The sequence below is a fragment of the Amblyraja radiata genome, chromosome 28 (assembly GCF_010909765.2).
Source record: "Amblyraja radiata isolate CabotCenter1 chromosome 28, sAmbRad1.1.pri, whole genome shotgun sequence".
In the NCBI taxonomy this organism is placed as follows: domain Eukaryota; kingdom Metazoa; phylum Chordata; class Chondrichthyes; order Rajiformes; family Rajidae; genus Amblyraja; species Amblyraja radiata.
In genome coordinates this window covers 30,150,079-30,285,462 of record NC_045983.1, presented here as the reverse complement: position 1 = coordinate 30,285,462, position 135,384 = coordinate 30,150,079, and the positions used below count along the sequence as shown (strand labels likewise).

General features: G+C 40.1%; 1 protein-coding gene and 1 long non-coding RNA gene across 4 annotated transcripts; both read left to right on the top strand.

The window, feature by feature from the left end:
* The first annotated feature begins 20,588 nt into the window (after positions 1-20,588).
* Positions 20,589-134,476, top strand: usp32 (ubiquitin specific peptidase 32). 3 transcript variants are annotated; one of them, XM_033046203.1, is made up of 34 exons: positions 20,589-20,842; positions 28,893-29,020; positions 68,209-68,314; positions 68,964-69,082; positions 78,388-78,547; positions 87,643-87,774; positions 90,944-91,051; positions 91,930-92,045; positions 94,922-94,984; positions 98,743-98,826; positions 99,958-100,019; positions 102,916-103,018; positions 103,511-103,694; positions 104,620-104,795; positions 106,900-107,040; positions 107,655-107,772; positions 109,672-109,826; positions 109,909-109,990; positions 112,462-112,536; positions 115,478-115,616; positions 118,240-118,345; positions 118,761-118,934; positions 119,782-119,956; positions 122,419-122,570; positions 122,958-123,069; positions 124,659-124,870; positions 125,350-125,534; positions 126,919-127,005; positions 127,520-127,640; positions 127,855-128,046; positions 128,399-128,645; positions 129,414-129,880; positions 131,550-131,642; positions 132,251-134,476. In XM_033046203.1, exons 1-34 carry the CDS (start codon positions 20,785-20,787, stop codon positions 132,422-132,424), a joined length of 4,806 nt encoding a protein of 1,601 aa, XP_032902094.1. In that variant the 5' UTR covers positions 20,589-20,784; the 3' UTR covers positions 132,425-134,476. The 3 variants fall into 3 exon arrangements, with proteins under 3 accessions (XP_032902094.1, XP_032902097.1, XP_032902095.1); XM_033046206.1 differs by having other exon boundaries at positions 20,601-20,842; positions 103,511-103,592; XM_033046204.1 differs by lacking the exon at positions 112,462-112,536 and having other exon boundaries at positions 20,652-20,842.
* On the top strand, positions 35,361-52,162 carry LOC116989059. The gene is made up of 3 exons (XR_004416119.1): positions 35,361-35,371; positions 37,622-37,624; positions 52,080-52,162. It is a non-coding gene; the product is annotated as an uncharacterized LOC116989059 (long non-coding RNA).
* Positions 134,477-135,384: the final 908 nt, after the last annotated feature.

The window sequence follows — 135,384 nt, the reverse complement described above, 5'->3', positions numbered from 1 at the left end:
AGTGTAGATTTACCAACTAATATTACTGCTGACATATTTGTTGTACTGCATAATTAGTATTAGCGTGATTGAACTGGTCCAATTGTATTACAACTGGAATAACACAAAACATTCAGGAGTTTTGGAAATAATATTTTTAAAAGCACAGCAAGAAATGACTGATTTTTACACAGGAAGATGTTATCAGCGAAAACCAGCATCATAACTGAACTTCACAAAACATTTGAATTTTCGGGATTTTGACAATGCATTTGTTTACTTTTTGTTGGGGAAAAGATATTGAGCTCATGCATTTATTTGGTGTTCTTTGGCTCTACTGCGTACTAATGTCGGAAGATTATATGAATTTAAAAGTAAGTTGACCATTTTCCATACGAACAAGGACATAGCATAGCTCTTCATGACTTCTGGTCTTTCTAGCTTTGCATTCCTGGAAGATATATTTAATTAACTAAATGATCTGGATTTGTCCATACAGAACAGAGAAGGTAATTAAACCATTCCAACTATACTTTAGACCAATGATCACATGGATGGTTTTGCAATGTCTTAAGGAATAAATAAAATAAAAATTCTATCATTTAAGAAGCAGTTAAGAAATGAATTTTACATGAGCTTCTGCAATTACTTTCCAGAAAAGCAACTCAAGGTGGAGATTCAATTATATTTTATTGGCACATGTACCTAGGCACAGTGTAATTCTTTGTTTTTGCATACATTCCAGTAAAATCGTACAGCAGACTTCACCTAGGCAGTACGTAGTCTCCACGTCTCTGGTGCCGACAAAGTTTCAAAACTTTTTTGTACAATCTTATCTTCTTGTGGCAGCTCCCGATTGCCCCCCAGCAAGTCCCTCTTAGTTCTCGGAGCCTCCCACTTAGTTCTCAGCGCCCACCCTCTGGGACCCTCTTTGATCTCAGCGGCCCATACCACTTTGCTCTTGGCAGCTCGCCGCCGGGTCCCTCATTGCTCTCTGCGGCCTGTCCGAGTTGCTTTCAACAGTTGTTTTCCACTGGTCAATTTCTCTTCTGTAATTCAATAGAATTTTAAAAGGAGCTATCTAATTTTGCAGCATTGGATAGCCTGTTCTTGATATTCATCCTGCAATAATCTTTCAGTTATATACACTCTAATAGTACAAAATCAGTTTCTTCGCCTTGACTCAAGGAAAGAATAAAAGTAGAAACAGAAGAGAGATTATGCAGAAGCTTCGCATTTGCTGACGACAATTACTTCAAACTTAATTTAAGATCATCAAAAATGAATAATCCTAGACTTATCATCATATCCTAAATTGATTATACATGAGCGAGTAAACACGCATTAGGGATGTCAATAGTTTATAGGAAAAAGTAACAACATTTTCATAAGAATCCATAATCGTTCATTACGGCCTTTAATATTGACCAGTCCATCCATCAACACCACCAACCCCCACTAATCAAAAACCTCTATCTCATGCTTTTCCCTTCTCTAATCATTGTTTCCTAACCTACCTGCAAATTTCAAATTATATCTGTAATAAAAGCATATTTTATTGTCCTTTCACGTTTAAAGGAACAGTGTTTTCCATTGGATCAATTAAAATAATTGGGATTGTATTGTGTAGCAGTACAATTAAAACTATGATCAATTCATTTTTGAAATGTATAAGTAATTGAGACTGTATTAAAAGAAAATCAATCAACACACAAATATAAACATGGCCAGTTTTCAGACATTTTCAACATTTCACTTCAAACAGTTTACAGTCCCCATCTGCTGTAAGGAGACCTCCATCATTCCAAGAAAAATAAAGAAACCTATCTGAATAACATCGCCTATTCCTCCCCTCCATAGCTGCTGCCTCACCCGCTGAGTTTTTCCAGCATTTTTTGTATACCTTCGATTTTTCCAGCATCTGCAGTTCTTTCTTAAGCAACCTAGCTTAATAATTAGCTCTAGTATCAGCCATAAATAAGTGCTTTGAAGCAGTGATAATGGCCCTCAGCAGTGCTCATCTTCCAGGCAATCTTGACCCTATAAAATTTGTGGACAGGAAAAATAGGTCAACGAAGTTCACCATCTCTCTCGCACTACATGCAACTCTGGATCACCTTGACAATAGGAACACCTATGCTAGGATGCTATTGTTGACAACAGCTCAGCCTTCAATAGAGTAATGCCAAATAAGCTTATCCATAAACTTCTGGACCTCCATCTGCACCTGGCTTCTGGACTTCTTGACTGGCAGACCTCAGTTGGTTAGAATTGGCTTTAACATTTCCTCCACCCTAACCCTCAACACTGGTACCCCTTGGGGTGTTGTGCTCATTCCCTTGGTCTACTCCCTGTACACCCATGACAATAAGGCCAAATACAATGCCAGCTTCATCTTCAATAGGATCAACAACAATGTTGAGACGAAGTATAGGAAAAAGATTGTGTCATATCAGGACAGCAACCTACCCCTTAATATCAGTAAGGTCAAATAATTATTGTTGATCTAAGGAAGTGAGACGGTGAGCATATCTCTGACCTCATAAATTGAGCTGCAGTAGAGATGGTCAATAGCTTCAAGTTCCTGAGCATCTAACCTGCATCACCAGCAATCTAACCTGGTCCCTTCTCGCTGATGTAGTGAATAAGAAAGTACATCACAGTATTTACTTTCTTTGGTATCTGAGAAGATTCGGCATGTCCAAGGATTCTCTCAACTTTCCACAGATGTACTATAGAAAGAATTCTGACAAAATGCATCTCAGTCTGGTATAACAACTGCTCTGCTCTTGGCCACCCGAACCTGCAGAAAGTGGTGAACATAGCCCAGTCCATCACAGGCTCATTAGTTCTCATCTAGTTCATCATTACAGTGCATTGCATCAAGAAGGCTGGAAGGGTCATCGGGGATGCCTGCACTTTCTCTTTTCTCGCTTATACTGTAGACTAGTGCATGTTCCTTTAACATAGTGACCTCACCACTACTAACCACTCCCCATATCACCAGTATAATTGTAACCTCCCCACCTCTAGATCGCTCTCTAGCTCCGGTAAGACCACGGACAGCTAGGGCAGTAATGTGTATGAGTAGTGTGATCAGTAATAAAACAGTAGTGAAGACATAGTGCGCTTAGACCTGTCTTTACATGGTGTCATAGTTGTACCTTGCGCCTCCTGTTTATCGGGTTTTATTTACTCTTCGCCCAGTTCCCTACCCTTCATTGTTTCTCTCCCGCGTCTTTACCATGGCCAACTCTTGTCGCAAGCCTGGTATGCTGGTTTTCGACTCCGACATTGCCCATCGGTGGGCTGTCTTCCGACGCGACTTTGAGCACTACATTGCGATTGCCCATCCTAATGCCTCCCCTGCGACGCAGTTACACCTGCTCCTCAACTTGGCTGGCCCGGAGGCCCTGGAACGATCGGAGTCGTTTGAATACGCTGATGGCGAGGATGCTCGAGACCCGGTATGTCTTTTGGCCAAGTTCACTGGTCTGTGCGACATTCCCACCAACTGTATTCTAGAGCGATTTAAGTTTTTCACTAGGCGCCACAGCCCCGGTGAGCACATTGATACCTACATTGCCACGCTACGGCATCTGGCACGGCGTTGCCGCATGGACGCGCTGACCCCCGATCAAATGACCCGGGATGTCCTGGTGTTCGGTCTCCAGGACGAGAAACTGCGGGCTGAACTTCTAAGGAAGCCCGATCTGACTTTGACCGAGGCTCTGCACGCCTCTCGCATGGCGGCGGCTGTCGCCTCCGTGGTATCGCCTGCAGCTCAGGACATTAACGTTGCTATTGTTGCTGGCCGCCGGTGGATCGATGGCCCGCCGCGCCAGCGTGGTTCCCCTGCCCCGAGGGGCAGCCCGCGTCGTTGCCCCAACTGCAACTTTGCATCCCATCAGTTTAATGTTTGCCCCGCGCTAGGGAAGACTTGTAATTTCTGCAAAAAGTTAAATCATTTTTCTGCCGCATGTCGCTCCCGTGGGAATCCTGTTCCTGCTCCCAGGAGAATGCTAAACAACCTTGCGGAGGCTGATAGCGCGCTCGGTTCACAGTACCAGTCGGACGAACTCCCTGATTCTGATGCCAGTTCCTCCCATGATGAATCAAGCATTTTTTCGCTGTTGGGTGCACCTGCGCTGATAACGGATCCCTCGGTGCGTGTTACTGTGAATGGGTCGACCTTCCCAGTGAAAATCGACACGGGGTCAGTGGCCAATGTTATGTCAGTGAGCCTCTTTAAAAAGATAAGGTCTGGTGAGAAGGTCACTCCCGACAACTCCCGTCTACATGCCTATGGGGGAGGCGTGCTCGAACCAGTCGGGAAGGCAACCCTTATCTGCAAGGTTTTGATGGCCTCTCGGCCCCTCACTTTTTATCTGCTGGACACTGAGAACATCACGCTGTTGGGCGCCCGTGCGTGCCAGGACCTCGGTTTGGTCTCCTTTCACCGCGATATCCACCAGGTGCGGACCCTCCTGGACCCCCTGTGTGAGTACCCTGATCGTTTCGACGACGGGCTGGGCAAGCTGCCCTGCAATTACAAGATCGTTGTCGACCCGGGTGTCGAGCCTGTGATCCGCCCGCCACACCGCATCTCCTTTGCTATGAAGGACAAGGTAGAGTCGACTCTGCGCCACATGGTGGCCGTGGGCATCCTCAAGGTGAGTGATCCCACCCGGTGGGTCTCCACCATGGTTGTTGCTGCAAAGAAGAATAAGAGTGAGCTTCGCATTTGTATAAACCCCAAGGACCTGAACCTTGCCATTAAGCGCCCGCACTACCCCATGCGGACGGTGGAGGACGTCGCTGCACAGGTTGGCCCGGCCACTGTCTTCTCAGTCCTCGATGCCAAGAGCTCTTTCTGGCAGATACCGCTGGATGAACGTTCCTCATACCTGACCACCTTCAGCACACCCTTCGGCAGGTTCCGTTTCCTTCGCATGCCATTCGGGATCAATTCTGCCAGCGAGGTCTTCCAGCGCACCATGGAGCAGCTGTTTGCCGGTCTGCCGTGTGCTATCATAGTCGACGACATCCTGGTATACGGGAAGGACGTCGCTGAGCACGACCTCCACCTCCGCCAAGTCCTGGACAGGGCTCGTGAGATCAACCTTAAGCTTAACCCTAAGAAGTGCCGTTTCCGCGTCCCAGAGGTCACGTACGTGGGACACGTCTTCACAGCTGAGGGGCTGAAGCCTGACCCGCAGAAGACGGCTGCGGTCTCTGGGATGTCTGCACCCGCCGACGTGCCCAGCCTGCAGCGCTTTCTGGGCATGGTGAACTACCTGGGGAAATTCAACCCCGACCTCAGCGAGCTGAGTGCGCCCCTGAGGGAGCTGATCAAAAAGGACATTGCCTGGGCTTGGTTCCCGAAGCACCAGATGGCGTTTGACATCCTGAAGTCCAGGCTGGTTAGTACCCCCACTCTCAAGTTCTTCGACTTGCAGCGACCTATTGTCCTCACCTGCGACACCTCGAAGTTCGGTCTTGGTGCCGCCTGCCTGCAGCTCTACGATGGCCTGCAGCTGCCTGTCTCCTACGCTTCTCGCACCATGACCCCCGCTGAGCAGCGTTATGCTCAGATCGAGAAAGAGCTCCTCACCGTGGTGTTTGCCTGTTCGAAGTTTAAGGATTACATCTTGGGCAACACCTTCACTATCGAAAACGATCACCAGCCGCTGGTCACGATCCTGAATAAACCGATCCACGTCACCTCATCCCGCTTGCAGCGAATGATGCTGCAGCTCCAGCGCTTCACGTCACTCATCCTTGCCGGCCGGTGCCGTGCCCTACTTCCTGGTCCGGGATGAGCTTGTGCTGCACGACGGTGTGGTGGTGAAGGGCCACAAGGTTGTGGTGCCTGCTGCGCTGCGGGACCACTATTTTCAAACCGCCCACAGCGGCCATCCCGGGGCCGAGGCCACACTGTCCCAGGCCCAGAGCCAGTTCTATTGGCCCGGCATGGCCCCGGACATCCGGGAGAGGATCTCCGCCTGCTCCACCTGCAATAGCCTCTCTCCCCATCAGCAACGGCAGCCGCTTCTGCAACAGCCTGCCCCCGATCTACCATGGATGGCAGTCGCCAATGACATCTTCGAGTGGCGTGGCAAGCACTTCCTGGTCCTTGTGGACTCCTACTCCAGCTGGTTCGAGGTGGACCAGCTGCCCTCCCTCACATCTGCTGCTGTCATTGGGAAGCTGCGCCGCCACTTCGCAACCTTTGGCTCCCCTGCGAGTTTGCAGTCGGACAACGGTAGCCAGTTTTCAAGTGCGGAGTTCCGCGATTTCGCTGCCACCTGGAACTTTCGTCATTTCACCAGCAGCCCCGAGTACCCGCAGAGCAACGGCCTTGCTGAGCGCGCCGTCCGCAGTGCCAAGGAGCTGCTGGTGCACTGCAGACTTTCCCGGTCGGATTTTCATCTAGCTCTACTCAACCTCCGCAACATTTGCCGCGACCCAGCCCTGGGCTCGCCTGCTCAGCGGCTCATGTCCCGCACCACGCGCCCTCCGATCCCTGTGTCCCAGCGGTCCATGGTGCCTTCTGTCCTCCACCCTGCTGCCGTCAGGAGCGCATTGCCCAAAAGCAAGAAATACACAAACGCTCCCACGACAAGTCCTGCCGTCCCCTTCCGCGTCTGTTCCCTGGTCAGGTCGTCCGGATGCAGTCCCCCTCCGGCCACTACCGTCTGGCGGTTGTCGTCAGCCCTGCTGGCTCACCGCGCTCTTACCTCGTCGACCACGAGGGTACCATCTACCGCCGGTCCCGCCAGCATTTTCTGCTGGTCAATGAGCCCGCACCGCCTCCTGCTGCCCCTTTTGCCCCCCCGATTTCTTCCTCTCTGCCTACCGCTCCTCGCATGCCCAGCACTCTGCCCTCTCAGCTCTTTGTGCCCCGCTCCCCTGCTGCCAGTCCGCCCTCGCCTGTTCGTTTGCCCGCCTCTGTGCCGGTTTCCCCTCCCCGGTCTCCGCTCCATCCCTCTCCTGCCCGATCTCCGGCTCGTTCGCCCGCTCCCGCTCCTGTTCCTGTTGTTCCTGCGGAGGAGGGGGAGGGCGAGTTACGTACCCGCTCCGAGCGGTTGGTCAAGCCGCCTGTACGTTACGGGGAATTTGTTTAACTGTTGCCTGACTGTGTGTGTGTATTTAACTGCTTGTAGCGTACGAGTCGTGGTCGCCCTGTCACTGCTGTACTGCTTTGTTTCCAAGGGGAAGGATGTAGACTAGTGCATGTTCCTTTAACATAGTGACCTCACCACTACTAACCACTCCCCATATCACCAGTATAATTGTAACCTCCCCACCTCTAGATCGCTCTCTAGCTCCGGTGACAGACCACGGACAGCTAGGGCAGTAATGTGTATGAGTAGTGTGATCAGTAATAAAACAGTAGTGAAGACATAGTGCGATTAGACTCGTCTTTACATATACCTTCTGGGAGAAGATACGGAAGCTTGAAAGGCCGGAAATTCAGACAAAAGAATAGCTTCTTCCCCACTGTGGTCAGATTCTTAAACTATCACGTCTGGCACACCCTTTTCTGGAGGTGCTGCCACGAACTCTTACTCTTAAATCCACCTCATTTGGTTATTCTGTTATTGTACTTTAAATATTTTTATACTATTTCATTTTGCACTACAATCTTTCATCATTCTGTTGTTTTACATGCATATTTATTGTTGTCTTTATCATTACTGTATGTATACTGTTTACTCGGTGAGCTTCATGTGAACAAGGAATATTATTTCCCTCAGTATTCCCTCAAATATTTACAGAGTCGGAACTGATCATCAACATTTACAAACAGATCTTAGTACAAAGGTTGAGAACCACTTCTCTACATTGATACAGAAAAACGAGAGTTCAGTTTTTACTTAATTTGGCACTGTAGAAATAAATTCTACATTTATGAATCACAAATAATTAGAAGCAGTCTTCTATAAAGACATTGTGGCTTACAGCAATAAATATTTTTTTATATTAACGGTCCGAGGTGATATTTCTAAGCCTGCTTTCCGTGCAGTCACATATAAACAAAATCTTGTTTGACAATAAATGGCTATATTCCTAGTTAAACCGGTCACATTGACATGGAAACGTTTGGGTCATTCTGAAGATCTAATGAACTCTAATTTACATAAATGTGGATGTCTACATCATGAGGCTTTGTATTTGTATATTTAAACCATTGATATTCATCATTGTATACAAAACCAAAAAAAAAATAAAAAAATTATTTCACATGTGATGTGTAAGAAGGAACTGCAGATGCTGGGTTATACCGAAGATAGACGCAAAAACTCAGCGGGACAGGCAACATCTCTGGAGAGAAGGAATGGGTGACATTTCGGGTCGAGACCCACCTGCAATGTGCATGTTTGTCCTTTCTCCCAACTAAATAGTTCAATATTATGTTATAAGCAGGTCAAAAAGTGCAAACGTAAGCACACCATCTATGTATACACATATATACTGCAGTCAGTACACAAACAAATTTAGAGCTTTTAATTTTACATAATTGATTAGTGTTGATATACTGCCAATAAATAAATTCAACAATGCAGTTGCAAATAGACAGATTTGAAAATGCTGTAATTTACGGATATTGCTTTTTCTTAAACATGGAAAAAATGGATAAGAACTAGCCCGTGTGGGAATAAAAGTATAAATGGATAGTATCATTCTGAAATCTCTCTCTCTGGTTTTAGTCACTGAAACAAATTCAGTCTTGCCTCATCCTTGATGATGGCACTTTCTTATTTTGCTCTGATTTGCTTGTTTGGACCTTTGCCCATCTGTTTCCTTGTTCAAAGGCAAAGATGGTCCCAATGTTTTATTTTGAATTATTTCAGTGTGGCCAGTCATGCATTAAAGATAATGATTCAGCCAAATGTTGAATCATGTTGGTTGGTGTGGGCAAGTTGGGCCAAAGGGCCTGTTTCCATGCTGTATGACTCTACGATATATCCTCCTTGTCTAAACATTTGTGCTTAGTTCAAATTGATAAAACTGTCTTTAAATCCATGGCCAATTACATTACAGCAAATCTGATGCTTTCATTTCCTACTCCTGTGTATTTATGCTTTCTCAACTTTTCCCACAATCCGCACTGACGTGAAATAGTTTGCTGCATAGTTCCTATTTGTTCAGATACCATTCGCTGTGGGATGAGAGAATGCACAGTGCTGCGGATGTAAAAATAATGTTTTAAAAGTTTTAGTTTGGATAGCTTCTTGATGCTTAAAAAATGAACAAAGTTGTGGAACGTGGTGAGCATTGCCCAACTCATCATGTGTACTATCCTCCCCACCATCAAAGGCATCTACAGGATATGCGGTCTCAAGATGGCAGCTGATATCAGCAAAGCCCCACAGCACTCTGACCATACTTTCATCTCAAGGCTACAATCGGGAAGGAGAAGAAGCACCACGAGGCTCTTGAACTACACTGCACAAAAATAACAACCCTACCCAAGAACTGAAATACTATGAACTTATATAAGGTTCTACCACGTACTTCGATTTGCAGTATTATGATCAGGTTACCTAGTATAACCAATAATTTATTGTATTATTGTATGTTTATTTGTTATGTTGTTGTGGTAATGTGCCTGCAAAGTGCCAACAGGTAAGAATTTCATTGATCTATTCTGGTGTATATGACAACCTCTCTTGACTTCTTGTCTTCACCTTTGTAAGCACATGCATGTGAAATCTGAGGAACACACTTTTAGAAAATGTGTAGAAGGATTTCCAATTTTATCCAATATTATATGATTTTCAAAAGATATTTCACAGCAGTGCTTAGAATTATCCAGGTTAATTAATTCCAGGATTTGCTTCGGAGTCTTTAACAAGATACAAATATTCTGAGGAATTTATCCAAACAAAATAGACATTCTGAAAGAAATCCCAAAAGCTTGATGTGGCAGCAGATAATTTGCTAATTCCTTTTGTATCAATTTAACAGAAATATTCTCACTTACAGTACTGATGGTGTCCAAAATATCTAAAAGAGGGCACTATTTGAGATTCGACTTAGAATGTCTAATAAACGTTATTTTTTTTACACCCTTTTACCATTTTTATATTCTACTCATTGTAACGCCTTGTGCCATTGAGTTAAGAAAAGGTAATAAATTCACCCAAATTAAAATTAATATAATACCTTTGCTTTGAATATTTTAATTAAACACATCATATTACATCAATGTTTAGTTCATGTTATGTAAATAAATTGACTGTCTATGCTGGAATGACTCCAATAAGACCAAGTTGTGATTGTGAAACAAACATATTTAGAGTAAGCAAAAGATCGACGCACTGATCTTGGAGTTGCTAAGTGCAGCATGCTCAGAACAAGATATTAGGTTGTTTTCAACCATCAAGTAGGTACCATGACTTGGTCTGGAATTGTCAACCACCAGTTGTCTCCAAAACCCATACATTTTATCAGGAAGGACAAAGAATTTATATTCTCCGTGGATTGTATACCTTGTCGTGGCGGAGAAGCTTGTGTGGACCTGAGATCCTGCGAGCGATGCCGTCTGGAGCTGTGCTCCTGGTAGAGCCACCCATGGCGGTAAGGTCGAGGGGGAGGTCTTGACAAAGAGTAATCCAACCAAGACCTTAATGGTGAAACAGGCGGAGGACGATGGATGACCTTAGTGGAGCATCACAACGGCTGGGAAGGCGGATGAAGGCTGCAGCAGAAAAGGGTCTCCGGTCGTCTTGGACTCCATGCCACTGGATCCTGACCCAGATCTGTCAAGGACCGTGGGGTGGCTGTGTGTGCATCAGTCTTGCCACGTTAAACACAGTCACGCACAGACATCCTCCATATAGGGAATAGCATACACATGGAATACAAAAAAATGTATGCACAAGGGAATGGCATCACCTGTAATTCTTCTTCAAATATCCTGATTTGGAAATATGTTGGACAGACACAAAGTGCTGCAGTAACTCAGCAAGCAGTTCTAGCAGCATCTCTGGAGAAAAACAATGGGTGGCGTTCTGGGTCGGGACCCTCCTTCAGACATTTTAGAAATAGGTTGCTTTGTCAGAACTATAGCACCATTCTGGAACTTTCTATCAAATGGCATATTGGAAGTAGCACTGCTGACCCGTTGTGTCATTACTCGGGAGATACTAGTTTGGATGGGATTCAAAAGAATTGTCATTAAACATTGTGCCAACAATTGTCTAGACTATAATAAAAACAAACCAATCAGTATGGTTTACCTTTACAAATGTAGAAGTGAAGTCATGTTGAACCCACATTATAGTGTCATTGACATAACTTGAAGTACAGTGTACTATTTTGGTTGCCATTTTATATACTGGTTTGAAAGCAATGGAAAGAAAGTAGAGAATGTAAATATGCAAAGGTGCACACATCAGGATAAGATGAGCAGTTTGGGTTTATTTTCTTTTAAGAAGGTCTACAGTCGATTTAACATAGACTTTTACTTAAGGGTTAACTTCGATCAGGACACTTGGAGAATTACCCTGCACTGTTCTGAATTAGACCTCAAGGTCATTCATCTAAACAGAACTAGAGCCTCGGTTGAATCTCATCTAAAAAAAACCCTCTAAGAACACGTTGACCATCAGAATTGGGTTGCAGCATGTTAAGTCTGATTATATGACCTTGTAAAGAGTCAAGTGTTTCCACTGAACAAAACCGAACAAACACATTAAGCAATCTTCCTTGTAACTAAATGTTTTAACATGTCAAGGTTATTGGGAGGAAATCTACTTTGCAGGGTTGTGTTAGTTTACTTTTTTTTTAATTTCCATGTAAATTTGCTGCTTATTATATTTCACTCTTGTAACAATGAAGATAATCATATAGCATTTCAAGTGCAATAATTCTACTTATAAGAATCAGTTTTTTGATACAGTGTATCATGTAAATCTCTACATAAAGAATTCACTGAAGCGCTTTGATTTCTGGAGCCAAATGTTGCAATTTTACATACAAGTAAAATTTACTCTGCTGAAACAATAAGTATATTGTGTACATTCCATAGTATAATGTAGTAAAAATTGTAAATGTTTTGGTTGTTTATGCTCCAGGGCCAATTACAACCCAACCTATTAACAACTGAATTTCGACACAAAGTGCTGGAGTAACTCAAGGGGTCTGGAGAAAAAGGATGGATGACGTTTCGGGTCGGGACCCTTCTTCAGACTGAAAGTAGGGGGTGGATCCGAAACGTCACCCATCATTTTTCTTCAGAGATGCTGCCTGACCCGCTGAGGTACTCCAGCACTTTATGTACATTTTGGTATAAACACTATAAACAACTGAGCACAGTCTGACTCAGGACATCAAATGTCTAAAAATCATTTCCCTCCTTCTGTGCAGTAAAGCTATTTTAAATGTTCTCCTTATCAATTGTATACACTACTGGTTAGCCAATTAAAATAAACTGTGATACTCTATCATGGTTTGCACAGCAGTGTAAGCTGTTCAACTGAAGAACTGTTTCGGCCCGAAACGTTGCCTATTTCCTTCGCTCCCGCACCCGCTCAGTTTCTCCAGCACTTTTGTCTACCTGTTCAGCTCAATATGGATGTGATGGTCCTTTACTCTGGATCCAACCACATATTTGTACCTTAACATCGAGTCAGGCCAATCCCGGTTGTCAAACACTTTAATTCCCCTTCCCATACTGACCTTTCTGTCCTGGGCCTCCTCCATTGTCAGAGGACCTCATATTTCGCTTGGGCAACTTACAACCCAGCAGTATGTCTCCACGATGCAGTCTCTCACACCATGTGGTTTGACTGTGCTGAGTCTTACTGCTCCCCCCCCCCCCCCCTTACAGGGAACCTCAGTGGGAGTTCCACTGGGTCTTCCCCTTCTCCTTTCAGCCAGGTGACCCCAACTACTCCCCACCTATACAATAGTCGTCATGTCCCTCTCCTCTCTGAACACCCACCATCCCCCCACCAGACATCGCCTCGGCCTCCTTCCACTCACCTGCCTTCCTCCGACCTCAATCCCCATCCTTGCACTGTGTTCACCATCCCCCCTGACCTCCCCCTTCCTGATATGGAACGGTCTGCCCTCAGCAGAGGCCTCACCTTTGAAACCCTCCACCCCTACCTCAACAAGTTCCTTGTCTGCCACGATGCAAAGCTCTTCTTCCGTCGCCTCCGTCTCTGTGCCTTTTTCTATGGGAAGGAGTCCTCACCACCCAGTGATGACCCCTTATCCCATCTCCAACGTACTCCCTCCTCTTGGACTCCCCCAGTTGGTCCTCTACCCTCTTTAGACCTTTTCATTTACAACTGCCAGTGGGGCATCAACCGTGTCAAATGTTCCACTCCCCGTGCCTACTCTAATCTCTCCCCCCCCCCCCCTGAATGTACAGCCCTCCGCTCACTCTGTAGCAACCCCGACTTGGTAATCAAAGCCGCCGACAAGAGCGTCTGGTGCGCTGACCTCTACCGGACTAAGGCCAGGCGACAACTCTCAGACACCTCCTCCTACTTATCCATGGACTATGACCCCACAGATGAGCACCAGCCCTTAATCTCAAGCACCATTACTCACTTCCGGCTCTCTGTCCCCTAAAGCCTCTAACCTTCTCCCCAGAATTCATAAACAGAACTATTCTGGCAGACCCATTGTTTCTGCTTGTCCATGCCCCAACAAATTAATTTCCACATATCTCGATTCCATCCTATCCTCCCTGGTCCAATCCCTCCCTACCTACGTCCAAGACACCTCACACGCTCTTCAATGATTTCCATTTTCCAGGCGCCCACTCCCTCATCTTTACTATGGATGTCCAGTCACTCTACACCTCCAACCCCCCACCAGGAGGGTCTTAAAGCCCTCCGATTCTTCCTCGACCACAGAACCAGCCAATTTCCATCCACCAATATTCTCCTCCGCCTAGCTGAGCTGGTCCAAACCCTCAACAACTTCTCCTTCGACTACTCCTACTTCCTCCAGATCCAAGGCGTAGCTATGGGCACTCGCATGGGGCCTGGCTATGCCTGCCTCTTTGTAGGGTACTTCGACCGCGCGTTGAGGGAACAGACCCAACGGGTCTGCACTTGGTCTAGTCTATCACTAAAACTCTCATCTTTTTTGTTTGTTTGTACCGATATTTGTGCAGAAACGGTACACGATAGCGCTACAATTTTGGCCCACCTTACTCACCATTGTCCTGTGATGTAAACTAAACAAGCTTCATTCAGATTGAACGAAATATAACATATACTAGACCAAGTGCAGACCCGTTGGGTCTGTTCCCCCAACGTGCGGTTGTGGGGGGGGGGGGAGGCGGCATGCAGCGTCACACACACTAACTATCCCCCCCCCCCCGCACTCACGCTAAGTACCCCCCTTGATATTATATTAATATTATTAATTTGCTCCTTTTACCCCATAAACACCCTATCTACTGATGCATAGCCCCCAACGCAGTCACACATAGAAAGGGGGGGGCAGAGAGAGAAGGGGCAGAGACAGAGACAGAGGGGAGGAGAGGGGGGGAGAGGAGAGGGGGGGGAGAGGAGAGGGGGGGGAGAGGAGAGGGGGGGGAGAGGAGAGGGGGGGAGAGAGGAGAGGGGGGGGAGAGGAGAGTGGGGGGTGGGGAGAGGAGGGCGTGGGAGGTTGAGGAGAGGAGGGGAGCGGGCAGGGGAGGGGAGAGGAGAGGAGAGGAGGGAGGGGATGGGGAGGGGGGGAGGGTGGAGGGGGAGGGGAGAGGAGAGGAGATGGGAGAGGAGAGGAGAGGAGAGGAAGAGGAGAGTGAGAGGAGAGGATAGGAGAGGAGAGGAAAGAGGTAGAGGAGAGGAGGGGACGAGGAGGGAGAGGGAGGCAGGAGAGGAGGGGGGGGCGGGGGGTTGAAAGGAGAGGGAGAGGGGAGAGAGGTGGGGAGAGGAAGAGGAAAGGGGGGGAGGAGCGGAAAGGGGGAGGAGAGAAAGGGGGGGGCGGAGAGGGGGGGGAGAGAGGGGGGAGAGGGGAGAGGGGGGAGAGGAGAGGGGGGGGAGAGGAGAGGGGGGAGGAGAGGAGAGGGGGGAGAGGAGAGGGGGAAGAGGAGAGGGGGGGAGAGGAGAGGGGGGAAGAGGAGAGGGGGGGAGGAGCGAGAGGGGGGAGAGGAGAGGGGTGGAGTGGAGGGGGGGAGTGGAGTGGGAGAGGGGAGAGGAGAGGGGGGGAGGAGAGGAAAGGGGGGGAGGAGAGGGGGGGGGGAGAGGAGGGGGGAGAGAAGGGGGGGGAAGAGGGGGGAGAGAAGAGGGGGAGAGAAGAGGGGGCGGAGAGAAGAGGGGGGGAGAGAAGAGGGGGGGGAGAGAAGAGGGGGGAGAGAAGAGGGGGCGGAGAGGAGAGGGGGGGAGAGGGGAGGGGGGGAGAGGTGAGGTGGGGTGAGGAGGGGAGAGGAGAGGAGAGGAGAGGAGAGGGGGAGAGGGTGGGGAGAAGGGGGGAGAGGCGAGGGGGAGAGGAGAGGAAAGGGGGGGAGGAGAGGGGAGAGAGGAGAGGGGGGGAGAGGAGAGGGGGGGAGAGGAGAGGGGGGAGAGGTGAGGTGGGGAGAGGAGGGGAGAGGAGAGGAGAGGAGAGGAGGGGGGAGAGGGGGGAGAGGAGAGGAGGGGGGAGAGGGGGGGAGAGGAGAGGGCGGGGAGAGGAGGGGGGGAGAGGAGAGGGGGGAGGGGGGGAGAGGAGAGGGGGGAGGGGGAGGGGGGAGAGGAGAGGGGGCGAGGGGGGAGGAGAGGGGAGGGGAAGGGAAAGGGGGAGGGGGAAGAGAGGGGAAAGAGGGGGAGATAGAGGAAAGGGGAGAGAGAGGGTGGGGGGCAGAGAGAGAAGGGGCAGAGAGAGAGAGACACAGAGAGAGCGGCAAGAGGGAGAGGGGAGTGGAGAGGAGAAGAGGGAGGGTGGGTGAGGGGGGAAAGGTGGGGGAGGAGGGGAGGAGAGAGAGGGTGAGAGTGAGGGGGAGAGAGAGGGGGTGCTGAGAGGGGGGTGAGGGGAAGGGGTGGGGAGCAGGGAGGGGGAGGTAGTGGGGAGGGAAGAGGGTAGGGTGTGTGGAGGGGAGGGGGTTTAGGGGAGGGAGGGAGATGGAGGGGAGGAGCAGAGAGAGAGAGGGGGAGAGGGCGGAGGAGAGAGGGGGGAGGGGGAGGAGAGAGGGGGAGAGAGATGGTGTGCTGAGAGGGGAGGGGGAGAGGTGGGGAGCAGGGAGGGGGAGGGAGGGTGGAAGGAAGGGTGTGGGGGTGCGTGGAGGGGAGGGGGGTTCAGGGGAGGAATGGTGGGGGAGGGGAGGGGGGAGGAGAGGGCAGGGAGAGGAGGGGGGAGGAGAGGGCAGGGAGAGGAGGGGGGAGAGAAGAGGGGGAGGAGAGGAGAGGGGGGGAGAGGAGAGGGGGGGAGAGGAGAGGGGTGGGAGAGGAGAGGGGGGGAGAGGAGAGGGGGAGAGGAGAGGGGGTGAGGGGAGGGGTGAGGTGGGGAGAGGAGAGGAGAGGAGGGGAGAGGGGAGAGGGGGGGAGAGGAGAGGGGGGGAGAGGAGAGGGGGGGGGAGAGGAGAGGAAAGGGGGGAGAGGAGAGGAAAGGGGGGAAGAGGAGAGGGCGGGGAGAGGAGAGGGGTGGAGAGGAGAGGAAAGGGGGGAGAGGAGAGGAAAGGGGGAAGAGGAGAGGGCGGGGAGAGAGAGGAGGGGGAGGAGAGGGGGGGAGAGGAGAGAGGGGGAGAGGAGGGAGTGGAGTGGAGAGGGGGAGAGGAGAGGGGGGAGGAGAGGAAAGGGGGGGAGAGAGGGTGTGCTGAGAGGGGAGGGGGAGAGGTGGGAAGCAGGGAGGGGGAGGGAGGGTGGGGGGTAGGGGTGTGTGGAGGGGAGGGGGATTTAGGGGAGGAATGGTGGGGGAGAGGAGAGGGGGGGAGAGAAGAGGGGGGGAGAGTAGAAGGGGGGAGAGAAGAGGGGGGGAGAGAGGGGGAGAGGGGGGAGGTGAGGTGGGGAGAGGAGAGGAGGGGAGAGGGGGGAGAGGAGAGGAAAGGGGGGGAGGAGAGGGGGGGAGAGGAGAGGGCGGGGAGAGGAGGGTGGAGAGGAGAGGAGAGAGGGGAGGGGAAGGGAAAGGAGAGAGGGGGAGGGGGAAGAGAGGGGAAAGAGGGGGAGAGAGAGGAAAGGGGGGGAGAGAGGGTGTGTGGAGGGGAGGGGGATTTAGGGGAGGAATGGTGGGGGAGGGGAGGGGGGGAGAAAAAGAGGGGAGAGAGAAAGGGGGGGAGGGGGGAGAAGAGAGGAAGGAGAGAGGAGAGGGGGAGGAGAGGAGAGGAGAGGGGGGAGGAGAGGAGAGGGGGGAGGAGAGGAGAGGGGAGAGGAGAGGAGAGGAGAGGGGGGAGGAGAGGAGAGGGGGAGGAGAGGAGAGGGGGGGGAGGAGAGGGGGGGGAGGAGAGGGGGGAGAGGAGGGGGAGAGGAGCGGGGGAGAGGAGGGGGGGAGAGGAGGGGGGGAGAGGAGGGGGGGGAGAGGAGGGGGGGAGAGGAGGGGGAGAGAGGAGAGGGGGGAGAGGGAAGGGGAGGAGAGAGGGGGGGAGAGGAGGGGTGAGGTGGGGAGAGGAGAGGAAAGGGTGGGAGAGGAGAGGGGGGGGGAGAGGGGGGGGGGGAGAGGAAAGGGGGGGAGGACCTAAAAAACATTTTAGAACCAAAAAAGACACATTCTGCAAGCATTGTAGAACCAAAAGAGACACTTTTTGCAAATATTGTAGAACCAATAGACACTTTTTGCAAACATTTTAGAACCAATAGACACATTTTGCAAGCGTTTTAGAACCACTAAGTAGGTATGTTGCAAAGCCTACCTGAAGCGTCGTTGAAGATCTGCTGCTGAGGGTGTGCGCGATTTTGGCGCCGTTTAGAGGGGGCGGGTTTAAAACGCGATTTTCTCTAAGCTGTTCCAATCGAAAATGTTCAGCCTAGTTAATTATTAACGAAAAATCGCTGGAAGACCCCGTCGCAAAAGCTATTATTAGGTTTAAAGGCCTTGAATAATAGTTATAGTAGTTTAAAAATCAATCTCTAAACCCGCGACAGCCAGCAACCGCAGGGTCTCATAAAGCAAATAGCAGAAGTTAGGTTGTATATTTTTACATTAAAAAGGGCTTCTAAAGATCCATTTATACTAAGTTTAATATTGCGAGTAGCTCAATTTGGGCCCATTATATCGCGCAGTATTTTTCTCGGCATTTGGGGCACAAATCTACCGCAATGTGAACGTTCTAAACCAGCGCGTTCCACAGAGACCCACTGGAAAGCTGATTTAAATGGGCATTTATTTACAGCAATTAAACACTAAATTCCTTCCATTTGGCCTATAAATTAATGTAAATGAGATTTAAAATCATGTTTTATTGTGAATTATTTGTGAATATTATTTGGACATTTAGGCTATTTAAAAATGTTAATCATTTATTAAGAAATGGATAGATGTTTAGATCTAGTAATTGAAGTCTGAAATTAGCTACAATTAGGTAACTAACTAATTATATGCTTTAATTTCAGGTCATCCAAGTAAGATTATTTTATATTTGTTTCAGAATGCTTCAATCTATGATAACTGAAAATTTCATTCAGTTCTCTTAATTTTTAAGAAAGTTATGGGCTTTTGACTGTTCACGATCACAGCTTTTTTGTTATGTCCATAGAAAATCAATAGGGAACAAGATGCTCATTTCCCAGTATGAAAATGGCCATAACTTTTTAAATACTTGAGATATGAAAGTGAATTAGGTGTCAAATTAAACTTATTTTTATGCTTTATCTGATGGGATAAATTACAGACTTGATTTTTAAAATCTCAAAATTTTGTAACATTGCTACACTAAGTCCACTTACATTTGAGTAGACATGTGTTCAGTGTTATTCGCAGCTCAGAGAAACGTGACCCTCTGCCTTCATCCATCATGAAGAGAATGTGAGGCACACCACTTCCTGGTTTTATAGTCCCTCCCCCCTGCCGCCAACAGGGGCAGCAGAGAGAATGGGGAATTTTGTAAAAACATTAATATCTCTGTCATTTTTCATCGTCGGAAAAAATCCTCGGCACACATACGGCGGAGGGGGGCTCTGAGCAAGGTGGCCAAAAATGACGGCCGTAGGTGGCGGCGTTCTCTCGGAAATCGCAGCACAGATGGCCAAAACCGGTCAAGAACAGACTTTTAGTAATATAGATATAATAATATATAACATATTTTTATATGTTATTGACGTTTAAAACTTTAAAAAAAGAAAACCACGCATACGCAGATTGGTCTCCTCTACTGTCAGTCAACAGCACAGCCGGGACGGCGACGCCCTTTCCTGCACTCTCCCCCCTCACTCACAAACTCCTCTCTCCCCTCCTTACAGTAACTTGTCTACCGTCTCCCCCACCACCGGCGGCGGACACAGGGGGGGGTGGGGTTCAGTGGAGGCCCTGGTCCAGTCTCTTTCTCTCCCTCACTCAGCCCTCTCCCCCACCCGCCCTCTGCCCGTCTACCTGTCCTCCCAGGTGAATGGCTGCGACCGTCCGTCTCCTCCGCCAATGCGGTAACTCACCCTCACGGCCCTCTCGGAGAACTTCTCCACCAGCTCGTCGAAACTCGTGGTGCCCACCGTGACGAATTCCGACTCCATCCCCCCCCCCCCCACCCCCGTGGCCTGGCCCGGCCTCGGCAGCCGCAGGCGGGTGGGCAGGACAGAGACGGGCCGAGCGGCGTCTGAGCCGGAGTGCGCAGAGGGAGAGTTGGATTGCAGGGTGGCCGAGCAGTTTGCGCGGAGTTTTAGCAATTCACACACACGATGCAAACTGGTCCAATCGTCAATTCAACGGGATCTAAACCACAGTTAACAATGAATGACCTGTGGAGGAAGGAACTGCAGATGCTGCTTTTTATGGAGGGAGGGAGTGAGGGGAAAGGAGAGGGAGGGAGGGATTGGGGGAGGGGAGGAGAAAGATCCTGAGGTGAGGAGGGAGAGTGGGGAGAATGAGGGAGAGGAGGGCGTAGGGAGGGAGGGGGAGAAAGTGGGGGAGGTGAGAGGGGGGGAGGTAGGGAGTCGGGAATAGAGGGAGAGGAGGGCAGTGGGGGTGGTCAGGAGGGGTAGTGGGGGGGGGGGATAGGGATGAGGAGTGGGGTATAGAGGGATAGGAGGGGGGAGGGAGGGGAGAGGAGTTATGGAGAGAGTGAGGTGAGGGAGGGATGGGGGAGGGGAAAGAAGAGGGAGGGTGAAGAGGAGAGGTATGGAGTGCTGGGGATGAGGGGAAATGAGCCGCGCCTGTGCATTAGGGGGCTATGCGTGAGTGGTGGAATATTGCGTTGGGGGAGCGGGTGAGTGGTGGAATCTTGCGTTGGGGGAGCAGCTCCAACGGGTCTGAACTTAGTCTAGTCATAAAATTCATTCGACTGACAATAACACACTTGACCAAGATCTTTGCTCTTGACTCTCGAGCCGCAGCCGTTGCCCGCGGAGACCCACGTGACGCGGCGCGCGGACGGGTCTGCCGTGCCGTGCCGTTGCCCTCGGAGACCAGGTGACGTAAAGCGCGGGCGGGGTTGCCGTTGCCCTCGTGGACCACGTGACGTGGCCGCGCTGTGTCCTCGGAGACCACGTGACGCGGCGACGCGCGCCCGCGCGGCCGTTGCCCTCTGAGACCACGTGACGCGGCGCGCGAGCGGGGCGGGGTTGGGGTTGGCGGGGGGGGAGAGGGAGTCACGTGATTCAGTTATGGAGGTTGTGGACAAACCCGAGGCCGGTTTCCGACTGAGGAGGAAAAGTCGGAGCTGAGAGAGAGCAAGAGCAAGAGCAAGAGCAAACCGAGTGAAATGACGGGAACATGGGTGCCAAGGAATCAAGGATAGGATTCCTTTCCTACGACGAAGCGGTGAAACGAGGTGAGGGATGGAGAACGGGTGTTTAAAAAAAAAATTGTGTTTACTTTTAAAAAGGGGGAATTAAATACAAACCTGCTCCCAATGTTGGGGCTCCCTCCTTGTGAACTGTGAACAGCGGCATTGAATGGCGTTACTCCACCATGAGAGGAATGACAGGCATGTTACCCGCGTCAGTGAAAACAGGGAAACTCCGTCTTTCGGGGCGGGGGGACTTTGTCCAACATGACGCTGATTTGCTGTTTTTGTTTAAAATCGGGGTTTTTAAATGTATGAATTGACAGCTGCCAGAGAGAATTATGAATAACCGTGCTCCCCCTGCACCATCTCCCTTTTATTATGTTTTTTTAATCAAATATTTGTATGCGCCTATATATAAACCGGGTATTAAAGGGCGGGTCCGTGCCTCTGTTGATCAGTGGTTTTTATTACATTTTTTTAATGGATTTGCATGAGGAGGGGTGTTTATGTTTTTATTTATTTTTGGAAAAATATGAATAATGGGGTTTAAATAACCACAATCTGTCATGGGATTAGGGTGTTCTCATAACCACAGATTTCTCAACACTTCGCTGCCAATTTGGAGGGCGCACATGTATTTGTATGAGTGGGACATTTCCATCCTTGCAACATTTCAAAACATGATGTTTGTGATTATTAAAGCCTGTATTTCACCAGCAGCCAACGATACTTTAGTCTTAATACCAGATTGTCAACACCAGACTGGCCAAGCTTGCCTACCTGTCTCTAAAATCCGAGCATTAATCTTTACACGATTGGAGCTGCCAGGACGAAATGTCAACGATTTGAGGGGGGATCGCGGCCCAGAGTGACGCAGATTTGTGGACACCATTGAGTTCTACATCAAACTGTCACTTTCCGATGGATTCTTTGTGATTTAGCTGCTTCCGCAACTCCTTAAATGCATTGTAAGAAATAAGATTCGTGATCCTCATCTTATTGTCCAATATGGGGAGGAAGGTAAACCATACTCCTAATCTGTAGTGGAATTATCAAGTCATTTTCCAGTTGCGACGTAGTAGCCTTTTAAATTGAAAACTTACCGAATATACCGTGGTAATAATTTGATGAACAAACGGTTATTATTAATCGTTAGTAACCGATTATATTCTGGAAGTTACCTTTGGAATTTCGTTTTGGAATTAAAGGAACAGTCCCTGTGGGATGAGATATTGGTCCTGGAGTATATATTTTTTATATCATGTGGTATGAAGTTACATGAAATAATTTAAATTGGGAACATTTACCAAACGTTTTGGGAAATTGAAGAACCTACGAACTCTTCAAGAATCAAGAGTGTTTAATTGTCATGTACCAACAATAGAATAAGGATATTCTTACTTGCAGCAGCATAACAGGCCTGTAAACACCATACGCATAATTACTATCTAAAAAAAACAAAAAGACAATAAATTAATAATCACAACGCTGGTGCAAAAATCCCAAAGTTCTTAGTTCAAAGATGGTCTATAGAAGTTAATAGGTAATGTTCAAGGTGGTTGTTGGGGGGGAAAGCTATTCTTGAACCTGGCAGTCACTCTTGTTCTCTGTGTAAAGAAGCTGCAATGTTAAGATTTGGATTATATTCTAAATAACTTCCTATTGCAGCTTCTCTAGTTTGATATGTTGCTCTTTGGATCATTGCCCTTCATATATCACACTAATAATTTGTGCCTGACATTTTTAATTGGGCTGTCTTTTGATTGGTAAGTATCAAAGCTATTCTGCAATTTCTCCTGTTAAGCATAGATTCTAGGCAGTTGTAAGTGAAGCCATTTCCTCTGGTTATGTTTGGATGATGCAAGTAAACCCAAGTGAGATTTGTTATTTAGGTTTGGGTTAGGTTTATTGTTGTCGTGTGTACTGAGATACAGTAAAAAGGTTTCTTTTCCTATGCTGCCCAATCAAATCAGATAATACTATACATGAATACAATCAAGTCAAGTTGAAGTACAATAAGTAGAACAAAGGGAAATATACCGAGAGCAGAACATAATTCACAGCATTATAGCTTAACAGTTACAGAGACAAAGTCCAATGTCCACAATGAGGTATGTTGGAGAATTGAGACTGTGTACATTGTACTTGTATTTATCTGAGGAAGTAAATCATGAGCAACTCTTAAGATAGGCCATTGTTCTAGTTTCCTAATGATTTCCCATTGAATTTTAATAGTGATTGTTTTGGGTTCCATGTTTTACTGTTTTTTTTCTTGTGAGGAATTGTCCAGCTCAGTGTTTGTAGGGTACAATAGTTTCAGAAGGATTATTGTAGTAAATATCAATCCATCGCAGAATGTGGTGGACCATCGATTTAGATAATAACCCAAAATCCTACACTTTACCATTGATATTGGTTCTAATTGCTGAGAATTACATCGTGAGTTACTTTGGCAGTTTAATGTGCATGAGGACTGCCATTAATTGTCCAATTTCATTGCAATTGCAGCAATACATCCCAAGTTTTTAGGTGGAAAGAATAGTACCAACAAACCAAACATTAAAGGGAATAATGGGGAAAGAAAGAATTGGGAAGCTATAATCAGTTGTTGATCATTGTTTCATTGGTATTTTATTATCATAGGTGCAGTAATTCTTTTTTTGCCTACAGTTCAGTAAAAATCGTGCTATGCGTAAGCACAATCAAATGTAAGTACAAGAGTGTAGGAATAATGGATTCCTGAGAACAGGAATAGATTCCTGAAAATACGGAAACAGTACACGAGTCACCAAGTTTCCGGCGTCATTTTGTATGACTCGAGTCTTAAGTTGTTAAAAATGTAGAGTCTTAACTTGGATCAGGTTGGATTTTCATTGTGAGATGAATTTCACCTAAACAAGAATCTGAATGATCAACCACATTTAGTAACTGAGGTTTTTACATCATAGTCTGGTTCAAATAAGATATTGCTAATAATTATCTTGAACTTTATGTTAAGAGTTGCTCATGATTTACTTTTAATAAAACAAAGCTGAAGGGGAATAATAGAGAAGGAATGAATTTGCTTTTATGTGATCCTCCACATATCCTTGATGTCACATATGCAGTTCAGAAACAGTGCTTTCATTGGTTATGTCATGTGATTGTGCTAGTTTGTGCCATTCAGGCTGTAATGAAGGATGATGTGACAGAAAAACAGATGATGTTTTCATGTTGGTTAAGGCTTTAAATACAAGAAAAATGAAATTGAAAAGCGCTTGGAAAACTTTCAAATCCATCTGAAAGGATACATGGGTTTCTTCTGAAAGGCTGTAAGGCCGCTTTTCAAGAGTGCTGTGCTGGTTTAAAAAAATGCAACTGTTGAATGCTAAGGTAGGGAATTAATATCATGAATCCTACATCCTAACTTGTATCCTTTGGTCATCATTCCTGAAGACTAATTTGTGTTGGAGTTAGACATAGTAAATTCTGGCATTTTATGTCAGGACTTAAATACCTACATGTCAATATTATCTAGAATTATTCTGCCATCGGCCCATTCATCCACTCTTCCTCTTGTATGGACAAGCCTACCAGCGAGAAGGAAAGCAAGGGCTACATGAAGTTGGAGAAGTCAATGTTCATACCGCTGGGGTGTAAGCTACCCAAGCGAAATATGAGGTGCTGTTCCTCCAATTTGCGCTGGGGCTCACTCTGACAATGGAGGAGGCCCAGGTCAGTGTGGGAATGGGAGGGGGAGTTAAAGTCTTGAGCAACTGGGAAATCAGGTAGGTTTAGGCGGACTAAGCGGAGGTGTTCAGCGAAATGATCGCCGTGCCTGCGCTGGGTCTCACCGATATACAGGAGTCCACACCTGGAACACTGTATACAGTAGATGCGGATCCAAGATTTGCTTAATCCTCTTACAACATTTGTGAGCCATTGGGGGTTTATAATGGCAATCCAATACCCTTGCTGTCATTTTTTTCCAAATTTTACTTAATCTAGGTGATGTTTTTCATGAAACTGAATATTAATTATTTGCTGCATTGAAGGAATTTGATTTGTATTCACCTGATTACTGGTGCAGGAGCACGGAAGCTGCATTGTTTTCTCTTGTGCTTTCAAGCTTCCATCATCTGCATCATTTTACTTTGACATTGTATATGACTTTAACCATGCCACTTTTCTTTTTCAGGGGAGGCTTTTGTATTTAATTTTCAGTTTCCTCACAATATAGCATGTTTATCCTATGAGGTATTTTCTTTCAAAACGTACCATCCAAAATACATGTGGATAAAACCAAACTTCTGAAAAGGGATGTGGTGTAATGTACTTATGCAGTGTAACAAATTGTAATTTTAGTTTTACGTTTTGTTCTTTCCATTCCAAAACGTCAAGTTCTCCAGTAGGAATAAATTGAGGAAGGGAAGCAAACAGGATCAGTGTAGATAATGGGCTGAATCACTTGGGTGAATGCTGGAATTTCTGTTTCAGTACAACGAAGTTCAGGATTCCCTCATGAATGCAAACGCCTTGATCTGACTCATCACGTAGACAAACTCCTACCTCCAGTGTGATGTTGGCCTCATCATGAAGTGTGGCGTGGAGTACAAACATGTCAGTTCCAAAGCCCTAGTACCCATTTAACCTGCCTTGTGTTAGCAGTGGGTACATATTTTAATTGATTGAGTTTGGTTAAATATTTTCAATTTTGTATGATTTTTTGATTTTACTTATTAAATTGTATTACTTTTTGATTGTGAAATATTCTGTTTTTTACAAATGAAGATTATACTTACGATTGAGGTGACTCCTTCCTGGCATGAGATTCTGGGCTCATGTCAGTAATATAACTATAATATTATTCTTCATACAAAAGGCGCAATGATAAAATAGAAGCAGGGAATTGGTAGGAAGACATAATTCAGTGGATTATATCCACAAATTAACAATCCTAAACTGGAAAATTATATTACAGCGGCAGTACATTCACACCTTTTTATTTGTTTTTCAACACATGACCAAAATCTGTAGATTTTAATACTGAAGTGGTTATTTAAAAATCCTGCTGAACGTGGGAGTTGCATTTTCAACTGACAGAAATTACTCTGGCAGATGACAAGTTTTGAAAGGATATTATTCATTTATGTTTTGTTTTAAATTCCAGGCCATATTTTAAACTTTATATTCATTTAATTTCTATGTTGTAGTGCAGTGTAATAGTCAGTTTGGGATTGTGCATTGTTGTGAGATTATTATCAAACTTGCTGATGTTTTGAATCTTGATCAGCTAAATGTAAAATGGAATTTCAATTGTGCATTACAAATCTGTTTTCATTTAAGGAAGATGCTTCAAAGTTATTGCTGTGAATGATCTGTCAGTGCAGCATTGTGTGCAGTTTTGCTTTTGAATTGTTAAATAATGGCAAGTGTTTACATTGATTTGTGTAAAAATCTATTTGGAAATTTTTTGACATCCTGTGAAGTATTTGGCACACGTTTTCAATTTTGCAATTATAATGAAAGACATTGAAATCTGTCACGCATAGAGAATTGAAATGCATTTTATTCCACAATATGTATCTGTTCTCAACCAGTTTTGGCTGCTAACAACAAAAGTAAACAACAAATGATTATCTTGAAATTCAAGCATTCTACATAGTAACATTTTAAGATTACACTGATTATTAATAACCACTTTCTGTTATTTGCACTTTACCAGTTTATTTATTCATGTGTGTATATATTTATATCATGGTATATGGACACATTTATCTGTTTTGTAGTAAATGCCTACTATTTTCTGTGTGCTTAAGCAAAGCAAGAATTTCATTGTCCTATACAGGGACACATGACAATAAACTCACTTGAACTTGAACTTAAGACTGCTACCTCCTCCCATGTTACTCTGTATCTTCATCAATTAAATATTTAGCCCTGACTTTTAAACATCTTACCTGTCCGTTTGCCATGTTACATTTAATGGAAAAATAAATCATTAAGAATTTTGAAATACAGTGAAACTTCGATAATCTGCTCTCTGGATCAGCATCTGACATAGTGGGTGATGTTTACTATGTTACTTAAACTCTCCGAGGACTCGTTCCCACGTTCTTTTTACATGCACCAGAGCCCTATTTTTGTATACCTTTAAACGCCATGTTTCCTGCACTCCTAAACTCCATGGATACACTAAAAACATTATTGCATTGTCATGTAACATTTAAAACAAAACAAATGAAAGTGGTTTAGACAATAGACAAGAGATGCAGGAGTAGGCCATTTGGCCCTCTGAGCCAGCACCGCCATTCAATGTGATCATGGCTGATCATCCCCAGTCAGTACCCCGTTCCTGCCTTCTCCCCATATCCCCTGACTCGGCTATCTTTTAAGAGCCCTATCTAGCTCTCTCTTGAAAGTATCCAGAGAATTGGCCTCCACCACCCTCTGAGGCAGAGAATTCCACAGACTCACAACTCTCTGTGTGAAAAAATGTTTCCTCATCTCTTTTCTAAATGGCTTGCCCCTTATTCTTAAACTGTGGCCCCTGGTTCTGGACTTCCCTAACATCAGGAACATGTTTCCTGCGTCTAGTGTGTCCAAACCCTCAATAATCTTATGTTTCATTAAGATCCCCTCTCATCCTTCTAAATTCCAGAGTATACAAGCCCAGCTGCTCCATTCTCTCAGCATATGCCAGTCCCGCCATCCTGGGAATTAACCTTGTAAACCCTCCCTCATATGCTGCACTCCCTCAATAGCATGAATGTCCTTCCTCAAATTAGGGGACCAAAACTGCACACAATACTCCAGGTGTGGTCTCACTGGGGCACTGTATAACTGCAGAATGACCTCTTTGCTCCTATACTCATCTCCTCTTGTTATGAAGGCCAACGTGCCATTTGCTTTCTTCACTGCCTGCTGTACCTGCATGCTTACTTTCATTGACTTATGAACAAGGACCCCCAGATCCCGTTGCACTTCCCCTTTTCCCAACTTGACACCATTTAGATAATCTGCCTTCCTGTTTTTGCTACCAAAGTGCTACCTCACATTGAGATGCTAATAGGAGTTGCATCCAAAGTCTGAAACCTGAAACAAAAATAGAATGCTGGAAGCACTCATTAGGTCAGCCAGCATCTCTGGGAGGACAAACAATTTATGTTTTCAGTCCAAGATCCTTCACCAGACTGCATTTGCTGACCTACATTGGCTCTTGGCACAGCTTCAATTGTTAATGTTCTTATCATTGCTCTCATATTATTTCATTGTATCACCTCTCTCTATCGAAGTTATTTCTTAAGGTAGACACAAAATGCTGGAGTAACTCAGCGGGACAGGCAGCATCTCTAGAGAGAAGGAATGGGTGACATTTCGGGTCGAGACTGTTCTTCCTTGTGAATATGACAATAAACTTGACGTGGCTTTCTTTGTGATTGCATCAATATGTTGGGCCCCATGACAGATCATCAGATATATGTACACCCTGGAATTTTAAGCTGCTGACTCCCTCTGACATGCCAATGAAGACTGGTGCACAGTTCCCCTGCTTTCCCTTCCTGAAATCAATAATCAGCTTCTTGGTCTTGCTAAAGTTTGCGGCAAGATTGTTTTCTGTCACCACTCAACCAGTTTGTTGATCTCCCTCCTAACTCTGACTCATTACCTGAATTCTGTCCTAAAATAGTGATGTTGGCAAATTTAAAGATGGCATTGGAGCTGTGCCTAACTACACAATAACAGGGACATGGCAACTGAAGACGTAGCAGAGAATTGAATAAGTTGTTTCTGAAAGATGCCTCCTAAACAAGTTTACTGTGCCTTTTTATTCCAGGCCTCACTGTATGCAATCTTTTGTATTTGAAGCTTCCTTCTCTATTTGGTTATTGTTGGAATATTTTAGTGAAGATGGTTCTAAGTTGTGTTGCTTTAATTTTGTGACAAATAGCACCAGCTCCCACACACAATATGAAGAATTCAGAATGTTTTTCCTCTTCTTTGTAATTAAATATAAATGTGACAAAACTGATTGGAAGCCTAAATGTCAACTCCTAGTTTTACAGCTTTGTGCGGAATATGTGTAATAACTGATATTTCTATTTCAATACAGTTACGGATGTAGAACTAAAAAGATTGAAAGATGCTTTCAAGAGAACGAGTGGACTTTCTTGTTATATGAACCAACAAGCCTTTGTCAGGGAAGTACTTGGCGATGGAGTTCCACCCAAAGTTGCAGAAGTAAGTGTTTACATGTTTCAAAATAATAGTTCCTGCAAAGCTTGAATGAAATGGTGTAAGAAGAGTCCATCAATTTGAAATGTAAGGATGTTGATATTGTGATATAAGCTATAAGGCAAGGTTTGGCATTATTTTAATCTTTAACAAATACATAAATTAAAATTTAACATTAGGCTATTTAAATGGTAGACCAAAGCGACTGCAGACGCTGGAATCTTGAGCAAAGCAAAGTGCTGGAGGAACCAGGGAGTCGGGCAGCATCTGGGGAAGGAGGTGTTTGGATTGGGACCCTTGTTCAGACTGGACGCCGTCTACCCATTCCCTCAGATGCCGGGCTCCTCCATCATTTTGTGTTTTTATATTAATGTTGTAGTATTTGTTTGAAAATTGACTCAAATCTAATCTAGTGCAGCAAAGGGATAATTACAATGTCCAGTGCACATTCATATTCCAGTGCACATTCCTGCCTTAGCTCATCTTTTGGATTCAACATTTTAAGGGAAAGCAATTACAGTGCAATTGGTTATTTTATGTTTAAAATGTAAAACCCTCTGAATTAATGTGACTAAAATCTTGCCATCTTGATGTATCATGATTGCAGCATTTCATTTAAGAGAATGACCCAATGGGATTAAAAACAGCTGAGGTAACAAAAACATTTGCTAATTTATTTTGATTGAAGACTTAAACTTTGTTGTTTTGCTTGAATGGGTCTCGGGGGTAAAGGTGGGTAAGCCATCCAATTCAAAAGAAAATATTTTCACTAAATTAATTAGAAAATAAAATGGATTGGTTGTGTCTTTACAACCAAGCATCTTAAGTTTATATAAAAGCAAAGCACGGTAAACATTATTTAAATTTGTTGGCTATTGTTTTAGAATTTGTTTCTTATCCTACTTGGTTCAATTGGCTTACTTATGAGTTACGAGTTTAGTTTATTGTCACGTGTATCGAGGTACAGTGAAAAAGGTTTTGTTTTGGAGAATCTTCCTTCATATTTGAGAGAGAAATGGGCAAAATATTGCAGGCAGAGTGGTGTTTATACAATGTTGTATGTACTCAGCAGATAGCCGAGCATAAATTAACTACCATAAATTCCATTATTTCATGGCCACTGTTTCTGAGGTCTTCCTGTTTAACACATTTCTTTTGCATTGAAGCCATAAAACTAATACAGAGATATTCTGCCATTTTCCCAAGTTAAAGAAGATTGCATAATGACAAAGTCAAAACAAAATAAAATTGGTTTGTTCTTTGATTCCTAAACACAATTTTAGTTGGATTTTCTGGCAAGTAAAAACTTATTCCATGGACATGAAATGAGAGTTTACATAAGCTAATGGCTGTGATACCGAAGCAAAATAAAACCTTCAAGCTCACAGTATATTCCGACTCTTGAGCTCACTGTAGCTGAAGACCGACCGCTATTTTGCAATTAAGAAATGAGGTTTCACCAGTGCAGAACTGCATCAAAAGTCTTGTACCCAATGTTCATCTTGCCTTTTAATGATCAACATTAGAATGAGGCAATCGATTGGGTAGTTTCCTCTTTATTTCTCATGAAATGCACAGCAAAATCCTAAACATGTTTTATTGCATGTTTTTTTTATTTTTTTAAGATTTTTCACAAGGTTGAATGTATCCCAGAAATGAAAGTCAAATGAGTTTAAATAATTGGTTCTGGTTTAAGATTAAATAATTGGTTCTGGTTCTTTTTCTAAGTTTTGGTGTGACCCTATTTGGCAGTTGATTTCTGTTTTTTTCAATGAGAAAGGGATTGCTACAGTTTGACTTATTTAGTCAGTGATCTTAAAAGTTTAACTTTAATTTGCTTAGGTATTTGGGATTTGCTCCATTTATTGAGAAAAACCAACGGCCACATTTTGGGTCAGAACAAAGAATAGCGATATAAGATTGAGAGGACGTGTGCAGAACAAAGGGAATGACAGTGATAGGATTAGCCAAGATGGCTTAATGGTAGCAGTTACTGTACATTAAGCTTCTTGGTCTGTGTTATGGCGAAACAAGGAATTGCAAATGCTGGAATCTTGATCAAAACACATAGTGTTGGAGGAACTCGAGCAGATCAGGCAACATCTGTGGAGTGAAGAAGGGTCTTGACCAGAAATGTCATCTGCTCATTTCGTCCATGGATGTTGCCTGACCCACTGAGTTCCTCCAGCATTTTGTATTTTAGTCTGTAATGTGTTGTTAATGGCAAGATTGTGGGATCTGCTCAACAGATCTGCTTTATGAGTAGGATATTTTTTTAAACATAATATAAAAAAGAATATAGAAAATGTTGTAAAAAAACCAAAACACGTAGGTAAGGTAGCATCTGAGGAAAGAGAAATAGTTAATATTTCAGGTGAAGAACCCTTAGAGAGGGAGAGAAAAACAAGTTGGTTTTGGTAGCTGTGAAGCTGATGATGGGTCGACCGGGAGGAATTTCTCTGATAAAATTGAATTCATGGTCTTCTATGTTCATATGGGGAGAAGGCAGGCACGGGTTATTGATAGGGGACGGTCAGCCATGATCACAATGAATGGTGGCTCGAAGGGCCGAAGGGCCAAATGGCCTCCTCCTGCACCTATTTTCTATGTTTCTATGTGACAGGCTGAGTATTTGTATAATCTGAGGTGAATTTTCTACTGATGTAATTGCTGCTTCAGTTTAATCAACAATAGCCACTTTCTTTTAGTAACACCTGAAATACCATCTGGCCAGTGAGGGGTGGAGCAGGATGCCCTTTTCACAAGATGCCTTCTTCCATCTGAAACATTGGGATGTGCCTCCAAGGAAAGCAATTGCATAACTTCAACAAAATGTCCTCCTGTTCATTGGGGTAGAGTGAGACAGATTGTGCATATAATAGAATGAAAGGAAATGCCATAACATGAGCTTGACTGCCAGAGGCTTTGCAGTTGTCATTTAGATCCCTCAATTCAGCAGTAACAAACCATAGTACTTACCGTTTTGGCCATTTGAATTATTGAAGAACTCTCAAATAACCTCCGTTGCTTTTTCCTCAAAATGTCAGGCTGCACATTTTCTGCAAAGACTACAACAACAAAAAACACCTAACTAGCACTGGACTCCATTGATTGTTGACACAAGAAACTGCGGGTAAAAAATAAAGTGCTGGCGGTATTCAGCGGGTCAATCTGAAGAAAGGTCCTGACCCAAAATGTTGCCTTCCCATGTCCTCTAGAGATGTTGCCTGACCACCTGACTTATTCCTGCACTTAATGTTCAATTCATGAATATATATTGTCTAGTGTTTGTTGGATATTATTTTTCAAAAAATAGTTGTATTTAAATTGACTAAAGTGAGTTACATAGATACATAGAAAATAGGTGCAGGAGTAGGCCATTCGGCCCTTCGAGCCTGCACCGCCATTCAATATGATCATGGCTGATCATCCAACTCAATATCCCGTACCTGCCTTCTCTCCATACCCCCTGATCCCTTTAGCCACAAGGGCCACATCTAACTCCCTCTTAAATATAGCCAATGAACTGGCCTCAACTACCCTCTGTGGCAGAGAGTTCCAGAGATTCACCACTCTCTGTGTGAAAAAGTTTATTCTCATCTCGGTCCTAAAGGATTTCCCCCTTATCCTTAAGCTGTGACCCCTTGAGTTGCTGAAAGAAAGCATGTTGAATGAAATGTGTAGGAGAGAACTGTAGATGCTGGTTTAAATCGAAGATAGACACAAAATGCTGGAGTAACTCAGCGGGACAGGCAGCAACTGGAGAGAAGGAATGGGTGTTCAAAAGGGTCCTCACCTTTCACCCCACCAGCCGGCAAATACAACACATAATCCTCCGCCATTTCCGCCACCTCCAACGTGACCTCACCACTCGCCACATCTTCCCATCCCCCCCCAATGTCTGCCTTCCGCAAAGACCGCTCCCTCCGCAACTCCCTCGTCAATTCTTCCCTTCCCTCCCGCACCACCCCCTCCCCGGGCACTTTCCGTTGCAACCGCAAGAAATGCAACACCTGTCCCTTCACCTCCCCCCTCGACTCCATTCAAGGTCCCAAGCAGTCGTTCCAGGTGCGACAAAGGTTCACCTGTATCTCCTCCAACCTCATCTACTGCATCCGCTGCTCTAGATGTCAGCTCATTTACATCGGTGAGACCAAGCGTAGGTTGGGCGATCGTTTCGCCGAACACCTCCGCTCAGTCCGCAATAACCTACCTGACCTCCCGGTGGCTCAGCACTTCAACTCCCCCTCCCATTCCCAATCCGACCTCTCTGTCCTGGGTCTCCTCCATTGCCAGAGTGAGCAACAGCGGAAATTGGAGGAACAGCACCTCATATTCCGTCTGGGGTCCTTGCGTCCTTACGGCATCAACATTGAATTCTCCCAATTTGGCTAGCCCGTGCTGTCTCCTCCCCTTCCTTAACCCTCTAGCTGTCTCCTCCCACCCTCCCATCCGCCCGCCCTCGGGCTCCTCCTCCTCCTCCCCTTTTCCTTCTTTCTTTCCCCACCCCCCATCAGTCTGAAGAAGGGTTTCGGCCCGAAACGTCGCCTATTTCCTTCGCTCCATAGATGCTGCTGCACCCGCTGAGTTTCCCCAGCAATTGTGTGTACCTGAGAAGGAATGGGTGATGTTTCAGGTCGAGACCCTTCTTCAGACCGATATCAGAGGAGTGGGAGATGCATAGATAAGGAAGTATACAGATAAGGAAATGTAAGGTGTGAAAACAGGACAAAGGGAATAGAGATCAAGGTAAATGTCGAATAGATCATCTGAAGAAGGGTCTCGACCTGAAATGACACCTATTCCTTCTCTCCAGAGATGCTGCCTGTCCTGAGTTACCAGGGCTGTGGAGTCGATACCCAAAACACCCAACTCCGACTCTGAGTCCTTGATTTCTTGTGTATCCGACTCCGACCCCGAGATATAATAATCCTAAATCTGCTACGATGACATCAAACAAGATGGCATTTCATAAGATCTACATGAATCATCAGGCTACCTTTTAAACCCATGTCTTCAAAGTTTTGAGTCTAATGGTTGTAGCTATGCTATTGCGGCTTTTTTATTGTTAATTCTTGAAAAAAAACACATAATTCATTATGCTAAAAGGAAAATAAAATTACATATAGGACTGACAAAATTAAACTTCCATTGAATTAAATAAAAATTATAAAAGCATTACTCCAAAAAAAAATCTTGTGCAATAGAAATTAAAACTAAATGCATAGGTAGTTAAGTTTTCTACAAAAGTACATACCTAAAATGTATTAATAACTTGTCCTTAGGAACAGAATTACTTCTGCCAGATCCTCTTTTATTGAAGCCCTTAAATCTGATTTAATTATTTACAATGCAGAGAACAGTCTCTCCACGATGACCTGAGTGGGTGGTATGGCTGTTACTATCATAGCTGCAAATTTTACTATTTCTGGATAAGCAGGGATGACTTCTTGTACTGTAAGTTTAGACGAGCGATCATATTTCTCTACTTTTAAACCACCAAGGAAATCTTGCTTAAATTCCATTAAACATCAAAAGTCTGCCTTCGCAGGTTTAAACGGGAACGAATTGCTCTCGCCTGTTCAATTTTATCTAAATATTTTGCACAATCAGACCCATCATCATTTGAAGAGGATGAGAAGGATTTGGTGCTCCCATCTTCATTTTGTGGTCGTGACTTTTCAGGTAGTAGCCATTTTATCCGAACTGCAACGTCACAGGGCCTCTTTTGCTTCAGCAATTTGATATTCGTTCAACAAGATTCGGTTCATTGGATCTACGTAGACAGCAGCTGACAAGATCTGATTTTCAAGTAGCAGACCCTCTCTCTTCTTCACGACAATACAATTCCTTCAGCAATTAATCCTCCAGCTTTAGATAGGGGAAATATTACAATTTTGCACTCCCATAGGAATGTACCAGGAGTTAAATCCTCTGCTTGCAGCTTTTGGTTACTGCATAAGGGTGAGCAAGCAGAGCTTCTAATTGTGATACCAACCTCCATTGATTTTTAGTCAGGAAGTCACTGGGATTATCAATGTCTTCTAGAAAGGGTTTTAGTTCAAGCAAACGCTTAACCATCATATATGTGCTGCCCCAGAGAGTTGCTTCGTCCAAAATAGCTCCCTTTCCTGCACGTCTCTGGAGGATAGCATCAATTTTAGAGGTCTTGGCTGCTGTGGCTACTTGCCTCCCCTTACCTATCAGAGGAGCTGCGTCGATTTCTTTCAATCCATCTCTTATTGCTGGTTGCAATGTATGTACAGCACAACACATATGTTGGATTAGACAGAGCTGAGATGCCTACTCAAAATATAATCTAAAGTTTCATCATTCTGTTCTATTTCTCCTGTTTCAGTTTCAGAATCTGCATCAAAGATCTCCCTTTCAGTAGTGACTTTTTCTTCTTCAACTTTATTAATCTTTTCTATTGTGCTTATTTGAAGCATTATCAGTGACGATGCATTAACAGTCTTTCTTAATTTCATATCTTTCAAAATTTCTTCCACTAAGTTTTGGAGATAAATGCTCTCATGATGTGCCTTAGTGTCCTTTACTCCTAATGTCTGAGTTACTATTTTATTGTTTTCATCAACAAATCTAGCATTGATGGCAAAATAGTTAACTCTGGCGAGTGGTGGCATCCATTTTAATGACCATGAACTGCCCCTTAAGAGTTTTACAAAGCTTTTCCTTTTCATTCTTGGCTTCTTCAAGTATAAGTTTTCTGATGCTCTCCCTTGCCAGAGAAACTCCTAGTTTCTGCGCCATTTCTCCATTTAGGCCTAGAAAGGCTGTTTGTGAAAATAAAGGTAAGGCTACACCGTTTCTTACAACAAGTTCGATAAGGTGTTTCTTAAACATTTCTGTGGTTATTGTTGTGATCAGTGGTTAAATTTATGTTGAGGTCGGAGTCGGGACTTTTTTACCGACTCCAGCAGCACCAAAATTGCTCCGACTTCGACGATGACTCTGACTCCACAGCCCTGTGAATTACTCCAGCTTTTTGTATCTATCTAAGATCATTGTTGGTTGGGAAAGGTAACAACAAAGCAAAAGAGATAAAATGTAGTCAGAGACGGTAAGACTGATCGGAGAACTGTGGGGTTGGAGAGAGAGAGGGAAAGCAAGGGTTACTTGAAGTTAGATAAGTCAATGTTCATACCGCTGGGGTGTAAGCTGCCCAAGCAAAATATGAGGTGCAGTTCCTCCAATTTGCGCTGGGCCTCACTCTGACAATACAATACAATACAATACAAATTTATTGTCATTTGAGCCCCAGTGAGACTCAAACGAAATTTTGTTTCCACAGCCATACAAACAAAAACAATGTCCTACAGACATACACACAATTAAGTTCACACAAACATCCATCACAGTGAACCCACTGTGATGGAAGGCAAAAGTCTTTTCTCTCCCCTGCTCTCCATGTCTCTCCCGATGTCCAAGCCCCAGGCGGGCGATGATAAGTCCCACGGCCATTTTAGGCCGTGCCGGGCGATTTACGGCCCCGCTCCCGGTCTAGAAGTCTCGAAGTTGGAGCCCCCGGCGGGCGCTGTAATGTCCCATGGCCACGAAGCCGTGCCGGGTGATGTACTTCCCCGCTCCGGGTCGTTCCAAACCCCGCGACACGGGCTGGAGAAGTCGCGTTGCGGGAGCTCCGGGAAGCGGTCTCTCTCTCTCCCCCCGGACCCGCGAGCTCCCGATGTCCCAGTCCACCGGACCTGCGGCTGCGTTGCTGGAGCCTCCGAGCCCCAGGAGTCGAGTCGCAGCAGCGAGTCACCGCCGCTCCCCACGTTCCGAGGCCGGCCAGCCCCACGATGGTGAGTAGTCCGCAGCGCAGTCTCCCGAGCCCCCAGGTCGTTCAGGTTGGAGGCCGCTCCACGGTGCTAGGCCCCAACGACAACGGAGACCCGACAGGGAAAAGGTCGGGTCTCCCGGACAGGGACGAGATTTTAAACGGTTTCCCCCTCCCCCCGCCCCCCACATATACACATTTAAAAACCAGTATTTAAAAAACACCAAACACTACATTTAACTAGACAAAAAATAAAAAAAGACAGACAGGCTGTAGGAGCCGCTGCAACGAGTCGCGCCGCCACCAGGAATGGAGGAGACCCATGACAAAGGTCAGTGTGGGAATGGGAGGGGGAGTTAAAGTATTTAGCAACCGGGAGATCAGGTAGGTTTAGATAGATTGAGCGGAGGTGTTCAAATGTGATTTCGTTTGATGGGGGTGATACTTTTAATTTGAACTTGGCCTTACTGTCCTGAAGTCCCATCTCAAACATCAATAATTTATTTGCCTCCACAAATGGTGCTGGAACCACTGAGTTCCTGCAGCAGTTTATTTTAATGTAAATAGATGTCTTGACCCAAAACGTCACCCATTCCTTCTCTCCAGAGATGCTGCCTATCCCGCTGAGTTACTCCAATTTTTTGTGTCTATCTTTGGAGAAGGGAATGACTGGATCCAGCTGTAGTATGAACGAAGAGAATGAAAAAAATGGGTACAGTTTGAGGTATATGTGGGGGGAAAATATAAGGAACTAGGAAGTTCCTGTTGCGTGAAGACTTCTCCCTAAAATGTGTTAAGATTTTTGTAAGAGGGTGGAGGAAGGGGAAAATTCAAAAAGGGAATAATGATTCTTGTGTATTTTAATTTTATTTCCTTGCAGGAGTTTGTAAATTATTTTACCCTAAATAAAAATTCAATTCAATATTTCTCATTCTACAGTTATGGGATCTGAATTTCAAGCTGAAGATCAGGCATTGAATCAATATTAATATGTACTGATAGATGGGATTTATCATATGACCTTTAATCACAATTGCAGTGTAATATTTCATCCCAGACATCTGGATTAACATCTGGAGTCAGTTGGAATTCTGTGGGTGGATGAAGGTGGGGCATGAGAGTTCACATTATATTATCCAATCTACAAAAGTAGGGGGACAGGACACTATTTTAAAATAGACATTTTATTCTTGACGGGGCCAATTTAAAAAAAGAAATCTTTCAACTATAAAAGATTATGGTTATTTCTCGTTGCTATTCATTAAAATAACTTTTTGTGCACAGATTGGGTCCACTTCAAAAATAATTCAGGGAATGATAAGATACTTTGGGACCTTGAAATCCAACCGGTCCTTCATCTTTTTTGGACTCCCCCATTTAAACCAAAGTCATCCTCCACAGCCATTTCTGTCTTGTAACTTGACATTTATTGAGAGGGATTTAATATTAATTTTGTACGTTCTTTATAGCCAAGATGGGTAATGGTATGCAACGCGAATAAATACATCCTCAAATCTGCGATGAAGGTTTTTTCCAGCATTAATCTCTTATATTCTTCTAGAAGATAGATAAAGAAAGAAATGAGTTCAATGGACAGCCCTGGCATATTTTCAGAATCTAATCATTGTAGTTTACAACTTTGTAGCTGTAATAGGGTTAACCACATCCTGTGACGTGACACATAGTTTTTTTTAATTGCAGTTGTTGGATATTGTGGAGATTTTGGTAGCTTCTTTCTCTTTTCCTTGAGAGAGATACTGTATTGATACCAGGCACTAGCTAGAAAATAAACCACTGAAGTTAGATATCTCTTGATATGAAATGCATTGATTTTTAAAACTTTTGCTGGGGCAATAACATATTTTGAATTGGTTCCTTTAATTACTTTTGCTTAAATTGTAAATGTATTTATATCTGTTATTTGCATTTAATGGCCCTTAATTATATTTCTCGGAGCAATACCCTGTTCAGTTTTTCCGCCTTGTTTATTTTAACTAAGCATGAATGAAGTTGAGAGCTAATATAAAGTTTTGACTCAATGACATAAGTTGGTGCTTATGTAGAGTGTGACTGCACTTCAATTTTGGGATATTTTATAACTGGCCGACCAATTGAGTTCTCGATTTCCATTATTCATGTCTATAAATATTTTATTCTTTTCCTGAAATTCTGAAATTTTGTTGAGTTCTCTGCTTTAGTTGAGACAATTTGTTATTAAAAAATTCTGAACATACATTTATAGACTTGAGAAACTGAATACATTATTCCTGTACTCTGCCACTCTGAGAATATGAATACTGAGAATAAGTAAAATTACTGACTGGAAAGTATCAGCATTGCCCTATTTATAATTCTGTTGCTTTGTATATTATATCACATGCTCTTCCCTCCCCATCTGGAAATGCAAAAGCTCAACATAAAATTAAAGCTAGAATCTAGAAAATTCCTGTCAAAATTCTTGATGATTACATCTAAAAACTATGGGTCTTATTAAACAAGGTATTAATTAGACACAATATAATAATATGAAATGTTAAGGATATTTTAAATATATTAAAATAAATACAGATCAATGTGTTAGCGTGTCATGAAAATATACATTAACTGAATCTCTGCAACTCTTTAGAAAGATGAATTCCAAAGATACTTCAACCCTTTGAAGAAATTCCTTATCTGTCATAAAAGGCCAGCCTCTGATTTTGAAACATTGTCCCCTTGTTCTGGATACCTCAGCAAGAGGAATACAAATTGTGTATCGAGCCTGACAAAGTCTTAAGGGCCTGTCCCACTTGCGTTTCCTTGGCACGCAAATTACGCGACCTTGTGGTCGCGTTGAGGCACGCGGGCATCGTATGGCCGCCCGTGGCAGATCCCACTGAGAAATGCGGAGGGGTATGTAGTTGTGCACGACATCGCGCGGGGCTCCTAAATTTTTGTAGCGAACAAAATCTTCGCGCGCCAACGGCCTGTCGCGGAACTGACGGCCAAAGTGGGACAGGCCCAAGACCCACGTCTCACCTCTAACAGCAGCAGAAGCAGGTAAACGATCGTCGAGCTCGGCCTGGGGCTCACGGCCGTTGCGGTCCGGATCCGCCCCCACTTCTACTCCCAGAGCGGGGCCAAGAAAATTGAAGATAGACACAAAATGCTGGAGTAACTCAGCGGGACCGGCAGCATCTCTGGAGAGAAGGAATGGTTAACGTTTCGGGTCAAGACCCTTCTTTCGGACTGAAGAAGAGTCTCAACCCGAAACATCACCCATTCCTTCTCTCCAGAGATGCTGCCGGTCCCGCTGAGTTACTCCGGCATTTTGCGTCCATCTTCAAATGACGTCACGCGCTCCAGACGGCTGTGCGGTCGAATGAAGTCGCGCGCGACCTTCGCGGGACCGTCGCGGCTCAACGCGACCATGAGGTCGTGTAATTTGCGTGCCAAGGACACGTAAGTGGGACAGGCCCTTTAGACTTTTGTGTGCTTCAGTGAGATCACCTCACATTCTTCTAAACTCAAAAGTATGAGATAGTCTGTTTTCACTCTCCTTGTATGACAATCCTACCTTCCCAGGAATTGATCTGCAGAACCTTTGCTGCACTTGTTTACAAGCGCAATCTCTCCCAAGTAAAAATACTTTTCGTGCACACAGTATGCCCAATGCATCGTGGCTGTAGTTAGCAGAAAACATCAACTCTTGTACTCAATTTCTCTTGCAGTAAAAGTTAACTCACTGTTTGTGTTCCTAATGGCTTGACGAACCTGCAAGTTAAGTTGAAATAAATTGTATACAAAGACATTGGAGTACCTGGATGCCAACACCTTTCAATTTACTTACCTTTTTAAACAAAATAATCTGCCTTTCTATTTTTCTGGCAGTTGATAAATTAATATTTTTACATATTATATTCTCTTTATCACAAGCTTGCCCATTCACCACCTCCACACAGCTCACACCAACACCTAACCTTGTATTATCAGCTAACTTGGATACAATGTGCATAGTCTTCTCATCCAAATTGTTGATACAGATTGTGAACAATTGAGGTCCCATCACCATTCCCTGCAGTATCCTGCTGGTTGCAGCCTCTCTATCTTTTATTCTTTTTTTCCCATCTGTACATGCTAATTCCTGACCGTTTTGTACAACCTCAAACTCACTAACAGATTAGTCAAACAATATTTCCTTTTATAAATCCATGTTGATTGTGCCCAAATATCATTTTCAAACGGCTGGAATACCATTATATTAGGATCAGAATGTAGGTCTTAAATTAAGGTCATATTTGCAATTTACAATCTCTGAAAATTTGGAGAAAAGCCGCTCATCGTTGTTGAATTGCTATGGTCAACAGAACTAAACTGGAGAAGTGAAAGAAAATGGAGGACAAGATTTGGCAGGAAAAATAGGACGAAATATAACAAAACAGTGAGATGTAAAAAATTGAGGGATTTTGTGCTGCTGTGTTATTGTTTCTCTTTTTTTTTCATGCGTTGTGACTTGTGGATATATGAAAAGGAGAAAGCGCAACGATGGTGGAACCAAGCTCATTAGTCAGAGTGACAAAAGTTAGTTTGCAATTGGAATCCTGATATTTGCATAATCTGCAAACATGTCATTCTGGAGGGAGAAGATTGATGGTGCAAATGACCGAACTTTATGCCCTTGGGCATTACATGGATCCTCACGAGATGACACAAAAAAACTTCAAAAGTGAGCTTGGTAATGTTCCAGTGAGAAGTTAGGCATCATAATTTCATGCATCAATCGGGTTGATGAAGAATGGGCTAAAATGGCTAAGCTTCAGCAAAGTCACCCCTGTGTTTTTGTTTACCTTGTGCAAAAGTGAATTGATAAAAGAACGTAGCAATCAAGTGGAGGGAAAAACTATGTGTGAACATTTGGGTCAGGTGCTGCATCAGGACTAGATCATCAGGATCTTGCATCAGCTGCAAGCTCCACTTTTCAAATTATGTTTCATCCTTGATTTTAATTGCCTTACCATTGATGGCCTAATCTTCAACTGGTTAGACACTAATCTCTGAAATTCTCTTCTCCAAGCCTCATCTTTCTACCTCTGTCTCCTTTGGGCTTCCCTCAAACATCTATTAAGCAAGTCTGTCATCCTAGTATTTGACATGGTGAAAAATCTTGTTTGACAATGGTCTCAGAAGTACAAATGGGTCATTTATCTGTATAAAAGCTCTATACATACTAATTTGGCTTTATTTTACTTATTGTAGTGGCTGGATACTTTCTGAATGTTTTATTTTTCTAATTCAGTAAGGAATAAACTCTTGTTTGGAAACGGGAATCCTGGAAGCTCTAGATTAATATTGTTGTTGACAATAGGGTAGCTCTTTAAAATTGTGGTTAGGAAAAAGTAGAAAATAAAGCTTTTTGTTTAATGCTGTAACACAATTGTGAAGAGGAACATGTGCAATGCATGTGCCTAGTACTGAATCAAGTTCTGTTATGTAAAAGGTTTTTGAGTAGAAGGTGACACTCCTGGAAATGGTTCAAGTGTTATTTCATCCTGTACTTCCATTTACTGATATTTATTGTATACACTTGGCCCGTTTCCTGCAAATTAAGAGTTTCAAACAGTTAAATGAAGTGAATTACAGGATAGTTACGTATGAAGCACCAAGCTATTCAACTGCTAAGGGAGTGCTTCATGGATTGCTGTGGTCGCATGTGAATGGTGATATTTTTAGTCATGCATATCTGAAAAGCTTTTATCACTGATATTTTGAATTGTCTGGGTTAGTGGCTGTAAAAAGCTGCAGCGCGCAAGTGTTTCACAGTTCCAGTACATATGACCAGTAAACATACTTTGTTTACTGTTCATATTGTGATCCTGTCTCTCACAATATCTTCATCTTGTAAAGGGATTGTGGGTGCCTTTTGCACAAGGTCAGGCATCTCTTTGGGGACATTTAGTTGGACAGTTGAAAAGATTATGAAACAAACATCTAAAAATAATCCTGTAGCTTCAGGAGGTCAAAAGTGAATGATTTTAAAATAGTAGACCTCAGAGTGTAAGGCTTTAACAAGCACAACTTTATCTAAGCTATGAATAAATGTCCTGTCCCAATCATCACTATAAATGTTTTCCAGAGATGCTGCCTGACCTGCTGAACTACTCCAGTACTTTGTGTCTTTATTTTTATACACCAGCATCTGCAGTTCCTTGTTTCTCTATCTATGCTTTGTCCCGCAAGGTTTCTGTAGAATGCAGTCATTGTGAGACCCTTGGTGGCCAGTGAGTAACTACAAGTACCCCTCTGTTCTACATCAGGCTTGCACTTTTTTTGCTATGTAATGTGGGAAGCTTCAGCAATCTATCATAAAGTAATCCCACTAACGAATTTAATTTCTTATGTAGCTCATATAAGATAAGAATGTGTGCACCTGTAGCTGATGCATATGTAACTTGTGTTCATTTCCCTATTAATTCCTCACTTGCTATCGCTAGATGTTAGCAGAAGGTTATTTGTGCTAAGCATCTCTTTAAGAATCCCCAGAGCCTCTGGTGTGCGTGCTAATTCTTGTGGAATCAGGTGCACTTTGAGTGTGTGTGAAGTACGGCTTTCTCTTTCCTTTCTGTAAGGAATATTGTTTTGTGAGAATCTTACTTGGGGACCTGAACATGTAGCGCGCTTTAACTGTTTTGTGCACATCAGAAGGTTGACATAGAACCGTGCTGCATTTAGGAAAGTATGTCAGCATGTGCTGGGAAGAAAAGCAAAAACAAATTTACTTACTAGATTGGCACAGAACTGTTGGGTTCTCACGCGCCCATTTTCTTCATGGATAAACCCAAACAATTTATGACGGTTTGTGGAGATTGAGGGCACAGGTTTGTTGTTCTTTGTATGTTTATATCAAATATATAAGTGTGTTTGAAAATTTGATTTTTAATAAAGGATGTTCCATTTTTGTCAGAGGTCGTGTCTTTCCATTTGTTACTTCAGCATTCCTTCAGTTTTCCTTTGCGTACATTTCTGAGCAAATATTTGAAGGATTTTTAAACATGGATCAAGACTCTCCAGTAGAGAGCTTAAATTAGTCTTTCCCAATCGATCCACTTTGAGAGTTACATTCGGGCTTCAGAAAAGCACCTAAGCACACAGTGCTGGATCTTAGTGCCAAACTGCAGCATTCAGTTGTGGACAGCTCCTTGTGCTGCAAGACCTGCCTTAAATAACTTTCTAAACATAGTCTTGTCAGCTCTCAGATCAGATAAATTCTCGTGTGCACACTACGTTATGCTTTTCAAGTAAGAGGCAACTTGCTTTCTTTATAATGGGATTTATAGTGTCAAAGTTGTGTTTTGGTTGTCTATTTTTGTTTGTTTGTGTGCATCAGCATCACAGCCACATAGACTCTGACAACACTCAAAACCAAACATATACATAAATTATACCAGACGGTGAAAAGAAAAAAACACGAGTGGAAAACAAGCCCATGGTAAGAAATGGTGTTTTACTGCTGAGGTAGAATCTGATTCGTGCAGGTCGGTTCAAGATCCTGATGGTAGTCGGAAAATAGCTGTTCCTGGGATTAGGCTTCAGGATTCTGTACGTCCTGCCTGATGGTAGTAGCGAGAAGAGGGCATGGCCCAGATGGTGGATATCCTTAATAAATAACCTCCTTGCGACTCCATCACTCTCTGCAGCCTCTCACGCTTCTGGCTGTTCAAAATACTGTACCGGGCCATGATGCAACCAGTTATATATCTAACAGTGCACCAGTGGAAGTTTGTTAGAGTATCTGGTGACATGCTGAATATCTTTAAACCTCTTCGAGGTGCTGGCATGCCTTCTTTGTGATCACATCTGTATGCTAGGCCCTGGCCAGATCCTCCGAGAAATTAGAAGCTTCTGCTTCTAGCTCGTCGCTGCTATAGACCCATCAATGAAAATGGCACGTGGTCTCCCAACTTCCCCTTTCTGATGTCAGTGATTTGATCATTGGTTTTGTTGATATCGAGGTGGCTGTTGCGGCATCACTCAACTAGGTGTTCTGTCTCCTGCATGCAGATTCATCCAGTCACGGTAATGTTGGCAAATTTATAGATGGGGTTGTAGCTATGCTTAGCCACACACTCATGGGTGTAAAGAGAGTAGAGCAGGGGAATAAGCATCTGCCTTGAGGCGCATCTGAGTTGATGGTCACTGAGGGGGAGATGTTTTCAATCTACTGCTGATGAAGTCAAGGATCCAGTTGCCAAGGGAGGTACTGTGACCCAAGTCTTGGAGCTTGACGATGGGTTTGAAGGGGATGCTCGTGTTGAATGCCAAATTGCTTGATGTACGTGTTCCTGTTATCCAGATATTCCAAAGCAGAGTGGAGAGCCAGTGAAATAGCATCTGCTGTTGATCGGTTGTGGCAAAAGACTCATTGAAATGATGCAGACCATTTCTGAGGCTGTGGTTGATCTGCGCCACAACCAACCTCTTGAAGCATTGGATGCAAGTACTACAAAACAGTACTAATTGAGGCACACTTTTTTTGACTGAGCTGACACCAACACTCATGAGTGATGGATGCTCTTTTGAAGTAGGTGGGGGCTGCAGAAGCAAGGAAAAAATGAAGATATCCTTGCATACTCCAGCCAGTTATTCCGCACAGGTCTTTAGCATTTGCCCAGGTACAGTGTCTGGCAAGTTGTATAGGAACCTGAGTGATAACTCCTTCACACTAAGAGGGTGGTGGGTGTATGGAATGAGCTGCCAGTTGGAGGTAGTTGAAGCAGGACGTTTAAAAAACATTTAGACGGGTACATGGATAGGACGGGTTTAGAAGGATATGAGCCAGGTGGGACAAGTTGGGCCAACGGGCCTGTTTCCATGCTCTATGACTGTATCATAATTTCTAAATGACACAGATCTAGACCTCAGCAGATTACGACTCTCATGGTTGATTTTAAAGCTGCATTGGCAGTCTTGGAAGACCTCTTAATTGCTGCTATGAGCAGCATTTCCCAAGGAACGGAATGTGAACTTATTTTAATTTTAAAAACCACAGCATGAATCTTTAGTGTTTCCGTCAAATTAAATGGTAGAATGGTCATGTTTAATACCTTGTGCAATGACTGATTTAATAGTTGCATAGCATGTTTTCAATAACCGATTAGCTTCAAACTACACATTAATAGATTGCATGCTCCTTTCTCATTTTTTTGTGTTCCTTATGCCACTTAAAGTCACGAGTAGTGGAATGTATCATGGTTTTCATGAAACCATCTGCTAAAATGCATCTGAAGAGCATTAACCGGAGGCAAATGGAAGCATTTGTCTTCTGCAGCTGCTAAAATGCTGAAGGCCCACAGTGTTTTGACATAAATGTCTTGGTGTTTCATTCTGCTATTATTTGCATATTATACCAATTAGAAAACTGAAGGTACACAGTTTGTCCAGGCATATCCGTTTTATTTGGATGCAGGATCATACCAAGACCATTAAATATAGATCCTCAAGCAATGAGTTGGTATTTCAGTCACATTACAGTGGGATTGGTTACCAGAGGAAGGAAGCCTCACCAAGTGATAAGAGGGTCTAGAGGAGGTTTACGTTAACAAATGATGAGTGTTTGAAGGCACTGGGCCTCTACCCACTGGAGTTTAGAAGGATGAGGGGGTACCACATTGAAACTTAACAAATAGTGAAAGGCCTGGATAGAGTGAATGTGGAGAGGATGTTTCCATGAGTGGGAGAGCCTAGGCCAAGAGGCCATAGCCTCAGAAAAGTGGTGATGAATCTGTGGAATTCATTGCCACAGATGGCTGTACAGCCCAAGTCAATGCGAGGCACGAAATTAACGGTTGCCCGGGTGCCAATGGCCACCTGAAGTCCTGCCGGGCAACCTAAAAGCCGAGTCATTTTGCCCGGCTTGGCAAGCGAAGGAAAGCTTGGCTGATGTGGACAGCGGACAGCCTGATGCAAACTGTGCCGGCGTTTCTCAGAGAGCTCCTGCCTTATCCTTGTTCCCTGCCTTGCCCTGTGGAGTTGCTGCTTGTTTGTGAACCAGCGGCTCAGGCAGCGGATTGGCGCTCGACACCGCTGCAAATTGTTCTGTTGCTGTTGTTCCCTTAAAGGGCCTGTCCCACTATGCGTTTTATTTATTTATTTATTTTTGGCGACTGTGGAGCGTCAATGACGGTTTTAAAGGGCGTCAGTCACTGACGCTCCGCAGTTGCCGAAAAAAATCGCAAAGTGGGACGGGCCCTTTAAGGGAACAAAAGCAACAGAACTATTTGCACCGGTGTCGAGCACCTGAGCCGCTTCTTCTCTTCTTCCTTCAGGATTCAGTGAGTGTAGACTGAACTCTCCCCTCCACCGCCCTCTTCCCCCCTCTCGCCTCCATCCCTCCTTCTCCACTCCCCCCCACCTTCCCCTCTCCCCCCCTTTTTCCCTTCCCCCCTCTTCTTCCTTTCCCCCCACTTCCTTCCTTCTCCCCGCTCCACTCTTCTTCCCCTTCTCCACTCCCCCCGCCTCCCCTCACATCCCCTTCTCCAATCCCCCCCCCACCTTTCCCCGACGACCCCATTTGTGGACCCAGCCTGTGACCAGCGATCCCCTGCACACAATCCCACACACGCTAGGGACAATTTATACAAACCTTTGGAGTGCGGGAGGTAACCGTAACCCTAGGTTGATAGGCTTGGTATTTATAAATTGTTCCTAGCATGTGTGGGATTAGTGTGCGGGATAGTGTGCGGGTCGGTGCAGACTCGGTGGGCCTAAGGGCACTGTATCTCTGAGCTAAATGTGTCACAGGGGCCCCAAGGGTTGGACTCGAACCTCCAATATTCTGCACTTAACTGTTGGTCACGAGTTGTCCCAACGAGGTTCCCGAACAGACAGGTGTTAAATCTTCTGTGCTTGCAGGGAAGGGTACCTGGGGAGGGGGTGGTTTGGTTGGGAAGGGGATGAGTTAACCAGAGAGTTGCGGAGAGAACAGTCTCTGCAGAAAGCGGAAAGGGGTGGAGATTGGAAAATCTGCCTAGTGGTGGGATCCCGTTGGAGGTGGGGATAATTTTGGAGGATTATGTGTTGTATGCGATGGCTGATGGAGTCGGAGGCAAGGACTAGGGAAACTCTATCTTTGTTGTGACTAGGGGGAGGGGGAACAAGGGCAGTGCTGAGGGGTACCGAGGAGACACGAGTGAGGACCTCATCTATGGTGGGAGAGGGAAAAGGGAAACCCCGTTCCCTAAAGAATGTAGACATCTCGGATGTTCTGGTATGGAACATCTCATCTTGGGCGCAGATGCAGTGTAGACTGAGGAATTGGGAGTTGGGGATAGAATCCTTGCAGGAAGGAGGGTGGGATGAAGTGTAGTCGAGATAGTTGTGGGAGTCAGCGGGTTTGTAATGGATGTCGGTCAATAGTAAATTTCTTGTGATGGAGACTGCAATCAAAAAAGGGGAGGATGGTGTCGGAGATGGTCCAAGTAAATTTGAGTGCAGGATGAAAATTGGTGAAGTTGAAGTCCATGAGTTCTGCATGTGTGCAAGAGGTAAAAAACATAGAAAATAGGTGCAGGAGGGAGCCATTTGGCCCTTCGAGCCAGCACTGCCATTGTGATCATGGCTGATCATCCACAATCAGTCACCTGTGCCTGCCTTCTCCCCATATCGCTTGATTCCGCTAGCCCCTAGAGCTCCAGGGTAGTACCGATGCAGTCATCAATGTAACGGAGATAAAGTTTGGGGATAGGGCCAGTGTACGCCTGGAATAGGGATTGTTCGACGTACCCTACAAAGAGGCAGGCGTAGCTGGGGCCCATACGGGTGCCCATAGCTAAGCCTTGGACTTGGAGGAAGTGTGAGTAGTCAAAGAAGTTGTTGAGGGTGAGGACCAGCTCCGCTAGGCGTGGTAGAGTGTGTGTAGAGGGAAATTGGATGGTTCTGCGGTCGAGGAAGAAACGGAGGGTTTTAAGGCCTTCCTGGTGGGGCGTGGAGGTGTAGAGTGAATTAACCTGCATCGTCAAGATGAGGGAGCGGGGGCTCGGAAAGCAGAAGTCATTAAAAAGACGAAGGGCATGCGACGTATCTTGGACATCAGTCGGGAGAGATTGGACCAGGGGGGATAGGATGTAGTCAAGGTACGTGGAAATCATTTCCGTGGGGCAGGAGCAGGCAGAAACAATGGGTCTGCCAGGGCAGTTGTGTTTGTGGATTTTGGGGAGGAGGTAAAAACGGGCTGTGCAGGGCTGGGAAACGATAAGGTTGGAGGCTGTGGGAGGTAGACAGCCAGTAGTGATGAAATCAGGAATGGTGTTTGAGCTCATCTGTGGGATCATGGTCCAACGATAACGATTATCCATTGGGTGGCGCCACCGCAGTGGCTGCCTCGCAAGCAGCTCGTTTGTCCTTTCACCCTTGTTATTTTTAGCGCTTTTAAATATGTTTTAATGTTTCTCAGTATGTCTTATGTGGGGGGGAGTAGGGGGAAACCGTTTTTCAGTCACTTACTTGGACGAAGATGCGTCTGTTCTTCGTGTCGCATCTTCGCCCACTCGCGGCCTACCAACTGGATTGGTGCGGCCCTTCCTACCGGAGACCAGCCAGAATTTCAGCAACAGGTGCTGTGCTGAATTACCATCTGGGATCCTGTCGAGGATCGCCAGTGTTTTAGCTCCGTCCAGTGGGGCCTGCTGACGTTAACATCGTGGAGCTGTGGTCTGCAGAGCTTCTAGCCACGGGCGCGATGCTGACTTTAACACCGTGGAGGCCTGGGATCTTTTGCCGAGGATCGCCAGTGTTGGAGCTCCGTCCAGTGGGGCCTGTGGACTTTGGAAGCCGCGGTCTCCAGTAAGAAGCGGCCGATTTGGAAACTCCAAACCGCTGATTGTGTTCCTCCGTTCCGATGCAGAGTAGGGTTTTTTTTGCCCAGAGTAGAGGAACTATGAATCAAAGGATGAGTTTAAGGTGAGAGGGGAATTATGTAATAGGAACCCAAGAGGCAACCTTCATACAGAGGGGGGTGGGTTCATGGAATCAGCAGCCAGAGAAGGTAGCTGGGGTGGGTTCATGGAATCAGCAGCCAGAGAAGGTAGCTGGGGTGGGTTTATAACAACATTTAAAATACATTTGGACAGGTACATGGATAGGAAAGGTTTAGAGGGATATGTTCCAAGCGAACAGGTGGGAATAGTGTGGATGGGGCATTTTGGTCAGCATTGTTAAGTTGGGCCGAAGGGCCTGTTTCCACGTTCTATGATTCTATCTATCTGGTCCAGAATGATGACTATAAATTGACATGAGAGCAAAGTTCGTTGGTGCAATGGATCAGGCATTGCATAACTAAACTGATTTTCCTCCATATCTTTAATTTCTGTATTGAGAGCACTGTGTTCACTGATCGCTGTAATTCATTGAAGAAGGGACTCAACCCAAAGCGTCGCCTGTCTGTGTTCTCCAGACATTCTGCCTGACCTACGGAGTTACTCCGGCACTTTGTGTCCTTTTGTGTATTAACCAGCATCTGCAGTGCTTTGATTCTGCATTGTACTAAGGAAGTGTTTGGAGTGTGAGCGTGTTACTTTTTTCAATGAGAAGCAAGAGTGCTGGTGACTATAAATGTTATGGTAAGTTGAGGGACAGAAGTTAGATCACAATTTTGAAAGTGCAGTAGTTCGGTGAATTGAAAGAACCTATACAGGGAAAAGCAAAACTGATTTTAAGTGGGAGTTGATCATGTTTAACCACTTATTCAACTTTCTCTTGGTAAACCGATTTTAAAATAGGGTTTGTTTTCTTTTTCAGCATCACCTAATAATTTTTTCACTTGTTTGTCTGACGTGTTTGTATTTGCAAATCAGTTCCTTCTCCCACTGCCAGCTATCTGTTTACCTTGGTAAACAAACAGGTAAGTAGTGAGACAATTACTAGGTGATATGGAAAAGTAAACACAACACAATTTTAAAATCTGTTTCCTGAGTGAAGTAGAAAAGATAGTTGATCAAAATTATTATCAACTTTAACTTTAAATTCTCTTCCCATTTTCAAAACCATTGTTTTCCCTGTATAGGTTCTCCCATTCAACTAACTGTTTGATTGTTATATCTAACTTAGATAACTTGGATCATATTTAGGATAATTGCAGGTAGCATAGCTAAGAATTTTCTTGTAAGAATTTAATGGCTCAATGGGCCATCTCATGTTTCCACCCCAGTATTTTTAATCTATTTATAACCATATTCTTTCCATTAAGATAACGTGGAGTCCATTAATTCCATAGTCCCAAGATCACGTGCCTTAATGAAACCCTTCAATGGTCTTGATATCCAAGAAGTGCTTCGAGAGTGGTTATAACTCGCATTAAATCCAGCCTACCAGGCAGACTGATCCATTACATTTCACCTATCGCCACAATATTTCAATGGCTGATGCTATCTCCCTGGCCCTACACTCATCCCTGGAACACCTGGATAAGAAGGACACCTACGGCAGACCCCTATTCATAAATTACAGCTCTGCTTTCAATACCATTAAGCTCATCTCCAAACCCGTGGAACGTGGGAGATCCCCTCTGCAACTGGATCCTCGACTTCCTGACCAACAGACCTCAATCAGTGAGGAAAAGGTGATAAATAATCCTCTAGTGCAATCCTCAACACCGGTGCCCTGCAAGCATGTGTTCTCAGCCCCTTATTGTACTCCTTATACACTCACGACTGTGCATCCAAATGCCAATCCAACTCTATTTACAAGTTGACAGATGAGATCACTGTAGTGGACCGGATGTCAAATAGATTGAGAACCTCGTAACCTGGTGCCAAGACGACAACCTCTCCCTCAATGTCAGCCAGACAAAGGAGATTGTGATTGGCTTAAGGAAGTGAAGCATTGCAATGGCCCCAGTATACATTGATGGCAATAAAGTCGAGATGGTCAAAGGCTTCGAGTTCTTAAGGAGTAAATATCACGTAATTTGTCCTGGACCAGCCTCATCGAAGCAATGGCCAAGAAGCACGGCAATGCCTTTACTTCCTTAGAAGGCTTAGGAAGTTTGGCTTGTCAAATCACCATATGGTATAGGAATAGCTCCATCCAAGAACGTAAGAAATTGCAGAGAGTTGTGAACTTGGCCTGTGCAATCACGCAACCTGTTCTCCCTTCCAATGACACCATCTGTACTTCACACTGCCTCAGCAAGGCCACCAACATAATCAAGGACCAGTCTTGCCCCAATCACACCTTCTCACTTCCCATCGGGCAAGAGGTACAGAAGCTTGAACATGCACCTCCAGGTTTGGGGAGAGTTTCTTCCCGGCTATTAGCGGGCAACTGAACCATCTTCTCACCAGCTAGAGTGTGGTCCTGACCTCAAACCTACCTCACTGGAGACCTTTGAAACCTGCAATTGGACTTTATCTTCCACTTTTAAATGTTGTACCCTTTATCCTTTATCAGTACACTGGATGGCTTGATTGCAATCACGTATAGTCTTTTCTTTGACCTGAAAGCACGCTACAAAAAGCTTTTGACTATACCTCGGTACGCATGACAATAAATTAAATTTAACAAAAAAATTAAACTAAATCTTAAATGATTTGGTTCTCTGAAAGTTATTAAATAATGTTAAAATTGTATGCGATTATTTCCTCGATAGTCTTTGTCCAAGATATTGATAATGTCTTAAAGAGTTCTACTGTTTATGACTGAAACCTATTTATTTTTGAAACTATGATCCGCACATATGTCTTCATGCTCTTTCAACGTATGTCAATAACATTTTCATAGAATACTTTTGAACATATTCCATTTAGTGATGGATTTAATTTATTCGCTGATTAAATGGCTTAGAGAAATTTACTTTGTCGATGAGCATGTTTCTGCTATGTTATGTGAAGAGTAGAAGACTGCAGGAACCGGAGGAGTTACGTTTAGTTAACAAGGCTACTCTGAAGCACATTGACTCCATCTGCCCCTTGCACAGTTACTGACTCAGTTGGAGAGCAACAATGAGAATTTTTAAATTAACAATTTCATATTCAACTGTGGGTTACTGGCAAATACAGCATTGTTGGGTAAGGCCAGATTAGATCAAAAAACTGTTTTGAAGAACAAGTTACTAGCAACGAGCCTTTGGATAAGTGGATAAGATGGAAGATGAGAGGCTAGACGGGAGGCACTCAGATGAACCCTGTGCTCATTTTGGATTAATCTTCCCTATGGAAAACAAAGTAACATCCAAGGCATGGCTGTAAATTGGGAGGGAGGGAGGAGGAAATGGGTTTGATTCTCATTACCCTGGGAAGTGGCAGTGCAGAAACTGTTGGTACTGCAGGATGGCAAGTTTCTCAGTCCTATTGGACCTCATTCCAGGAACTTGAAAGAAGAGTCTGGTAGATAATTGATCATTTAGTTTTAATTTTCCAAATTTTCCTTGATTCAGGGAAAATTTCCTCTGATTGGAAAATGGAAAATGTCATCCCGTTCATGTAAAAAAGGAGGGAGAGGCAAAGCAGGAATCTATAGGCCAGTTAATTTAACATCTGTCATAAAGAAAATGCAGCAATTATTAAAGACGACAGCTGGCACAAAACTATTCACGGTAATCAGGCAAAATCAATGTAGTTTTGTGGAAGGGGTATTGTTTTCCCGTTCAATTGGAGTTCTTGGCCTCTGAGAAAGATAGTATTAAGCTGGAAAGTGTGCAGAAAAGATTCACGAGAATGTTGGCAAAACTCGAGTGATTGGGCTATAGGGTGAAGTAGGGCAAGATTATACTTTATTCCTTGAAGGGAAGGTGACTGAGTGATGATCTTCGAGGTGTATAAAATCATAAGGGGCATAAAAAGGATGAATGCACAACGTTTTTCTTTCTTAGTGCAGGGGAATCAAGAATTGGAGAGCATAGGATTAAGGTGAGAACGAAAAGTTGTAATTGGAATCTTGAGTGGCACGTTTCTCACACAGAAGGTGCTACAAATGTGGCGTGAACTGCCAGAGGAAGTAGTTAAGACAGGTACAGTAACAACACTTAATGCATTTGGACAGGTACATGATAGGAAAGATTGAGGGATTATGGATGAGTCATGGGAAAATGGGACTGGCCTAGATGGGCATTTAGATTAGCATGGACGAGTTGGGCTGAAGTGCCTGCAGCCATGCTGTATGATGCATGACTATTGGCTTCCGATTTACCAGGGCTCATTATTGCCATTGCCTGGCAATTGCTGTCAAGTGGAGACATTTCTATCATCCCTGAAGTATTTGTCTACCATAAGCAGGAGAAATAAAATCTAGCCAACTCTACCACTCAACCAGTGAATGTTTAATTATCTGTAACTTGCTCAGTTTCATCTACGTTTGAACTTGTGCTGAAACGAGTTTGCAAAAATAAAACGCAATGCTTTCATTAATGTAGCATTGGGTGGCAGTAGCAGACTCTGGAAATCATTGGGTCAACCCCAGTTCCTTAAAGAGCAGTCATGGCATTTAATGGGAAGAAGTGGTGTGTATTTTGTGAATGTGGTCAGAAGTGGAAATGTGCTGACGTTTTGTACCGTGTTAACTTCATTTGCTCATAGATTGCAAATGGAATTTGTGTCAAGTTGCCATGACTGCTCTTTAAGGAATTTGTGTCAAGAGTCAGATGACATTCAGGCATGGGCTGTTAAGTGCAAAGTAATGTCTGTGCTTATTAAGTACCAGGCAATGACTATCTTTCTAACAAGAATGTCTATCCATCTACCCTTGAACATTCAATGGTATTGCCATTATCACATTCAACATCTAGGGCCACCATTGACCAGGAACCTAATTGGACAGGTACATAACTGCACGTAACTGCCATGACTACAAGAGCATGTGTGGGACTGAGTATCTTGTGACAAGTGACTCGACTCCCAGCGGCTAAAAACTTTCCATTGTTGACAAGTCTGAAGTTGAGTGATTATGGAATACATTCCAACTGCTTGTATAAATGGCGCTCCAATAAGATGCAAGAAGATTTTCTCCAGCTACCACAAAATAAACAGCTTGATTAGGACCTAATTTACTAAACTAAATATTCACACATCTCACCTCTAGCATATAATGGCTACATACATAGCCAAGTCTAACAAAATACGGTGCAATTATGTGGGTATTTCATTAGCGCTCTCTGAAATCTTGACCAGTGCTATCAGAGGACAAAGGCTTCAGGCACATTTGAACCCTATCTGTTCTCTTCTGTGATGCAGGCCATGTTGATCGGGAATTTTATCGGCATTGCGTGGTCTGAAACTTGAAGATCTCTCTCAAAAGCATTGTTAGAATATTTGAAGGACTACTGCAGTTCAAGTGGTGGCTTATTAACACACTGAATGCAGTTAGAATTGGACAATAAATGTTACGCTTACTGGCAACATTCAGATTTGAAAAAGTCTCATTAGAAAAATAGATTTTGGATTTTTATTCAAATTTTTATGTAATACCTGTTAATCGTAGTTTACCGAAAAAACACACTTTCTCTTGAAAAAAACGTTGATTTGGGAATCTGAATGTTGTCCACATCTAACTTCCTCAGGGCGGTAATGAGCCACCACCTTAAACTGCGGAACATTTTCAAATATTTTAACAATGCTTTGGCCATCTACAGATGTCCATCTAAAGAAAGAATGCTTTCGACATGTATAATTGTAATCTTATTGGTAAAAAAATTATGCAAGGCATTTTAATTTGAATACAGATTTCTGCATAGCCTGAATTAGTTGCATTTCTGAAATCCTTGCAATTTTTTAATGAAGTCCCACAAAGGAATTTGTGTTTTGAGCAAAAGATTGCTAGAAAGGAAAATATTGCAAACGACAACTTTGAAAGAACTATAAATGCTCATCAAGACTTTGGCTAGATGCGAGGGAAAACGTCAACAATCAATAATTTGGGTATCTGGGCTTTGAGGTAAGGGTCAAAAAGCTAAAATTCTGACTGCTGTTGCTTTTCATTAATTGCTCCATGGGCTGCAATTTTCAATTGTTCTATTTTCATGTAATTGTGATTTAGATGGGAGTTATTCAATATGTGGGATGGGCACTTGTTTTGCAGAGATCTCAAACAATGGTCAATTCATTGCAATGTTTTATTAGTAAGAGATTCCCCCCCCCCCCCCCCCCCCCCCCATCCCCTCGTGTTCGTAACCTTCTGGAAAATCTGGATTAGGCAGAGCTTTATAAATAAAAATAATCAGGATGCAGGACATCAGACAGGCTGCAGAGTAAACAATATTTATGTTAATACATGCTTTCTGATATGCACGACCATATGTGGAAATTTTGTTCTAATGATGGAACTTCTGATTGCCTACTCGTTGAATTGGTAAAGAACCTTAGACATTGAAGGACTTCTGGTGCATAAAACAAGATTAGATCCAGATTGTAAAAGGATATTGATCTACTATTGACTCATGCTACTGTAGGATAGTGGGAATTGAAGTCTGTTATTACAGATCACTTGAGGTGAGGATCATTACGGAGGGTATCTGAGGGATATTTGAATCATTTGGAGGTCATTATAGGTCTGCTATATGTGTAACAATGACGATAAAAATAAATCCAAAAATACGATCAAATCTAAACATTTGAAAGTGCTAGCCAGTTGAAAATGAGCATTGGAAACTGGGCAGTGAGGATTAAAGCTATGGAGAATGAAAAGAAGGCTGCAAAGAAGGAAAAACAGTATAAAGTGGAAGAGAAGAGAGGCTGTAACATCATACAACTTTGAAGAGAGACTACGAGAGTCAAGAAATCAATTTGGTTAGTGGAACAGAACTGAAATCTGGTTAAAATTGTATCAATGCCCCCTTGAGTCCATCCTCTCCCCAAAAAGGTCTGTATTTTGTACGTAGTAACCTGCAGGTTAGTATGTCGCGGCATCCTCCCCCTCTTCACCCTCCCTCTTCTCCCCTTGCCTCCTCCACACCCGGCTTCACCTCTCCCTCCCTCTCCTTTCCCCTACCCTCAGTCACTCCCTCTCACCCTTCATAACCCCTCTCCCCTCCCTACCCCCCTGACCCGTTGGGCCCCTTTTCCCAAAGCAACCCTTTTCCCAAAGCAACCCTTTTCCACCACTCGCCCGTTCCCCCAACGCAACCGGTGGGGGGAGGGGAGGGTGCAGTCAGCGCTTCCTCGAGCCAATGAATGGACTCGACATTTGGGTCGGCGTCGGCACTCCCTTGAGCCAATAAATCCTTCCCATGGGGGGGGGGGGGGTGCAGGCAAAAATCTCACTCTCTCCTTACTCCCCTTGATGCTGCTGATCCCATTGTCTCTCTGTCACCTCTCCCTCCTCTCCTTTTCCCTTCCCTCAGTCACTCCCTCGCTCACCTCTCCCCTTTCGCACTCCCCCCACTAAAGTAAGTAAGTAAGTTTATTGGCCAAGTATTCACATACAAGGAATTTGCCTTGGTGCTCCGCCCATGTTTAAAGACAATGTTTAAATAACATTTCTTCTCCTCCCATCCCCCACTCCGTCAACTCTCACAGCTTCTGTATTGGACGACTGTGAGATGCCATTGTGACAAAATCACTGGAAGCTGCTAGAAAAGTCTCCCACTCACAGACAGTTATTATTTTCAAAGTTGGCTTTTTTTAAACTTTAAATATAAATAACATGAAATATAACACCAAATGTGAAGAAACTTGATACTAACAATCACGGGAAAAAGCTGAGTAAGATTCTGCAACAAATTTCGCGCTAGTGTGTACCGTTTTGGTGTAGTTCCTTGATCTCACAGACAGACAGTCAAACAAGACAAGACTTTTGATAGTATATATCGTTAATTCTCAACTATTGTAAAAATCATTCAACTTTGAACAAATTATAATTTAAATCTGTTAAAATGTACGTCTTTTATAACCAGAGGTTTTTAATTGGTAATTGGAGCTTTGACAGATTAAACATTCAGCAACACCGGAAATTGGAGGAACAGCACCTCAGATGCATCCTGGTGGCATGAACATTGAATTCTCACAATTTTGTTAGCCCTTGCTGTCTCCTCCCCTTCCTACCTCTCCCTCAGCCCTCGGGCTCCTCCTCCTCCTCCTCCTTTTTCCTTTCTTCTCCCGGCCTCCCCCCACCCCCCCCCCATCAGTCTGAAGAAAGGTTTCGGCCCGAAACGTTGCCTATTTCCTTCGCTCCATGGATGCTGCTGCACCCGCTGAGTTTCTCAAGCATTTTTGTGTACCTTCGATTTTCCAGCATCTGCAGTTCCTTCTTAAACATTCAAATGCACTTCTGTGCAGCAAGATTGGATTTTCTGGCGGTTTTACAGTCAGAATGGTTGTAAAACGGTAGAAATGTTCAGCTGCTGAAATGGTTGTTTTAGTGCAGATTGTAGAGGAGGAGCAGGGTGTTGCTGACTTCAGTCTCTGTATTTGTTAATGTAAGAGCTCAAGCATTTCATGTTTGGCTCCTTCCATTATAACAGCGGATGTTATCCTCGCATATTCTTGACTTAAGTATTAGTGAGATACTCCACAAGATCGTTGCAGACTATCAAATTCAGTTTCTTTGAAGAATATGGTGTATACTCCTTTTTAATCTTTTTTCTTTTGAAAAGCAATTTTCTTTCCACTTATCTCACCCTTCCCAAGAGATTCCCATGCAGTCTCTCAAATGTACTTAAACATTTTCTTTGTAGGTTAGTAAATGTATAACCTATTCATAATTGTTACTGAATAGGATAGCGATTTAAGCTGAAATGTTTGATACAATGATCTCTTGTTTTCGGCTACAGACAAGCCTGTTAAGAATTCTTTCAGGCATTCAAGCTAGTGGATGTGCAAATAAATGCTAGTTTTTCATTAATAGTGGAGCTCTTAGAACATTTGACAATTATAAACCAATCTAAATTTCCAGGTTCTAGAGACTATAAATGGGATAGTTTTGGTGTATTTCCATGCGAGGCTTGCTGACCTTGTCATTGTACTTGAAAGAGGTAACTGCCTTTATTATTGGGAGGGAGTGTGCTATCTTATGTCAATAATAGGTTTATATTTTTGTGATGGTGCATATTGGTGAAATTTGTATCATCACATTTAATGTTTATCCCAAGCCATGTTGGTCAAACACATTCTTGCATGGATTGTTATTTCATCAGGCACTCTGATAATGTACTTAAAGCCAACTTTCATTTAACAAAGTTTAATGCTCTGTCTTAGGAGTTGTTTCTTTAAATAAAAATCTGTTTAACTAGGTGTTGCCTTTGTTATTCTTAATCTTTTCTCAAAAATGAAATGATTAACTTTATGTCGATAACTTTATCAAATTTCAAGATTTTGAATATGCTCAGTTGCTCTAACATGTATCTCTTGTGATTTAAGTGCAGGAATTTAATTATATCGAATAATTATCAGGAGCATATTTTCATAATTTCTGAGATCGTAACTGTTATTATGACAAACTCAGAGGGCTGAAGGAACTTTAGACTTTTTAAGACTTTACTTTAGACTTCAAACTTTAGAGATACAGCGCGGAAACAGGGGCTTTGGCCCACCGAGTCCGTGCCAACCAGCGATCACCCCGTACATTAACACTATCCTCTACACTAGTGACAATTTGGAACGTTATCCTAATACACTAGGGGCAAAGTTTGGATGCAGTTTAGGTGAGGGAGAGAATTCAAACTATTGAAAGTGGATATTAAAGTGCATGGACATAAGAAGTAGAAGGAATATTTAGCCAAATAAGCCCTTAAAGCCTGTTCTATTGTTCAATAAAAATCTTGACTGAGCATGCACTGCAAATTTGTATACCTTTCTGATTTTCTTGGAATTTGAAAACTTGTTAATCTCAGTTTGAAAAACTCCAAACTCCATGATCAGCTCTCTGAAATCCAAATCCCTAAGATCATCTGTATAAAGACAATATTTTTTTTATAGGTATAAATGGCTGACCCCTTATCCTGAGAATATGTCCCCTAGTTCTAGCCTCCCTTTCTAAGTGGAAAGACTCTTTTGTCCAATGCTGCTTTTACTCTTGCAAAGTTTTGATTGTGAATGGTGCATTGGTTAGTTGGAAGCTTGTGATAAATTATCATAGTGCTTGATATGAAGGTGTTGCAAAAGTGGAGGCTAGTTGAGCAATGTGACAATTGGATTGAAGCTGGAAATGGCCATGGATCAGCACATTGTTTAGGAAAGAATGGCAGACAAAGAAGACAACACTGATGCATTGTATGATGCTCTGCAAAATTGGGAGAAGAGGGATAGAATGCAATTTCAATAGACAATAGGTGCAGGAGTAGGCCATTCGGCCCTTCGAGCCAGCACCGCCAATCACTGTGATCATGGCTAATCATCCCCAATCAGTACCCCGTTCCTGCCTTCTCCCCATATCCCCTGACTCCGCTATCTTTAAGCGCTCTATCTAACTCTCTTGAAAGTATCCAGAGAATTGGTCTCCACTGCATTCTGAGGCAGAGAATTTTACAGATTCACAACTCTCTGGGTGAAAGTTTTTCCTCATCTCTGTTCTAAATGGCTTACCCCTTATTCTTAAACTTTGGCCCCTGGTTCTGGCCTCCCCCAACATTGAGAACATGTTTCCTGCCTCTAGCGTGTCCAATCCCTTAATAATCTTGTGTTTCAATAAGATTGCCTCTCATCCTTCTAAAAAGCAGTGTATACAAGCCAGTCGCTCCATTCTATCAACATATGACAGTCCTGCCATCCTGGGAATTAACCTACGCTGCACTCCCTCAACAGCAAGAATGTCCTTCCTCAAATTTGGAGACCAAAACTGCACACAATACTCCAGGTGTGGTCTCACTGGGACCCTGTACAACTGCAGAATGACCTCTTTGCTCCTCTACTCAACTACTCTTGTTATGAAGGCCAACATGCCAATAGCTTTTTTCACTGCCTGCTGTACCTGCATGCTTGCCTTCAGTGACTGATGAACAAGGACCCCCAGATCTCTTGGAATAATAAGATGGCAGTACTATTAATTACATGGGGGGGAAATAGCCAAGTGATTGGAATGGGGGCATTAACCGTGGTCCTGAGAGAATTCGGAAATTAGTTGGCAAGAGGTAGTAAAAATAAAAAATAGAGGTGCAAATTTCTGTGAACTGAGCAGTGAGTGGATGATTCAGAAAGAGATATTGTGAAGATTTGGGAGAGATCGGCAGAATGGAGAAGTGAGAGTTGATTGCAGGAAGGGTAGACAGGCGGAGGGAGTGGTTGTGGAAGATGAGACATACCCACAAAGCAGGGGGCAGCCCGTGGGTGTAAAAAAGAGGAAGATGTGGTTCTCCAGTGTGGGTGGGGAAATGTGAATGGAAAGCACACAGAAGCAAATTAATCGCAGAAATATTTTTCAATCTCGATTTTGCAAAAGGAAATCGCTGTTTATGTTGGATGATTTTGAATTAGCATCCCAAATTTTTTTTTAGATGTGATTTGGGTTTTTTTTTGGATGATATATATTGTAGCAATGTTACAAAATTTTGAGATTTTAAAAATCAAGTCTGTAATTTATCCCATCAGATAAAGCATAAAAATAAGTTTAATTTGACATCTAATTCACTTTCATATCTCAAGTATTTAAAAAGTTATGGCCATTTTCATACTCGGAAATGAGCATCTTGTTCCCTATTGATTTTCTATGGACATAACAAAAAAGTTGTGATCGTGAACAGTCAAAAGCCCATAACTTTCTTAAAAATTAAGAGAACTGAATGAAATTTTCAGTTATCATAGATTGAAGCATTCTGAAACAAATATAAAATAATCTTACTTGGATGACCTGAAATTAAAGCATATAATTAGTTAGTTACCTAATTGTAGCTAATTTCAGACTTCAATTACTAGATCTAAACATCTATCCATTTCTTAATAAATGATTAACATTTTTAAATAGCCTAAATGTCCAAATAATATTCACAAATAATTCACAATAAAACATGATTTTTAAATCTCATTTACATTAATTTATAGGCCAAATGGAAGGAATTCAGTGTTCAATTGCTGTAAATAAATGCCCATTTAAATCAGCTTTCCAGTGGGTCCCTGTGGAACGCGCTGGTTTAGAACTTTCACATTGCGGTAGATTTGTGCCTCAAATGCCGAGAAAAATACTGCGCGATATAATGGGCCCAAATTGAGCTACTCGCAATATTAAATTTTGTATAAAAGGATCTTTAGAAGCCCTTTTGAATGTAAAAATATACAACCTACCTTCTGCTATTTTCTTTATGAGACTCTGCGGTTGCTGACGGTCGCGGGTTTAAAGATTGATTTTTAAACTACTATAACTATTATTCAAGGCCTTTAAACCTAATAATAGCTTTTGCGACGGGGTCTATCAGCGATTTTTCGTTAATAATTAACTAGGCTGAACATTTTCGATTGGAACAGCTTAGAGAAAATCGCGTTTTAAACCCGCCCCCTCTAAACGGCGCCAAAATCGCGCACAACCTCAGCGGCAGATCTTCAACGACGCTTCAGGTAGGCTTTGCAACATACCTATATATTGGGCTGCAATGTACCAGGATGCTTCCTCGCCAGTGGCTGCCTCTCCAGCAGCTCGTTAGTCCTTTTTGTTATTTTTAGTGCGTTTAAATGTATTTTTTAATGTTTCTCAGTATGTCTTATGCGGGGGGGGAATAAGGGGAAACTTTTTCAGTCACTTACCTGGACGGAGATGCGTCTTTTGTCTGTGTCACATCTTTGCCCCCTCCTCTCTCGCGGCCTACCAACTGGATTGGCGTGGCATTTCCCCCCCAAGACTGGCCCAGAGCTTCAGCAGCAGGCGCAGCGTGGAATTATCACGGAATGATCCCTTGCTGGGGATTGCCTGCCGACTTTAACACCGTGGAGCTGTGGTCTGCGGAGCTTCTAGCCGCGGACGCGGCGCTGACTTTAACATCGCGGAGCAGGGCGATCCCTTGTCGAGGATCGCCAGTGTTACGATCCTTTCCGACGCCGGAGTTTCGATCATCCCGGTGAGAGGGCCTGTACATCGGGCCGTCCGTAGTGGCGACTGCGGAGGGTTCAAAGGCCCCCGACCATGGGTGAACAAAAGGAGGAAGAGTGACTGAACTTTATTGCTTTCCATCACAGTGATAAATGTCGATTCCACTGTGGTGGATGTTTATGTTAAACTCTATTGTGTATTGAGTTCTTTTTATTCATATGGCTGTGTGGTAACTCAAATTTCACTGTACCAGTTGGTGCATGTGACAATAAATGTGAACTTGAACTTCGAAGATTGCAAGAAATTGTTCATTTTATGCATGCTGGTATTTTTGAAGTATTGCAGTAAAAGGCTTGAATCCTTCTGATTGGCTGGGTTGTCACCGTTCTTCAGACTGATTGTTAAGGGGAGGGAGAAGAAAGCTGGAAGTGAAGAGGGGCAGGACAAAGCCTGGCAGGTAACAGGTGGATTTTGATAGGCAGATGGTTGGACAAAGGCCAGCGAGGAAAAGGCAGGAGGTATGAGACAAAAGGATTGTGAATCTAGAGGAAGGATTGAGCGAGAGGGGATAATTGGGTGTGAATCTGTGTGCAGAGGGGAGAGAGTTGGGGGGGGAAGAAAAGAAGCGATGGGGAAGAAGGAGGGGTGGGGGATGTTTTGCAGTAGTTACCTAAAATTGGAGAATTATGTGTTCATACAGCTACCCAAATGGAATATGTGATGCTGTTCCTCAGGCTTGTTTGTCGCCTCACTCTCGTAATGGAGGAGGTCCAGGGCAAAGATCATAATGGGAAGAGGAGTTGAAATGGTTAACAACTCGGGGGTAAAGTGGTTTGTAAGTGTTGGCAAAATGGTTGCTGCGTCTGCGCCTGGTCTCCATAGTTGAGGTGGCTCCATCGGGAACACCTGATGCAGTGGATGAGGGTAGAGGAGGTGCTGTCTGCACATTACTTTACAACTGGATCCTTGACTTCCTCAACAGACCACAATTGGTGTAAATTGGCAACTGCACATCTTCCTTGATAAGTATCAGCACAAGGGCACCTCAAGGTTGTGTGCCCAATCGCTCTATACCAATGATTATGTGGCTGGACACAGTTCCAACTCAAACTTTAAATTCGCCAACAACACCCATGATGTTGGACGAGTTATGGATAATGATGAGTCTGAGTATAGGAGAGAGATAGATGGTCTGATTTGTGCAGCACCAACCTTGCTCACAATGTCAGTAAGACTAAGGAGCTAATTGATTTTAAGAGGTAGGCCAAGGATCTACAAATCTGCGTTCATCAATGGGTCTGTGGTGGACAGTCAACAACTTCAAGTTCCCGGGTGTGCATGCCTCCAAAGATCTGTCCTGGGCCCAGCACATTGATGAAAGCATCATAAAGAAAGCCCATCAATGCCTCTACTTCAGTATGAATACTCACTTGAAACTGTACAGGAGAACATATTGACTGGTTGCATCGCAGCCTGGTTCAGCAACTCGAACACCCAGGAATAAAGGCGAGTACAAAATGTGGCATACTCTGCTGGGTCCATCACAGATATTGACCTCCCCACCATTGTAGGGATTCATAGGAGAGGCTGCAGCAAAAAGACAGCCAGCATCATCAAGGACCTGTACCACCCTGGCTACACTCTTATTTAACACCTGCCAACCGGAAGAAGATACGGGTTTGAGAGCTATGAGCTCCATGTTCAGGAACAGCTTCTCCCCAACATCCATCTGGTTCCTGAACATTAGACACCAATTAAACTTGCACTAAAGACTTTTGTTTTACGCTAATTATTTGTTTTTAATTTATTGCACTTTTTTTGTCTTATGTTATCTGAGTATAGTGCAAATAAAAAATTAATTGTTCCATTTTCATGACATATGATTAATTAAACACTCTTGAGCACTCTTGCCTTATATGCCTCGGCAATACTGAGGTTAATTTAGATAGTAATTGCTGTGCAACATTCTGCCACCTCCATCCTCTCAAGTACAACAACCCAGTTTCCATTCACTATCAGCGTGACAACAAGCCGACAGATACCACAAACCCTCCTGCCCCTTTCTTTTAAACGTTGTTTTAGAAACCTCTTCTATGTTTCTTACTTTCTATTTTTTCTGTACTTATGTCAATCGGCCAACCCACCCTCTGACCCCACCTTTATCCTCAGTGTTGAACTCGTGTCTGAAGGAGGGTCCTGACCTGAAGTTGCCTATCTATGTTCTCCATGATGCTTGCTGCCTGACCCGCTGAGTTACTCCAGCATTTTCTTTGTAAACCAGCATTTACAGTTCCTTGTTTCTACTGATTTAGTTTACTGTTGTTGTATTTTTATACTTTACTGATTTTTTAAAAATCAATTACATGTGTTTTGAATATCCTTCTAAATACCTCTGTCAGACATCTGATTCCTTGACTGATTGTGATTTGGCAGAATGATGCTTCGCTAGCACCAATTCTACGGTAGCAGTGGTACAACTCCTCCCCCCTCTGTCATGGGATAGTCTGAGACTGACTCCCCTTCCCCCCCCCCCCACTCCCCAATCTTTGCACATTCCCAATCCTTTCCATTCGTCACTTTAATTTCATGTTTCATGTATTTTGAGTTTTAATGACCGTTGGCAGATCAATTACCCTCCTGGGATAAATAAAGTTGTATCGTACATCTTTGGTCTTGTTCCTAATCGTCACACAATTTGTCGTGCGAGCATGCAAGAGGTGGTCCATGAAATGGCTAATAGAATATGGAGTGATCTTCCAATACCTATGCATATGGACAATATCAATGTGGAATGATTAGCAGTGCAAAAATAGATGCATGTTTTAATGCGACTTAAAAAAGGATAGAGTAGGGAAATTATATGTGCATTTCGTGAAGAATTAATATTGATTCAGCAAGAATAATTAGGTTCCATGTAACTAACCATTTAAATGCCATGTACATGCTGGTAATTTTATTTACTTTTTAAGCTTAAGGTATTTATCTTTGCAGTGAGGAGCATCAAAGTGCTGATCTCCTTTGCACCTTACAATGTATATCTTTATAATACCTAGAAATGCATTCCTATTAATTGCAGCCTTCCAATAACAAATGGAATAGAGTTTTCCTTGTGAAATAAATAGGAACTAACCTTCTCACTTCAAAAAAACTTGATACTGTAAAGGGACTTAAAGTGACAGGAGGTTAGCAGCAAGGAGTCGCTCTTGCAGATTGAACAGAGGTATTCTGTAAATCTGTATGCGCCCAATCTTTGGTAGTGCAAGTCTGTTAGAACTGACAGGAATTATGGAAGATGGTCTATTGAAAGTATGAGGTAGAAAGGTATGAATGAATGGAAAATCTTAAGGCAACCCAAACCCTATTTTGACTGGAAGAAGTAATTGAAAGAGGTAATGCAGAATATGGAGAAGACACATTTGAGTGCCTTTTGTCAACTACAATAAAAATAAAGCCATGGTTAGGAGAAAAGGAAGACATCTAAAAGGCAATAGTGTGGGAAGTCTTGTCTCCAGAGCATTTATGGCATGACAAAAACTGAACGAATTAAGGGCCTGTCCCACTTTCCCGAGTTATTCACGAATTCTCCCGAGTTTCCAAACTTGCAGAATGTTCGTAACGAGGCTGTAGGAGTCTGTGGATATTTTGTAGCGGCTCGTTATGCCAGCCGTACGTACTCGGGGCTATTTTTTTACTCGTGGGCATTTTTCATCAAGCTGGAAAAAACGTCCCGACTTACCTGATGCCCCCCGTGTACCTACGGCTGGCATAACGAGCCACTACGATATATTCACGGACTCCTACGGCCTCCTACGGACTCGTTACGAACATTCTGCGAGTTTGAAAACTCGGGAGAATTTGTGAATAACTCGGGAAAGTGGGACAGGCCCTTAAACAACGTGCAAGGTGGGAGAAGATGTAGTCGAGGTAGTTGCAGTAATTGTTGGGATTATAATGGACTTTGGTAGCTAAACTATCCTCAATGATTGAGGTGAAGATGTCAAGCGAATTTAGGGAAGAGTTGTATATGAACCATGTCATTTATCTACTTGCTACTAATTTCCACCCCTCTCTCTGTCGTTCATATCAGAATCTATATTTCCCTCTGATATCTCCAGAAATTGTAGTTGAAAAAATATTGGATATCTGCCATGATTAAATGATTTCTGCATTTCTTTTATTGCTGTGGAATTTGGTTCAGTTGCATTTCTGATTAACATTGATCTTCAAAACACTGCTATTAATTACAGCCTTGTCTTGTTGAAGCTAGTCCTTGGCAAGTGCTAGTGTAGCTAGAATGTTGCTTGTCACTTAATAGCCCATGCCTGGATGTTGACAAGGTCCATCTACATCAGGCGTGCTCATACGTCCATAAGATATATCAGTAGAATTAGGCCATTTGGCACATCGAGTCTGTTCCGTCATTCAATCAAGGCTGATCTATTTTTCCCTCTCGACCCCATTCTCCTGCCTTCTCCCCGTAACCTTTGGCGCCCTTACTAATCAAGAACCTATCAATCTCTGCTTTAAAAATGCCCAATGATGTGGCCTCCACAGCAATGAATTCTGTGGAGTACTTCCTTAACTGGAGAGTTTTGCACAGCTGAAAATTGTGAAGTTATTAGCAAACATCTATATTTCTCGCCTCAGGATAGAGGGAAGTTGTAATTGTAGGGAGCTCAGCTGGAGCTTATTTGCTCGGTTGAAGGCAGTCTGTTACCGGCTCTGTGTAATCTACAGCAAATTTAAGTTTGTTAAGTGTCTAATTAAATTTCTTTGTACAAATCTAATATTCTGATGGCTTTCTCCACAACACAAAATACTTATGTCTGTTTCTGTTTGCTTTTCTTTCCCACCCATCAGGAATAATAATTGAAACCAGTCCCTGCTAATATCATGGTCCATAATTCTTTGAAATTTTGTTGAACTCTTGAAAAAAAACTGTAATAGGATATATGGAGATGTCGCCCCACTTGAGTTATGCATCGTGCAGTTTTTTGTAACAGACTGTTGAACTTTGCTACTGCATTGATGCATGTGCCATATAGCTGTTTTGTTTGCGCAGTTTCTCATTACGCTAGTATCCATTAGCCAAAACATCTTGTTTGGGGGGGGATGGCATTGTTTGCATTTGCTTGCTATTGCGCTTTAACAGTTTTCTTATAAAGTTTTGTAATGTTGTATTGCTGCCCAAGCACACAACTGCCACGCTTAAAAGGAACAATATATAGTTGCAAAAATAAACTAATGTCGTCAATGAGTGCGTAACGCGCAATGAATGAACAAGAGTTTCCTCCTATGGATACTGAAGCTGTGGATAAAGTGACTGTAAAATACTTTAAAGGAAAATGGAGAATTAGTATTTCATTCAATTCTGTAAAGGAATTCAGCTGCTTCCATTTTGTAAAATGTTTACATAATTGAATCCTTCCAAAACTCTTATTACAGTATAATTTCTTAATTCTTGATTTTTTTTCTTCTTCTTTAGGTTATTTACCATTCATTTGGCGGAACATCAAAGGGCCTTCATTTTAATAATTTAATAGTGGGGCTAGTCCTCCTGACCAGGGGAAGGGATGAAGAAAAGGCGAAGTGTAAGTATTGCAAAACATTGATCTGCAAATTTTTATATACATTACTGGTTACTGATAGAGACTGCATTCTTTAGCATTGATTTATTATTAAAACAGTTGTAATTTTTCATTTGGGGTCGTAGCGGGTCTCCTCCAAATGAAGAATCAAAGATGTTATTGGAAATGTGTATATTTCTATGACAGTTCAAGATTTTCTTTAGACTATTAATTTTAACATTGTGATGTGACAAAAATTATAACGTACCTGCCATTTTCTTAGCTTAAACAGGCTGTAACAATAAAATTAGCAAAATGACAAAGGCTTCTTTACTAAAAAAGTATTATTTGCTATGTTTGTTTGAAGTTGATAATTTTATCAAAATTATATTTATCAAAATTAGAATGCCATATTATGACGGTAACCTGAATAAATACTTAGAGAAGTTGGAATAGGTAATTTGTCCTCCTCAAATGCACCAATTGAATTTAATAGCTGGCAAAATAAATGTCTGTAAAGATTGTTGCATTCAGTCTCCAATTGTTTTAACTATCTAGAGTTTAGGCTGGGGGTTGGGGAGGAACAGTGAAATAATTTAGAGATGTCCCCATCTCCATAAAAACATGAAAATATTTTGTGGGCTGCATTTTGATGTACGTATTTCCGTTACAGATATTTTTAACCTCTTTGCAAATGAATCTGGGAGCTATGTTGTACGAGAGGAAATGGAAACGATGTTACGAGCTTGTGATGGAGAAGTTCAACTGGGAGTCAAAAATTGCTTTATAGAGGTAGGCATTATATTTTGTAGAGGTAGTGAGTTATATTTTGTTTGCATATAAATTGATCCAAATATTCAAATTGGGAACTATGCCAGATTGAGAAATCTGAAAGGACCAACGGGAACTTTTAACAACATTCTGCATGTTATGTGAAAGGAGTTGCAGATTAATGTTTCCGCTCACATCCTTTATCAAACCATGCCTATCCATATTCAGATAGATCCTGCCCCTATAAATCCCCGCCAATATCGTTTTCATCAATGCCGTCACGCTCACTGGCCTACTGTTCCCAGGCATGTCCTAGCTGTTCTTATAAATATTACAGCATTAACCACACTTCAGTCTTCCACAACTTCACCTGTGGCTAAAGATCCACGATTTCCTCCCTATCTTTCCACAAGGTCTGAGGATGCACTTTGTCAGTCCTGAGGAATTTTATTTTTAATGTGTTTTAAAATTGCTAATACCTCTGTTTTGCAACACAGCTGTCATTTCTACGTGGTGAAACCAAAATGTATAAAAATGGCCTTCAATAAAATTTGAGAATGTGCACTTTAAACACGTGATTTTTTTTCTATTACAAATCTCAAATTGTGGGGTACATAGGCAAATAAATAAATGATTGGTCTTTGTCCCAAACATTATGGAGGGCAATGTATATTTAGTCCTAGTCCTCATCCATTTCCCTCAATTCCTTAGCTTCAACGATCTTCACAGTATTTCCTGGCTGAAGGTGGGATTGTCAGTAGGAATAACTAAAATATTTTATCAGAGAGTATGATTCAAATGGGAATCTTAAATATTCTGAAAAAGTTTACTATTTGTTTTAGTTCCCCAGTAGTCACAACATTGGCACAATGGTTAATTGCTCCAGGTTCAATCCTGACCTCAGTGCTGTGTGTGTGGAGATTGCCTGTTCTCCCTTGACCATGAGGGTTGATGTCAAGTGCTCTTACTTCTTCCCAGATCCCAAAGATGTGCTGATCAGTAGCTTATTGTTATTGTCAAATGTAAATTGGTCCTAGTGTAGGTGGGTGTCAGGGGAATCGAGGGAAATGGATGAGGATGCTGGAGGGGAATATGCGGCAAGTGTAAATGGATGCTTGATGGTCAGCACAGTCTTGATAGGCCAGAATCTTGTTTCTGTACTGTCTGATTCTAAAGCATGAACCATTACTTTAAACAACTTCCAAACAAACTGGAAGCTTCTGTCACAGAACGTCTAGGTTGGCAGCTTCAATTTAATTTTGGTATGCAGAAGCTATTTCAAGTTTTATCACAGGAAGTTCAATTGCACATCTTTTGGATGAAACAATGTAAAATAGTACTTAAACCCAAATAGAGATATCGAACATCTTATTGCACTGAAGTTGGGTCTCTTTGCAACTTGCCTGATAAATTGTCATATAATTACAGAATGGATATAGCACAAAATGCTGTCATTAAGCCTGCCAAGTCCATTCCTGTTTTGTGCAAGAGAAATCTAATTTGACCCATCCCCATGCTATCTCTCCATAGAACTACATTTTTTATTTTCATATAGTTATTCAGCCTCTTGAATTCTACGTGAAACCTCCACAATTGCCCAGGCAGGGTATTAAAGACCTTAAGCACTTCTTGATTTTAACAAATAAAAATATTTTTTTCCTCATCACTTCTTTGCTTATCACCTTCATTCAATTCTTGATCACCTTCCACCTAGTCCTCGATCATACTCATTTCCCAATGGCAACATGTTATCTATATTTTGTATTATAATATGAATCGGGAATATGAGACCATTCAGCCCCTCGGTTTTGCTCCCTCAATTATTAAGATAATGGCTGGCCTGTATTACTGATTTTTCATCTCCATCTACTGGCAACAACCTCCAAACCTTCCTTGTCAAATATTTATCTGCCTGTGCCTTGAAAATATTATGAGATCATGAGTAGTCAACTTGGTAACTTCCTCTGAACTCTCTCTAGTGCATGCATGTACATTGCTTCTCAAATAAAGAAACAAAATACTCCAAGCATGATCTCATGAATACACTTGTGGCAAGACCTCCTCCTTCTATAGTCGATCATTTTTGCAATAAAGACAAATCATTTGGATTTCAAATGTGTCTGAATGCTAAATTCCTCTGTTTGATCTAGGAGGATGCCCAGATCTCTCTGTAATAATAATAATAATAATAATAATGGATGGGATTTATATAGCGCCTTTCTAGAATACTCAAGGCGCTTTACATCGTATGGTGGTATTCTGCTGTCACTCTCCGTTCTAACAATACTTTGTATTTTCTGTTCTAAATGGATAACCTCACATTTCCCAAAATTACTCTCCAACTTCCCAAACTTTGCCCTTTTTGTTTTTTAAACCAATGGTGACAAAGGCAAAGGTTCTTTTGTGTTATTTTGACCAGCTTTGAATGTCATTTACACAGCAGATTTTAAAGCAGCAGTTTTCAGGCTCATCTCTAAATTAATCAGTATTGTAAGTCTTCAAGTGTAGTTGCTTTGTTTACAATGCAGAATTCAAGGCTTGTCCTTCTGTACAAGTGAAAAGTTTGTTTTTTACTGAGAATTGGGTAGGAAAGGTGTGTGGAGGCAAAATGAGGACGTGTGACCATTAATACTCTGTCTCTGAGTTGGTTGGTTGGTTGGTTATTCCAGGTAGGACTGGTTAGTGAGTGTTGTGTTTTCATTTGAAACAAATTCCATATTCTTCTTTAAACAAACAGAACTATTTATTTTGTGTAAGAATAAATGGAGCCTGATTCTGGAATCAATCAGAAATGACCATTTTGGAAAGAGAGCAGGTGAAGAAATAATTGACATTTTGTACATGCTTCCCTATACTTCTAAAAGTCTGATCTTATTCAAGTTTAATATTTTTGGCAACTGTGTCCTCAACTGCCCGACCCTCCTGAAATCTTCCCACTTTCCCAACTCTTTATTTCTTCAAGAATATCCTTTCACTTTAATCAACTTTTGGTCTGTCCCAATATATAATGTGCCCTGATAGCGTATTTAGTTCGATAATTCTTCTGTGAGCTTGCCTTGGAAAGAACTATCAAAGATATGCGTACTTCCCTTCTGTAAACATATTATCTGGGGCATGTGATGACATTGTCACTCGAATTTAAAAAAACACTCCACTCAAGAACTTGGGTTCCCTTTTTTTTGTCTCTACGATCACATTTGGTGACGAGCAAAGATAGATAAAATAATTGATTACGTAATAGGAATTTTGACGACTGCTAGTTGTAATCACGTTCATTGGATACTTTAGGTTCCTCTTTCGTAGTTATTTGTGTGGTTCCTTTTGGGGCTTCCCCAACAAATCATGAACCCATGTGTACTTAAACACTGTAGACAGATTTGGAGGGAGCTATTCCTTGACGGTACACATATTTAAAGAGAAATTCATAATTGACTTTACGCAGGTTGGTGTAAAATACATTTGTAATGTCTGCCCTGAGGGCTGATAACAATGTGTGTGCTTGATATAAAAAAAGACTTCACTTAGAATAAGAAAAAGCATAAGGATTATATGAACAATGGTGGTACGTGTGGTAAGTAATAGTTTTACTTCATTAATTCATGTGAATATGTTCACTGAAACTAATTTGTAATGTACCTTCAAAAATTTGAATAATCAGAACTCATAAGTTGTGTGAGGCATCCTACCTTGAAAGCACAGTGCAAATGCATATTCTGACATTATACAGTGATATTTTTAATTGGATTGTTCAATGATGCATGTATGTAAGTGGTTGCAGTATCATTTAAAAAGCTTCTATAATGAGGAATTGTTATCAACATGGCCCAGTTTGAGTTTTTACAATTATAGCTTTATTTTGGTACTTTTGCTGCGTGCAATAGCCAATTTCTGTGGTTATAACTGTACTTTTTATCAAGCCACAGAGAGCACCGTGTATGAAATATCTGGGTTTATGGATTGCAGATTGAATTTTTTTTTCCTGCTATCTCATGTACATTTCATCCCATCACATCACTGAATGGAACTAACCGAGAGACATCACAATGATGAGTAGTGTGGTTTAGTTAATGTAATGGTGCAACTGTTAAAAGGTAAGATTATACAGAAGCATAAGGCAAAATAGTTGGATACTTTGCAATGCCATTTAGTATTGACATCCTTGATAAACTTACTATGGCAAAGGCCACTTGGTTCATGGAGTCTATGCCAGCTTCCACCAGTTTAATATGTCCCAGTACCATTCATCCTCGCCTTATCCCCCTGTAGCCATACAACTTCTTTCACATGGCCACCAACTATCCCTTTTGACTCTTTTACCTCTCACCTACAAAAATGGGCGACTTGCAGTCCAGTTAACTTATCAGCATATCTTTTGAATGTCACTGGGAACCAAAGCACCCAAAGGAAGGTTTTAGCATTGATCAATACTTTGAATATGGCCAGAAGAATTAGCTGAACAACATATAAAATATGCCATTTCTCCTTCAGGAATTTTAATAACATTGGGTTCGTAAGTTTGGTAGCCATTGAGATTGCTGAAAATTCCACCATTATTACCAAATTAATTGAATACCAATCTTTTGGTGGTAAAACAATGGCAGAAATAGAATAGTGAGCTGGTGCCTGGTCTGCACTTTATACATAGCACAATATGCAGATCATTCGTAACTGATTATGACTGGAATCTTCCATCTGAGATAGATTAACTGAACACATAAATATAAATAAATCAAATAAAAAAATAATGTGATTCTTAAAGGTTGTGTTTGAAGTACTCCAATCATTCCTCAGCAAGGAACAATAAACCGATCGACCACAATCTATAAAGCATAGAGAAAAATTCAGCAAATCATAATTTAATAACATATTGCATATTGTTCCAAGTCAAAATGGACAAGAGAAAAATAAGTGGAAGAACTATTTTTGCACTTTGAGTAGCTTTGTTTTCTACCAGTGTGTTGTGATTTCCCTGAGGAAGCTGGGAAAATTGAAAGTTTCATGTGTTGTCAGAGATGAAGCAGAAAGCGAGTATGTAGAGCAAAGGGGAAGATACAGAGTGCATTTTAGTGCATCAGTTCCATAGACAATACTGAACAATATCAAATTCTGCTTCCTTGAATTTTCCCCTACCACTTCCAAATATGCTTAATCTGAGTAAGTACTAGGTCTATTCCCCTCATGAAAAGCAATCCGGCAAAGACTATACCCCCCTTATCCTACTCCAGCTTTATTACATTTGTTATGTGTGTGTGTGTGTGTGTGTGTGTGTGTTAGTGTTTGTATATGTATATGTGTGCGTGTATATATATGTGTATATATGTGTGTATATATATGTATATATATGTATTATATATATATATGTATTATATATATATATGTATATATATGTATTATATATATATGTATATATATGTATTATATATATATGTGTGTGTGTGTGTGTGTGTTATAAGTGCAAAAATAGTTTTCCACATTTTTCTCTTGTCCAGTTTCACTTAGAACAATATGCAATAGGTTATTAAATTATGATGTGCTGAAATGTTCTCCATGTTTTATATAGACTGTGATTGGTCAGCTTATTAATTCTTCCTGAGAAATGATTAGAATACTTTAAACACTCCCTTAAAGAATTACATTTTTTTTAAGATTGTTATATTTATTATAGATGAATCAAGTAACATTCCGGTGTTTGCAGATATGTGGCGTAAAGGTAGTCAGTTAAGGAAAATTTGTGATCTGCTTTTGACCCAAATCAAAATGTATCTTCAACCTAGCATTCACAAGGAAGTTTACATCCACTTCCACAACATCATCTCATTTCAGTGAAACACATCCTCAACTTCTCTAAAGATCTGAATCTTTTCCAGAATCCCATCTTCTGCAACTACTTCATGCGCAACACTTGTCCAACACATTTTTGTTCTACTTTCTGACCACATTAGCTGCAAATGTTTGTACACTTAAAATTGCCAATTTAAAATTTGAATTACTGAAGATTTTGTCTTTTTTTGTGAAATGTAGTAATGTGATATTTAGGATGAATAAAAAACAAAATAATCCCTTAAAGTGATCATTAAATATATTGTGGAAAAACTTGCAAAATATTTATATTTCAAAGTAGTTTACTTTGTCACCACAATGCTAATGAGAGAGTTCTTAAATTTTCTTAAAATTGGTGTGAAAGTTGGAAAACCTGATTATCTACAATGTTGAAATGGATATCCCAGTGCACTTGTCAGAAGAACAAAAGCGGAAAGTCAGCTTCTTTAAGACTAAGTTCCCTAACATGGTAATGTTATAGTTCTAGAATTTACCAAGCAAGTCTCGGCAGGCATTTTTCCATTTCATAGATGTATATGGTAAGCATATCTGCTAGAATTCCAAAAGGTTGAGGTGTTAAGTACTGGTTAATTGACGCATATATATTGCTGACTGGTCTATTTTTATTTCTAAATTTACTTTCAATTAGGAATATTTCAAATTATAACACAATCTTGCTGGAAAATAGTTTTCTTTTGCCTGTACCTCCATAAGTCTACATTTTTTCAGGATTCCCACACATTTTGCTGGAGTTTTGGAAACAATTTCCTGGCTAAGCATGGACATTTTCTTGTCACTCTGAAATTTTCAACAACATTATTTTGTTTAGAAGCCTGTGACATTAAATATTGACCAAATCAAATATTTAATATTCATTTTGATTCCTTTGTTCATCCTTGCAATCATTTTGATCTTTGAGATATACAAAATCATGAGAGGAATAGATCGGGTAGACTCACAGTGTCTCTTGCCCACAGTAGGGGAGTCAAGAACCAGAGGACATAGGTTTAAGGTGAGAGGGAAAGATTTAATAGGAACCTGAGAGGTAACCTTTTCACACATAGGGTGATGGGTGTTTGGAACGAGCTGCTGGAGGAGGTAGTTGAGGGAGGTACTGTCAGAACGTTTAAGAAACATTTAGACCGGTACAAAGATAGGACAGGTTTAGAGGGATATTGACCAAATGCAGACAGGTGCAGAAGGGACATGGTGGCCAAGTTGGGCCGAAAAGCCCGTTTTCACATTGTCGGACTCTATGACCCTATTTCCAATTGAGGCTGAGATTTTTGAAGAAAAGCTTTAAATTCACATAAAAGGAAATTAACATTCCAATTATTTAGCATATTAATTGCACCCATTGGTATGTATGAGGTCATGTTATGTATTAAAAACAAAATAATGTACTTATTTCACCTTGCATGCTGTAGGGTGCCAGTCAATATTTGGAGATTACTCTAAGGAATTATATTCTTATTTGTCTACAGCAGGAGACTCTTGAATTTTAAAGGGAGTTTACTAATATTAAGCCCTATAAAGCAATCGCAACACAAATAACATGATTTTCAGTCATTTTTTAAATTGTAATAATGGCAAAGCTTTGTTATGATTTCAACCTGAAACGAGCATTAATCTTTGAGTTACACTTGGAGGTGATTTAACACCACATTACGAAGCTGCTGTCAGTCTTCAGGTTTGCCTACAATGTGGATATTTCCACTGCAATCACTGAAATATATTGAATTTTAATGAGCCTAAGCTTTTTTTGTGAATTGGTCTTGATTCAAATTACTCTGAAAATGCCATAAGATTTGCACAAGTGCCAAGTGAAATTCTAAATAGCTCTAAGCTGTGATTAGAGATCTACAACATTCTCTGAGCCATAACAATAATTTTATGTATATGGATTATTTCCTCAAAAAAATCAAAACTCAATGGGTTCTTCATCAAACTGCTGGTAATAACCCGCAGGGGTAAAAGGATTCCCAAGCTTTCTGATTTAAGCTTTGTCAACCATTTTCTGGCTACACTTTGCTATTATACTCACTGTGGGCTCCTGCCTACTGAAGCTGGGCCATATTTGAATTTCAACCACAAATCCACTCAGTGGGGTGAAAATAATCCCGGCATTCACCCTCTTGGATTGAGTTTATGAATTGCTTGCTATTGAATAAGGAAATGGGTGATTAATTTCTAAGACATTTTGCTTCCACATCCTATTTCTGTACTCTAATGTGTTTCTTAATTTTTTATTTCAAATACCAATTAGTATTGTTGAGGTCGCTGTACTTGAAAGGACCTTTGTGGTGATGAGCACTTTTTTTTCAGAATACCGAATGATTTCTTAAAAATGATTGTTTTATTATGACTACACTATTAGTTATATCTCATCTAATTTTTCTCAGAATTCAATACATACTTTCTTTAAATGTTTAGTTATTACATATTTTTATAGGTGTTGCCAAAGCAGCTTTCTGTAGTATGAAGATTATAAACTATGTCTAATAGTTTGCATAATATTTTAAATCATTTTTAAAATGCGCTTCTTTAAACTTAGTTGTTATTGACGTAATACTGAAACATGAATATTTCATAGAATATCTCATTTGAAACTGAAATACAGCAGAGCACATTTCTCAACCTAAGTAACCATGCTGCTATTTGTGTTCACCATAATGATGCCTGGATTAGGGGGAATTAGCTACAGGGAGAGGTTGAACAGATTTATATTGTTTTCTCTGGAAAGCTGGTCTGATAGAAGTATTTAAAATTGAGACCTAGGATAGACAGTCAGAACCTTTTTCCAAGAATGGGTAGCACAAAGTTGCTGCCTTGCAGCGTCAGAGACTCTGGTTCAATCCTGACTACGGGTGACGTATGCACGGAGATTTTACGTTCTCCCTGTGATTGGGTGAGTTTCTTCCGGGTGCTCCGGTTTCCTCCCACATTCCAAAGACATGGAGGTTTGTAGGTTAATTGACTTCTGTAAATTGCCCTGAGCGTGTAAGATGCGAAACTGGGATAAAATAGAACTAGTGTACAGGTGATCGTTGGTCAGCATGAACTAGGTGGGCCGAAGGGACTTGTTTCCATGCTGTATCTCTAAAACTAAAACTAAATGCTAGAGGGCATAGGTTGAAGGTGAGATAAGCAAAGTTAAGGTGATACGCAAGGTAACTTTTTTTTTTCAGAGGATGGTGAGTAAGTGGGACACGCTGCCAAGGATTGTGACTTTTGAGTAGGCATATTAGATCTGTAGCGGATGACATGCAAGTAAATAAGAGGTGTTTGGCATCATGTTTCTCACAGTCATTGTGAGCTGCAGGGTCTTGTGCTGTACTGTTCTATGTAAGCTGAATTCTGACCCATTAAAGAGAAATCAGTGATAGTTCTAGTTACTTGTGATTTTAATTGTGCTCAAAGCCCGCATTTCAGTCTTGTAAATCTTTTGGTCATGATGTATAGATTTTGCGCAAAAATTCTAGTTTGTCATTTTGGTTTTATTTTAGGGAGAAAAGGTAAATTATGAGAAGTTCAAGAATTGGCTCCTTCAGAATAAGGATGCATTCACATTTGCTCGATGGCTGCTGTCGGGAGGAGTGTGTATCACTCTTACTGATGATAGTGATACACCTACATTTTATCAAACTCTGGCTGGAGTCACTCACTGTAAGTATATTTATTTTCTGAAAAGGGGGTGGGATTTGCTGACATCCTAGATATTTACAACTAGCATTTAAGATATTTTTTGCTGTGCTGAGTATTATTAAATTCAACATGCAGACCTTTCCTTTTTGTGAAGAGTCCATTTATCTATGCTTGTCATTGCTGTATTTTAAGCTGCTTGCTTTTTTTTCCGCTTTACGTCTCAACAAGCAGGTGACTGCAAAGGACGTCAGGACCTGCTCTTGATGCAAGAGTGTGTCTGAGCTTAACCTAAGGAAAAAGCTGTACAATTCCCCCTGGTGTGACATCAGAATTGGATGCATTGTCCACTACTTCTTCTTAATACTTTCACTTCTCATTTCTGATGTCATTGAAGCAGCAATCTGAAACAGACCATTCTTGTTCCACTATTTGAATATACAAAAAGCTGACAGTTGTTATGTAATGGAAGTTTGGGTTTTCAATGTGTATTTTGTCTAATTGGGTAATTAATAAGTATCATTCTGTTTTGGACAAAGATGGTGGAAAAGTGTCTTAAGGGCCTGTCCCACTTGGCGATTTTTTTCGGCGACTGCCAGCATCATTGACTGACGTATCAGGTCACCGTAAGATTTGCGGCATGATAACGTTTGGCGCGCGGTGTTTTTTCAAGTGTCGCAACACTTTTTGTCGCCGCTGGATTTTGAAATGTTCAAAATCTTTTGGCGACACTAATATGACGCCGGCAGTCGCCGAAAAAATCGCCAAGTGGGACAGGCCCTTTACTGAATTTTTAAATTTAATTTACAAAATAAGTATTAGTTCGGAGTAATGGAAACTTTGTGGACCATGTCAATGAATCTGATTTCCAATAGGATTCTAGTTTAGTCTTGAGCCAAACAAGTTAGTCGAGCAGATTTTCAAAGCTCTCAATTGAATTAATTTTTGAGCTTGCACTAGTGCTGGTATTTTAATACTTTTTACTTTGTAAAATGTTGACATCTATGCCATGCAAGAGATTTCAAATATGGCATATCTACAAATGCTATTTTTAAAATTTCCAACAGTGTTGAAATAGATAAAATGTTGTGACGATAGGAAAATTAACTCACCTGATATCATAAAAGGCTTATACAGAAAGGTCTTTGAGGCTTGTTTGTGACGTTGCTTATTCTGACACGTGGTATGTCTGTACATTATACAGTAAGTGACTTCCAAATTTGAGCTTCAGGGGAATGTGAATTAATCACAAATTTGAGATTAAAGGTGGATAGAACACTAATGGAAACAGTAATAGACTTAGCAATTGGAAGTGCATTAAACAAGGAGGAAGATAGAAATTGACCTCGAGGCCACAGGCAAACTCGCACAACATGGCAAATGAAATTCAGCACAGAAACGTCAGGAAATTTACCTCTGTAGGAAAGATAAAGATAGACCGTACAGGCAACGTGATGCAAATTTTAAAGGGGTGAAGGAACAAAGGCACCCTGAGGTGTATTCTTTTTAATTTTTTAAAGGTAGCAAAACAGATTTGCAAAGGGTTACTGACACACCACGCTATCAATATTGTATGTCTTTATAGCTGACGCCATGATGAATGTTATTAGTCTTGATTCTTCTCACTTGATTGAAATTGAGTAGAAGGAATGCAAGTCGGAGCATATCTGGCATGCAGCTGGCTTTTGTCATCCATCACGAGATCTATCTGGACACTGCACAAACTCTTGAATCTTGATCTCAGCCAAAACCTTTCATTATTCAAATTTGATTTTTTTTTTAAATTGATCTAATATTTAAGCTAATATCCATATTACTACACCTCTTGGGACATGGAAACGGGCCTCTCCACCCACCTCACCAAAATGCACATCTAAGTTAGCCCTATTTGCCTGCATTTGACTTGTACCTATCAGAACCTCTCCTATCCATGTACTTCCTCTGGCAGCTCACTCCATATACCCTCAGTATGGAAAAACTTGCTCCTCAGGTTTCTATTAAATCTTTCTGCTCTCACTTTAAACCTAGACCCTCTAGTTCTTGATGCCCTAACTCTGGAGAAAAGACTGTATGCATTCACCAATCTATGCCTATCTCATTTCCGGATGGGTTCTGCAACTTTAATGTGACAAACCAACAATCTTCCAGTCTTGACTCGTGTTTGCCTGATTTCAGACTTGTCAACCTGATCATAGCCAGATCATTTCCAGTAACTTCTTAGCCCCTACTCCCCGACCTGCCAAATCTCCTGAAATGTTTACCCTTTCCAATTCCTCATTTACTTCCTATCTCTTGGCAACATCACCTTCAGATATGGTGTTATTTACTGACATCAACATTGAAGTGTCTACCCACGCTTTTCTTGATGACTGCGCTACTAGTATCAGTTGACTCGGATTAGTTATCAAATAATGGTAGACAAAAGTGCTGGAGAAACTCAGCGGATGCGGCAGCGTCTATGGAGCGAAGGAAATAGGCAACGTTTCGGGCCGAAACCCTTCTTCAGATTAATTATCAAATATCCAGTTTTGAGTTGGCCATAACTACTTCTGTTTTAACAATTGATTCCATTTCCTTAAACAGGCTTAAACTCTGACTTTACTATAGAATAAACTTTTATACCACTAAGTAACAGATAAGTCAAAGTATTTCTTCTGACAGTCATTGTGAAGGTTTCTCCATAATGGTAATTATGATGTTTATGATAGCTGCTAAGCTGTTGTACATCTCTTCCAGACCAATCTATTATGATTCTTCCCTCTTAATGCTGTTTGATTTCCCTGGTGGCTGTAAATAAAATGACATTGCTTTTATCTCTGAGTAGCTGGGTGAAGGATCAAGGATAAAGAACTTTGTGTAAGTGCTTCAACAGATAACCCCAAATTAGGCTGAAAGTCAGTTGTACAGCACACCAATAAACCCTTCAGACCACATGTCCGTGCTGACTTTGTCCCATTTGCCTTCACTAGGTCCATATTATTCCATGCCTTTTTTTTAAGCCTAAATGTCTCTCAAATGCACTGATTGTACCTGACTTCCTTGATTAGAATTACCCAAATAACAACACATAATTTGAATTTAATGTAGCGCCGTATTTACAGTGTTTAGATGCCATTTGCCTGTGGTAGTGTCTGCTGTTTAGAATAGTTGATACAGTCCAATAAACATTTCTTCCATTATTATAAAAGGAAAAGAAAAACTCCAGTTTCAGGATGGTTGGAATAAGTGCCTGCTATTGAAATTGTTTAGCCTTTCAGAGTATAAAACCGGTTATAATTATGAACATGGATCTGAAACATTATTGACCAATGTATGAATGCTCTCCTTTTCATCAGATTAAATCTATCACTTGTTCTGTCCCTTTTGTACCAGTTTTGAGTGGTGGTAAATGCCAGCTGTTTGAAATGTGATGCAGAAATGTTTGAATAATTCTAACATGCAATATTGTTGTTTTTTTGCTTTCTAAATCTTTGAGGGTTTTATTTTGGCTAAATAAACCAACAGCGAAACAAATCACAAAAATAGGATTTTAATTTAAACATGAACAAAGGATTAATAGTTTCTATAATTGCTTTCTGATGAAGCATATCCTTGCATGCAAAGGATATGCAACAAAATACTAAACATCTTTCATTTACATGATATTGCTGTGTCCCAAACATTATGGTGCCCTGAAGTGGGGGGAAGTATGTATAAACACTGCTGTAATTTCTAGCCCTTGTGGCTAAAGGGATCAGGGGGTATGGAGAGAGGACAGGTACAGGATACTGAGTTGGATGATCAGCCATGATCATATTGAATGGCGGTGCAGACTCGAAGGGCCGAATGGCCTACTCCTGCACCTATTTTCTATGTTTCTACACGGTGAAACCAAAATGTATAAAATCTGACAATGTGCACTTTAACCACATGTGATTTTTTTCTATTACAAATCTCAAATTGTGGAGTACAGAGGCAAATAAATAAACGATGGAAAGTGAAATTGTCCCACACATAATGGAGGGCACTGTAGTAGGGCATCCTTCATGATTCTTACTCCCCACCTCACTTCCCCAATCTCTACACTTGTGAATTAGCCCTTCTGACATTTTTTACTTTTGATGAGGTGGTCTTTTACTTGAAATATTCTTTTCTGTTATTGACTGGGCTGCAAAGTACTTACAAAATGTTCTGTCTATATTATGTTGTGTGAGATTGAACACCAACTTTTTTTGAAGTTGATGGAGGGAATTTTAACATCATGTGCCAATTAGAGAAATTGCTGGTGCAATGTAATCGTCAGCCTGTCTCATTATCCTCTTAATTCTTAGTCATACTCTGAGCAGGTGGATTTACTCCAGATGACCTTCTGTGTCCCATGATTGAATGCTTCATTTTGCTGCAGAAATGACCATGATTAAGTTACACAATTTGAATACACTTTCCATTTGTTGTCCTCTGCAATTGGCTGACCTGTTGAGCTTTCTTTTGAGATCTACCTTCATTTGAGTATGGGCATAAATCTTGTTCGAGTGTTGTCAGTGCGGGTTGGACTATGGTCTGCCTGTACTGCTGCCCGCCAGAAAGGATAGTACCTGCAGATGGGTGAATGATTATTGGGGCCAGGCAAGTTACAGTATTTCTGAAATCTTCCCATGAAATTCACTTTGCATTGCAATGTAAACTGATACTTGGTTCTCTGAGTAAAATACCATATAATGACTGAAACTTTAATGTTTATGACAAGGCTAGTATTTGAACAAACAATATGAATTGTAATGCTGAGTAATTAATAATATTATTTGTACAACTTTGGAAATGTATCTTTACTTTCATTGCTCTTTGTCAATGTATCTAAGTTCTATATTCAATGTTGGGCTGTTTCCATGCTGCATAACTCTGATTCTATGGAGTTGAAGCATATACAAATATATGCAAGGATAATGTTACTTGATTTTGTGTTTACAGCAATATGCATTAATTTCTGCAATGCACATACAGAATAACTTCTCAATGAATTATGTAGATCTGATTTTCCTTTAGAATTGAAACAAGGATGTGACTACGGTAGAAGCCTGGTCAAAACGTGGACAAATGGGATTAGTATAGATAGGCATCATTGGTCAATGTGGAAGAGGTGGGCTATAAGGGCCTGTTTCTGTGCTGTATGTTTTGTCTCAGTTCATCAAAATCCTGGATGATAGTCCTGATTTGGAGAAGATGTAGTAATTCCTATAAACAGATTCTTATGAGGTGGTAGTGCTGATAGTGTTAGCTATGGAAGTGGATAAATTTATGACTTTTTAAAGATATTTGGAACGATAGATGGATATGAAGGATTAGAGATGGTGTTGGGGAAGAACTACCATGATCGTATTCAATGGCAGAGCAGCTTAAATGGTCAAATGGTCTGTTGCAACTTCAATTTCTTATCATGTTATGTCTGCCTGCACCAAATCTTGATTACTTTATAATCCCTAAATTTAATCTCCAAAATTTACAATTATACCTTCTGCTTCTGAGTCCCTAAGGTCAGAAATTCTCTTTTAAAACCTGTTTCTATGTTACTTGCATCCTTCAAGGTCTTCTTTAGGAGCTGTCTCTTTGGCCAGCTACTCCAGTAACCACATAAAGTGGTTCGGTTTTACTTTTGGGTCAAAAAACATGCTTTTGCTTCAAGTTTAAAAAAAAATGTTAGCCATTTTGGTTAATTTATCATTTTGGAAGAACAAAGTGCATCATTATTTGAAAATAGCACCATATTTAATTTAATAAGACTGCATAATCTAAATGTATTTTTTAGATTGCTGCTCCTGTTTGCAAACACTGCTTTAATACCCTACAGTAAGGGTGAACTATGCTCAACTCCTTTTTTACATTGCCTGTTCAGAACAAGTTATTGCAAAATTGTGTACCACTTAATTTGGCTTAATGGTCTTTAATTTTAATGTCACTATTGACATTTTTTTCATACTGAAAATAAGGGTGGAAAACCAAGGTGCTTTTGCACAAAATCACTGTGGTTTCAATTTGGGAATTTTAGAAATTCACTTCACATTGATGTTTTGTTGCTTTAAGATGCTGGTGATGGACTTATTTGGAGGATTAAGTTCAAACAATTTCTCAAATGGTTTATGAATAAACCAGATCTGCAATTGTGTGACTGCTTATTGAAAGACATTTTTAGTATATGTATATGGCCTCTTTAAATTGAAAACCCTCCCTTTTCTGCTACCTTTCTCCACCTCTGTAGTTGTAGATTGTATAATTTACAAGTACAGAGAAGAAGGAAGGTTGCACCACAAATGTTTCCCACATTCTGGGTTTTTCCAGCAATTTCTAACTCAAAATAGATTGAGATGTTTGACAAAAATTTTATAAAATGTCAAGGGACTGTGGTGGTCATCACCGGAAAGGAACAACCAATTCCATTGTTGCCGTTTGTATCAACAGGGAGCTCCCTTTTAAATTTGCCATACAGGGTCAATAAATACCAGGGGTGGTGGAAAGGGAAACGATGAAAGATTGTAATTATTTTGCTGCATTTACGAAATGGAAGGGATTATTGGTGTTCGGGGTGAATGATGAATAGACCAGGAAATTAAAGGGCATAGTTCCTTGGAATAGTGAAAGGGTTAGGGACAAGATGACATGTTTAAGTGGTGGCAGAGGATGATCCAGAGCAGAAAATAAGGGGTTAACTATAGTTACTCTTTAGATTACTGAGTAACAATTGCAACCTGTATAAGTTGCTTGCCTGGAAAATCAACGAGATAAAATAACTAGAAACACCAGCATAAAATTATAGTTCAAAATTGTCGATTTTTATTTTACAATGTGCAGTTGTTTGTGTGACAAATAACACTTTGGAGCTTTAATTTGGTATATAAATGCATTTCTTAAACTTTGTTCAAGGTAAATGCTAGTAAATTTATTGTGAAAATAAATATTGAGCTGGCTGTGATAGGCAGATAGAATTTAAATACTGCCTGGGATTGTGAATCATTGATTAAAATTTTTTTTTAATAGAATAAATAATTTGGAACAAATATTTCTCTGGATCTCCTGGGGGAAAAAAAGCTGCAAATTATTTAAAGCCATGTCTAAGATGCAGCAAAATTACAGTATTGTTACACAATTTTGAAAAGGTTGACTTTTGTGGTAAATATGTTTCTGAACCCATGAATTTGATAAACTGATATATTAGTTTTTGTGTCTAAGATGCAGTAATGCACCCAGTGGTATCCTATTATTAGATTGAAATGGATTAACACTGCCTTAAAGCCAGCTGGGCAATGAGATAATACACAGCTGCAGTCAACATGGCAACTGGATTCAGTTTCTCTGCAGTTCTAATCTGAAAAATGTTCAAAAATAAGGCAAATTCAAAATTATGAAGAAAGCAGGGGTGGGTGAATGAATCTACTACATTCTAATACAGAAATGGCATGCAGTGGATTTTTGAAGTTTAGAAAATTATTTTCCCTCCATGTTTTTTTCCTTCAGTAACCACCTGCTGTTCTGTAGTTTATATTGGGGGGGGGGGGGGAGGGGGATGGCTGGATTGACAGTGACGACTGATGTGAATGGGCAAAAGTTACAATGTTTTTATTCGATGTAGCTGATTGAGTTCATGTTAAAATTCTAGGAAAAAAATGATTTAAAAAAAGAGATTTGAAAGGAGATGCATTTTAATAGATTTTTTATTGGAGTTGAAGAGTATAATGAAGCTGCTTGATGTGCTCCATAACGAGCTATGAAAATGACTGGTTATTTGTGCCCAATTTGCCCTTTTCCCCCACCCACACTTCCACTTGCGATCTCTTCCTGGGGAATTTCCAAGATGGCAGCAAATTGTGTGAAATGACAAGTTCCACAACATACTCTGCCAAAGCTTAGTGGTGCAGTACGAACATTTGATAGGTAACATTTGTTTTGTATAAAGACTTATTACTCATAAGACAAGAATAGAACCTTTTGCATGTTTCAATGAAAACTCCATTCATACCATCAACTGGATGACTCTACTGCTTTGAGACAACTTTTTGCATAATGTAAAAGTTCAGTACATTGGAAAACACAATGTCGTGGTGATTTCCCCCTTCCACCCCCAAACTTGTATTTATTTACCAAGGGGCTTAACAGGAGCATTGTCAAACAAAATTGGACATTATCCAATGATATGTAAGGGAAGATTGCTTGGTTAAAGGAAGGGAGTTTTAGTAAGGAACAAGTGGTAAAGGCAAAGGTTTTTTTCTTAGTCAAGTCAATAAAAACGGTATCCGGCACGAAATGAAAATCAGAGGTGATCTTCAGACCACTTTCAAGAAATATGAAAAATCTAACAGGTTGTCATTCTTTATTTTCTCTTACTGTTTATCATGTCCCCTCTTCTATGGGCCATATATGACAGAGCGGAAAAAAAACCAGGTTCCAGAATTCAACTGGTTGACACATTCATTCCTAGATCCATAATCGTAAAGCTGCTGTATTTCTGCTGGTATTCATATTCTTCGTAACAAACAAAGTGCTGGAAATAGTCTGCATATCAGGTCGCATCTTTGAAAAGAGAAATGGAGTTAACATTTCAATCACATAGGAAAAATTGGGCAGCGAAGAGGCAGGCTGGAGAGCACAAGATCAAGGCATTTTTAAATTATATTTAACCCTACGGGTTAATATTTTGGAGTGATAAGAAACAATCTTTATTTTTATAAAAGTACATAAATCAAAAATGCCATAATATGATTCACATTGTAATTGATTACTGTAAGGCTTTATTATACCATTTTATCTTGCATGGGAATTATTACTCCAACATGCAAAGTACAATGTAAAGTATAACACCCTTAAAGTTATTAGCTAATTTCCTGGCAGTCGTTCCATCACTTGACAGTGATTGAAAATGTTTTGAATAAACTACAATACAGTTCATTTTTAATTAATTTGCCGCTGACAATTTGGTGTCTGTTTTGTAAGCAATGATTTTGTATCAGTGTTAAGATTTTCTGAGTTGTATCTCTTGTTTTAAAAAAAATGCTGCATTAGAGAGAAATCCAAATTAACATTTCAGGTCAATGACCTTTGATTTGAATATTGCTGTATCTATCATCTGCTAATGTATTTGCTTCTATTTACAGTGGAAGAATCTGATATAATTGATCTTGAGAAACGGTATTGGTTGCTGAAGGCTCAGTCAAGGACAGGACGTTTTGATTTGGAAACATTTGTTCCTTTAGTTTCACCGCCCATCCATCCATCTTTAAGTGAAGGTAATAGAAGCCGAGAGAAAAATATAAATTAGGCATGGATGACAATTAATGTTTCCAATGTGAATTGGTGCAATCGGATTTATTATCAATTCAGATTCTATAATGTAACATGCATTTAAGCTGATGGAGTTGACATGCATTTGAGCAAATTATGAGTTCATTACCACTACTCAGATGCTTAATGAAGTGTCTTGGGAGAGAAGGAGCGAGGGAGTGAAATAAGGATAGAAAGGAATGGCTGGAGGTGGAGTGGAAGAAATTGAGCAGCAGAGAGCATTGAAGATGCTGCACAAAAGCCTTACTTTTTGGTGTGATGGAAGAAGATTCGAGGTAGATTTTCTCGAGCCATGTCAGCTCACAGGATCTGGGAAGATGCAATTTGACCCCCACTGTAAAGGATGGAGTTACTCCCCTGACTGCAGAAATGCTGAATTCTAACAAAATATGCAAGCATAGAGCAAGTTTAAGCCCATTGCGAAACATACATTTGCACTCCGAGAAGGAAGTCAGATGACTTTGTGTTTGCTGTAGTGGATGGCTGGTAGCTCACTTTGTTTCAGTGAGTTGTAAGAAGGGCAATGCTTTGGTTTAAATTATATGTTTGCCCCTTGGATAGTGCCAGGAAAGAAGAAAGTGCTTGAATTTGCTTGGTACTTAGTACTTCATGGAAGGAAGCAGAGGGTGATGGTGGAAGGCCGTTTCTTGGACTGGAGGCCTGTGACTAGTGGTGTGCCTCAGGGTTCGATGCTGATTGTCATCTATATTAATGATTTGGATGAGAACATGCATGGCAAAATTAGCAAGTTTGCAGATGATATAAAAGTCGGTGGTTTTGCAGATGGTGAAGATGGTTGTGAAAAATTGCAGCAGGATGTTGATCGATTGGCCAGGTGGGCTGAGGAATAGTTGATGGAATTTAATACAGGGAAATGTGAGGTGTTGCATTTTTGGAAGTCTAACATGGGTAGGACCTACACAGTGAATGGCAGGGCTCTGTGGAGTGTTGTAGAGCAGAGGGATCTAGGAGTGCAGGTAGATTGGGCGGTCAAAAACGCATTTAGCACATTGGCCTTCATCAGTCAAAGTATTGAGCATAGAGGTTGGGAGGTCATGTTGCAATTGTAGAAGACTTTGGTGAAGCTGCATTTAGAGTATTGTGTTCAATTCTGGGCACCATGTTATAGGAAAGATATTTTCAAGCTGGAAAGGATGAAGAGAAGATTTACAAGGATGTTGCCTGGGCTAGAGGGTCTGAGCTGTAGAGAGAGTTTGAGTAGGCTGGGACTCTATTCCTTGGAGCACAGGAGGATGAGGGTGATCTTATTGCGGTGTATAAAATCATGGGACAAATAGGTGGGGTAGATGCACAGAGTCTATTGCCCAGAGTAGGTGAATCGAGGACCAGAGGACATAGGTTTAAGTTGAAGGGGAAAAGATTTAATAGGAATCTGTGAGGTAGTTGAGGCAGGGACTAAACTATACCAACATTTAAGAAACAGTTAGACAGGTACAAGGAAAGGACAGGTTTGGAAGGATATGGACCAAACACGGGCAGCTGGGACTAGTGTAGCTGGGACATGTTGGCCGGTGTGGGCAAGTTGGCCGTAGGGCTTGTTTCCACACTGTGTCACTCTATGACTCTATGACTTGCATGACTTCAGCCTCAAAGGTTTTGCATCAAATGGAGTTTATTTTTAAAGTCTAACTAGGAGGAAACAAACTGACCATGTACAGCAAGGTCTCAAAACACAGCAGAATAAAAGAAAATGTGTTGCTATACTGTAGTGATGTTAGTTGAGAGTTAAATGTTAAAATGAGCACAGGTCAAATTTTTTTTGTCATCTCTGGTGAGTGCCATGGAGTCTTTTGAAAGCAAACATTTGGTTTGGAGCCTCGAACATAGATACCAGTGAAAGTGCAATGGTCGGTCAGTGGGAATGGGGCATAGGGTCAATTGATTCCTGCTCAGATGAACGTTGTGCCAAGATTTCTGCTCATAAATAATCTAATAGCACATGTTTTCAGTATTTGAAGAGTTTGTTTGGAGAATCTCATAATCCCTGCCCAAATGTCCTCTGACATTCCTCAACATCAGTCTGAAATTTCCTCCAGGCTAGGTTTCTGATTTTGCTGTTCTTCAGAATTGTAGTGGGATGTGTTTTGTTATAAAATAACATGATATGTCATGTTATGAAAGCAGTATCTACAGGAGATTCATATTATTGAAAATATATGATGTTTGGCCACAAACATCACTTTATACTTGCATTGATTCCCTGAAAAAGACGTGCATTTTTGTTTTGAAAGAGACGGTGAGCATGTCAGAATTGTTATTAATCACCTAAATTGTGTTGTCCCTCCTTTGTGATCGAATAGATTAGTCACAAAACCCACTCTTTAGGCTGAATAATTTACTCACTCTGATTTTGCCGACTTCATATCAAAAACCATTGTACAAAGTCTAAAGTGGATTAGATTAAACTGTGGTGATAATGCAAGACCAGGAAAATAAACTATTATTTCATTTGATACAGCGGCTTCCTGGTTATGAATGATATGACCTACAGAAATCCAACTTTTATGTAAATTCTCCCAAGCATTTTAAAGCTTTTTTTTAAAAAGAAAGTTGCAATAATAATAATGTTTTTGTGTTTATTAATGACTGAATGCAGTAGGTATTTCATTAGTTTAATTATGGATAGTGTTAGGTTGAATATTCTGAACTGAATTAAAAAAAATATTTGGGCAAGTACATGGATAGGATAGGTTTAGATATAGGATATGGGCCAAATGCAGGCAGGTAGGACTTATGTAGTTGGGGCATGTAGGTCAGCGTTGGCCAGTTGGGCCGAAGGGCCTGTTTCCATGATTAAAGAATTATACCAGGTGTATATAGAGTGATAATAGAAAATAAATGTTATTGTTTTATGGAAAAATCGGATTGGAGACAATTCTCATGAACTGAGCCCTTGCGTAACTCAGCAATTGTCTGTACTTGATTTGGTGGTGTAAACAACGCAAGTTGTAGGCATGAAGGACTATGGATGGTCAAATGAGGTAATGCATGTTAATTATAGCTTGCCTGTATAGGAAAAATGAGACTATGAACTATGAAAGATTATTGCAGCAAAAATCCATTTGCGATGTATAATACCAATTTATATTGCAGGTTTATTCAGTGCTTTTGATGAAAATCGTGACAATCACATAGACTTCAAAGAAATTTCTTGTGGGCTTTCTGCTTGCTGTAGAGGACCTCTTGCTGAACGGCAGAAATGTAAGTTTTTCTAGGTTGAGCTGTTCTATAACAGCTTGAAGAAAGTTAATCTGTGTGTTAAATGCCTGATAATTTTGGAAATACAATGCAGTTTTGTTCAAAATTAGGCAGAATGTCATTTTTATCAAAATGTACTATATTTTCACGTTCATAAGTGCCTGATATTAGAATAAGATTTAAATAAGCACAGTTACTCGATTGAATCCAATAAGAAAAGGATGCAGTGTCAATCGCTGCAGAATTAAGAAGGCTATTTGCTATGTTTTGCAGAAATTGAAAGCACAATGCAATTCCCAACAGGAGGTTTGTTAACAATGTCCAAAAACTAGATTTTGACCAGGTTCTAAAATGGATTTCCAATTTGCTCCATCATCTTGCTTGGAATGGTTTTGAAAATTATGGCATTCACATAGTAGAGTGATGGGGAGAGATGTTAAGCTTTTTGGATGAGAATTAATGTTAAATGTGATTTATTGCATAATACTGAATATATTGTATAGCAATATTTTGTAATACATAATATATTGTATAGCAATATTTTAGTCGATTGTAGATTGCCATACAAGTATAAAATCCAAACAAAGATTCCATTTGCAAGCTAAATGTTTTGATTTGAACTATGAAGATAATGTGGCATTTTTCTGTAAAATAAAAACAGAAAACAATAGCATTCATAGAACAATGTCTGCAAAGACAAAAGGCATTGTTGATGCTGGAAACAGTATTTCCCCCGTGCGCCTGTTAGTCTAATTATTTTCATTATTCAATGTTTTATTTTAAACTGATTTTTTGTTAACATAAATCTTAATATATAACTTTCAGTTTTTCTCCTGTTAGATTTTTATTAAATTAAGGTGAATTGTGCTTTGTTTTATTAGTTTGTTTCAAGGTATTTGACACTGACCGAGATGGAGTTCTGTCTCGCACTGAATTAGAAGCAATGATCGTTGCACTTTTGGAAGTCTGGAAAGATAACCGCACTGACAGTATTCCTGTAAGTAATGGCATTGATTTGCACTGTTTCATATTCTTTAATTAAAAGTGTAAACCATGAATTACTTTCATACTATTACACTTTTACTAAATTCATGGATTTATTTAAACAAAAATAAATTCATTTATATTCAATCATTCCAAAATAAAACACATCTTCTAGTCTTTTGGTTTGCCTTTAAATGATTGGCTATATTCTTTCTCTGCTACTTGTAAGCCAAGCCTTGATACCCTTCTTCATGTTGCATTGCATTATCTCTGTGGGTCTCCAGCCTGAACACTAACAAGTATATAAACCTCTGTGCTATAAAAAAAAAACGAACACACACTCGCTGCTGATCTGGAAACCTGATATGAATCCATCACTGCAGTGCAGTTTCCCCAAAGCTCCAGGGACACGGGTTCAATCCTAACCTTAGATGCTCTCTTTGTGCTGTTTGTACATTCCCCCTGTGACCATGTGGGTTGCTGCTGCATTCTTTGATTTTCGTCCACATGCTAAAGATGTACCAGTAGATTAATTGGCTTATCAACATAGGAGAGAATATCGCCTGAAATAAATAGGAGGGAAGTAAGGAGAGAGAAAATTGATCTGATGGAATCAGTTCAGAGCTAGCTTCGACCACATGGCTGCTTCCTGTGTTATAAGATAACAATCGGCCATGGCCCAGTGTGGAGAGATTGCCTCCAGGGTCGCTGGAGTGAGCAGTGTGGCTCAAAGCTGTGTGATGACTGGCGCAGAGTCCATTGCTGGAAAATCGCGCAGAGTCCATTGCTGGAAAATCTCACCACCTGTGGTGACAGCTACCTCAGATCCTAGAGTCTCTAGACATGATTGAAGTTAGCTGTATTTGTTATATGGTTATATGGTTATAAGTTGCTGGCTCCCCTAACAGCAGTCAGGTTGGGCTAAAATGCAAAAGTATAATCTCTTCCACAATACAATAGAGACTACTTTTCATTTGTCCTTATACAATAGAGGCTACTTTTCAGTTGTCTTAATTTGAAATGGAACTCAAATGTTAAAGTAGGCAATAATAATAGAATGATCTTAGTCAACTATTTTACTTCTCATTGGAAAGCAACAATGTTTGGGACCTTTCAAAAAAGGAAAATTCCTACAATTATATAAATTCTGTTTGATTTCCACAGTGAATTGAGGGTCATTTTTACCCATATATTTAAATGGTGTGCAGGTCCCATTTTTGGCGTTCTAACAATAGCAAGGGAAGCAAGTCTACCGATTGTTACTGTGACAAAGTATTTCTGTTGTCTTCATCCCATCTTAGCTTCTATTAGCAGAGAGACAAATATTGCTAACGATTTAAGTCTCCAGCAACACTTGTTTTTTTTTAATTGAATACAAATCAAACAAATTGTACTCTCCCAATTAAAACCAAAAGGAAGTAGTTCTTCAAAATTCTTCATCTTGTCTTGTGGAAAAAAACTGGGTCTTTAGCTGCTACTTTCTTTTATATTAACAAACCACCTCTTTGAAGTATTATGTCATGAAGTGGGCATGAACATATGGATTACAAGAATAATAGACCACTCTGTAGAATAAGAAACATGGCTGATATCACTGCTGCCTCAACCCTGCATTTCTGTCCATCCGTGGTAACCTTTCATCCCCTGTCTGCCTCACTTTCAACATATTAGCTGTATTCAAAATATTCAATATTAAACTCTGCATCCTCTGTCCTTTGAGGCAGAGTGTTCTAAACATTTGCAACTCTTTGAGATACATTATTTACCAAGCCAGTGTCTTCAGTGAATAATCTTTTTTTTTTACATTTACCCCTTGTTCTCTTTACGCCCACTAGTGGAAAGTTTCTTTATATACACCCTATTAAGAACATCCAGAGATTTGTATGAAGAATGGTCCTGAACCAAAATTTCACTTACCCATTTTCTCCAGAGACGCTGCCTGAACCGATGAGTTATTTTGTGTCTATCTTCACAATTTTGTATGATTTGGTGGGTGCCACTTATTTTTCTAAATGTCAGAGCTACAAGCCTGGCTTGTCCAATCTTTCTACATGAGGCAACCTTCATATTCTAAGCATCAGTCCAGTAAACCAGGGGCGGAAATCCCGGGGGGGGGGGGGAACACGTCCCCCCCGTGTTTTGAGAGGCGGGGGACAATCCACCCCCCCCATGATTTGTAATCTGTACTTTAAAACTCGTTTAAAAAAAACTATTACAAATCTCCGCTTTCCGTGAGACAGTGGGGGTGGGACTGATGAGCGTGGGCGCCGATTGGACGAGAGAGACGTCGGTTAGCAGACAGTGATGATTCAGCGCAATCATTGAAGAAGGGAGGTGTCGGTCAGAGGCGGAAGTAGGGGGGTGGGACTGAGGATAGAGGGCGGTGATTGGAGGAGGGAGACGTCCGTGGAGCAAAGATCATGGAGCGAAGCTTGAATCGGCCTGTTCGCGGGGCTTTTCATCGCCCGGCGGTCAAATTGCTGTGGCGAGGTTGAAGCTCCGCTCTATGATCTTTGCTCCACGATTCGGGGCGGACGAAGCTGCTGTTGCTGGAGTTCGGAGTCGGTCACCAACCAGGTCAGCTTCCGATATTACCGTCGACAGGGCCCATGGCCGAAGCCTCGCGTGTGTGCGCATGCGCGGCCGCCAAGAAATTGTGTCCCCCCCCCCCCCCCCTATGTTTTGAGAGCGATTTCCGTGCCTGCAGTAAACCATCTCCAAACTGATCAACTCATCAACATCTTTCCTTAAATAAGGAGATCAATTGGTGCACAGCAATCCAGGTGTGCTTTCACCCATACACTTTAACTGTCGCACAACATCCCTATTTTTGTGTTTCCACCTGACACATTAAAACTTTTTATTTCTAACTTTTTTCATTTTCTTCAGGAACTTCACATGGGAACAGCTGACATTGTAAATCATATCTTAAAGAAACATGATACCACCAAAGTAAGTCTTTCTAGAAAACTGATTTTGTATTGCATTGATAATATTGCAAATGATTTTGGAAATTGAGTTTGGATACAAATAAACGTGATCTTTTAGAGTTGGTCCAAGTGTGTTTTTACCAGTGGCTGTCAATGAATAACAATGTCCAATGTGTGTTGGAGCTGTCAGTTGAAGTGCCTCGATACATTATTCTTTGTAATGATATTCCAATTAAAAAAGTATGTATATTAGCATCAACAAGCTATTAATGAAATACACAGTTAAATGAAACATTATTTGTTATTTAGACATAGATGTTACATGCACAACTGAAATTTGTTGAGATAAAAAATATTGCCCAAATTCAAGGCTGATGTTCCTATGGAACAATTTAGTACAAGTTTCCCCAATTAGTGAACATTCATCTTACTCTTATTTGTAGCAAATAATTTTTTTAATTTTTATCTGTTACTTAATGAAGGATTTATTTGCTACCCTGAAGATAGGGCACACATAGAAACATAGAAAATAGTTGCAGGAGGAGGCCATTCGGCCCTTCGAGCCAGCACCGCCATTCATTGTGATCATGGCTGATCGTCCCCTATCAATAACCCGTGCCTGCCTTCTCCCCGTGTCCCTTGACCCCACTAGCCCCTAGAGCTCTATCTAACTCTATCTAACATATGGCTACTTCCTTTCTAGTACTGGTCCATGAAAACAAACAACACATGAATTAATCAAGTTATTTAAAATGGGGTGAGGGGAAGGGGGAGACCTCTTCTGAGCAGTTGTTCTTCCATTTGGCAACGATGGCCATCGGGTGTACGACTGATACATCTCAGCTTGCCAATACAGCCACAAAATGTAACATTTTAGCACCTCATATTAAGGAGTATGTTGAATAAATCAATAGGAGGTAGAGCAATTTGGAACAAGTGAGTTATTTTTATGATTGGTGCTATTATGACTTGGATCAAAAAAAAGCTTTGATCTATATTTCTCCAAATAAAGACCAGCAGATCATAATATGGTCTCATGACAAATGTGAAAGGGATCAGTTGCTGCTCTCGATGGCTGCCGTCATGTTGTGATTTAGATTCACAGCCAGTGAGAGATTTAATAAGGTGTAGATGTCAATCCAGGTATATGAAACCTGCTCAATAACAATTTTTTTCATAATGCTTAAAACTGATCTCTGTGTTCTTGGGTGAATAAGCCATATAAGACATTATTAAAAGCCACACTTGTAGGTGTAAATTATTCAATTGAAATGGCATTAGGTTGTGTGTTTAGATTTGTGTTTAATTTGCACAGTACATTTCTCTAAGTGTTTGCATGCAGAAATCGTATTATGAAAGGTTCACTTTGTGAAATATTTCAATGTTGAGCAAGGCAAATTATTTATTATATGTCTCTGAATGGAACTAAGATAGTTTTAAAAATAAATTGTGGAATAGATTTTACTTTAAAAACATTTTCCGTGATGTGTATATGAAGGAAAATGTAACGAGGGCTCTTTAAAAAAAAAACCTGAAATAATTTAATCGATTGGAGGTCTTGACGTGTATTAACAGAATAAATGTGATGTATCAATTTCAATGACCAGGGGGCAGAGCAATATGGAAGAAAACAATTTTAAAATATTAGCAGAATAAAAGATTTGTAATAAAAAGGTCAATTTGGAACTGGCATTGCCGGCGACAGCAAGGTCCTGAAATTTAAAAAAAATTAGTATGTAGTTTACTGCAGTTCAGTATTACTTGAAAAGGGGTATATTGTTGAGAAAAGCACCACTGCCCACTTGTTTGGGTTTTGGGTCCTGTAATATTTGATCATATTAAGTAGATATTTCCAGTTTTCAGCAGTGTAAGCTCAACTTTTTTTTTTGCTGGCTTCTATTTTTTCTTTATTCTTGTACTGTTAAGATATTCTCGCATTATGTAGTTGGCTGTGGCACAGTTGGAAATGGGACATTATTACAAAATATGAACACTCATTCCATTCAATGGTGTCTACTTTCAAAATGCAAGAAGCAAGATTAAGTAGCAGATAAACAAAAGAACAATGCCATGACACTAAAAGATGGGTGGTAACCATAATGTGATTATTACCTAGTTAAATTTAAGTAACATTCCCATTGATAATATGCAAGGTTGCCAAATGGACCAAATATTGCATTGCTGTCTCCATATAACTACAGCAAACTGTTCAGTTGTTGGTTAGATGTAATAGCAACTATATGAAAGCTTCCCCCAGTCCAAAATAGGCTTTCTTTCTAGATTGTGTAGATAATGCAAAATGAAGGATAAATATTGATGGCCTACCTATGTTTATTTGTCCCCAAAGTGATGTTCACTTCCACATTCCATTAACGTATTGTTTCAGTTTAGTTTATTGTCACGTGTACAGAGCTTCAGTGAAAACTTTTTGTTAAGTGCTAACCAGAGTATTGTGCACTCTTTCAGGAAAAGTGTGCACAATTAGGCTTGTTTTAAAGCATTTGGCACTGTTGGTACAATTAATGAAGAATGTAATCCTTAAATGGAAAGGGATGCAATGCAAGGAATAACATTTTGATGAGGTTTTAAATCTTGCCCTCTAAACCATCCATATAATTTCAATCTGCTTTACATTTGATTTAAAAGCGGAACGGATCAAAGACACTAATTTTTCTGGTCTCCTAAAATGGAAGTGATAATCCAGGGATAGTCGATGCTGCACTCTAAGTGCAGATGCACAGAGCTTTGTTCTCAGTAGGAAAATTCCATTTAGATCAACAAACAAGTTATGGAAAAATTCACTGTCAGGCAACATCAGTGTAAGAAGAAATAAATAAGTCAATGACATACTTTCAAAATCATTAACAGGAACTGCTATCGTTAACTTCAAGGCACTTCACAAGAGCATGTAACATAAAATATTAATGAATGCCATATTAGGAGACCATGACAGCTGATGAACAGTTTGATTATTAAGATAGGATTTAAGTGGTATTTTAGAGGAAAGAAAAGCTTCCTTTTTAGTTTTAGGGAGAGAACTCCAAAGCATAGATAATTTGCAGCTGGTTGAAATTCCTCCATTGATGAAGCATTAATTAGGAATTTCTAAGATGAGAAATGAAGGAACTCGGGCATTTTTAGGATTATAATAATGATGGAGGATATTGCAGAGAAACAGAAGGCTAAATCATGGGGGAATTTGAAAACACATGCCGATTTTAAAATTGAGCCTTAAGCGAGCAAGAAATGAATTTAGGTCACCAAGCATGAAGTGATATGTGGCCAGGACTTCGTACAGAGAATTTAGAATGACCACAAGTTTGAAGAGTATAGGGGCCCAACTAGGAGTGCACTGCAATAGTTAAATCGAGAGTAATAAAGGCAGAGATGAGGGTCTCAACAGCAGATGAGCTGAAAGAAGGGCAAAAATCAGGTGAGGAGGATGCACATAAAAATATAACAAATTATAACGTGACATTCCCATAGCATTGTAACAAAATTCTTCCTAATTTTGGTTTCTTATTTTTCCCCCTTCGGTGACACAAGAATTGACGTTTTATTATAATTCGCATGTATAAAAGTCCAAAGTTGTCAAAATGCATATCTTTTAAAAACTAAAATGTGCTTATTGCAAAAGTGAAGTCTTAATATAGTCCATCGGTTTGCTTTCTTGAGTTATTAATATTTGATAAAGCTAAGAATCAAACTGGGAATTTGCATTTTGTCTACCCATACATTTCTAGCTCCTAATATATTCTGTGAATTACTTTTTTTTAACAGAAGGGACACTTAACACTAGAAGATTATCAGATTTGGGGTGTAAAAAGTGCTTTGGCCAGTGAGTTTCTTAATCTCCTATTTCAGGTTAGTGTTACTGTTCTCTACTTTGTAATAATCACTTCCTTGTTTATCTTTCAGGTGTGTTTGAATAATATCTTCCTATTCTGTCGGTTTGATGGTCATTGCATTGATCACAGTAGTACTGAATCAAAGTTAAGATCAATTCTACATCTGTATGAACTTTCTCTGCAAAGTAATTAAACCAGTATTTTGGTTTAGGATTCTGGATTTTGTTTCAGATCATTGAAACTACCAGGTTTGATCCCTGGTTACTCTTACTAAATTTGGCGATGATTGAAACTCCTTTTAAAAATGACTTTCGATGTTTGGAATTTTAAAAAATGTGGATTTTTTAAACTAATATCCTTGTTCTGACAGGTTAAACTCCAGAAACTACAAAGTCTGCACGCCTGATATTCCATGTTTAGTGAATGTTTTGTACTTGCATTTTCAATTTCTTGAGCAGAAGCATCAAATGTAACCAAAAATCTAACACTTAGAAAGGACTGATAACATAACCTTTGCTCATGTTGCACATTCAGAATCATTACTTCAGAAGTATTATTCCGACAAAATTATTAATTTGGTGTATCTACTGTGGCATATGTATAGATGGTGTAAGTTAGTTGAAATGTTAATTTCCCCATGAGTGGTTCTAAGAAATTGTATGATTTTTTTTTTTTTTCCCATATGGATTTTTACAAAAGCAGAACCAAAACTACAAATGCATTCAAAATCAATTAAGTAATAAATTGCAGAGAAACAAAATTGCAATATAAACTGATGTTAATTAATGTAGAATTCTGCACCTTCTACCACATTCTTCTAAATCTCTTTGGCACTCTTGTATCCAATCACATTCTTCATATAATTTGGGGACTAAAACTGTACACAGTTCCCCAGTTTTGGCATAATCAATGCAATAATTAATTTGAACGTCGCCTCTTTGTACAAATTTTCCATGTTTTAGACAAGTATAAACAAGTATCTCACGAGCCACCCGCACGATGTTTACCTGTTCTATTGTCGTCATTGAAAAAGTACTCAAACCCTACAGTTCCTCGATACTTGTCGGTATCCTAATGTTGTTTATTGTGAAGAGTAGTCTGAGCTGCTACTTCTGTTAATTGTGATATTTTCTCCTTCCATCTGCAGATATGTCATATAGTTCTTGGTCTAAGACCAGCTACACCAGAAGAGGAAGGGCAGATTATCAGGTGCATTACTTTCTCAGCAGCAATTGCTTGTTTTTGAACGAAATAGCATTGCAAATTACCTCAGTATTTTAGGAAGTTATTCACTGGAAATAAGTTAATCTATGTAGAGCATGTGAAAGAGTGTATGGAACATTTTGCCCTTACAACCATCTATGTTCCAGGGTAGGGCAGAAAAAGCACTTCAACACGGTGGAAAAAATATTTTGACATATTTCTCCCTGACATTCTTGTGATAAAAGCTCATTGTATGGAGCATGTATTACCTGTACAGTCGCATGGCTTCTATATAGTGTGATCTCTGCTCCAGTTAAGACCTGCACTAACTTCCTGTTGATGTATCCAGATTGTTAGCGTCCACCAAAACAATGTAATGCATTCCAGTGAATAATTCTTTTGTATGAGAAGAACCACCACATTTTGTTTGTCCCCACACTTGTGAACTCAAATTTAAAATTAGAATTCGTATCTACTTTGTATCTCAAAGTTGTTAAATTGCAATAATCTATCAACTATCCCTTCATTATTTTATAGACCTCTAGCAGTTCATTGCTCCAGAGTAAATAGATACAAGTCCTAAAGTTTTTTTTTTTTGTAGTTTTATTCTTTTAGCAAATATTCCCAGTCATTTTTTGCGGAATGATTTCAAAAGTCACCATATCGTGCACCATGTGAGCAAACCAAAACTCCATATTTCTCTCAATTGGTCGTTCGCCGTAGTAAGCAATACATTAGAGACTGGCTCGGGTGAGGCAGCCAATCGGGAATGAATAACGTGTCACGTTCAGAAGTTCATAGATTAAAGGAGCAGAAATAGCTAATTCAGCCAATCAAGTCTACTTTGCCATTCAAACATGGCTGATCTATCTTTCCCTCTCAACCTCGTTCTCACCTTCTCCCCATAACCGCTGACACCCGTACTAATCAAGAATCTATCAATCTCCGCCTTAAAAATATCCATTGACTTGGTCTCCACAGCCTTCTATGAAAATGAATTCCACAGATTCACCCTCCTCTCACCAAACTAATCCCTCTCATCTCCTTTCTAAAGGTGCGTCCTTTACATTGTATGTTCAAATTGGGTGCATCTTCCAATGAAATCTCAATAGGGAGCCAGCCCAGCTCAGTATTCTTTCCAAGTCGGGATTTTTATTTGGAATAAGAAAGTATCATTTCAGAAAGTTGAGTGGTTCATTTCCAAACTGCTGAATATATTTAATTGATGGTTGGGTATGGAAAGCATTATCAATACTTAGGCTCAGTTCGGGTTCGCCAAGAATTGTTGGGCTTTAATTTTATGGACAAACATACCTCCACTGGGCACAACACTTTTTTTTCTCTTCACCATACCATTTTCAGCAAACAATTGATGGATGAGGGTATTTACTGTTCACCCTCTCACCGGTGCTTAAAAATACAATAAAACTGAAAACTTAAGTACTAACTCAGCTGGTCAGGCAGCATCTCTGGAGGAAAGGAAAAGATAACGTTTCGGGCTGAGACACTTCTTCAACCCGAAATGTCACCTATTCCTTTTCTCCAGAGTTGCTGTCTGACCCGCTGAGTTACTCCAGCTTTTTATGTCTGTTTTCAGTTTATACCAGCATCTGCAGTTCCTTCCGACAAATTGAGTGTTCCCCGCATTTCTGTTTAATTTCAGAGTTTCAGTACCTGTATTATATCACTAGATGTGTTTTACCCACATCAAATGTTAATGATAACTTGTCAGATTCACCGAGTGCATCTCACTCATTCTGCATTTGGCTGCTCCATTGGCCGGCTCATTAATAAAGATTCAACATTTATAATTGAAGGATCAAGCCCTGAGTGCCATCAGTACAGATAGTTTCGCTGTAACGCATTAGCTGCGTTAAGGGCCTGTCCCACTATACGAGTTTACCCGAGAACTCTCCCGAGTTTTAAAAAAAATCAAACTCGTGGTATGTACGTAGCGGGTACGTCGGAGCTTGGGACGTCTCTTAGCGACTCGTAACGCTAACGGCAGTTACTCGGGGAAACGTGGTAAGCTCGTGAAGTTTTTTCAACATGTTGAAAAATGTCCACGAGAGCCCCGAGTACCTACGAGCGGCTATTACTGTAATTCTCCGAGTTCGAATCAGGAGAACCTCTGGAGAACACTTGAATTACCTCGTACAGTGGGACAGGCTCTTTACTAAGAACCCCGTCTTATAGAAAATTGCATTATTGGGGAAAGGGGGTTTAAGGGTTTGAGAATTTCAGACAAGGTTATTTTTCCCGCATGAATTCCCGCACCAATATGTTTATTTGTAACTGCAAAATAAAAATACTGAACGCTCTGGTACATTATTTAATGCAGTGTGATTGCACAAGTGTCAATGGCAGCGATTACTTGTCATTTTCAATGGCAAACCATGGTTGAAGTGACAGCTGTGTTCTTAAAAGACAATGTTGTCTGATTCCTGTGAGGAAAACAGGATTTATTTTTTCCCCACAATTGTTTTTACATCCAACATGGCTTTTTCTGGTCGTCAATTTCCAAAGTAACTTTTAAGTGGTTCGTTAATATCCGATCAAATTCGGTTTATAACCAATTCGGCCCACTTAACATAAATAGTGCTCCCGAATTCATCACTCGTGTTACACCCAATTTGTGTTTGTGAAAATGCACATTATAGCTACAGAAGTACTCCTCCTCAGGCCAATCCAGATTCATTTGTTTCAACTTTACCAAGCGACTAGTACAGCATTTTGTAATTGTATCCTTGAAATTATATTGTGCATTTTTACTTGGTGTTTTTGTTGGGGCATTAATGGCAATATTTAAATTGTGTCCATTGTAATTTTTTCCTAATTAGCTTTTGAAATCCCTGTTTATAATTGCAATGCTTTACTAATTTATCTGCAATTTTTTTTCTAGTGGATGGCTGGAAAGAGAAAACAGACATGGCCTACAAACTGGACATAATTGGTTTTTGATTTCAATGCAGTGGTGGCAGCAGTGGAAGGAATATGTAAAATATGTGAGTAATTAATAATCTCTATTTTCTAGTAGTTTGAAGTAAATTAAATACTTTCAATGAAAGGCAGGATACTTTGGTATATGCTGGGAAATAAATAAATAAAGATATGTTGGAAATATTGAGCAGGCCTGGGAAGAAAAACAGTTGGGTTGAAGGTCCTTTTTCAGAACTCAACCAGTTCTGATTTTATTCATAGAACTATTTTTATGAGATACAGGTAAATGAGATGAATGTTAGGTTAACCGCCTCAAGTGATCCTACTTAAACAGTAGGCTTGAAATTTTAAAAATCCATTGCAGTCCTTTCTGGTGACTTAACTTGAGCTCCCAAAACCTGCACATAAGTCAAAAGCAAGTTGGGTTCATGAAGATTTGTACAAAGGTGGGTATTGTCTAAAAATGCATTGTTTGAAAGAATTAGCTTGGAGATGTTGACTGATATCATTGTCAATTTTCAGTTCTGAGGTTGTTTTCTTTCCTGCTTTTCTTGTAGGAAACAAAGCCAGTCATAATAGAACCTTCTTCAATAATGACTCCAGGAAAAAGCCAACATCAATTACATGCTCTGGATCAAGGTGAAGACAAACCTGGAGTGCAGAATTCATTTACTTCTACAGATGAAAAATATTTTGATAACATTTCAATTGCATCTGAAGCATCCGAGAGCACTGGCACTGGTACCCTTGTTTTTTAAGTTTATGCCCAAGATTAATTGAATATTCAACATTTGACTTGTTTACTGCACACTGTACTAAAGCTAGAAATAATATTTGGATATGCCTTCATTCTGCAAGGAATGAAGGCATTAACTGGAAGCAATTTTGTCATGGAAGAAGCAAAAGATCTAAGGAACAACATATTTGAACTGGAAATTATAGTTTTTTAAAAAAGAACATAAGGCTATTTGTTAATTCTAGTGGATATCTAAAATGTAAGGATTTAATATTTATTCTTCATTTGACATCATGACAGCCCTATCTATATTTGGGGAAAAATAGAAGTGCCAAGAAAAACTGCATTAGCATTTCCAATGCCTAAAACTATTATAAGGATGGATTGTGGATAACAGTATTTATGAGCCAGTTACTTGATTAGAGCCAAGATTGCAGGATAATCCCAATGAAAACATGACGTGTATCCTTGCGCCCAAATGCAAAACCAGGTCCAGAGCAGTGTTTGTTCTCTTTGCTCATAATGCATTAATTGGGTAAATGCGTTAATTAAACCACAATTTATTTTAACCTTGTCTTTTAACTTCAATGAGAATGGAATTTAATAAAAGCTTCTAAAGTCTGCCTGCAAAAAAGCAAAGCACTGAGCATTAAGCACTGAAACAATAAAATCAAATCTGCATGATATATTAGATGCCTTTTCCTTTATCAAAAGGAATGAAGAATAGTGGGCTTCTGGCAAGTAACAAATGCTGTTTCATCATTTGCCAGCTATTCAATTTAATTAGGCTGTAGCTACTATATTTGAGGTTTTCAATAGAAATGAAGAAAGCCAAACTATTTTTCACGGCTATATATATATATATATATTCAAAAGCAGAATAAAATCTGAAGATAATTGAAGAATATTTTCTTTCTTTTTTTCTTTCAGGCTTGTATCAGTCTAGTCCAGCTGGTACTGATGTTTGCTTTGCCAGACAGTACAACAGTTTGGACAACAATGGTCAATGCTTCCTGGGTGCTAATGGAAACATCTTAGGACACCTCGGTCTACAGAAACCAGGAGCTATAGATAACTTATTACTTGTAATACAAGGGTCTGTGAAGGTATGGACACAAAGCTATCAAAGATAGAAAGTAATTATTTCCCATGATGAACTCTGAATGTGCCATTCTTAAAGATTTAACATTACAGCATCCATGGCAGTCGCGTTATTCAAAGACTATGTATTGATTATTATTGATTGCTATTCATTTCTAGTCATGTGCAGAATGTCATGAGATCTAGGCAGTGCATTCATATAAGCATTAAATAAATAATAGCCAATTTATCCTACTCACAGGATATTTAAGCGAGTGAAAATTCTATATACAGCAGAGAATAACATATACATTTCTGATGTGATAGTTTGAGTCCAGTTCCTGTCCTTTTTTCTGGTCAATTTGACGCCCTACATTTTACCAAAGGTAAAAGGTGAAGAGATGTTGATAGGATGCAAGTATGAATGTAAAAACTAAAGGCAAGCTGATTCCATTGTCAGTAGATACTATTGAATGATGTAAGCCTGAATGATGGTTTAAGTGTGGCAGGGTTTGGGAAATATTATACAAAATCTTACAAACAGTAACTCAACAGAATAAAGAAGCTAATTGGAATGCTGTGAAGTCTAGGTTGGTGATTGAAGCAGGGCCCATGTTGGTGTCAAAGAATGTGTGTGGATATTGAGATTATTGCTTGTGAAGGATCAACATCACATGCCATGTTGTCAATTACGTGACTGACTTTGAGCTACACTGCATTTTCATATCTCGAACATATAGGATTTTGCTTTTACAATATATATTGTGTTTTACGCTTTTTAGTAGAAGTGGCATTCATTTGTCATGTTATTATCCATGAATAATCCCATGATCAACATTTTAAAATTGAAACCTGATTTGATGAGCAAGTTTTCTGGAAATAGTAAAAATGTATTTAAGTGATTCAGTTTGTTGTCACGTGTACCGAGAAACAGTGAAAAAGCTTTTGTTGCGTGCTAACCAGACAGCGGAAAGACAATACGTGATTGCAATCGAACTGTCCAGTGTACAGATACATAATGGAATAACGTTTAGTGCAAGGAAAAGCCTGTAAAGTCTGATCAAAGATAGTCTGAAGGTCCCCGCTGAGGTTGATTGTACTTCAGGACTGTTCTCTAGTTGCGGTATGATGGTTCAGTTGCCTGATAACAGCATTAAATCTATTAAATCAAATGTTCTATGCAGAAATATAAAACTTAAATCAGATTTTAATCGGGCTTCATATATACAGTATGCTCATCACACCCTAGTCTACAGTTTTTGGTCAATCATCCTGCACGAGTTCAATACTGTATGTCTAAATTGAACTGTTTTCTCCCAGTTCCAATCCTATCCATCTGATCAAAAGCAGCAAATCATCTGTGATGGATCCAGCACTGTCATCTGGTAATATGTTCCCAAAGGATCTAAATCACTTTCCAGCTCTTAGTCATCTGTCTGCTATAGTTTGATGACTCCATCTGATACTACATTGTTGGGTTCAGAGTACATGCTGGTGACTCAGCATCACCTCACTGAACACATTCCTGCACTGCCCACCACAGCTCTTGATTATTTATTGTTTTATTCCATCTCGAATATTAGATGAGAAGAAATCATCTCCAAATATCAGGATTTCTGAACACAATATCTTCCATTTGCACCATAAATCCCATTGCTCTTACTAAGCCAGGCTTCAACAAGACTTTGTGCAAGTGTTCAGCCTGAATTGAGCCTCTGACTCCATATGCATTTCAAAACTGAGATTTTGACTGCTTCCAGCCCTGAGCTTCATTATTATTCCTGCATTCCAATTGCATACGTCAGTGGAAAGCCAAGGACAAACCTGGGCATACTGCAATCCACATTCTGGCAAATCACTGGGCAGCCCTATTTTGCTCCAGTATCCAGCTACTCCCTTATATATGTGCCAGTGTTACTTGCAGACTTCCAAACTTTTCTACAATATGCCGTAAGACGAAACTGTGTTGCACATTACTCTCACAAAATTCCTGTCAAGATGCGCAAACACCTGTAAAATAACCAAAGAAAAATGAGATCGGGGCAATTAGGAACATAACCATTTCAACAAGGTTAATGATTCTGTTTTTGTAACATACAAAGAAAATAACACGCTTATGTATTTATAAAGGCTCCTACGTTAACATTAGAGGGTGGACGTCTGAAACGCAATCCAGCTTTGGTTCAAGGCAAAGACTATGAGGTTGTCCCAGAACCGGTATGGAGGGCATTGTACCACTGGTACGGGGCAAATCTATCTCTACCTAGGCCTGTAAGTTACCTTTGTCTTTCAATTCAATTTGTCACTAATGCTTTTAGATTTGAATACCTTTGAATTTGTTTACTCTGCTTTTAAATTTGAATCTTGCCAAAGAATTAGCCTAAAATACTGGAATGTTCAGCAGGCTACACCATACTGTGGAAAGAAGAATAGTTAACATTGAAAAGGCATCAACTTCATTTATTCCTCTTTCCGGTAATATAGGTATTCTGCTGTATTTCCTCCATTTTGTTTCTATTTCTAACTAGAAATAGTTAGAAATAGACAGGGACCAGGCCTCCCGTTGGGTCCCTGTCACACGGGAGGCCTGGTCCCCCTACGCAACCCGTTCCCCCAACGCAATATTCCACCACTCACCCATAGCCCTCACGGGAGGTCTGGTCCCCTAACGCAATATTCCACCACTCACCTGTTCCCCAATTCCAGCATCTGCATTTTAAGATTTTTTTGAAGAATTGACCCATTATTTACATTTATTTTCATTTATTTGGATTTTGTGTAATAATTTGACCATCACCAGTTTGATCTTTGTACGCATCAGAAGTGCTGAAACCATTTGATTAGGTTAGTAACTGCATATTTTCTTTTTTTTTTTAATGTTATAGGTCATTAAAAATACCACAACAAGTGAAGAAGAGCTGGAGTTGTTTCCTCGCTACCTTCTATTTTTGCGTCAACAACCAGCCACACGCACTCAACAGTCCAACATCTGGGTGAATATGGGTATGATGAGCCTGAGAACATTTCCTCACCATGGAGGTATTGTAAGACTGCAGCAAGAATAGGAGTTGTTGGCTTTCTAGTTGCTTCGTGCCAAATCCACCTGTTTTATTTTTAAATTCCGATTGTAGATTATCATTGAGGTTTTCTTAAAACCATTTGGCCAGTTGGGGTCTGTTGGCTCAGGAAAATTGATAGAAATTAGAAATATTTGGGATGTTCCTGACGTCCACCGAATTTGTTTCACTAAATGAACACCACAAAAGTAATTGTCTGACTAAATTTGTGTCATATAAACACTTTAACCATTGTAAGCTGCTCAATTTAGTGGGTGCAATCTAATTGAATAATTTAAGTAGAGTTTGTCCAGTTAAAATTGATCAAAATTAAGTTGTGTATATAGTGATATAATATAGAACCCTGGGTTCATTTATTTCTTCCAGGTCCTGTGTTGGGCTCAATACTTTATCGGCTCATTTCTTTCCTTGAGTAATGTTTTGGAGAAACCTCAAATGATAACTTTCTGAATCCTACCCCGCAATGTTTTTTAGAAAATTGTTCTTAAATTTATCAATCCACTTTCTTGCTGTAATCTTACATCTATACCTTCTAATTTATGATTTGATTGATTTTTTTTTTTCATATGTATTAGCTTTAACCAGTGTTATTCCCTCAGTGTGATTTAGATGCGCATGAATGCCTCAAAGAAATGATTTAACTATCAATTTTTCTGCAAAGTAAATGTTTATTCTTTGTTATATTCTTTTCAATTAATTAATTTACATTTTTAATTTTGAAAATTTAGCTGATGAGAAAAAGATAGCCATGCATATATATTTTAAAATTTGTTCGTGATTTTTTTCACTGCCCAATTTCATCATGAACTGTTCTTTGCCACCCTATTCTGTAATTATCTTGCCTGATTTTGAGGGATATGCTGTTATGCCTGTAGTGACTTTTAGCTTGTTCTTAATACCGTTTTCTAATTTGATTGAGATTTGTACCTTTCCACATAAAGAACATGTAAACCCACATTATCTTTGCTATATCATGGAACACATTAATTTACTGGTCCATATTACTATTCATTGAGTTACTTTTGACTTGAAGTTCATCAACAATGCTAAAAACAAGCAGTGGGTTTAAAAGATACTGATTTCGTTATGTTTTCAAACAGAATATTCTAATAATTTGCGGATTTATGTAAATGTTTTCAAATATCACAATCCAATTTAAAATGCAGTAATAAAATTTTATGCTTAATTTGTTTTTTCAATAAAATCTATCTTGTAGAGAAACTAATTCCATGTAATATAATAATGCTTTATTAGCTTTGTTGATTTATAAGCCAATCAGAATCTAGGAGCACCAGAATCAATTGCATTTTGGTTGAATTAGAGTTGCTATATTAAATCATTTCTCTACTCAGCCTTTATATGGAAAGGAATCAATATAATGGACATTTAATTTTCAACATATGGGCGTTTTTATATTTTTGATAGCTAGGAAATGACGAAACATAACCATTAATGCATTACAGCAAATAGATGGTGGTTATTATGTATCTGCTTGATTACTGAATACCTAGTAGGAATGAAAACAAAATAACAATGTATAGATAGTAAATAGACTTGCAGTTCTTCACTTTCAATTAGACTCTTTGAAGTTGAATGGGCATCGATCCATTTTAAGCCTGAGGAAGAGGTAGAGCTTACTAGGGCAGTATGTGTGCAGGAAGACTGGCTTTGTCTTCTATATATGCCCATCACGGTACAATAGTACAAAACAAAATGTCACATTCATGAAGAAGTCCCAGCACACTCAGGGATGATATGAGCATATTAAATTATTTTATAGCATGATTTGCATACTTGCAACTAAAAATATTTGTTGTGAACTTAGGAAATGTGCCTTCACCATCATCACCAATGAAACGAATGCTAGCTTACACGGGCTGCTTTAGCCGAATGCAAACAATAAAAGATATCCATGAGTACTTATCTCGGCGGCTTCGAATAAAGGAGGAAGACATGCGACTGTGGCTGTACAATAGTGAGGTAAAGAAATATTTCTCATATTAGGTCCTTAGGATTGGATTGTTTTGGGATGATCATGTCACATAACAATTTTATTTTGTAGAACTACCTTGCACTACTGGATGATGAGGATCACACTTTAGAAGACTTAAAAATTCTAGATGACCAACACTTGGTGATTGAAGGTAAAAGCAATGTTTTTCAAAATCAACATGCAGATTATTGAAATTAATTCATAATTGGTAATGTAGTCCAAATTCATTTTTAATAGAATTTAGTTAAACCACAGTTGACAAACAGATCACTATTCTTATGTTTTCATGGATAAGATGATTTAAAAATGTGCTCCGTCTAAGACAGAAACATTTCAGCAAGTTACCATTTCCAGAAATTACCATTGGTGATTGATAATAAAACTAGATATTCATGTTTTGCTTACCAGGGTGCAACAAACTTACTTCAAGCTCACTCCCTCCTTGAAATCTTGAAGTTTTGTATCATATTGTCCTTGATTGAGTTTGCTTGATGAATACAAATAAAATACTCAGCTAAAATTCTGAGCTGATTTTTTTTCTTCTTTTTTTTTTCATAACTATTTGTATTTTAATGATCCAGCTCAATAAAATGCTTAATAAAATAATGGATATGAGCATTTTATTGCAAAAGCCATCAGAAATAAATGTAAACTTGATTTTTGTGATGTGACATTTTATGTCCACAGTGTCTTTCAAGGTGATTGTAAACATGAAATTCATCATGCATTCATTGATCAAGACCATTGCCTTGGGGTAGGGGAGGGAGTTCAAGTCCTTCTGCTTGAGTGGTAAACCAGTTTAGGTCAGATTTTTATGGTAATGATGCCCCCAAGTGGGTTTTTTCCCCCCAGATATTCATGTTTTGTTTTTTTTAAATTTGAGATACTACAATAGGTTTCTTTGCAAAGGGTCATTTTTGTTCTCTGAAGTATTCTTTGTTTTATTTTCAAAAGTGATAGGGTATAACATGGCCCTCTAAAATGTAAAGAAACTAAGCCTGATCTCAGTGTTGAATAGATCCTGGTGTAGAACAACATTGGGTCCAAATGTTACCTTCATTCAGTAGTCTATGGTCTTATTTTGTCTTGTCATTTTAACATTCCCTGCATAAATGGGTAACATATTGGCTGAAGAAAGTTTTAAGAGTTATCTGAATCCGTTGTGTTTCCACCACTTTTTGTGTCCAATTTGCAAAAACTTTCACTTACCCCATGTTTTCTGAGTTGGGAATACATTTTCAATCACAGGCACACAATATTTTTTTTAAAGTTTATTTCAGTTAGTGTGCTGCTAAAGCTGTCAAAATAACTTTGCAGTTCACAGTAAAAATTCAAATGACCAGCAGCCAAGTTTGAAAATATATGTAGTTACTAATTTTGGAAATAAAAGCACAAAAGCCCCTTTAATCCATTTTCTGTCATCATCATAGTTGCATGGTATAATAGTGGAGTTATTAACCAATTCTGATAAACCATCTTTCGTCAATTAGTTTCCAAACGATACGACCCGAGATAAGGTAAACCACCAATGATGGAAGATTTTGGACACCACAGTTCCAAAGTCGTCTTGTAACCATGTATTATATATTTCACAGGAAGTTAGTGTTAACATTTTGCACTTAACACTTTTTTGTGCAAAAAGCAAGCAATAACCACCTTACCATCTATAATTGAGATCCTCATTGCCCGTCTCCATTTGTACATCTTCATATATTGGAAGAAACTGACTTTCCATTTAATTTGTAATTATTTATTTCACAATCGAAAATATTCCATTCCTTAAAGCTGGGGGCTATAATAAATAACTTTTCCCCCCTTTAATTGATATTTTGTCCAAAAGAATCAATAATCCAATAACTGTAAATGTACTTGAGTTTGTTCTTGGGGTGTGGGTGACACAGAGAGCAGTATTTATTGTCTGTCCATATCTTATTGGGGAACAGTACATCTATTTCCAACTTGCTCAGCACATCGTTGCATCTGTACATTTTGGATATATTTAAGAAATTAAAACTACTAATGATTTTATTTTGGTTCAAGTGCATTGGGGATAGAGTGACATTCATAATGTTTCTTGTTACTCCTGTTAATTTGCAATATTTGAGAAATTGATATAATTTATTTTTTAATTTAAAATATTATTTTTCAAACTACCAGTATAGCAAATGAAATCCTTTTTTTTACAAACATAGAACATTATAGATAAGCACCTCCAGCTTTGAAAATACCTATTTAAACTTTACTGTATCATGTCGTGTATGTTAGTAGATGTCTGTTCAAGTCTATATATCCCAGCACAGTGCATTCCTAATTTCAGGCTCGTTAGGCATTCATTGATGGCAGGGTACTTCCCCACATGAGGTATGAAAGAATTTAGAGGATCAGTTATTCTAGGATTTTTAATTCTTCCTCTCCAGCAGTCAGTTAAACATCAAAAAGTAAGAAACATGAACTGAGTTAATCCTCCATTTATGATGTGATTGGTTAGACTTTAGAAGAGAGATTAAAAATGAATTGCAAAATACAAATTTAAACTACTTTGTCAAAAGAGACTTTCCAGTTACCTAAGTGCAAACATTGTTACGGTAATATCAGCCTGATATCCTGCATTTCTTATAATAGTTCGCAACAAAGATATGAGTTGGCCGGAGGAGATGTCATTCATTGCAAACAGTAGCAAAATGGACAGACACAAGGGTAGGTACAAACATAGAACTTAAGTATAGGTGAACGATTCATTCCACATTGTGGGGTCATTGAGCAAATTGGAGGTATTTTTAACAGTTCCACATATTTATTGAAATCACTTGAATATCAGCAAATTTATTGCATATCTAATATTTTGGCAAATGAAAGCCACCACTAAAATGGAAAATATATTTACATTAAATATTTCAGATATGTGCACAAGATGAATTGAATTATGCACTTCAAAATGCTTGTGAATGCCTCCTTAATCCTTCCTTATATGTGAAATTATTTCTTATTGCATTTGTATATTTGATTAAAATATTCTAAATATGGAATGGTGTAAATTTCCATTAAACCTGCCGTTGCTATTGGCCCCACAATTATATATTTTTTCTTCACTAATATTTATTCTAACATGTAGGAGGTTGTAGCTCAGTGAGGATGGGTTCATAGATGGGGGAAAATCTCCTGTTTGGTTGGATTGGGAAACATGTACAAGTCAAGTTCATCACGTGTAAAGCTTATACCCTTATTTCTCTGGAAAACAGGTATATATTTTTTCTTAACATACAAAAGAGCCATAATTCACAGCTTTCTCAAGAACATGAGTTCAGAAGGATTTTCTTGGTCATTATCAAACTGATGATGTTTGGGTTTCTTGAAACTTTTGGGGAATATTATTCAGTGTGAAACTATGCCGTGAAGCCAAATGTATTCTTTCTGTTTATATTTTTGCATTTCTTCATCTTATCATTTATGCATCTTTAGACAAACAAGTTAACAAATTGACCCCCCTCTCCACCCACAACCCTACCATGCATTCAGTCTTTCTTCGAGAAGGGTCCCCGTGGGATTGTTGACAGAGCGCCATTTCATTGGCATAACATTATAAAAAACATATTCTTAAGAATGACAATGGGAGAATTTAAAGCCAATCTTAAGTGTCATTGAAGGGAATGATCCTGAACTGCATTGCAATGGTGAATGTACTGCCGCAGTGCTATTATGCAGGATGGTGTAGCATTTTGATCCGATGATAAAGGAATTGCAATTTATTTCCAAGTGAGAATGGTGTCTGATTCAGGGAAATTGCAGGCAGTGACATTTCCATACCTCAGCTGCCTTTTTCCTTGAAGGTGATGAGTGTGGTGGGGTTTGAAGGGTGAGGATTAAACAAGTTACTTTTGTGTCTTCCATGGAATAACCAAGCTGCATCAGTGCTGTGCTGCTGTTGGTGGAAATGAATGTTCTGAATGGTAGCTGGGGTATCAATCAGATTGACCTTGATAACACTAGTGCCATTGGAGCTGCAGTAATCCAGGCAATTTCTCTCATTCCTGAAACGCTTTAGATGATTAAAGATGATCCTTCACAAAATGCCCAACTGATCTTGGCTTAAAGGTACAACATTTGTGGTTGGTTGAGTTAAGTTTGTGGCCTCTAATGCTCTCCTCAACACCCCCCCCCCCCCCCCACCTCACCCCCCTCCTCCACCTCTCACCCTAACATGTTAATGGTGAGAATTTTGATAACAATCTCACGTGGGATGAGAAGTTCAACTCTATTTTGTTGTAGATGGTGGTTACCATGGAGTTTTTGTGTGGTACTGTTGCTTGCATTTAATTGACCTGGTTGGATGTTAACCAGGTTTCATTACCTGTGGATGGAACTGAATGGTGTAGATGTCAGCAAGCGTCTTTACCTGGAATTTTATGATGGACTAAAATTATGAAAGAACTGAAGATGGTTAGTTCTGGGACACTTTCCCAAGCAGTTTCAGTCATTATTCCAGGAGTTGAATTAATTGGCCATCATCAATCATAACCATCTTCCGTACATATATTTCCCCTTGATTCCTTTGATTAAGAGTAGACGTATTAGGCTGTAATTGCTGGATTAGATTTGTCCTGGGACACCTGGGCAATTCTGTACATTGACACTGGAATAGGTTGCAGATCCAGCTCTCTATAGTTAATGCATAGCTGCAGCACCAAAGTCAGAACCTTGTTGGGATTCATAATCTTATCCACAACATGACTATTTCTTGTTATCAGGTCGATAGAATCAAGTTAGTGAAGACTAACTTTAATGAAGGTTCTGACAACTAAAGCAGGGGGTTAGGTGGATCATCCAATTGGCATGTTTGTCTGAAGATAATTGAATTTGCTTCAGTCTCCTCCACTCTGCCTTCACTGGGCATGGAGTTGTCCACCTTTTCCAGTTAGCTGTTTCATTGTTCATTGCATTAGAATTGAATATGGTTCAACTGCAAAGCATTGAATTATTCATAATGCAAACTGTCTTGCTGTTTGAGGTCCAGTCACTTCATGATTCCAGCTTTGAATCAGTAGGTCTGTCTTGAATATATCTCATATAAAGGGTGTGCTTGGTGTAAGGGCAGTGCTGCTCCTCCATATGTACCATGCGGTGATCACTCCCACCTTTATGGACCGTTGCATCAGTGAAGTGTAGATTGACACGGTCAAGTCAAGTAGATTTTCCCTTCATTAGTTCTCCCTCCAGCAGTTGCATATTGAATATTGCAAGCTCATCATTCAGAATTGGACTGGCTCAGTCAATGTTGGAGACCTCCTTAGTGATGGACATTCTACATTCTATGTCTTTCCTACATTTAACTCCTCCCATTATTACTCAACATGGATATGTACCCATTCATGACTTGTAGGAGGGCAGTATAATTTTTGTTGCCACTTACATTGAACCTACCACAGGAATTGGGATGTACCCACACTTGGTGATGGAGAGGTCTTGTGCATGCATTTGCAATTCTTCAAATAATTAGCAGTACATTGGGAGAAAGATATTAAATGTGCCATTGTATATTTGTGATAATTTCCTGATTGTCTTTGTTTTATTCCTGCTTTTCTTGTTTCAACCAGCTTCATAAATTCCATCATAATTAGGCTCAATAATATTTTCATTCTAGTTCCAACTGAAAAAGGTGCCACAGGGCTAAGTAACCTGGGAAACACGTGTTTTATGAATTCCAGCATCCAGTGTGTCAGTAACACACAGCCACTTACCCGGTACTTCATCTCAGGGAGACATCTTTACGAACTCAACAGGTAAGAAAATTGAAATCCTATTTGCTGATATGACGTTTTGTAGATATCTTTTCCCTTTGTTCGTTTCAATTTCAAAATTATTTTGATCTCTACTTTTGATTAATACACTGAAATAAGAATATTAATATAATGCCAAGGTACTTTTAATCCCAGTTGTCCCAAAATTGTACAAGATTTGGATCCACACCCAGATTGAATTCATTCCTTGTTTACCTCATTATAAAATGAAACTGTTCTGATACGCAAAGCATTTTTGATTATACTGAACTTATAGTGGGAACACTTAAAAGTGGGAATAATTTGCATTTACTAGATGGAAAAACTACTTTTGAACAAATTGATTTTAATTCTCATATATAAAAAATATTTAATTAACACCAACTTCTGTGTAATAGAAAAATATGTAACTACATATTGAATATGCAGTCATTATAATTAATATGTGGCTTCTACTTAGTGTTATTCAGAGTGACTTAAATGCATATCATGATTTGGCAATGTGATAGGGTTTAGTTTGTATTCAATCACTTCATTTTGTAATTATGCTGTCATTTGACTACTTTTGCCACTCAGCTTATTTCAGAATCTGCTGGAGTTGTGATTAACTGTATGAACATTTTATCTGTGTGGCTACTGTCCATCAACAAATGTTCTGCACTTTCATTGCATTATCTGTTTTGGTTTGAACTTGGTTAAATATAAATATTGGTCGTCATTATTTTGAGGCAATGGTGATCTCAGTAACTGTTTTTGGACGAGATCTGTCGATTATATTTTTGAGTACTGATTAATTGCTGAAAGTAATACTGGAGAGAAGGAATGGGTGATGTTTCGGGTTGAGACCCCCCCCCCCCCCACCCAATTCCTTATCTCCGCTGCCTGTCTCTCTGAGTTACTCCAGCATTTTGTGACTACTTTCGATTTAAACCAGCATCTGCAGTTCTTTCGTACACGCTGAAAGTAATACGACCGGATTCTATTTATAGATCATTTATATTAGATTTAGTCTTGTGCCATTAATTCAAAACAACATTATTCATGGACATACACATTAAACTGTCACAATGATCAACAGTGCCATATTGATGACTTTCAATACCACTTAAATATTCCTAATTTTAATATTCCACATATGCCAGAATAAAGCTGTTTGCTCAGTATGAAAATCTTAAGGATTCATTTGTTCCAAAGATAATGCCAGCCACCTGGTTTTCTTTTGCCATAACAAATCATGCCCAAAGCTGATTTTCAACTGTTATATTATTATTACAAAGATCTAGCTAATTTTCCTTCGGAATTAGAAAAAATTATGAAAGGCTTATTACTCAGCTATATGATTCATAGTTATACAGCGCAGAAACTGGCCCTTTTGGCCAACCAGCCCATAACAGCCAAAAATGTCCTATTTATACTCACGTTTGGCCTAAATCCTTCTAACACTTTGCTATCGATGAACAGTGCCCTCCATAATGTTTGAGCCAAAGACCAATCATTCATTTATTTGCATCTTTACTACACAATTTGAGATTTGTAATAGAAAAAATCACATGTGGTTAAAGTGCACATTATCAGATTTTAATAAAGGCCATTTTTATACATTTTGGTTTCACCATGTAGAAATTACAGCAGTGTTTATACACAGTCCTCCCATTTCTGGGTACCATAATGTATGGGACACAGCAATGTCATGTAAATGAAAGTAGTCATGTTTAGCATTTTGTTGCATATCCTTTGCAAGCAATGACTGCTTGAAATCTGCGATTCATGGACATCATTGGTTACATTATATTCATGTTTCTTGATTAATGGTATGGAATTCAAACATTAAAGTCAGTAAATGACCTTGATGTTTCTTTAAAAAGTACATGATATTCATATTGAAGGAAATATTGGATGCTGACAGTATGCCAAAATTAAATTTGAACAAAATGTATGCCCATTTAAACTACCTTATGTATACCCAACAGGAATAAAATAATGTTATGTCAACTAAAAATGAATAGTTGTCACTAAAATAACAAATGACCCCTGTCTTTTAGTTGTATGTCCATACAGAGTGTAATATGTTCATGGCATAGAGAACAGATAGCCTTGTTTAGTTTGCACCAACTAAGACTGGTTATAACCTATTCTTATAATTTGTTATAACCATCACGGGTGCTGACCTCCCCACCGTCGAGGGGATCTATAGGAGGCACTGCCTCAAAAAGGCAGCCAGCATCATCAGGAACCCACACCATCCTGGTCACGCTCTCGTTTCACCCCTGCCATCGGGAAGAAGGTACAGGAGTCGGAAAACTGTTACATCCAGGTTCAGGAACGGCTTCTTCACAATAACTGTCCGGCTATTAAACACTATGAACTCCACCTACACTCTGAACTAAGAATTTCCTGGGTTGCAGTCGGGAATTTTTTTGTTTTTTGTTTTTTGCACCATGTTTTTTTTAAATTGAACTTACTTTCTTTTTATTTGTTATATTTATATTATCTGTTGAGTACTGTGTTTACAACCTGTTGTACTGCTGCAAGTAAGAATTTCATTATTATGTTTCGGGACATAAGACAATAAAACACTCTTAACTTTTGACTATAAGTAACTTTCTGTATGTGTGATTTAATACAGGGCTAACCCATTAGGAATGAAGGGTCATATGGCTAAGTGCTATGGAGATCTTATCCAAGAGTTGTGGAGTGGAACTCAGAAGAATATAGCACCACTTAAACTCAGGGTAGGGCATATAGTAATATAAAATATTTACTAGAATAAACCCATTTATGTTAGTAATTAAATCAGTATATATTGAATTTAATGTGTTTATATTGGCAAATTTATTATATTGTGGAATTGTGAAAATTAGAATAACTGATTTTTAACGTTTTTGCAGTTATTCCTCACGGTTTTAAATATTTTTATTACATAATCCTGTACAGTGCAATATTGTGAAAAATCAAGAACCGATTTCTAATTAACAGATTTGACATTACAAACCAGAAAAAATAATGTTCAAATGGAAAGCTTTAATGCTTAGGGACATTTGTGGAGGGATGGAGATGGAAAGGAAGAGAGGACAATATGAAATAATAATATCAATGGCACTTTGTTTGCTCTTTGCCAACATTAAATTTTATTTTGTTTTATTTTAGTGGACGATAGCAAAATATGCTCCAAGATTTAATGGTTTTCAGCAGCAGGACTCTCAGGAGCTTCTCGCGTTCTTGTTGGATGGTCTCCATGAAGACCTCAACAGAGTTCACGAGAAGCCTTACGTGGAGCTAAAGGATAGTGATAGCCGTCCGGATTTTGAGGTCGCAGCAGAGGTCAGTGTATTTCTGTTTGAAGATTCTGTGTAATCAAAGTATATCCCTGGTGAATATGATGTCTTAAGAATCTTTTGAATTTGGGTGTTTGTATTACTAAACTGATGATTGCGGGTTTGATTTGCCGTAAATTGATAAGTCTGTCTATTTTTAAATGGGTAATTTCAAAACTTGATTATTTCCCACTTTTTTGATCATCAGAAAGCCTTTTGCAATTTGTTTCTTTCCCATCTAATCAAATAGTCAAGAGAAAAATAGAAAAAAGTGCATCTTTTCCTTTGAAAATACTGAGAAATTCTTCAGCAATTTCGTAATGATGTGTTCTGCTAGAAAGTATATGTTGTCACGTGATTCACAGAAATTAATGTGGGTGAAGATTGGAAATGGAGTTAGACCATATTTTAATTTGAAGTATTCCAGTTTATTGCACAGAAATAATTGCAGTAAGAACTACTGGAACCCTGCTCAGAAATCAAACTGCACATTTAATTGTGTGAAACATTATGAATTATGAACTATAATTCCAGGTTTCTTGCTGTGTATAATCAGCAGGCATTTTTTTAATTGCTTATTCTGATAATTAATATGACTTTGGCAGGTTTTCAATAATTCAAAACCTAAATAAAAAAAGTCTCAGTGAAATATTCATGGTAATGTATCCTTTTTGAGATTCAGATGTACTGTTAGCAAATTTGATTTCTCTGAGTTTTGCTTTGCAAAGAAAAATGATGAATATTTTAATGCATATTGTGTACTTTAAGGCTGAGTGTTTTAAAAGCCACACAAGATACCTGCTATCTCATCGCCAATGGTAAACAATGCCCTCTCATTTTTCTTGCCCTTTTAGGCATGGGACAATCACTTGAGGAGAAATAAATCAATTGTTGTTGACCTGTTTCATGGACAACTAAAATCGCAAGTTAAATGTAAAACGTGTGGTCACATCAGTGTTCGGTTTGATCCATTTAACTTCTTGTCCTTGCCTCTGCCAATGGATAGCTACCTACACCTAGAAATAACAGGTTTGTCAGTACATAAAATGGCTGGAGGGGGGGGGGTTCATATTGCTGAGAAAATTGACATTGATATCCAAAGTATCTTCTCATGTATTTAAGTGTTTTGAATTTTTACCATCTGCATATTTTATGAATTTGGAGGAAAAGCCAAAATCAGTATTTCCCCAAAATCTACATACATAAATGCACAAATTGTAAAATAGACAATAGACAATAGTAGGCCATTCGGCCCTTCGAGCCAGCTTGAAATTTGCCATTCAATGTGATCATGGCTGATCATCCCCAATCAGTATCCCGTTCCTGCCTTTTCCCCATATCCCCTGACTCCGCTATTTTTAAGAGCCCTATCTAGCTCTCTCTTGAAAGCATCCAGAGAACCTGCCTCCACTGCCCTCTGAGGCGGAGAATTCCAGACTCACCACTCTCTGTGAGAAAAAGTGTTTCCTTGTCTCTGTTCTAAATGGCTTACTCCTTATTCTTAAACTGCGGCCCCTGGTTCTGGACTCCACAAATATACCACAATAGAAAATATTCTTAATTTTCTTAAGTACGTCACCTTAATCATAAGACAGTACCCACCACTAGGGCACCTTTGCTGTAGGACACTTTTCATTTGTTCTAGTCTTTCGCCATCCTTGCACAATCAATACATTTTTATTCAGAGGGTTTGATGTTGGGATGTTCACTGTTGATTACACAATATTTTATGTGCAACTCCTTAGAAAATGAAATAATTTTAGACAACATTTGACCAAGGGCTGACAATTGGCAAGTGACATTCACACCTCAAATGTACTTGGCAATGAAGGTCAACTACAGAGGCCCCGCCATCTAACTTTAACTTTCAAGATCCTTTGCTGATTTTCCACCAAACCTTCAATTGGTCCAGGACATAAAATTGTGTGGCTACAAAGAAGGTGAATTCTGTGGTGAATGACTAATCTCTTAAAATTCCAAAACTTTTAACTATGTACAAAATCAGGAGCATGGGTGAATACTTTCCACTTGCCTAGAAGAATGAAACTCTAATTATCATCAAATTAGATAAAGCAGTTCATTTGATTATCGCAAGCATCACCTAAATGCACATTTTCTTCACTGCTGTGCTCAGTGGCTCCAATCTGTACTGATTATAAAATGCACTATAGTTCTTTACCCAGGCTACTGCTACAACAGCTCCTGATATGTGAGGGACAATGGAAACAAAACTACCTGCAGGCTCCCTTCATGTCTTGGAAATCTCTATTGATCATTGAGTCTAAATGCTAGAACTTACCACCCTTCCGGATTGTTGGAGAACCTTCCACCAGAAGGTCTGTTGTATAATATGGTTAACCAATACTTTTTCAAGGGTAGGCACAAATTGCTGGAGTAACTAAGCAGATCAGCCAGCATCCCTGGAGTAAAAGAATAGGTGATGTTATGGTATAATATCAAGTTCAGACCAATTTCCTTGGGTATGGACAAAACTTCCAGAGTTTAATTATTCAACTTGCATCTTTTAAAGCTGAGAAATGGGTATGCAAAGTATTGATATTCTGATGTTGGAAACTGGGGTATTTTAGCAGCCAGAGATAAAGGACATTTTGCTTCTTGCTATCGCTTTTATTGATGATGCCAAGTAGTTTGCAGTTAAAAGGAGTGATAAAAGTCTTCCAGTCCATGATGCTTTAAGTATTTTTTTTGCAATAAAAACAGAAGATGCTAGAGGTACTCACCAGGACAGGCAGTGCCTGTGGAGGGAGAAACTGTTAATATTTCAGATATGTGGCATTTCATTATGCCTGGAAAAGCGACAAAATAAGTGCATCTGATAATGTAGAGAGGACGGGTGGAGCGTGAAGCAAAAATCATGTCTTTGGTAAGATAGCAATCAAGATTGCCCAAGTAATAACACTGAAAACAATTATATCTAGATAATAGCTGAACTCCATGTAGGAGTACAGACAGAGGAATATGAGTGAGGGCAGTTAGAGAAATGAAAATCTTGCTGGTATTGGGAGATGCAGAACAGAGCAATTGCTGGAATAAAGGAAAGCACGCAGCAGGTCTGGCAACATCTTAGATAAGAACTGAATAAATGTTACAGGTGGATGACCTGGCATTACAACTTTACAGTTAGAAATGCTAAATTATCTGAAATAGCTGAATTCAGGATTGAATCCCAAGGGCGACAACATACAAAATATCTGATCTGATTGGACAGCATGCAAGAATAATGCCTCTCATTGTACCTCGGTACAAGCGACAATAACAAACCTAAACATAAACAACAAAGGATAAATGGCTTAAGAACTGGTCTCCATTTTTTTTTAATGCCTGAAGATAAAAAAAAATAAAAAAATTTAAAACTTAGTCCTCAGAACTGAGTAACATACTGTTGAAGGAACAGATTAGTGATGCTGCTAACTATTTAATAATGGCAAAAGTTATGCTGATGTGATGAGAAGAAATTTTCTCTTTTTCAGTTATCAAATTAGATGGTTCAACGCCGGTCCGGTATGGTTTACGATTGAATGTGGATGAGAAATATACTGGTTTGAAAAAACAATTAAGTGATTTGTGTGGACAGAAATCGGAGCAGATCTTGCTGGGAGAGGTTCATGGTTCCAATATAAAAGTGAGTATCCTCTTCGGCAGAAACAGTCATACAATTGTAAAGCTCCCTAAAGACTGGTTATTTCCTTCACAGAATGTCTGCTTCTTGATGAGTTGAAACTAAGATTTAAATGCACTTAATGTAATCCTCTCAAAATTTGCACCTCTTATTGGGATGTCATCCTTCAACTGATTATAGTTGATTGCAAGACAACTTGAGAAATCCAAGGGATAAATTCCACTTTCAAAGAAGTGTATTCTGGAGAGTCGTTATAAATTCATCAAAGTAATAATTGAACATGCACAACTTCTGTATTTGCTATTTTAAAAAATTACAGTCGTCAAAATTAATAGAAATGCGAATCGAGCAATAACATATCCAATGATTAATTTTATATTTTTATATCAGAATTTTCCTCAGGATAACCAGAAAGTACGGCTGTCGCCAAATGGTTACCTTTGTGCTTTTGAAATCCCTGTTCCAGGATCACCAACTTCTGCCACCTCTCCTGTACTGACAGGTAATAGTCCATTGAGTTACATGTCGGTGTAGTTGTGCAAGTGGATGAATTGTAGGTATTATACAAATATGGGTTAATGCACATGCTGAAAAATGTTTCCATATCCTGCAACATTCAACTTTATGCAGGTTTGAATTAATATAACTATTGTTATTTGACATTAGAGTGTTCTCCTTCCCTCCAACATAAAGCCAGCAGTGGTTTAGTTTAGTTTATTATCATGTGTGCCGAGGTTCAGTGAAAAGCTTTTTGTTGCAATCTAACCAGTCAGCGGAAAGACTCTTCATAATTACAATTGAGACGCCCACCGTTAGGGATACATGATAAAGGGAAAAACGTTTAGTGCAAGGTAAAGTCCAATTAAATATATTCCGAGGGTCTTCAATGAGGTAGATGGTAGCTCAGGACCACTCTCTAGTTGTTATTAGGATGGTTCAGTTGCCTGATAACAGCTGGGAAGAAACTGAATCTGGAGGTGTGTTTCACACTACTGCACCTCTTGCCTGATGGGAGAGAGGAGAAGAGGGAGTGACCGGGTTGAGACTCGTCCTTGATTATGTTCACTACTGATTGTACATTATTAGTTTCCATTTGCGGCAACTCCACTTATATTCCGTGCCCATGCGCAGCAAGCGCTAGACATACTGTGTACAGTCTGAGCCATTTCTTTATCTTGAAATGGCTCAAATTGGCTGAAGACTATATATTGGGATATCGAGCCTTGGAAGACTGAGATAGATTAAGATAGATTTCCCCATTTGCACTTCGAGCTGCAAATAATGAGGATGGAGGGAGGTGGGGATGGAGGATGAGAGGGAGGGATGAGGGCAAGGAGGTGAAGATGGAGGGAGGGTGCAGATGAGGGGATGGAGGTGTGGGCTCATCGTGGTGCCGAGGGCTGCAAATAATCACTAGTGCTCATCTTTTGCGTTATCATACTGGGTGCCACCATCATGGATAGAAATGTTTATGGACAGCCTCCTCTGGTGGTTAAACCATGACTGACACTCAGCCATATATATGAGCATTGGTGATTATTCATGACTAAATTTGGCAAGAGTATAGCTTTAATTGATTCAGTCCATTTGAAGTGTGACTGCTGATGCTGGTTTACAACATGCTATTAGTTCAGCATGTATATTATTATTTAATGTAGTTTCAGGTTAGCATCTCGCTTTAAGAGTAAAGGTTGGCTTCTGTGTGATCTTTTCCATTCCCCATTCAACTGAGGTTGGTCTCTGAGTTTATTGGTGAAAGTAGATTGAGAAATATGGTGCTTTGAGAATGGAGATTGGGCGAGAATAAAACTTTCTCAGGACGAAGAATATGGCCAGTTGAAGTTGATTTCAGAACCTGTCCAGAGACTCCATCTGGGCCAGATGTTCTCTGAGAGTTTACCTTCGTTAAAGCAGATCTGACTTCTGCAACTGAAATGTAAGGGACAGAGCCGGGGGGAGATGGGGTGACCTGTGTAGTTGGAGTTTTGATTGACCCATAAAACATGAATAACACAAGATAGTGTCTGTCTACAATATATTTTGAAATCTTTTTGCAATATTCATTAAAGCATTGTTTTTTCTATTTGTAAGATTTCTCCCAGGTGCCAGTAGGTAATGGAACGCATAACCAGTCTTCGAATGCAAATCCAATGAAGCCAAACCTGATTCCGAATGGAATTCCTTGTACAGAGGTGCCAGCTGACAATGAGAAGAGCATCCCCAACGGCCTCCCCAATGGACACCTGCCAGGGCTTAATGACAGTCCATTCATAGGATACATTATTGCAGTTCACAGAAAAATGGTAATGTATTGGTTCAAAATGGCTATTAAAAATTTTAATTACCTTTATTATAATTTCTAAATCTAATCTACTTTTCGTATACATCAAAGAAATTATGACTGTTAAATGTAAAAATATGGAGTTCTATTCAACACAGCTTTTGATTTTGCTGAAGTAATGGAGAGTATTTAAAGAATGAGAATGGAAAATGTGAATTAGACATGGGGTTATATCATTGTCAAAATATGATTGTGAAAACCTAGGAATTGTTTGGTGCAGTTCATCCCTCTAAGATGTTAATAATACTCTTTCAGAGTCTGACGAACTGTCTCGACCTGAAACGTCACCTATTCCTTTTCTCCAGAGTTGCTACCTGACCCACTGAGTTAATCCAGCATTTTGTATCTATTCCTTTTATTATCTGTGTACCCTGGAATCTTTTTGATCTTTGTTTCATGAGTATTGTGGCTTGTAATATACACTCTTTTTCTTTTGCACAGATGCGGACAGAATTGTATTTTCTGTCCTCTCAGAAAAATCGCCCCAGTTTATTCGGTATGCCACTCATCGTGCCCTGCACCATACATACTCGCAAGAAGGACCTCTATGATGCTGTATGGATACAGGTTTCACGACTTGCCAGTCCTTTGCCACCTCAAGAAGCCAGCAACCATGCTCAAGACTGGTCAGTGCAGATAGTAATTAATATTTCTTCCTCAGTGTCCGTAAAATATGATACAAGTTCTAATATAGTTTACCACAGAGTATGTAAATGCTATTTGCAGTGTAAGAGCATTTCTAATAAGATTAGATTTTATTCTATGACGTTGTGATGGAATGATTGTGGAGGTTTGGCAGGCTTGACTTCCATGGTGGAGTAAGCATCAATCCTGAATTATGCATAATTAGTGCTGTGCAAATAATATTCATGTGCAATTTTCCTTGCTGGTATGTGTTCCATTAAGTACTAAGTTAATATGTTGTATAGAACTGTTTCATTGTCATTAAATGCATATTACTGCAAAACAAATTATAATACAAGTGATTGGCACAAAAATATATTGGATTTTTAAAAATCCATTTTAGAAAGCTACAGGATTTTTGATTTAGCCTTTGCTAGATTTTGGGGCTAGATTTTGCATTTAGCAGAAAACAGTCCTGTTATTATTGATCTCCACCAAAGCAGTCACAAACAGAGTCATAGTCGTACAACTCATCCATTGAATCTCTGCTAATTACATTGTGATTTATATTAATTTTTAAATTGACATCCACCACGACAAAATTAGGCAAGTTTGCTGTAGCCAACAAGAAGCAATGGAAAGTCTATACAATCAGCCTCATCATTGTCAAAGTTATCAACTTTGTCGGCATGGCCAAGTTGGGCTGAAAGGCCTGTTTCTGTGCTGAATGACTCTATGACGCTTCCTTGGAAATCAGAAGAGTGTGATACAAGCCCAACTTCAAAAACATGGACATATAATCGGGACTGAAGTAACTGCTACAATTATAAAGTTTCCTATTGTCCTGGCCCACATAAGCTTTTTACTGTACCTCGGTACACTTGACAACAAACTAAACTAAACATGAATACCTCATTCAAAGTTGTCAGGGACAAAAAAAACTTTCCTGGACAATTTGATATCCAGGATGTGTAAATTGACAGCCATATCTGCCTAGATTAATGACAAAATCTTGATCCAGTTCATTCCCACACTGACTGCAAGCAGTTAGCCACATTGTCAAAATAGGCTCTGCTTGTTGTAATTGAAGCACTTGGAATTAAGGATGCGCAGGTACATCAACAAATGTCAGTTTGTTTAATCTTATTTAATGTCCTTATAGGTTCAATTTGGGTAAACTATTCTCTCGGTTATTTTTAAGACACGATCAGTTCCATTTTATGTTTAGTCACAGATATTTAGTTACTCTTTTAAAAAAAAATGTTCTTTCCTGGCGCATCTTTAGGAATTCTTGTTTGTTGATTTTTTAATTCATGCTGTAAACTTTTTAATCCATTTGATGTATGTCCTTTAGTAAGGTTAATATCTTGTATATCTATATTCTAGTGATGACAGTATGGGTTATCAATATCCATTCACTCTTCGAGTTGTTCATAAGGATGGAAATTCCTGTTCATGGTGTTCATGGTACAGGTAAGGACAAGACTTAGCTAGTTCTCTTTTATCAGTTGCAATGAAGACCTTGCAAGATTAGCAAGTGTTTTATGATCATTAAAAACACAATTGTTTTTTGCACGTTCACAAAAAAAGAATATAGACTGCAGCCCCAGCCTGTATGACATCTGCTCATCAGATAAATTGGCATTTTTATGTAGTCATTGTCCCATCAGTAGGACCCCTGATATCTGCGGAAGGAATTTGACGAATTGAAGTCACTAAATCTCTTTGGAGCAAGATTGGTGAATTGCTTACAACCAACAGTCTACCATTATGTGCAAGAGATAATAAAATATAAAAAATAAGAACAAAATCATGCAATTTTTAAAAAAGGTACCAAGTCTTTTGCTGGTTAAAATAAAGAATACGGAAATACTTAATAATCCATAGACATTCTTGCTGTTAATTTACATGAATCGTTTATTGAAGTGGCACCAGTATCATATTTCCTCATTTGTACAATGCTTGTACTCTTTTTGTCCCGCTGTAGATTTTGCCGAGGGTGCAAGATTGAATGTAACGATCAAAGAGCGAGTGTTGGGAATGCTTACATAGCCATTGACTGGGATCCAACTGCTTTACACCTCCGATATCAGACTTCACAAGAGAGGGCAAGTATTTTTCTCAAGCTGCAGCAATTTTACGTGGTGGTAGACGTTATTTCATATTTACTTTTTTTCTTTTCTTTTTTTTTGTATTTCTATTTGTCTAAATTAACAACTCCACACAGAAAATGCATGCGCTAACACAACATTCACGTGGGCAGCCACGTTGCCCAAAGTTGCTGCATGGAGACCAGGATTAATTATGCATTTTAATTGTCAGATATGTGAGGAGCATGAAAGTGTTGAGCAAAGTCGTCGAGCACAAGCAGAGCCTATTAATTTGGACAGCTGCCTCCGGGGTTTCACGAGCGAGGAGGAATTGGGCGAGGACGAGCTGTATTATTGTTCCAAATGCAAGACTCATCGCCTGGCAACAAAGAAACTTGATCTCTGGAGGCTTCCACCAATCTTGGTACTGAGAATAAACGATCTTGCTTTTGTTGAGCTCTGGCAGACTTAAATAACATTTACTCTATATATAAAAAGCGAAAGTAATTTTGTTCATAGCCTTTGATTTCTATAATGTAATTTTATTTTAAATTATCATTTGGTAAATGGTGCGTGCAAAACGATGTTCATAGAACCAGAAAAGGCACTGATTATTATTATTATGATTATTACTCGGGCTTCAAAGTAAATGTAAATTGATAATTTAGTGTATTCAATTTGAGCAATAAGAAATTTAAGTTCCTAGGTCTAAAATAATTCACAAATTAAAAATAAACATAAACTAACTGGGTTCTATGCATTTTATTTATTGACAGATAATTCACTTGAAAAGATTCCAGTTTGTTAATGGCCGCTGGATTAAATCGCAAAAGATTGTTAAATTCCCCCGGGAAGGTTTTGACCCTGGTGCCTTTTTGGTACCCCTTGATTCAAAGGAGACTGAGCAACAGGCAGCACAAGTGGGACTGAAGAAATCGGATTTGAGGAATACCCAAGAATTGGATACTGGTGACTGTCTTGGAGTACAATCTGGTGTAAACGTAGGCAATTTAAATTTGAAAGGTACTTGACATTTGTCATTTTTATCATATGATTTGGTTTTATGTTATGATCATGTTTGTTATTTGAATTTCAGTTTATCTTATAATTGGATATCTCTAATTAAAAAAAAATCTATCAAAGTTTTTGTTAATTGGAATATAGCGTGCAGTATGTTTGCTCCGATACAGGAAGGAGATGAATGCTTTGGAACGGGTGCGAAGAAGGTTTAGCAGAGTGAGGCCTGGATTAGAGGGTATTAGCTACAAGGAGACGTTGGACAGATTTGGATTGTTTTCTATGAGAGACATCTATAGGGTAGACTGTTAGAACCTTTTTCCCAAGAATGGATATAGCAAAAATTAGATGGCATTGTTTTAGCGTCAACGGGGCAATGTTTAAAGATGTGCAAGGAAAGCTTTTTACGCAGAGTGGTGGGTGCATAGAACACGTTGCCAATGGTAGTGGTGGAGGCAGATACGATGGTGACATTTGAGGCTTTTAGATAGACACATGGTTATGCAGGAGAGATTATGGATTATATGCAGGCATATAAGAGTGGGTCTTGATTCATGTTCGGCACAGACATTATTGGCAGAAAAGCCTGTACTTGTGCTGTTCTGTTCCAAGTTCCAGATGTAAATAAAGTAGAGACTGTAGAAATCAATTGTCATGTAATTCATTTAGCCTTGCAGGTTGTGTTTATTTTCGCAATCAAAGATTTTAATGAACCAGAGAGACTTGCTGGTGGTAGGGTAAATGCTTATTTTCAGTTTTTGTCTTCAACTTCAGCATCTCCACCTTCAGGAAGAAAAAATCAGAATAATTCGTCAAGCAAAAACAACAGCCCTACAAACAGCCCGAAACAAGGAAAAAGCAGAGGTCGGCTACGCTTACCCCAGCTTGGGAAGAACAAACTTTCAAACAGTAAAGAAAACCTGGATGGCAGCAAAGAGAATAACTGTAATGTGGATCAGATATTAGAGAAAAAGAATGTCAGAAATGCCCACTTGGACCAAGTCGTAGATGACACTGATACGGCAAACTGCTCTGGGGGGGACAACGAGGGGGTAAGGCCGGAGGTTGTTGCAAACACGGAATTGATTGTAGTCAATGGAGTGTGTCACAACAAACAGCAGAATGGATTTGGAAGTTGTATTAATGGAGAGTGCGAAAGCAACACAATTGAAGATGTATCTGCAGATGACCAAAGAGATTCAGTCCGTTTGAAGCCTCTATATAACTTATATGCAATCTCGGTAAGATCAGCCATTTGATGTCAATTGCATGGAGTAAACAAAGTTGTTTTCGAATATTAAAATGTATAGTGCATAAACTGAGATTTGAAATTAGTTAACGTTATTTCTTTAGATTTAGATTTTATTTTTCATCGACTCCATTCCCGTGTTCAGCAAGGTGAATTTGCCCAATTTGGAAATTTAAGTTAACCTATCAAATTCTTGAATACAAGAACAAAATTTGAAGTTATCCACAAGTAGATTGTCACAGGACTGTCTGAAGGAAACTCCAATATAAACGTTGTTCAGGGTTGAAATATAAACTCCACTAACCTGGAGTTTACTGACCAGCATTCAGTCTTTCCTGTCTGACTGCACGGTAAAATGGAAGTTTCTGCATAACTGTAATTGATATCTCTAATGTCTGGAGCATCTTCCCCCCCCCCCCCCCCCCCCCCCCCATCCCCCACATTATCCAGTATCCAGTTCAAGAGGTTATCACATTTAGAAAACATAACTAAGCACTGTCCAAAAAGACAAAATCATATAATCAGTGAATAGGAAAAGAATGTGATCATGATTTAAAAACTTTTTTAAAGGAATGTATTGAATGTTAAAGTGATACTTCTGGGTGGCTACAAGACAGAGCAGTAGGGTCAAGCAGATCATGTTAGCATCCCTAACTGGTATTGGCTTCTGGGCACTGGAGAAAGCAATGCTTCCTCAAGGGAATACCATCAGAGTTGACGGAGACTGAATCAGAGTTGACCGAAACTGGATATTGCCCTTTTATTAGCTGAAGCAGAGACAACAAGCAAGAAATTAATGGTGGAACTATATTAAACATCATATATGCTAAAGCTAGAGTAGTGTGTAGTTCTAATCACCACACTAAGTTGTAATCCCACTGAGGGAACAATGGCTTAATTGTGCTTTATGGTCACGTACACAGAAGTACAATGAAAAAATGTTTGCATACAGTTCAGTGACAATCCTGCTATACATTAGACACAATCATATTAAGTATAAGAGTGTAAACTAATAGACCACACTGAGTCTGTACAGAAGAGCTGGCACTTGTAGGCGCCATCTTGTACCATTGAAGTCTGAAATTCTTAAATGTTTGACACTTTCAAGGGTATTGCTAGACGTGGAGAATTTGAATTTTGACAAGAGACTCCCTAAGTTGGGTTGTTTTCTATGTTACAAAGGAAAAATCAAGATTTCATGACATAGTAAAAAGGATATTTTCCTTTCAGAGGTTTCTAATTAGAGAGAATATATTTTTAAGTTAACAATGAGATGAATTTAAGAGAAGTTGAATTATTTTACTGAATAAGTGCCATCTTCTGTAATGTTAATTTTCAATGAATTTCATCTTTATGATCTCAGTTCTGCAGTGTTTTTCTTACATGGTAGGAAAGTACAAATGTTACCAAGGGGATGTTCCTCCTTTGCACAAAATGTTAAAAGCCTAAGTAGAGATAAGGACTCTAAAAATAAAAATGTTATTCAGTTGCCATTAGTTTCTTTGTTAACTCCACTTTCTGAATATTCCAAGTGGTATTTCTCGTGAGATAAGTATTTGTGACATTTGCAATGAATTAAGGGTAGCACATAATAAATTGAAAGTAATTAAAATTCTGTTGGCCACAAAATTAAAACTGTTTTACTGTTTTCACTTTATCAGTGCCATTCGGGAATCTTGGGAGGAGGCCATTATGTCACATATGCCAAAAACCCCAATGGGAAGTGGTACTGTTACAATGACAGTAGCTGTAAGGTAAGTTTATGAAGCAGAATCGTGTCAGTACATCTTAATTAAATGTGGAGACTTGCGTGAACATTGTATACTTTTAAGTATCTTAGCTCACTCACCTCAGCTATCTCAAGAGATGACACTAGACCCTAATTTTCTCAGCATGGCCAATGAGTAAAATCTAAATGTATCTCTTAGTGATTGAATGTGGGCAGTGAGGTTCGGTGTGGTTCAGGAATGTGAGGCTTTGTAATACCACAATTAAGCTCAAGGTAAAAGCCATGGAGGTGGGTGGACTTCAGAGGAATGACATTCGGGAGTGGGTTGGAAACAGCCAAGATGTCTTTTTATTAGAATACACTCCCTTTGGTCAAATATAAATGGATAACCATTTTATTTTCTAAACCGAGCTGAACCTACGGTGAAAGTTGAGGTAGTTTTACTGACTGTCCTCTAATTTTCACCTTCACTTCCAGGGACCACAAGCTTTGATAATTTGTGCCTTAATTGGATAATAAGACCCTTTATATTTTGTTAGAAGGGAAGATCACCCTGTCTTATTTTTCAGAAATTTCTATTGCTTTGATTCCTGTGCCTGCCATTAAAGGGACCCAATTGTCTCTCTCTTGCAGGAGGTACATCCTGATGAAATTGACACTGACTCGGCCTACATCCTTTTCTATGAGCAGCAAGGTGTCGACTATGCACAGTTCCTGCCAAAGACAGAAGGCAAGAAGATGGCAGACACTAGTAGTATGGATGAAGATTTTGAATCTGATTATAAAAAGTACTGTATTCTGCAATGAATGTGTTCTTCCATTCACCAGATGCCATGTGTTTGCTCAAAGACTGGCAACAAAACACTCCAAGTTGAGAATTTCAGGGTTGGACAAGTTTTCTGCTCAAAATATGCTGCTTCTGCAAATTCTTTTATGTGATTATGAAGCACAAGAAAAACACGTAGAAGTTGAAAACAGATGGTTATACTGATTTTTTTTTTCTCTCTCTCTAGTTGCTCTTTGCAACTTGTGTCAGTAGCCAATGTGATCTGCTACCTCCTTTTCTTAAAGTGTTTGGGTTTCATACATTGTGTTGACGAGACCAGAATGGTAGCATGTCAGGAGGAAATTGAAACGTACTAAAACTTGGGCTACAGCATTTTAATTCTAACAAGAGTTATAACTATTCATGTAGACTATTTTCGCCCCGAATGAATTTTGAGTGAATAGTTCATGAAACACAGTTTACATTTGTTACCTTTCTAAACTACTACTTCAGCTTGTATTTTTAATGTTACATAGCATTAGGAACATTAATATTTTAAACAAATTCAGGAGAATACATTTTTTAATGTAAAATCCTGAAAAATGATACGCATGTGCCATAACCAATTGAACTCTTGATAAAACTAACAATGAATTTACACAGCATCAATTTAAAAAGGTAATGCTGCGTTGGGTTGTGTTTCGTGAATTTTCCACATTTTTGTCTGATTTATGTGAGCGTAGACCCTTGTGACCCTTAAAATGACATTTTGTAAATCAGATAATGCTACACCGGTCTGGACAGTTTCTGTACTGTTAACCATTCATATTTATTATGAATATATCCTAAACTATTTTTAGGTTGTTAATTTTCATTATAATGAACCTGAAGAAACCTTATTTTGAAGGTTTGATATTGTTGCACCAAAATCTCCCTGCATTTTCAGCACTGCTAAATACTATATGGTTTTGTTTAGGCCTGCATTGCATCACTGTTATTTTGGACACAATTGATTCTTGGTTTAAATGTAACATCTGTTTGGATTTTTAACTTGGTGTCATTACTTGAGCTGTAAAGCCTCGGTACACATCAATGGATTTTCGGACAGAAGTTGTTTTTTTTGGCATAAACAAATCCTAGTTCACCGAAACACACGATTTCCTGATCTATTTTGCTATATTCGAAACTGGAACGGAGTTTGATTTCCAGAGTTAGGTACTATGATTGAACAGTGTTTTGCCTTTAGAGGTGATTGCAATTCCCACCCAATGTGACTTTTATTGATATCCTGCAACATCCTACAGCTACTCTGATGGTCTTAAATATATATGTATAAAGACTACTAATTAAGCTCTGCTAAAGGGGAACATTGGAAAACACAATGTAATGTATTGTATGTCTTTGTTTTATTTCTTTTTGTCATTTTAGTCAGTGTTGCACAGTTAAACTTCCTTCAAGATTGATGGCTAAATACTCTGCCTCTCATTGCTTGGCATTCTAATTAATCATGCCTTGCATTATCTACACAGCAGAGTTTGTGCTCTTAACATTAAACAGTTTAGTGTATTTTGAAACTTCTGGAAAAGTACCACTGCACAATGTTAAGAACAAATCAACAGCTTTATGTTAATTTGTGTTTCCAGAATTGTTCCTCTTTTTATGTTCTACATGAGTTAAAAACAAAATGCCTGAGTGAATGATTGTGTGAGAAATGAGTATTTTAAACCATTCTCTCACTCACAATCCTGAAATAAGGGCAAGTAGTGCAATCTACTGCTGTTATTGTGTGTTCTTACAAGTCTGTTATAGATATAATGGTTGAAAAATATTCTTTTTTATTAAATTAAATCATTAATAACTGAAGAATTTATTAAATTATCTGAGAAACTACATTACATCTTATTTTGTAAATTCTTGTAAAAATATTGACATTGCACTGAATTGGAAAATTTTTATGTACATAAGTGCTTTGTAAATATGGCAGTGAAGTATTGTAATACAAGCTGTAAAAACTGTACTTGTAATTGTATATGGAGTGAACCTGTTCATCTGTAACTATTAAAAAAGTCAATAAATACAGTGGCTGGAATGTGTGACTTGAATAAACGTCAAAACTAATTTATTGGTAATGCAAGAAGCCGTTATTGAGAATGTTGAAATCTGTGCTAAATTGTAACGCTGTATGGCAAAATGCACAAAATCTTTTATGGTCGTCTGCTTGCAAAGATTTGGAACCCCTCAGTTGTTTAATGCATTGGAGTCGATAACATTCATAAGACATTTAAAATGCATTTACTGCTGTACAAAATGAGATTGATAATGAAAAACAAAGATTTTATTAAATATTTGCATAACTTTACAAGAAGATGCTATTTTTGACTAACACACTAGCATGTGGACTAAATCAATGTTTTACAATCCAAGTGTAGCTAACATGCATCTCAGCTTAAAGGTTAATATTTTCCTTTGGCAATTTTGTGCTCAGATTTATATTTAACGTTTTATTTTTGGTCGAGGAGCAGTAAGAGGGAAAGAACTAGGGTACTTAACGGCTTCCATGACATTCTGGGCTATTATTTAACCACAGTATTACCAGGGTGATTCATCAGCGATGAATCAAACTGTAGAACAGATTATTCCCACTGTTCTTCAGACTGAGAATCAGGCGAGAGGGAAATTAGAGATAAAAGGTACAAAGAATAAACATTTGTTCTTTGTAACTTTTCATATCTCTAGTTTCCCTCTCCCCTGACTCCCCTGAAGAAGGATCTCAACCCGACATGTCACCTTTTCCTTCTCTCCAGAGATGCTGCCTGACCCGCTGAGAGTCCAGCATTTTGGGTCTATCTTCGGTGTAAACTAGCATCTGTATATCCTTCCCTCACATTCCTACTGTTTACTGTCCATGATTAATTAGTAATGATAAAATATTACTACCATTCTATAAATCTTTATTTTATGGAAAAAGCTTGTTGTATTTATCCAAAGCCTTTTTGAAACC

Coding starts and splice junctions, on each gene's coding strand:
- usp32 (XM_033046203.1), top strand. CDS start 20,785: ATGGGTGCCAAGGAATCAAGGATAGGATTCCTTTCCTACGACGAAGCG. Junction 94,985..98,742: donor AGAAACATGATACCACCAAA/GTAAGTCTTTCT, acceptor TTTTTTTAACAG/AAGGGACACTTAACACTAGA. Junction 128,047..128,398: donor GGAGGCTTCCACCAATCTTG/GTACTGAGAATA, acceptor ATTTATTGACAG/ATAATTCACTTGAAAAGATT.